The following is a 144,179-nucleotide window of genomic DNA, read 5'->3' as shown; positions in this document are numbered from 1 at the left end:
GATTTCCCTTTATCATTCTCCCGTAGTGAGAGTTTGAGCTAATTCAGCCCCTTCTCTTCGCCAACCTACGTCTCAGCTCGCCTCAATTTCTTGTACTTTTCAAGAAGTCGTCGAGCCTCATTTCTCTCCCCGTCGCCTTCTTGAGGGGGCATCATCTAAGTCTAGTCTCTCCTCTTCTTATTCGAGACTGGGGCAACCTTGTTGCTAAAACATCTTCCTCATGTCGTCTTCATTCAAACTTCTTTGAAATAGTGTTGTCTCAACACTATGTCAAAGAGGGGCAAAATGTAGACACCTAAATTTGATTACACTATTTTAGTAATCCTATTTAGTTATCTAAAAAGGCATTATTAGTTAAATTTCTATTTAATTAATCATTTGTCATCCCCTAGTTGATTAATTTAATTAATCATCTATAGTCCTAATTGATAAATCAAATAATCTATTATTTATCAATTAAATCCTATTCTTCTATCTAATTCCAAAAATCCCCATTTATTAAATAAATCTATTTGATAAATGAAATCCTCAAATTCAAAAACCCCTAACCTATCTCTAATCCACCCCATCCACCCATACTAACCAAGCTTAGCCACTAACTCACCCACCCTCATTAATGCCATCCACTTGCACATCTCTAACATCCCTAATCTAATCCTAAACCCAAGCCTAATCCACCCCCTAATGTTGTCACATTCCTTAAACAAGTTTAAGACTTTCCTAATCCAAACCAAAGTCTCCCCTCAAAAAAACCCAACCACTAAGTCATGAGTGCTCTTACAAAACATAAAGACTCTTACAAGCCCACTCATGACTCTTACACCCATCTTCCACACTCTTCCCTCCTCCACACTCATTCCTCTTACATCCCTCTTACATACTCAACCCCACTCATCATGCCCTTAACCAACCCTTAACCCTACCCTCTCACACTCATCCTCCTTGTGACAAGTGTCACCTTCCCATTGGTGCTAAACAAGCACAATCCATGTGCTCCCCTTTGAGTGCATCTTAGCCCTCCTTAAGCCTTCATCCATCCTTGCATCTAAGCCCTCCATCCCTCTACCCCTTAGCCTATAAATTGAATCCCATCCCAAGCCATTTCATCAACAATATTTGAGCTAAAGTTACCATGTTATTTTGAGAACCAAAGCCATCAACCATACCCTTATAATGCCAAATTGAGAGCTCACAAAGCTACCAATTTGCCATTACCCATCTCCATTGAAGCAGCTTTTGAGCATCTTGAGCATACATCCACAGCAAAAGGACACATCTACAGAATCAAGAAGCATGGAGTGTTTTCTCTTGTGAGGTTTGCACTTCTTGTTCTCTTTCTTTGTCTAAGCATATATGTGAATTTAGTTTTTGGTTTGTGAATGTTTACTTTATTTGTTAATGTTCTTTGCATACTGATTCTGGTTCTACATAATCTTATGCACTTTGTGCACTCATCAGTATATTAGATATAGTCCAAGGCAACTGGAAGAAGGACATAGATAGGTTGAAGCTAGATTTTACAGATTATATATCCAGAATGACGAGCTGATCATCAGCAGGCAACAAGTTTTGTGATATAGTTTTGACACCTTTGTCATCGATGTCAAAGTGGGAGTATTATGTAGAGAAAATTGTATAGATATAAATGTATATGCAAGGGGGAACTTATGTATGTATCAATGTAAAGTAGTAATAAGGAATGTATGATCCATCAAAACATGAATAAAATTGTTATGTTCTAAAGGCATCTTTTTTTTGTAGTTACATTTTTTTTCGGTATATGTATGACATCATTTTCGGACTTAGCCAATTTTACCGAATGTTTCCATCGATTCCAAAGGGGGAGATTGTTGGAAATATGGCTAGATAGATGTCTTGATGGTTGTCATTTATGGAAACATGTATTTAGTATTTTTATTTATGCATTTAGTGTTTGAAAATTGTTCAAGTGTTAGATAGTTTGTAGTAGTATAGCGAATAGATCTTAAGAGTATGGATGACTCATTGAAAGTTAGCTTATGTGCAATTAAGGAAAGCTTTGTGACACTATCATGATGATGTGGTTAAGTGTGTAGATGTGTACATATAATATGGTGCAAGTTATGATTATAACACTAGTGTGGGTATTTAATAGAGCATATCAATAAATAGAGTTGTACAGCTTGAGGAATTATTTTGGTTACAAAATAATTACTAATTTATGATGAGCCAACCATGTGAATATTAATCCATAAGTTATTTCATATTATGTCAAGTGTGTGAACACAAGAAGGTCGACTGAGAAGAGTTTTTTGAATGTGCAAGGTATAAATAAAGGTCTTCTATCACGCAATTAGTGTGAATTTGTGTGTGTGTATGAGCAATGTTAGTATGCTAATAGAAACCAAATTTAAATAAAGCTTCTACAAACTAAACAAAATTCATAAACTTCAAGATAGACTAAGATGAGCTCTCAATTAAGAATATGAGCCATTAGTGGGCTATCTCAATAAGAAGCTCTCTTGTTGAGTGGATTTTGTCTATATAGATAGGATGTATGCTCAAGCTTCTACTTCAAAAAGGGCTTCAAATGGAGTTGGAATTTGGGTGTGAGTGTATGGTTTTGATGTAAAATGGCTTCTTAAAATGGCATTATGACTTTACTTCATGGATTGTGTTGTTTTTCAAAGGGGAAGGATCCAATTTATAGGCAAGAGGCTTGAGGGATTGAGGGTTAAGATGCAAGGATGGGGAAAAGCTCATGGAGGGCTCAGATTGCATGAGAGGAGAGCACATGGATTGTGCTTCTTTATAGCCAATCAGAGAGTGACACATGTCATAGGGTGATAGGATGGAGGAAAGGGAAAGGATGAGTCAAAAAAAGAGGCTCAAGGGATAAAATCTTCATAAAGACCCTCATAATGGCTTGTAAGAGCAATGAAAGGACTTTGGAAGAGTCATTTATGGCCTAGTGGGCTTCATAAAGTTTTATGGTTGAGATATTTTGAGGGAGATGAGAGGAATTTTGACTTAAGCTTGATTAGGAAGGTTTTAAGCTTGCTTAGGATTGTGCAAATGATTAGAGGATGGATTAGGATGGTTTAGGATTAGCTTAGGGATAGGCAAGTGGATGGCATTTAATGAGGGTGGGTGAAGGAGGAGATATTTGTTAACTTTGGCTTGGGTTAGTAAGTCTTAACCCATGTTTAGGGAATGTGACAAGGTTAAGAGGGGATTAGGATTAGGTTTAAAGACATCTTCTAGAAGAGTCTAGACTTTTGATGAGGATAAAGACTTTCTAGAATAGTCTAGAACTTCCTAGGATGAGGATGAAGATTTTCTAGAAGAGTCTAGAACTTCTTAGGATGAGGATGAATTAGATTTTTAGGAAATAAATAAAGTTTTATTTATTTCAAGGGTTTGGGTTGAGAAGATATTTATTAAAACTTTTTTAATAAACATGAGGATTAATATTTAATCTTAATTAAATATTTTGAGTTGGGATTAGGGGTAGGAAATGATGGGATTAGCCTTTAATCAAAATTAAAGAAGGATTAGAAGATTTTGGAAGAGGTTAGTGGTCTTAAGGAAATTGGCCAAGTTTTGGGCAAAAAATAATTTTTTTATTTATTTTGAGTTTTTTGGTCAATTTATTAATTAAATAATTAATAAATAAGGAAATAATGTTTAAATAAGATTTAAACATTTTTGGGAGGGATTCTTTAATTAAATATTTTTAATTAAGATAAACGGATTTAATGGCATAAAAATAAATTAATTAATTAAATAAATAATTAATTAATAAATAATGATGTCATCAGAAATTTTTTCAGAAAATAAAAATACTTTATTTTCTAAAGGATTTAGGTGTCTACAGTGTGAAGTTGTGAGATGTTGTAATTGTGATGTGAACTATTATGCAAGCCTTATGTGATGCAAGATTTGATGTTTGATCAGAGCAAGTGTGAGTTATAGCGGAAAAAGAAAGTATTGTATGTATACCTATCTTGTGAAGAACTAAATTGTATTATTGCATGTTAAGGCAGTGGGCTCTTCTTGCATACATTATATTTGTTCTACCAACTCCTAATAGGGTTGAGGCTTCTAACAAGGCTTACTCTCCTAATAGGGACTTCAGACACTATATGTATTGCATAGACTCCTAACAGGGTCAATATCCTTAACAAGATCCTATTGTTTAGTGAATCATTAGTGGGTTTCATCCCCACTAGGATTTTCCCTTGGCCATGGTTTCCCTAGTTAACAAATAATGGTGTTATGAGTTATCTATGTGCATGGTTATATTTACTATTCAAAATTGTTGGTTTACTTTCATATGTGAGTTATAAAGTAATTAACAATATACAGTTGTGGGAAAAAAATTGTAGAATACTAATTCACCCCACCCCCCAATATTATCTATTTCTAACAGAACTGAGTCACTTGGGCAAATAGTAAATGAAGAACCCAAGCCAACTCAGTAAAAGAAGGAACCGGATAACATCAAATGTTAGCCACCAACTTTTAACGTGTTAACCCAAAGCAAAGAATCCATCCCATTGAAAATATCTCTGATCGATTATTGATGATGGGTTGAATGGGGGCAAAAAAAGCCAACAATATCCTTTTGCAAATTTTGTATTTTGCATTGGTTGTTGATGCTTATTTGCATGGCCATGGTTATTTAATATATATTTGTATATATATTTATACTTTCATATCAATGTATATAAAAATATATATCTATATATACATGTGTGTGTGTGTGTGTGTGTGTGTGTGTGTGTTACTTGTAACTAGATGGTTTTATCAATCGATGCTTCATTGGAATGATATAAATGGTTAAAACATCTATGATAAAAAAAAATTAAAATTATTGATAATATTTTATGATTCAGAGAAGTTTTACTTTTGCATTAATGCTTACTAAGGGTTTCTTTGGGGGTTTCCTTTCCTTGGTCTTTGCTTGCATAAGTAAATTTTGCAAGAGTATTCTTGAAATGATAATCTTCGATAGTAAGCATTTTGTTAGTATTCATTTCTAGAAAATGGTTAAGACCAATTTGAATCTTAGTTTTTTGCTTATTATCTTCTTCAAATTACTTATTTTGAGATTTAATTAGTGTTAGAAAGGCCAAGGTTGTTGTTGCACCAAAAGATCGACCTTTTAATGCCTAATACAACCAATAGCCTTATAGAACCACAAGGGACAATTAAGCCATGTCACAAACCCTGCAAGGGACACTAACCCACTCTTAACAATCCCCCTCTCAACATCACTTGTCATGGCCTATGGGTTTTGAACTTGTGAACAATCTCTAATTCCAATTGTTAGAAAGGCGAGGGTTGTTGTTGCACCAAAAGATTGACCTTGCAATGTCTGAAACAACCAATAGTCTTATAGAACCACAGGAGGTGGTTAAGCCACGTCACAAACCCCACAAGGTATGTTGGCCCACTACCAATAATTAGCCACTAATAGTCATTAGAAATAGGATATTGGTTGAGAATGTCTTTTTCTCGGAAGGGTGTGGTATATATGTTAAACCTCATTTGGACTAGCTAGCAAAATTTGGGATATGAGTACTTAGTCTTACTGATTGATTAAAATGTGGAGGTAATTTTTACTATCACTCTTAGAACTTTCCAAGATTAGAATTATGGTTATGATATTGGTAGGAAAGGTGTGTGGGGTTTTGGGTTGTTTACATTTAAATATTTTTATTGAGTCTTACAAGCATTTTTGACGCATTACTAACTTTAATTCTATTATTCAATCTACTTCAAATTGCATAGCTTAAGCTTTAATTAGCTGATGGAAGTCATTAGAAATATGGGATTGGTTTGCAATGGCTATATCTTGGGTATAAGATACACTTTGCATCTCATTATTCACTGCTAGTTAGATTTTGTTTTAATAATTGAGTCTAACTAATTGGGTGTAGAGCAAGATGTAGTTTGCAATGTCATTCTCAACTTCTTCTGATTTGGAATTGTTATAATGATGTAGATAGAGAAGTCGTATGGTATTTTTTGTTGTTTTTAATAATTTAACGGGATGTACAAGATTAACATGAAAGACCTGGAAGGAACAATATGTAAAGATTTGATTAATGTAGAGATTAAGAAGGGAAATGTATCAAAAATTGTATATAAAATGACAAATACTTATCAATTGATGATAATTCTTGTAAAGTGTGTAAAGCAAAAATAGGAGAAAGTGTGTAAAATCACAATCTCCCATGAAGAATCTGAAACTTTGTAATACAAAGCCAATATAAGATAAGCTTTGATTGTATTACTATAATGCCCCGCCAAGGGATCTAAATAATTAACCTAAAGTTTCACTAAGTTTGGTAGCATTTTTTTTTTTTTAAACATGAAAGTAAAACCATTCATAACATAGTAGCGAAAGCAATAACAATATCCCAACTGAAAGTAAACATAACATACATACATAATAGGTTACATTCTTTAAAGATCCCTTAACATTGAATTACATCTAAATTAACTATTATTAATGATTCCATCTAATACTACATCCACATGATATAATACTGAAAAGCCAACGTTCTTAAATTACATTTCCAATTGCTCAATCATCTGTTGTACATGCCACAGGGTATGAAAGGCTTAAAAGAATATACATATGTGAAATAAAGTACATCATCCTATTCTAATCCATGATGCAATTACAAGTAGTAAATGAAACCACATGTCATACATGATACATCATCATAGAAGATATAAACATCCATCATAAAAGATAACCATATATCATCAAACATAATTAACTAAGTGCATGGTTCCTCCCAACCGTTAATAGCATCATTAGACCATCATGGATCCTAGCCATCCCTCCGTGCGTAACATTCCAAATCACCGAAGAGATCATTGGTATTATCATAGTAGGAATGTCACTCCTAAATCATACTACATCATATGCAGAAAGTAATCTAACATGCAAAGTAAAGCATAAGATAACATCATCTAACATATGCAAATCATCAATATAAGGATACATGTCCACCATCATAATCCGTGAAGATAGATGCCAACAAAGAATGCTTCAGTCATGGTGTCTTAGATGTATCTCAAATGATAAGAGTGGAAAAGCACTACCACCCGACCGCGTGGAACCTAAATGGTCCACTCCCACCGCGCTGAGGAGATAATCTCAAGTCCCAAACAGGTTATCAAAACCACATAGCATAAATACTCTTTAAGTCCAGGAATCCTAAAAGTATACTAACTCAAAGGTTCCAACACAAATCCGACATCTAACTCCCAGAGGCACACAATGACATGTAGGAAACCTACTCTGTAAGCAAGCAAGTGTCATCGCATATATCATGTAGAAGTTACCCTGGCAGTTAGCTTAGGACTCCATGGGTCCCTACTGATCCTTATGCGGCCACTAGTATCCTCTCATACTGACAAGGCATACTATGGAATGCAAGGTCGCAACCAAGCGTTCTCTCTACTCCCATCCTAGTCTGTACTAGCACTCAAGGCATGGGCGAGAACAAAACAATTATCTTTTTAGGTTCATTTAATCCCCATTTAGTGTAAATGTTATCACTTATTAATACAACTTACAATGAGTTACCTTGGCAGCCACTTAAGGCCCCGGCCCCCATTGCAAGCCACTTCCCGACACTACAAGTAGATAACTTACCCTAAGCTCATGGAATCATAAATCTCAAAATCACCACAGTCCTGTACAAGCGACTGGAAAAATACCAAAAGATAATCCATACAAAGAGCATCAAATCTCCATGAGCACATGAAAAGCATCCAAAGATAATCATGACCACAACAGTTCTCTATGGCAACTGAAGGCATCACTGATAATCAAAAGTATCCATTGGTTCTCAATAACCAAAATATATTTCAAAATCATACTGATCGAAGACTCCAAAATGGTTGAGTCAAAACATGTCACAACATGACATCATCAAGAAATAAATCAACATTTCAGTCCCATCATGGCGACTGGAAAGTAATCCAAGGCTAACTGATCGATGACTCAAAAATGGTTAAGTCAAGTGTCTCAGATACATATAACCTAGCTTCACTCAAGAAGACTGATGAGCAAGAACAATACAAACATCTCATAGAGCATACCATCACATAACCATGGTTAGGTTTAAAAAGATTGAGACCAAATAACATCAACATGCCATCACATCTCATAACCCTCAAGCCTCTGGTAGACGTCCTATAACTGGCCAACACTAGTCAACCAAAAAACTCAAAACAAGAAGCATAGAGAAAACACAATGTAAGCACATATTTTGGTTTTCTAAAATCACATAATTGAATTGAGTATGGAGGCTTTAGTTTCTGTTTGCATGTATACTTCAAGTATATAAGATTTATCATTTGACCTACAAGTCAACCCATTTGTTCCCTCGATAACATTATCCTTCCATTATTTCAAGTCTTTAGAATATTACCTATCAAATTTTGAATAATTAATTTACAAAGTCCTTAAAACACTCTCCAAGGCAATCATTTATTAACAATAATCTTCATCGATTTAAATCGATCTCGTAAATTACATTCTAAGAATAATTGAACAATAAATATTTACTCATTAAATCATTTGACACTTAATAAAATCATTTGCTTTATTTTGCTAAGATCAATGTTACTAATTGAATAACTCTTCCTTATCATTAATTCAACTTTTCAACATAATCAAAGGATCATTATTCGTTTAAATTATAAGAAAGCCAGTTACTAGTCTTCGAATAAGAAGATTATAACTTTATTAAAATGATCAATTAAATCAATCAATTAACATAGGTACACAATCCATGACTTTTATCATTCTAATAATACTTAATTAAAACTTAATTAAATATTACTAAAATTTAAGCCTCTTGATTAAATCGTCACTAACAACCATTAAAATATCTAAAGTCTTTATTCAAGTCATTAGAATAAAACTTATCAACTTCAATGTATATAATTCACAACTTCGCTAGAGGAATCAATATTAGCATATCAATTAAACTTTATTATATAACTTAATTATTAATTAAATCTAATTAACTCTAATTAATTAATTTAATTAATAATTACATAACCATACCAATAACCCAAAGAATATCAGTTGATTAATAACTAACTATAATTTAAAAGTCAACTATAATCCAATTCTCTAATATTAATAGTTCAATAATGACTTGTTATTATTTAATAGCAAGTTATATTAGAAATCTTATTAATAATCTATAATGACCACATTCGTCACTCTTTCAATGAATACTAATATTTCCTTAACAAATTTGTATTATCGATAATCATTTCTATTAAGACTCTATCGCACAACTTAATTATTAATATCATAGTTATAATAACAACTCAATGAATATCAATTGATTAAAAATCAACTATACTCCAAATCCAAAAATTAATATCTTTTACAAAACTTTAATCATTAAATAATCTCCACTAGATTAACTCTAATCGGATTAATTGATAACTATTTAAACCATTTATACTATTATTTATTAATAGTTTGTTAGACCCAACAAACATTAATAAATAATAAACTCATCAAAACTATAGATAATCGATCTTAAAGAAACCTTACAGAACTTCATTGGTTAATATTTAACTAACTCTTAGCATAATTAAGGTATACTAATAATCTATTTAATAATACAAAACGTATTATTAATAACATAATAACTCAAATCATAGCAATGTTATAACAATGACTCCTTGTCAATTAAATCTTAATCCAATATCATTAAAGTCTCTTAATTTAAATCAACATAATATAAATCGCCATCTTTTAATTATTTAATACATATATTAAATAATATTTAATATACATTAAATAATTAATATAAAAAGTCAACCATTAGACTCAATTTTCTAATTGTTCTAATAATATTTTGTTTATATAAATGTTATTTGCAAACGTCCCCCATTAAATTTAAATAGTAAATTTTGACATGAGAATTTACCAATTAATTTCATAAACATCTTTTCTTCATAATCCAAATCAATTAATTAAATCTATATAGTTAGACTGTAATATTACAAAATAATTCATTATTATAAAGGATGATCCTTTAATTCAAATCATTTATCAAATTATGATAATTATTAATTATTAATAACATATATACATACTTACATATATGTATGTATGTATGTATGTACATACATACATACATACATACATACATACATACATACATACATACATACATATATATATATATATATAATTATTAATATACAATGATAAATATTTAAAAATGTTTTAAGAAATTCAAAATGGAGAAATTTGATTTTATCACCACCGAATCGCATACAACATAACACACATATATATAAACACCGTCGTCGGCAAGCAGTACCCTGCGGTCGCAAGGCCTGCAGCGACAGCAGTACTACGTACCCTCTGTCGTTGCAGTACTTGGGACAGCAGGTACCCATGGTGTCAACGAGTATGGGGGTGTGGGTTCCGTCCCCCCCAAAACTTATGCAATATGAAATTAAAAAAATTATTATAAAGTTTTAAAAATGTTTATCATCACTGCGATTCGAATTTTTTCAAATGTATATTTCCGCAGCGATTTTAACATGTGAATTATATATATATACATATATACATATATATATGTATATACATATATATATGTATATACATATATATATACATATATATATATGTATATATATATATACATGTATATATGTATATACATATATATATGTATATATATATATATATGTATATTTATATCTAAATGTATATATGTATATATACATATATACATATATATACATATATACATATATACATATATATACGTATGTATATATATATATATGTATATTTATATCTAAATGTAAATATGTATCTATATATATACATATATACATATATATATATATATATATCTCTGCATATATATATACATACATATATACATATGTACATACATATATATATATGTATATATGTATATATATATATATATGTATATATATACATATTATGTATATATATACATATATATATGTATGTACATATATATATATATATATATGTATATATATACATATTATGTATATATATACATATATATATGTATATATATACATATATATATATATATGTATGTACATATGTATATATGTATGTATATATGTATACATATATGCAAAGATTTATTAAGCATAAATATATATATACATACATACATACATACATACATACATATATATATATATATATATATAATTTTTATATGTATATATATAATTTATATGTATATATATATGTATATGTGTATATATATATATGTGTGTGTGTCTATATATATATATATATATATATACGCAGATCTGAATAAACATGTCTTTATCTACACAATTTTAAAGGCTTTCAATTTTAAGAAATTTCATAAAATATTTGTTCTCCAAATTTACTAAATAAATTTTCTAATGGATTTGGCTATCAATTTAAAAATTCTTTTTAAATATATTTCTCAATTTGATTCTAATTCGTACCCAAACTCGATTTAGAACTAATTTCTTTTTTAAATTGAAGCTAGGGTTTTCTATTGTTTTTTTCACATTCAAATAAAATTTAACATATATATCTAGATTCTAATTTCAAGATTGAAGATTCAATCACAGAGAATATTCAGACACATATAACAGACATGATGAAGACAGGAAGAGAAAGAGTGCAAATAGATTATACGAAAATCATGAGTGCACCTGGACATTGATGCTAATTTGCCATGCCTCAGAAGTCCATAGAAAAATCCCTTCCTTCTCCAACATTCACAATTCCTCCAAAATCCAAGCCAACCGAAACCTCCAAGTGACTAGAAGTGCTTGGAGACGCATATGAGCATGTAGAAGCATATGAGCTTCTCAAATGCATGTGAGCTTTGAAGCTTGTCCAAACACACTAGGAAAGCCTCTATTTAAAGGCCTCTAAGATGCATCTAAAATGTGTCTAGAAGAACTAGAGATAAGCATGACAACCAAGCACATAACTTCTATGATAAGAAGATAGACATGATGAGGTCTCTAGGAGGTTATAGACACCATGTGCTCAAATAATATGTTAACTCCTAAGTGTAGACAACATGTGCATACTTAGAGTGCAAACTTATGTGTTGTCTACATGAAAACTCCCGAGAATTTGCAAACTCCTAAATATTAAAATAATGCATATTAATTAATTTAATATTCACTTTACTCTTTTCAAATTAATTTTTAAATCTTATGCACTCACTTTAATAACTCCACTTGTTTTTATCTTAATATATTTATATTTTAATCACATGCACACATCATGCAATCTAAAATCTTTTAATAATTTTGATATCCTTTCCACTTTTTAATTCATTTCCAAAACTTAATTGCTAAAATATTTATTAACTTAAATAAATATTATCACATTCCAACTTTATACTTATAACTTCTATCTTCAAATTTAATTATTTTATTTAATTAATTTTCCAATTAATTAAATAAAATAAATATTAAAATATCATATTAATTTTCCATTAAATTAAACCTTAATTAAATCTTTTAATTAAGCTTAATTAATAGAAAATACACTAAAGACTCATAAAGTAAAATACGAAAAACCCACTATAGCAAAACACATACAAAATCAAACCAAAAGGGTTAATATCATGAATTACGTCATCTGACGCATTCAGAGGGTACTCAACTTAGATACTTTTCCTAATTTCTAATTAGGACAAATGGCTTAAAGGGTTGGGATTTGGACTTGAGAATTTATCTCCCCTCTCTTACCATTGAGATAATGTGATAGGGTACACTCACCTGACAATTCAGGGAAGTCGATACCCGGTACCTGCAACCTGCATAAAAACTATGCATGTACATACAATATATATATATATATATATATATATATATATGCTAAGCTAAACAGGCAATGGCAGGAAGTGGTGCATCGTGTAGATCTCGACTAGCGGGTGACTACGACTCCCTTCCTTAACCACATCAGAAACGCCATACAAAAAGAAAACAAGCACGCACACTATACACATGCAAGTATGGGGTAAGTATCCATAAGAAAACACATATGATAATAAATCATCTTACTAATTATCATTAATAACTACAAACACTGTAATAATCATCATACATACATGAAATATAAAGTACCAAGTAATCTCATCATATATCAACTGAATCTGAAATAGTATCTGATAATCTCAAAATAATATCACTAATAATCATCATCATTAAACTGTCCTAATAGAGTTTGACAATGATAACAAAAATGTGACCTAGGGGCAGGCACTACATCCACCCCCCCTAGAATTAGGCTTACTCCTGGAAGCCTGCAAGAATGAAAAACTAAGATACTCACTATGCGGATCCCATTGAACCCTTTCCCCCTGTAGGGGAATATGATTCCACTGGTGACACTGCAACACACTTAGAGCAATATGATTCTGGTTTAATGATAAATCGGAAACCATATCGATCCAACATTCATTCTTTTAACAACTACTAAAATAGATCCCCTAATACATTCTAAACAAGAGCAACTTAATGCTTGCAAAGATAATCAAGGGCATACTACCTTACAACATAGATAAAAGATAAATGTTTTGCAACTAGAATGAGTTTCAATTTTCAGTTTTGCCCTCGTTTAGGTTTAAGTAGAATTTTCAGTTTTGAAAGCTAAGTGTTGAAGTATGAAAAATATGCAAGTAACAGTTTTAAGTTTTGTTTCAATTCACCTAGTTTCAAGTTTTCAGTTTAAAAGAGATACACATGATAGTTCAAAGTTTTCATTTTGTTCAACTAGTTAACAACTAGTGGCATTCCAATATATCCAGAGCTCCCAATGTTGAAACTCGGGCTCTAATAATTACAAAGAATAGAGATAAAACAATCTCTGCACCACAATTGGGATTTGTAAACTAATGATATTCCAAACTTTTAATAAGTTACGGGCTATACTAGAGGCTATATTTACTTAATTATCTCCTCCTAGTGCCCACACCAAATTGAGTTGTAAAATCATTCTTTTTACTAATAAAATCGTGGCCACAACCTATTACCCATTAAAAAAAGGTTAAAATTTTTAATTTAACTATTTTAATAAAAAAAATGTTTTTAATATCTTTTAGGATAATTCCTTTTACAAATGGCCAAACATAATTTAAATTGGTTTTATGTGTTTGACTAAAGTGACTCATTTTTTTTTTCCCAAACAAGTTGTACAACACACACTTTAAATGGACTCTACACTACACTACATGCACATTTACAACAATGAATATAAAAAGAAATATGACATGCATTTCAATATAAACCCCGATAGGAGTGAATGCTAATTATTTCATTCCATGGTTTATCTTGTAGAGTAAAAATAAAGTCAGTTAATAGTGGACTTTTCTTTACCCATTAACATCATCCCATATTCAGGAGTTTAATTCATCATGCCATCAAAAAAAATTTCTTGCAAATAAGGGTGTAAAATAAAGGAAAATTTAAAGCTTTGTTATATATAGGTGATTTTGGTTTTCAAATCTTAAGCCTTTTCTTATAGTTTTAATATAAATTTTAATATTTACTTAGTATAATATTACTTAAATTTTAATGAAAAAGCAAATATAGATTTAAAACATATACTATAGTTGACCTACATGATAGTTTGTAAGAAAGAAGGATAATATAAAAAAAAATTAATATAGTGATGAATATTTGTTAATAGACAAATTTACATGATTATGTGTGATTAACTTATTATATCTAAGGTATTCAAGATTTACAATTGGTAGACATTTTAATTCATGGAACACAATTGAAGCTATATTAATTATTTATGTCTATAAAGCACATTTAGTTTTCATTGGTTGTAATATTTTCATTCCTAAAACTAATTATTCATGCAAACTATTGTCACCTAGATACTTTATCCTCCATCATATTAATCATGTTAGGAAGATAGTTGTTCCTTTTGAGGAGCTATATGAGGTTAGAAAAATAATAATAATAAATAAATACCTTTATCTTTCTCCACTCTTTATATCTCCCTATCCCTTTCCCTCTCCTTACTTCTCTATGCATTTATCTCCCTATCAATCTGTTTTTCAATGCCTCACTAATTATCCTTTGTTATCCCTTTATTTTTGTCCATTACTGCTTTCTAGTTACCTATATCCATCCTTCCCTATATGGTTCGTAAATATTCCACAAGTTTATTAAAAAAAAAAATCTTTTTCCTTCCAATCAATCTTATACACTTTTTATACACCAAGACAAGACTATTAATACTCTACAATTATCACTCTTTGCAAGTATTCTACAACATCACTCCTTATACTAGTATTCTACAATTATCACATATTGCAAGTATTCTATAGCATCACTCCTTGTGATTAGTATCCTACGATTATCACTCCCTGCAAGTATTCTACAATATCACTCCTTATAATATATTCTCTCTTACTTAAAAAGTCATTTAGGTTACTTTTATTTTTTATTATGAGCTTGATCCTGTGAGGCCTTGCCCCAACCCTTCGTAGCCTTAGTCGTTATTTTATCATTTTGACACTCACGACTCGAGATGTCGAGACATCATCTGATATTTAGGACATATTATATTATTTCATGATTATGTGATGTTACTTTCAGATATATTGATGTTTTTCATTTAATGTTTTATGTATATGTATGTTGATGAAATCGGTAAATGTACGATTGATACTTTGATTTAAGAGATTTGTAATGGTTGAAAATTAAGTAGGATGAAAGAAACCCTGATTATTGTATGTTTCAATTTATGAGAACTTCTGATACGTATATATGAACATGTGATTTTCGGGACTACTGATGTGTGCAATGAGTGTGCAGATATTTAGTCAAGGAAACCGACGGAGGAACAGAACTGATGCCTATGTGTTAATTTTGGAAACCTTGTTGTTCATAATTCACGTATTTGTATTGTGAGATGTATGTATGTATCTTCTTTGTTCAGTGAATGTTAATATTCGTAATTACGTTCTTTTAGTGTCGCTTGACACTCGTAAATTGTTTATGTGCTTTAGTGTGATGTTTAGGGTTAGTTGTTTAACCTTTGGACCTTAGTTGGTTTAAGTTAGTGTCAGTTGCTAAATTGGTTCTTAATCAAGTTTAGTCATCCTTAATCCGATTTAGAGCTTAACCTACATTTTAGTGTTGTTAGATGGTCCTAATTATTTCTTAGCTTTTGGTTGGCTCTAAAACTATTCCTAAGGCTTTAAATCATGAAATAATTATACCCAAGGGGTATGGGTATGGGTTAGGGGTCTTTTCCAACCCCTAAGCCCCTTTTGTTGACTTTTGAGGTCACTCAAAAAGTCCCTTTTTGCCTTTGTGCGAAAATTGACCATGGTTATCTTGAGTTACCTCACCTCATCTCCACTTAGGGTTTAACCATGGTGTGGGTTGAGTTAGGAGCTTCTAGATTTTTAGGTGGGTGGGTGTAGTTATTGCTCCTTTTGGGTGGTTGTGTTAGAGGCCTATTTAGAGGCCCTTCTTGGTCTAGTGGAGGGGATCACCCAATCTCTATTTTTTAGAGAAAGCTTGGAAGATAATTGGAGAGGAAAGGAGGAAAAGGAAGCTCTTCTCAAACCTCCATTGTTACCATCACTCCTTGGTGAAGGTAGGATTCTTGGCTTTGTATTTTGTTTTCTCCATGTTTTGATCATGCTTGTTATTGCAATTGTGTTGTGTTGTTAATTGTTGTTTGCTTGTATGTTGGGTTGATTTGGAGGGTTTCTTTTGTGTTGTTCTTGATGTGTTCTTGTTCATCTTGATGTATTGTATTGAGGGGTTTTCATGGGGTTTTTTTTGGCATTACTCACCCTTGGATAGGGAAGAAGTGGCCATGTGGGGGTAGGGCTTTAGTTGGACCTCAATGATGCAGAGTATCCTCTCATGGTGAGAGGAGGGGAAAAAGGGTAGGGTGTATGGGCCCCTACTGGTCATCACATACCTTGTTGATATTGTGAAATCTTGAGTATGGAAAGGAAAGAAAATCCTTGTTGAATTGGCCCCGAAAGGGCATTTGAGGAACAAAGAAAGTTCTTGAGTTTTAACCCCGAAAGGGTTATGTTAAGGTATGGTGATTGACATCTCCCATTGGGAAAATCCACCTCCCCCCCTAATAAGGTCCTATGGATGGATCTAGTGTGTTAAACCGGATGGGTGTATGTTGAATTTTGTCTTTGTGATTGTGTTGAACTGCCTTGGGTCAGCCTTGTTTCCCCTTGTGGTCCCATGAAGAATTGAAGTTGAAGGGATTAAGTATTGTGAAGAAGCTTGAAGAAATTATCATTGTATTGTGAATTTGATGTAATTATATGTATATTTATATTGTGAATGATTGGCAATGAAATTGGGTTTTCTTACTGGTTCTTTCCCGATGGAGTCTTGAACTAGGTTGCATAATAGAAAAAAAAAAGGGGGGGATTTATGGAAGTTCCTTGCAATGTTCTTTGTGTTTTCATAATTTGGCTTATATTGTGAAGGAGTAGTTGATAGATAAATGTTCTTGATTAATGATCATTCAAATTTCAATTGTGGTAATGAAAGAAATAGCATTGGATATGATAAAGTCTTATAGATTGTTGTATAAGAATTAGGATGTAATCAACACAAATTCAACAATGTGGTTTCCTTGGTATATTTCAATTCTTGTCAAAATTCACAAATGGATTCACGCAAGTTGTAATAGAATTATTCACCACCTTTGTAAGTCATGCATATGATATCTTACCTTGCATCAAATTCTCCATTCTCATATTGAATCAATGGAATTAAGAAGTTGTAATCTTTGTATTCAAACTGAAAGAAATTTAGAACTCATAGTATGCACTGGATATTTATGCATGGAACATGCAATTCAAATTTAAAGGCTAAGAGATTTCCTCATGCATACTCTTGCATTAACATGATAGTTTAATAGATTAATGAAACTATGGATCACTTTGAAACCTAGTTTAATAATGAAATCTATATCTCAAACATATGCATCTTGGTTCATAATAATTTGTTTCAAAAGAGAATAGACACTTCCAGGAGAAAATTTGCTCACTGGAAAATGTATGGGAGAAAAGATTTAATGGATTTGAGCAACAGAGAATATTCTTTAAATGTTCCTTTTCTTTTAATTTAAATTTTGAAATTTAACTAATTAGAATTAAAACATTGATATACTTGTTAAGTTTACAAAGAAAATTCAATTAATATATTTATGGCCTCATATTTTAAATATCCTTTTTCTTACCAAACTAACTTTCTAATTTATTGCCCCCCCCCCCCCCTTGGTTTTTATCTACCCTAGGCGAATTGATTGTGTAAGTCATCATGCATATTGATGATGTCATATGTTCACTCATCACAATCTTGGGTCAACTGTCCTTGTTTAGCGTTGAGTTCACGTTTCTTGATTGAGGAATGCATAAGTTCAAGTTTATTTATTCTTTTTTTTCTGCATGTTATCGCCCACCTTGGAGGCCTGTGCAAGCTTGGGGCAGAGCGCTGTCCCAAGGACAGCGCTTGGGAAGCGCACCTGTCCCTTGGGAAGCACTTGCCCAAGTGGGACATGGGAGTAGGGTGGGCTTAGGGGAGGATGTAGGGTAAGCTTAGTTAGTTAGGTTAGCTTTGTTTAGTAGTTAGTTTTGTGTTATCAATTATTTTAATAATAATTTAAATTTGTAAGTTGTTTTAACTTTAGCATGTTAGTATAGGTGTTAAGTTAGTTAGTTTAAATGGAAGTTTAGTATATGTTAGTTTAATTTTGTTTTTAGATTTTGTTTTTATTAATATGTATTAGTTGTTAGTTTTATTGTGATTAGTTATGATATGTTTGTTAGTATTAGTATTAATTATTTAGTTGTTTAATTATGTTTGTTTAAGTTTTAATATATATTTAATTTAGTAATATTCATTTTAGTATTAGACATTAAAGTTAGTTGTTATTCCAATCTAGTTTTGTTTAACTTGGTTAATGTAATTTTAGTTATCAAATTAAGTTAGTTTAGTATCAAATTAATGTTAAAAGTAATATAGTTTAGGATTTAATTAGTTATTATTTTAAATAGATTTATATTTTAATATAGTTTAGTAGCAATTATAGTTTTAATTTGGCGTTAATTGAATGATGATCTTATTAGAAGTTAAAGGATAAGTATAATTTTGTTATAAATTGTGTACCGTGGTAAATTTCAGGTTCCATCATCTTTTAAATTAGTGTAACTTTAGTTCTATACTTATATGTTTTTTCTGACTAGTCTAAATGTATTATCGAGTTAATTTTTAGTAGGTTGTTGATAGTTAATGATTATGTTAAAGTAGTCGAAATAATTCTAAGTTAATAAATTATATATTTATGTTATGTTTTAATTCTAGTTGATTATTTTTCTTAAGTGACTTGTCAATATCGATTAGATTGTCAATCGATAATTGTCTAAAAGATTCTTTTAGTTGATGTTGATTAGATACTTTCAATTAATCTAAACTCGAATACATTACATTGTCATTTAAATTAATTATATCTTATTGTTGAAGGTTAATGTAGAGAACCTGTACTAAAACTTTTATCTATCATTTCAACTTAAAGCATGCTTAATTATTATTTATTATTAAAAAAAAAAAAAAAAATTGAGTGTATTTTTGCCCTCGTAGTTTGGGCATGACAGATCCCACAAATTATACACCACCTACCCACTTTTGTCACATTATTATATATAAGAAAAACAAAACAACACTTCTTAGCCTACTCCCAAAGGGGAGAAAATGATAAATTATTTTCTCATCTTCCTATACTTATCTCTCCCTCTCCCTCTCCCTCTCCCTATTTCTTTGGACATGTCTCTTCCTACCCCCCCCCACCCACCCATGTTTGTGTCTCTCTTATTAACATGTCACAATGTGGATGAAGAGAAATAGAGAGAATTCAGAAATACTTAATCATGAGCAATCTCAAAGTATAAAAAATTGTACCTTATGAAATTCTTTTGGTGAAGGGCCTTTCTAATAGAGGCTTCAACAATAATTTTGTTACCAAAAATTGTGAAAGGAGAGGCTCTTAACCGTAGGAAGAAAACCTAGATGATGCAAAATATTAAATGGTTGGATAAAAGGAACATCAAGTTACATGATTTTCTTAAGACAAATGTGTGTACAAAATAATTTGTTAGAGAGAAGCTTCAAAGCGCCATGTGGAATAATAACATTGGTAGAAAAAAGACTGACTACATTAAATATTTTAATGCAATTAGGGAACATGGTGAGAAATCATATCTAGGGATTTCTAATAAAGGTAAGGCAATTTAGTGGCCCAATTAAGGATATGATGTCATCACCTCATATGCGAGACATGTAGATGAAAGAGGCCCAAAGAGGCTTGGGAGAAGAGAACTTGCATTTGTTTATAGGATGATAAAAAATAAAATGGAATGACATTTTCTCGCAGAATGCATAGCGTACGACAACATCCAAACTTACTATGATGTCATCTTGAGAGTGGAAGATGCTTTCTTTTAAAGTTAAATAGTTATTATTTAATTCATTCAAAAAATTCAAATCATGCATAGATTTCTTGGTCTTGTGGACATCATTAAAATCATTGATTCATTCATTCCTTTATTTTTGTCCCTTATTATTATTACTTTACCATTTTCTCTCTTCCTCTATATGAACCTCATACATTTTGCAAGTGACTTATTATCCATTATACACTAAATGAAAATATATTATTTTACAATTATCAATCCTTACAAATATTCTACAATATTACTTCTTATAATATATATTGAATTTTGCTAGAAAAAATTCTTTTAGATTATTATTTATTTAAAATTTGATCGCATGTAAATCAATGGCTCAATTTACTTTAGAAAAAATTCAAGACTATTGCATTCATCCCAATCATTCATTTTTTGTCCATTTTAATTGAAGATTGGAGACATTTAATTGCGAGTGCCTATTTCACCTTTTGGCTATCTATTTTTAAGGCTATTTTTTGGACACCTCCTAAAAATTTGGAGGATGTTTTCTTTTAAAGTTGAATGTTTATTGATTGTATTATTTTATTTTTTTCTATTTTAATTTGTGATTAAGGACATTTAATTAGGAACATTTGTTTCACCTTTTAGTTACCTCCTTCTTAGGGCTATTTTTTGGACACCTCCTAAAAGTGTGGAAGATGCTTTTTAAAGTTGAATGTTTATTATTAATTTGTTTTTTAAATATATATATATATATATATATATATATATATATATATATATAAGCAAGAGGTTGAGGCCATATTAAATATAAAAGAGTACAACCCAACTCATGAGGCACTTAAGGATGGAGTTGGCCATAAATTAACCTAAAATAATATAACCTTTATTCCACATCCAATGGTTGTAGTTTTCCATATTCTCCAAAGACATATGCTCTTGTGTCTTAAATTGCCTAAAACAACACAAAAACACTAACCACAATAGAAAACTCCATATTTCTTTGTTATGGGTTAGAAAAAATTAAATCAAGATACAATTGAAAAGATAAAAGCATGAAACTACAAGAGGTCATCAACCAAAGATTGAAGAGCAGAAACCCATAAGTCTTAAACGAGCATTTAAACATAAAAGAAAGACATAAAATCGAATAAACATCAACACACCTAGAACTGATATAATACCATCTTAAATACTTCTAGAAACCAATCAGACTGATATATCTAAAAATTTGACAAGACAGAGAGTAAGAAAGGCAAGAAAGGGGACGAGTGCAAAAACTAAATAAATCTCTCTTTACCTACTTAAAAGACAACTTGTACTTAGCACCTATTTTGAGACTTGTAACTAATAATTAATACAGAGGATGAGGCAATAATTAAATATTTGATGCTAGAAAGGCATTAATCCCCATATTAGCTAACTCATCCACTCGATTATTAACTTCCAACAAATATGATTGAAAATAATTTTGTCAAAATATTTACAATATCCTAAAGCTATATCCAATTTAGCATCTATTTGTCGGTTAGGAAGGGAACCTTTTCTAAGAGCATAAATTATAATGGTGAACCCCCCCCCCCCCCCCCCCCCTCAATTTCTAAAATTTTAATATTCAAGGATTTACATAACCAAAGGCCCTCCACTAAAGCAAGAATCTTTGCCCAGTTGTTTGTAGCTTCACCTATGTATTTGGCCAAGGTAGCTACTTCAATCCCTTGATCATTGTCAATATAACACCCTATGCCTACTTGACCTAGGTTTTTTGTAGAGATCAAAGTTGAGCTTAAACCAACCATCCTTCGGAGTCTACTAAACACATTCTAATCTCTTTAATTTACCTAGAGGCCCTCCATCACCCAGAAAGGGAGGAATTTCCAACCCAATCTGTCTACCTCTCATCCTTTCATCCCAATGAGTAATATTAACATGTTTGGGGAGAGAATTAAATAGTTTTTTATTAGTTAGCTCAATGATAAAGACTCCAATCTTTTGCTTAAGCTGGTCAACATGCATCTGCTTATCCTAGAAGATGCTACAATTCCTCTCCTACCAAAATCATGGAAGGAGACATAATCCAAAGACTATTATATATATTATCAATTATCAACAGAGGCCAAGAAGTCAACATACTCCTTATTGAATTTGGGAAAGCTAGCATAATTTCCAATTGTGAACATAGCCAATGCCGATGCCCCTAAACCCCAAACTTCTTAAGCCTATATACTATAAGGGTCCTTTGATGAAGGATGATTCAAGAGAAAAATCATGCTTTGGGAAGGAAAAACTTATTCTAATACAGACGAAGAGGGAAAGGAGATGGAGAGAAACCTTGAAGAGATTCAAGATGCAAACAGCCCATTTTAGAGTTTTGCCCTCCATTTTTACTCCCATCCCATATGAGATTGTCCTCCCCTCCCTTAAAGGAGAGCACTTTAGATCTTAGGATTGACTAAAGAATAATTTTATCTTCCAAGGCAATGTCTTTATCATCAAGATCTCCCCACTTCCAATGCAGATCATCTTCTAAACAAATTACATATCCCTTCACCTTTGTTCCCCATATTTCTACCAAATAAGATTTGGATTTTAGATGGGAAGGATACTGAATAAGGGGATTATAGCCACCCCAAGAGTCTTTCCAAAAAAATAGCCTTCTTAGCATCCCCTAGATTCCATGAGTGCTTATTCAGAATAATATTTCTGCATTTCAAGAGGAAATTCCAGAAACTTGAGCCTCTGGGAGGGTTGACCTCCCTAAAGATATTGACTGGATTGGGGGATAAAAGATATTTTTGGGGAAGAATCCTAACCCATTTGAGATTAGTGGACCTAACCATCCTCCATAATAACCTTGCTCCTAAGGTTATTCCTTGATGTCTGATATTTTTAATACCAGCTCCACCTAGACTTTTAGACCTACAAATTTGGTCCCAAGAAAGATGGGAAAACTTATGCCAACCTACATTACCCTACCAGAAAAAGGTTCTAAGAAGACTTTCAATTCCAGACAATTTTCTATTTGGGAAATCCATACATGAATGTTGGTAAATAGGTTGTGTTGACAAAACAACAAAAACCACAGTCTTCCTACCTATTGACGAAAGCCACTTACTTTTCCAACCAACCATTTTAACTTTCAATTTTTCTATTAGGGAATCACAAAGTTTAGAGACATTGTGACCTGAATTGAGAGGGAGACACAAGTATCTACTAGGAAAATACCTTTGTTAAAGTTTATCTTCTAAATTGGAGGAAATGTTGAAGAAAAATATCTTAGATTTATCTCTATTAGTGCCCTAATCTAACACCTTAGTATAGTTACCCAGAATATCCCTCTAGGCATAGTCTTCTTTAGTTGATCCTTCTCCAATTAACATTGTATCATCTACAAAAAATTTATGTGTAGATGGTTCCTTCCCATTGGTTATTGGGATACCTTTGATGGCTCCTTCCATTTTTGCTCACGTAATTGACCTCCCTAATGCATCAACCATTATAATAAACAGAAAGGGAGAAATGGGATCTCTCTATCTTAGTCCATGAGAAATACTAAAAAATCCTACCGAGGAGCTATTTGTTAAAATAGGCATTTTCAAAGTAGATATACATTCAAAAATTAACTCTATCTATTTTTTAGAGAAATCATAAGCTTCAAGAAATTTGCTTTAAAAGTGCTAGTCTACCTTATCACATGCTTTCATAATATCAAATTTGATGAGCATACTGGGTAACTTATTATTCTGAACTGAATGAATAGCCTCCTGGGATAGAATGAAGTTGTCATATATCAATCTTCCTGAGACAAAACCTATTTTTTCTCCACTTATAAGATTAGACAGTATCTTTTGAAGTTTGTTGGCCAAAATTTTAGTAAAAATCTTGTAGAGAGTATTTCATAAACCTATGGATTTGAAATCATTGAAAGATTCTACCTTTTCCTTTTTTGGAACAAATGCTATAAAATTATTATTGACTTCTCTCAGCAATTTGTTACAGTTTGTGACTCCTTCCAATGCTTTCGTTACATCTTCTCCTATGAAGTCCCAATATTTTTGAAAGAAAAAGGTTGGAAAACCATCAGGACTTGGAGTCTTGTCCAGATTCATATTTTTTAGGACTTCTTCAACCTTTGGTTTAGTGATCTTCTACAACAAGTTTTTGTTTTTTTTCGTGGAGACTAATCTTTGAATGTCAGAGATAACACTCCTCTGAGCTGTCAAACTAGAACTTACACCATTATTATAAATACCTTCAAAGTAAGAAATGGCTTCTAAGTTGATATCCTCAGTCGATTTCTTTGGATTCCCATCCATTCCTTTAATGGAAGTAATTTGGTTAATATATCTTCTTTGTTTAGAGAAATTATGAAAATGTTTGGTGTTATTATTGTTGTAAACTTATAATTGGAACAATTTTTGTTTTGTCATTGATGTCAAATCTACCAGTGAGACATATTTCTATCTAATATAAATGTCAAATCTATTTGATTGATGAAGAATATTTGAGGGATTTCTCATAACAATAACACCTAGAGGAAAGGTTGAGTTATGGAAAGGAATCTACAATGGACATTTGATTAGTCAAACTTTGACAAGATAAAGTGATTATTTATATCAAGAATGTAAAGCTAAGCTGAGCAATAGAGTAAAAGATTAAAAAATGTTGAGTGATGCTAGTGTTAACCGAGTTCTAGTACAAGTCGAATAAATCTAGTGTTAACCAAGTGTCAGTATCGACCAAGTAATGTTGAGCCAAGAAGTTTTACAGTGACCAAGTGACAAAACTTAGTGATTGTCGAGTGACAATATTTTGAATGTGTTTGAGGAATCATGATTTCTAGCTGACTCAATTGATTTCTTGGGATATGGAAATCATGATGAATATAAGATTGATGAGTTGGATCATTAAATTCAAGGAGAGGATTAGGTAAAGACCTAATAGACAGATTCTAGAGAAGTTTCTAGAGGATGATCAATAAGGTAGATAGATACAATGAATCTGATGAACCATATCGTAAACCCTAAGATCTATGGTGATTATGGAAAATGGAAAAGAAAGAATTACCTATTTAAGGAGGTGTAAAGTCAAACTTAGATAAAAGTGGAACAAAAACACACAAGGGTGAACACAAGTGTGTAAGTGTGAGAGAAAAGCAAAAGGAATTGCTTGTACATATGATGTTGATGTTGATAAGTGAATCTAAGCAGAAGGCTTAAGTTTTGATATGAATGGGGATGACTACTTGAAGAGTTGTCAACCAAGTTAAGAGATAGAATTGAAAAGGGGGAACTTGTCAATGACTCAACACATGAACCAAACAGTGATTTAAACCTACACAAGTGATTTGTAAACATACACATCAAAACCCTATTATTTCTTTCTAATCATTGTAAACTATTTGTATTGAAATTCTTTTAATCAAAGGTTGACCTAATAGTCATTTGAAGGACTTAACATATTATGTAAATCCTTTAGCAAGGTGACATTCTAAATGGAATGATCAAAGTCCTCTAACAAGGCCACTCCTAATAGGGTGATTAAATCCTCTAACCAAGTCATATTTAATAGTGTGTATTTTAACTTTTAATAGATTTGGCTCCTAATAGAGCTCACTTCGAAAGAGTGAAAAAAGTGGTGACATGTTGTTGGTGCTTTTTCCCAAATTGGGTTTCCACATAAAATCCTAGTGTTAAATGTGTGTTGAATGTTTTATATGTTTTACATTTGATGAAGTATGTTATTCTTAGGATATTAATTATGTTATCATTTTAGTAAAGACTAAACAACAACTGGCTAAGCATAATAGTGAATGTTTTGATGTTTAATTGTTCAATTGGTACTTATGGATTTTAAGTAACTGATTACCCCTCCCTTGCCCCCTTCTCAGTTATTCTAAATATTTCTAAAAATTGGCATCAAAGCATAGTGCTTACAAAGAAACACTTGAAGGTATTTTAAGCTAAAGATCATGACTCACAAAAGAGAGCTACCAAAGTTGAACGAGGTGAACTTTCCTACATGGAAAACATTGATGAGGTTGCACATATCTAGTATTAGTGATGATGTTATCAACTTTGTGGACAATGAGTATGTGAAAGTAACAGTTACTCCTCTAACAGTTGAATAACTAAAGCAAAAGCAAGAACACAATCAAGCAATGTTGGAGATTGCCTTAGCCCTGAGCTATGTCAAGTTCGATGATATAAAAGAATGTGATAGTGCAAATAAAATGTGGGACAAATTGAAGACCATATATGGAGGTGATGAAAATGCCTCGAGAGCCAAATTAGAGAGCCTGAGAGGTAAATTTGATGACATGAGAATGATGGAAGGAGAGAATATAGTGCAATACTGCACAAAATTCAAAGAAGTTGTTAATGTTATTCATGGTGCAAGTAGAGAAATCAAAGATAAAATAGTTATGAGTAAGGTATTGAGGATTTTACTCCCTATATATGCTATCAGAGTTTATACAATTCAAGAACTGAGATGTGCACTAGGTAATGTATATGCTACTTTAGTATGTTAGAAACACTAAATTAAAACAATCAAAAGCATTTGCATACTAATTTAACATAACTTCATGAGAGACAAAGTGAAGTCCTCAAATGAGAATATGAGCCATGGATAGGCTCTCTCAATGAGGATGATCACTTGATGTAGAGGTGTGTCTAATAGCTAAGATGGCTTGATTATGTATGTATGCTCAAATGCTCAAATGGGCTTCAATGGAGAATTTTTGATAGATTTTGGTGAATGGATTTGATGTAAAAATGGCTTCTCAAAATGGCATTATGGCTTTACTTTCTAGATTGTGTTAAAATGGCTTGGGAGAGGATTTCTTAAATAGGCAAAGGGCTTGAGGGATCAAGGGCTAGGATGCAAGGATGAGAGAAAGCTTATAGAAGGTTTAAATTGAATGAGAGGAGAGCACATGGATTGTGCTTCCTTATAGCCAATCAGGGAGTGACACATGTCATAGGGTCATTGGTTAGAGCAAAAAGGGTTGAGGGGTCAACAAAGGAGGCTCAAAGCTCATAAAGACCCTCATAATGGCTTGTAATAGCAATGAATGGGCTTGTAAGAGTCATTTATGGCTTTGTGGGCTTCATAAAATTTTATGGTTGAGATATTTGTGAGAGAGTTGAGATATTTTGACTTGGGTTGGATTAAGAAAGTCTTAAGCTTGACTTAGGAATGTGCAAATGATTAAGGCTTGAATTAGGCTTGGGTTAAGATTAGATTAGGCTTGCTAGAGATGGGCAAGTGGATGGCAATAAATAAGGGTGGGTGAAGGAGGAGATATTTGTTAACTTTGGCTTGGTTAGCAAGTCTTAACCCATGTTTAGGGAATGTGACAAGGTTGGGGGGGATTAGGATTAAGGTCAAAGATAAGGATTGACATCTTCTAGAAGAATCTAGGCTTTGGATGAAGATGAAGACTTTCTAAAAGAGTCTAGAACTTCTTAGGATGAGGATAAATAAGGTTCTTAGGAAATAAATAAAGTTTTATTTATTTCAAAGGTTTGGGTTGAGGAGATATTTATTAAAATATTTTTAATAAACATGAGGATTAATATTTAATCTTAATTAAATATTTTGAGTTGGGATTAGGGGTAGGAAATGATAGGATTAGCCTTTAATCGAAATTAAAGAAGGATTAGAAGATTTTGGAAGAGGTTAGTGGTCTTAAGGAAATTGGCCAAGTTTTGGGCAAAAAATAAATTATTTATTTATTTTGGGATTTTTGGTCAATTTATTAATTAAATAATTAATAAATAAGGAAATAATGTTTAAATAAGATTTAAACATTTTTGGGAGGGATTCCTTAATTAAATATTTTTAATTAAGATAAAGGAATTTAATGGCATAAAAATAAATTAATAAATGATGATGTCATCAGGAACTTTTTCAAAAAATAAAAATACTTTATTTTTTAAAGGATTTTTAGGTGTCTACAGGTAACACTTTGACTTTTGAAGGTGTACTTGGTAGACTTATTGCTTTTGAGATATCTAACTTTGATAACTATACACTTGCTACTATTGAGTCTACTTTTAAGTCACAACTAGTTCTTAGCAAAAAGAAAGGCAAACATGTGAAGAGTGACAGTGACAGTTTTGATGATAAGCTTGATGAACTTGAATCCCTTATTGCAAAAAGATTTGGAAGAGGCTAAGGTAAATACAAAGATAAACTACCTATTATTTTCTTTTCATGCAACAAGGTTGGTCATATTGCTACTAGGTGTCCGGTAGAGATAACAAGGATGAAAGAAAGCAAAGCAAATACAAAGGAAGAAGAGATGACCAAGATTAAAAGAGAAACAAGGATAACAAAGGTAAGAAATCTTATTATATTGCTGAAGAAGAAACTAAAAATGAATCTGAAGTAATGAATCTGAAGTTGTCTATGTTGCTATGAAAGAAGATTATGATGAAGATGAGAAAACTGCATTAATCTAATATGTAAACAAAAGTGATAGATGGATACTTGATAGTGGATGCTCCAATCATATGACTGGTGATTGTTGGAAATAGTCAAGACTAACTAGGTTATTGAGAGGGGAGGGGTGGATCAGTAACCTCAAAACTTTTATCAAATTTAGCACTTAATCAACATAATCCATTCACCATTAATTCATCTAATCTACTACATGCATGAGAAACTGAAAGATAAACAGTCATGGAACATGAACACAATATTTGGTGACCCAGAAACATTCCAAATAGAAAGTAAAATTGGGGTGGGGATGACACTCAGAAAAATTCAATACTACAATATAAAGTTGGTCTGTTAAGGCTTACAATGATCACTTCTAATGATCTTCCCTATTAGGAGTAATTGGGACTGCTAGGTCCACCTTGTTAGAGGTTTTACAAACATACAATGAAGTATGCACTCTGTTAGGAGATTTAGAGAAAAGACTGTCAAGTCTACCCTATTAAAGGATTTGAATCTGATTCACCTATTAGGATGAAACAGTAGATATGACTTACAACTTGATTTTTGATTAGATCGTTGAAGTACAAATCACCTCTTGTGATAGATATAACTTTACTACTCCTTATAGACCTTGCTGAATACTTTGCTCTGTTGCGAATTTGCATCACTGTTCTCAAAAATTACTTCATCATACATACATACATTGGGTATGATATAATGCATTACATATATACCATTCCAATTCTCATATTTGTAAGGTTGGCCAAAATACAAGTTAACACAAATAGTACTAAGTCGGCCCAAATGTAGAAACTCAGGTTATGAATAGCTGACTTGGTGACCTTCTGATACTTGGTGTCCACTGCATTACTCGACATTGTCATGCATTCGGTAGAAGTAGAAGCTTGATCCATACTAATCACTCAACGTAGCTTAGAACTTGGTGAACATTGGAGACTCGATAAATACAGTGTAACTTGGTAGAAACTGATTTCTATGTTTACCTTGCTTGCACTCAGTAAACATTGCTCATCCCATCACTCGGTAGACACTAGCTTCACATCATAGTAACTGATGACTCGGTAGACATTGCAAAGCTTGGTGACCACTAACTACTCAGTGATAACTACTAGACTGCACACTATCTGTTTTCACTCAGTAACCTTTGGAATGCTCGGTATGAACTACTGAACTGCTGAACTTACTTGGCAACCACTAAATGCTTGGTATGAACTGGAGACTGAATGATGAGCTCGGTAACCATACAAAATTATGAATAAGTGTTGTCACTAATGACAAACATAACTTAATGCCAATAGTGATAAAGATAAATTTGAGGAAATTGGTCCATACAAAGGTGGATGTGTTAAATTTGGTAATGATATTCCATGTGTTGTAAAAGGTGAAGGGAGTATTCAATTAACTGACAAGATCAAATATGACAATGTTTACTGGTTTGAAGGACTTAACTATAATCTGTTAAGTGTTTCACATCTGAACAAATCAAATTAGAAAGTTGAACTCCATCTCAGGAAGGCCAAAATATATGATGTTGATGGTAAGCTAATTAGAAGTGGTGATCAGACAAGAGGTAACTTGTTCTATCTAGATTTATCTAATGAGACATGTTTGTTTGCACAACAAGAATATGTTTGGTTATGGCACAAGAGGTTATGTCATGTGAATTTTGACAATTTGATAAAGATTAGTAAAATGAAGAAAGTAAGAGGTTTGCCTAAACTTAAGAAGCATGACAATGCTATGTGTAAACAATGTTAATTGGGAAAAATTACCAAGTTTAGTTTCAAGAGCAAAACATAAACTTCTAGTGATATTTTGGAATTGGTTCATACTGACTTATGTGGACCTATTGATGTTCAAAGCTATTATGGAGATAAGTATTTCATTATATTTGTTGATGAATTTTTTAGGATGATGGGTGTGATATTTCTTAAAGCTAAATCGTATGCTTTTCAGTTATTCAAGTGGTATTTAATGAGAGTTGAAAAAGAAACAGGGAAGAGTTTGAAGTGTTTGAGATTTGATAGAGGTGGTGAATTAATTTCCAATGAGTTCAATACATTATGCAATGACAAAGGAATCAAAAGAGAGATGTCAACACCAAGGACCCCTCCTCAAAATGGGATAGTTAAAAGGAGAAATAGATTAATAATGGATTGTGCAATAACATTGATGATGGAGAAGAATGTATCAAAGAAGTATCAGAGAGAAGTTGTAAGTATAGTTGTATATACCCTAAATAGAGTACACATCAAGAAAGGTACAAATGCTACACCTTTTGGACTATGGTATGGATATGCTCCTAATGTGAAATATTTCAAAATCTTTGAAAGTAAATTCTATATACTCAAGGATAATAGAATGGAAAACTTGATGCAAAGAGTGATGAAGGTATATTCTTAGGATATTCCACCCAAGAGTAAATCTTACAGGTGTTTGAATTCTAACACTAACAAAGTTGTGGAAAGTGCAAATGTGAAAGTTGATGAGTTTATAGAAACAAGTGACATTACATGCAATGAAGAACCTAAAGATTGTAGTTTATTCATCTATGTTGAAGATGATAATACTCCCAACACTCCAAATGGAAAAGCAAACCAAGCTATAGTTTCTCAACAGACAAGAAATGATGAAGTACAACAACAAATTATCAAGCTACAAATAGTGGGTGTCAAGCAACAGACTGAAGATGTTGAGTCATAGAAAAGTAATGTTGACCATCAAAGAGAGAATGTTGAGAATGCAAAATCTAAACTAGAACTCGAACAAGAAAGAGTTAATGATCTTAAAATTATCTTTCAAGATGAACTTTTTGAAGAATAGAGAAGCAAACCACCTATGCTAGCCAAGTTTGTAAGAAGACATCACAAACCTAAACAAATAATTGGTGATGTTGAATCAAGTGTTATGACAAGGAAAAGACTCAAAGATGCTACATGTTTACTTTGGGAACTTAAGCCCAAACTAGTAAACAATGCTTTAGATAATGAAGATTGGATTCAAGCAATGAATGAGGAAATTGAACAGATTGAGAAGAACAATTCTTGGACCTTAGTACCAAGACCTAAAGACAAAAATATTATTGGAACAAAATGGGTTTTTAAGAAAAAAAACTCAATGAAAATGGTAAAGCTACAAGGAACAAGGAAAGATTGGTATGCAAAGGATATGCTCAAGAAGAAGGAGTTAATTATAGAGAAACTTTTTCTCTTGTGGAAGGACATCAAGGAGTGAGAACTCTACTTGCATATTTAACTTACAAGAATTTCAAGGTATAATAGATGGATGTCAAATTTGCATTTCTGAATGGTATAGTTGAGGAAGAAGTATACATTGAACAACCTAAAGGATTTGTGGATCTAGACAAGAAGAATATGGTATGTAAACTGAAAAAAGCTCTTTATGGATTGAAACAAGCCCTAAGAGCATGGTATGAAAGACTACATAATTATCTTGTGAAGATTGGTTGTGAAAGGAAAAATGACAACAACAATCTATATTTGAAGACTGGTAAGAATAATGAAGTAATTCTATTTGAAATATTTTTTGATGATAATATATTTGGAGGAAAAGAAGCATTATGCAAATCATTTGGTGATAAAATGAAGAAGGAATTTGAAATGTCTATGTTTGGTGAAATCAAATTCTTTGTTGGATTACAAGTATATGAAATGAAGTTTTGTATTTTCATTACTTAGTCCAAATACATCAAAGAGATACTAAAGACCTTTGGAATGGAAGATTCAAGACCAATGAGTACACCTATCTCTACAGGACATTAGTTATCTAAGAATGATGAATCTACTACTATGAACCAGACATTATATAGATCCATGATTGGAAAATTGCAATATGTTGTTCATAATAGACTTGATATTGCATTAGCAATTGGGATAGTTGCTAGATTTTTAGCAAATCCTAAAGAAAATCACATGATGGTAGTGAAAAGGACAATGAGACATCTGAAAGGTACATAAGACTATGGATTGTATTATAAGAGAAGTGATAGATTTGAACTGAAGGTATTCACTAACTCTGATTGGGAAGGAAATATTGATGACAGAAAAAGCACTAGAGGAGGTGCATTAATTCTAGGGAAGAGATTGGTACCATGGACAAGTAAGAAACAAAATTTTATTTCCCAATCAATAGCTAAAGTCGAGTATGTGGCAACTACAGTGAAATGTTCAAACATTATTTTGATCAAGCAATTACTAGAAGGAATGAAAGGAGAGATTACAAATCTAGTGGTTATCTATTGCGATAACACAAGTGCTATTAACATTAAAAAGAATCCAGTGATGCACACAAAAACAAAGTACATTGCTATCAAGTATCTGAAGGATTTGATCAATACAAATCCACAAAGCCTTCGAATACCTGCATGCAAAAACCTGTCACAAAAGAAAAAGACAAGAGGAGGCAAAGGGTTTTGCTCTGAAAAATATGCTAATGTATTTTCAGAAATAGAAAAGATAATAAAATACAAAGGAGATCAATCCTTATAAAAGGAGATCAAAACCCTAAAAAGGGCAACCTAAAAGGTAAAGCTATTTAATAATTAATAATTAATTATTAAATAGAGATGCAAAAGGTGCATAAAGTAAAATCTTAAGAAGGGAGTAAAGTGAATTTAATAAATGAAATTAAATCAACGCTTTACTCTAACAGTATCATCACTTGAGGGAACTAGTTCAAGACAAAGAAGTGAAGTTAGAATATGTGCACACCAAAGAACAAATTGTTGAAATATTCACTAAAGCCTTACCTAAAGATGTTCATGAATATCTTAGAGGTAAATTATGGGTGATTCCCATAAGTAAAGCTACTTAAGGAGAAGAATTGCACTGCATCAAATGTGCTACTTAGAACATCCTACAAATTGATGTAGACAACTCTACTTTGGGAGATGTCTAAAGTAGTGAAGTTAAAAAGAAGATCAATATAATAGATCAGTCATAGATAGATGGTAGAGAATTCAACTAGACATGAAAATATCTACACAATTCAAATGTATGAAGTGATTGAAGTCACAAATGTTGAGTGTCTTTAGCATTGTCATCAAAGAGGGAGAGCTATACCCAAAAGGGAGAGATATACTACTGAAGGATAAATAAACTAAGAGAAAAAGAGGGAGAGATGTACCAAAGAGGGAGATAGGATAGAGGTGTTGGAAGAATTGATTAATTGTGTATTGTCTTTGATGTTACACAAAATGTCATATCATTACCATTTAGTGTATGGTGAGCTCACTCGGGCATTGAAGACAACTTTCTATGTCTAGTGAGCATTCTAAAGTTTGCCTAGTTTAGAAGACAGTATCTATTGAATTCACTCAAGCGCCAAAGGAAAGTTTTTGGAAGTTGAGTGTTAACCAAGCTCACTTGGTTAATGAAGGAAATGTTGGATGGAACTAGTGTTAACCGAGCTCACTCAGTTACCAAAGGAACTTTGTAAATATGTAGTGTTAACCAAGTTCACTTGGTTAACACTAGAAAAATCATTTTTGAGTTAGTGTCTACCGAGTAGGGTCGGCTAACAAAGGATTTTCTTGTTTTGGCATATTAAGTTCAATTGAATTGTTTGTTGGTTCTAGTTAACTTAAGAGATGAATATCAATTATTCCAAGTTATATTCTAGCCAACTTGACGATATGAAAAATATAAATAAAAGGTTAAGTTGAGAATTAAAAGATGAATGCATGGAAGATAATTGAAGATTCAATGATGTTAAGAGGAAGCGAATCAAAAAGATAAGTAGAATATCCTTGTGAAGCTAAAAAGATACATTCAATCAAGAAGGATCAAGTATACAAGCTAGAATTGAGATCTGTAATCAGCAATTTAGTTGCATCAGGAATCAGGTCATCTCATTGTTACTCTTTAACCATTGTAGCAGTGATCTAAATCTCTTAACAAAGTTAGCTTATTAGTTAGTTGTAAATCCTCTAACAAGGTGGAATTTCTATTTGAATTGTTTAAGGACCTCTAACAAGGCCACTCCTAATAGAGTGATTAAATCCTCTAATAAGGTCACACCTAACAGTGTGTTTTGTAACCTTTAACAAGGTTGGCTCCTAACAGGGCTCACTTCAAAAGAGTGAAAATTAGTAAGTAGTTGCAATTGGTGGATTTTCCCGAATTGGGTTTCCACATTAAATCTTGGTGTCAAATGTGTTCATACTATTTCTCTTATATTTTTGCAATTAAATTAAAGTAACATTAATCAAAAATAATATCTTAAAAAAATTCATGTTATGCATTTACCGAGCTATTTTAGTGTTTATCGAGTTACAACTTTTTCTACGTGTTTACCAAGCATCAATAGAGTTAAGTTTTCATAGAGTTATTTTGTACTGACATCTAAGGGATCTGGGATTTATTTTGTAGTAACTAATTCACCACTCCCCTCTTAGTTACTCCTCTTATATTTTCAACAATTGGTATCAGAGTATTTGGTGCTTGCATACAAGATTTCAAGGACCTAAGCTAAAGATCAGGATGTTTTACAGAAGAAATATTCCTAGGTTGAACTGAGACAACTTTACGACATGGCAAGGACTTATGATATTACATCTAAAAACTATTAGTGATTCACGGTGTAAGTATCTTGATAATGAATACAAGACTCCCAATGGTACATTATCAGTTGAAGATATGGCTAAAAAGAAAAATCATAACATCATGATGATTGGCATTGCTTCTGCTCTTAATTATGTTGAATTTAATGAAGTCAAAAGTTGTACTACAACTTATGACATATGAATCAAACTAAAAGATATTTATGGAGGAGATGACAATGTAAGAAGAGCCAAAGTTGAAATTCTCAGAGGACAATTTGATCAGATGAAGATGAGAGAAGATGAAAATATTGAAAAATATGTTGAGAGAATTAAAGCAAGTGTGAGCGCAATCAAAGCATCTAGAGGAGATCTTGATGACAAAATAGTTGTAAGTAAGGTACTCAAAACCCTTCTTCCTATCTATGAAATTAGGGTGTATGCCATTCAAGAGATGAGATGTGATCCAAATAGAAAAATAATTTTGGATGCTCTAGTTGGAAGATTGACAGCTTTTGAGTTGGAAAACTATATCCCTAATTCTAAAGGTATTGAGTTTGCATTTGAAGCCAAGCTTTCACTCAAGAAAAGAGGTAAGAAATCAAAGGCCAATGAATCAAGAAGTGAAGAAGAAGAAGAAGAAGAAAGTTCATACAGTGATCTTGAAGTTGTTGAAGCCCTACTTGCAACCAAATATTCCAAAGGTAGAGGAAAGTACAAAGATAAGATTCCTCTAATTTATTTTTCTTGTGAAGAAGTTGGTCGCATTGTTACAAAGTGCCCAAACAAAGAAAACAAGGATGAAAAGAAAAGAAATAAGTACAAAGGCAAGAAGGAATTCAAAGACAACAAGGACAAAGGTAAGAAATCTTGTTTTATGGCTAAAGATTCTGATAACAGTGAAGATGAAATGGTATATATTGTTGTAAGAGATGAATCTGATGATGAAGGAGATAAAATGGTACTTATCTCTCATGTTAGCAAAAATGACACATGGATTATTGATAGTGGTTGCTCGCATCATATGACTGGAGACAAAACAAAGTTTGAGCACATGGAACATTATAATGGTGGTAGTGTGAGATTTGAAAATAATGAATCTTGTTGCATAAAGGGAAAATGATGTATCTCATTAACCAATGAAGTTAGATGTGACAATGCTTATTGGGTTGAAGGATTAAAGCATAATCTATTGAGTGTGGCACAATTGAATAACATTGAATCTCAAGATAGAATTTATGAATGGGAAGGCCAAACTGTTTGATAGAAAAGGAAATCTTTTTGGGTATGGTAAACAAACAAAAGGTAACCTATTCTATCTAGATCTGAGTGAAAATTCATGTTTTATTGCTCAAGTAGAAGAAATTTGGTTATGGCACAAAAGATTACACCATGTGAAATTTGATAATTTGGTTTAAATAAGCAAAAATAGAAGAGTAAGAGGTATTCCTAGCTTGAGGAGACCTAATATGGGTATATGTAAAAAAATGTCAAATTTGTAAGATGGGAAAGACTAGTTTCAAAAGCAAGAACTATCATTCTGAAGAAGTCTCAGAGCCTGTGCATATAGACTTATGTGGACCTATTGGAATAGAGAGTTACAGTGGAGATAATTTTTTCATTCTTTTTGTTGATGACTATTCTAGAATGATGATTGTAATGTATCTAAAAGAAAAATCTAAAGATTTTTAAAAATTTAAGTGGTAGCTAGCAAGAGTAGAAAAGGAAATTGGAAAGAAGCTGAAATGTTTGAGATTAGACAGAGGTGGTGAATTGATCTCCAATAAATTACGCATTGAAAAAGGAATTAAAAGATAAGTATCAGCCCCTGGTACACCTCAGTAGAATGGCATAGTTGAAAGAAGGAATGGATCCATCATGGATTGTGCAAGAACATTGGTGATAGAAAAGAATGTTGCAATCAAATACTGGAAGGAAGCAATCAACACTGCAGTACATACCTTGAACAGAGTGTAGTTGAAGAAAGACTCAAATCAAACTCCTAGTGAACTATGGTATGGCTACAAACCTTATGTAAGTTACTTGAAAGTATTTGATAGCAAATGTTATATCTTGAAAGAATCTAGGAAAGGTAAATTTGATGTCAAAGGTGATGAAGGCATATTCCTAGGATACTCCTACAAAAGTAAATCATACAAATGTTTGAATTTGTCTACTCATAAAATCATAAAAAATGCACATGTGAGAATTGATGAGTTTGCAAAAAAGAGTGAAGAAGAAAGCAACAAAGAGCCCGAAGATTACAAAAGATTTATTTACTACAAACATGATACGCTACCAAATCTATCTGGAAGAAAGGAGGCTTCACCTCCAAAATCTCCAGCAACTACTAAGTTGCAAACAATGCAACCTAAGTCACAATCTAAAGGACTCAAGTTGCATTCATAAGCTACCGAGCTACTATAAGAGCAAACCAAGTCTGATGGACCCAAGTCACAAAAAGTGGGACCCAAGCTTAATACAGAAGTTCATGATGAGATCAATGAAATAAAGTCCAAATCAAAATAACTTGTGTTAGCAAGATATGTCAGAAGGCAACATGTACCTGATCAGATCATTAGAGACAAATTAGATGGAACAATGACAAGAAACAAATTGAAAGTTACATGTTTACTTGTTGAATTTGAACCTAGATATGTTAAAGATGCTTTGGATAATGAAAGTTGGATTGAAGCAATGAATGAAGAAATAGAATAGATAGAGAAGAACAAAACTTGGACTCTTGTTCTTAGACCGAAGGATAAAAATGTAATTGGCACAAAGTGGGTATTCAGAAACAAGCTAAATGAAGATGGAAAAGTTTCTGGAAACAAAACAAGATTAATATGTAAAGGTTATTCTCAAGAAGAAGGTATTGATTATGGTGAAACTTTTGCTCCTATTGCAAGATTAGAACATGTTAGAATGTTACTAGCATATGCAGCTCATAGAGGATTTGAAGTTTATCAAATGGATGTAAAATCTACATTCTTGAATGGAATTCTTAATGAGGAAGTCTACATAGAACAACCTAAAGGTTTTGTAGATCCTAGCAAAAGAGATATGGTCTGCAAATTACACAAAGCATTGTATGGTCTCAAGAAAGCTCCTAGAGCTTGGTATAAAAGACTCCATAATTACTTGATATAGATTTGTTTTCAAAGAACTAATGATAACAATAGTTTGTATGTCAAAGAAAGACCAGATAAGAAGATTGTGTTGGCAGAAATATTTGTTGTGTTGCAAAGAAGGAAGATTGTTGATAGAGAATATTTTCAATCATTATTTTGTCACTGATGTCAAACTTGTTATTTGCTAGAATGACAATTGCCTATAAGATCCAAGTACTATCACTTAGTTGATTAATGAAGAGGATATAATCAACAAGATCTAACAAAAGTACCTAAGGGAAAGGTTGAGTTATGGTTTTGTAATGAAGTGCAAGGTTCAGTAAAGACAATGGTAAAATGATGTATTGATAGTATACTTGAAGATGCAGATGTTGGCCACACTTAGAAACACTAGAAAAATAAGTTGTAACCAGGCTCTCTGCAAAGCTTAACTAAGTTCATTAGTGAGTGTTGAGCAAGCTAGTTTGAGCAGAACAAATTTTCAATTAGTGCCAAGCAAATGCGAAATCTAGTGTGTGCTGAGTGATATAGAAGGAGCCGAGAAAACTTTAGGTGTCAATCATCAAAAAAACTTAGTGGATGTTGAGTGAATCCATAATAAGTGTCGAGCATCAGTATAATGTAGTTGGTGATGAGTAACACAGTATGTACCAAGCACTAGAATTTCAATAGTGCCAAGCTACTGCATTATGTGAAAAGTCAAAGATTCGCCAAATCTGAGCCAACAAGGTTATTACCTTGAATTTTGTGAACCAGAAGGAGGATAAGGATGATATGTTGGAGGCATAGAATTTTAGATAAACCATTTTTGGGCGAATTCAAGAGGATTCTTCATGATGTTTCTAGAAAGAACAAGATATGGGTTAGATTCAATGAATTCTACCTAATCCATTTGAACTGAAATTAAAGGAGGGAAGAATCAAGTGGGAAAAGTAATTCCAGACTTCTATTTAAGAAGTCATAGGCCAAGAAGCTAGAGCCGTTGGTGTGACAAATTGCGAAGTGGTTGAAGGGTGTTAAGGAGAAGGCACCAAGGAGAAGAAAGAATAGAGCACAGAGACTTTGCTTTGATAAGTGGTCATATAGGAGATTGCACTAGTATATCGAGCATGGAAACTCAAGGAGACAAAGCTTGAAAGGAGGACAAGCTATCAAAGTTGCAAAGACTGAAAGCCAGGCAATGTTATGAGCTAAACAGAGATCTGAAATCTACAAGTTAAGTTGTGAGTTATATTAGGTCAAAAGCCCTTGTTGTTACTCTCTAAAAATTGTGCAAGCTAGGGTAAAATCCTATGGACTTAGGTTGGTTTAACAGTAATTTGTAAATCCTTTAATAGGGTGGCATTCCAAGCGAATGTTCTAAAATCCTCTAACTAGGCCCACTTCTAATAGGGTGGTTAAATCCTTTAACCAGGTCACATTTAACAATGTGTTGTAGCCTTTAACAGGGCAGGCCTTTCATGGAGCATCACTTCAGAAGAGTAAGAATTGAGTAGCATGTTACAGGTGGTTTTTCCCAAATTGGGTTTCCACGTAAATCATGGTGTTATGTGTTGATTCTTGCATGTTGATTTATAGTAACTTGCTAATTAGGAAAAGTTTAAGCTTGGATGCATGAATAGTTTAATGGGTTCACTTTACTTGATGAAAAAGTTTTATTAGGACATTTAGACCTTGAATAATTGATTCACTCCAGCTCCCAGTTATTCTGAAGCATTTCCAATAATTGGTATCAGAGCCATCTGTTGACTTAGTTGAAGATCAAGATGTCCAAGAGAGAAGTTCCCAATATTAACAGAGATAACTTCACTGCACGGAAAATTCTAATGAAGTTGTACCTTGGATCAATAAGTGATCATGCACAAACCTCAATTGAAGTAGAACATGTTGACCCAGCTGTACCCACTATAGAATATATGAAGAAAAAGAAGGAGCACAACCAAGCAATGCTGGAGATTGCCTCTATCCTCAACTATGCTGAATTTGATGACATCAAGGGATGTAATTATGCATTCAAAATGTAGAAAGCCTTGACTAATATTTATGGAGGAGATAAGAATGTTCAAAGAGCAAAAAGAGAAAGCCTTAGAGGAAAGTTTGATGATATGAAAATGGAGGAAGGTGAGAATGCTGCTCAATATGCCTCTAGAATGAAAGTAGTAAGTGCAATAAGAAGTTTGGGTGGTCATCTAGAAAATGACATTGTTAATAGAAAATTCTTAAGAACCTTGTGTATATAGGAAAACCTGACCTATTGGGAGAAAGAGTAAACAAGCACACGTTAGTTGTACATGTATATCAAATATTCAAAACAAAATGAAACACAACTAATATTATGCTTGAGTTTTGTAACTCAATGCAACCAAAAGAAAAAGTCCTCATGCAACCTCAAGCAACTCAACAAAGGCACCCATGAGAGGCATTGTTGGTGTGTTTTGGATTGGAGGAATGTGGTGTGCTCTCCCAAAACACAACTATGTGAATCCCTTGATATGAAATGCAATATGAGAATGAATACTATGCTAAAATGAGTGGAGAATGCTTCAAACAATGGCTATGGAAGTAGTCATGCTAAAGAGTATTCAAAGGATATGGAGGTGGATGCAAGAAAGAAACTAAGCTAAACAATGTAAATGAAATGAAATCTATCAACTACCAAGGGTTAGTAACAAAATGCAACTCTAGAAATCACTAAAGCTCTAATAACAAACTAGCATGATAACAATGCAAATGAGAGAGATGTAAAACGCTTGAGACAAGGGTTCTATTTATAGGCTTGAGAGAGGCCTTGGGGAGGTGGCATCTATGTGGCATCCACATAGGTGCCACAAGGGAGACATGTAGGCAAGTCATGCAAATGGTCAACATTCAAAGTTTGCTCACACATGTGTGAGCAAACTTGAAGAAAGGAGTGGGGGGCAAAGGTGTAAGAGGTGTGAGAGGTGTGAGGGTTCCTCACACATGTGTGAGCACAAACTTAGGAATTAAAAGGGGTTTAGCAAGGTATTTAAGATAAATAAGTGGGATTAAGTAGTGGGTAGGCTTAGAAGGATGAGAGTGATGGGTGTAGACTAGGTTTTAGGATAGGTTTAAGACTAAATTAAATAGGATTTAATTTAATCATAGGATTAAAAAATTTAATGGAATTGAGGGAATTAAATAAATAGGATTTATTTAAAAGGGGATTTATGGAGCACTGTGCATTAAATAAATTTAATATATCAGGGGAGAAGTATTTAAATTAAATTTAAATAAATTAGGAAAGTGAACCTATTTAATTAGATAAGTTTAATTAAATAAGTAGAAGAATATGATGAAAATAATTAATTAATTAATAATTAACTATAATGTCAAAGGAAATTTTAAATGAATTAATATAGTGTTTAGGACAATTTTAAGTGTCTACACCTTGCTCCCCATCTATGCTATTAGAGTTTCAGCCATCCAGGAATTAAGATGTGTACCAGGAAACACACTAAACTTTGAAGGGATAATAGGAAGACTTATTACATTTGACTTGTCCAACTTTGATAACTATAGACCTAAGAATCTTGAATCTGCTTTCAAGGCCAAGTTGACATTAAAAGACATTGAGGAGATGAAACCAAAGAAGAAGAAGAAAAAGACAAAGTATGCATCTAGTGATAGCAACACAGACGAAGAAGATGTGGAACAATTGGAAGCATTACTAGTTAGAAGATTTCATAGAGGAAAAGGTAAATTAAAAGGTAAGTTGTCTATCATATGTGTTAATTGCAATGAAGTAGGACATATTATTGCAAGATGCACTCAGAAGCAGAACTACAAAGAAGGAAACAAGTACAAAAACAAAAGAGAAGATGATAGCATAGATTACAAGGACAAAGGCAAAAAGTGCTACATTGTTAAAGAAGAAGATTCTGATGAAGATGATGATGAGGTAGTCTATGTAGCCATGAAGGATGAATCAGATGAAGAAAAGGTAACAACACTGGTAACCTGTGTGAACAAAAATGACAAGTAGATCATAGACAGTGGATGCTCACATCACATGACAGTAGACAAAAGTAAGTTTATTACCTTTACTTAGTATGATAGAAATAGTGTTAGATTTGGAAATGATGCTTCATGTCAAATCAAAGGAAAAGGTTCTATTAAACTTACAAAGAAAATCTCATGTGATAATGCATACTATGGTGAAGGATTGAACTACAATTTGTTGAGTGTATCACAGTTAGGCAATGTAGGTTGCAAAGTAGAATTTGGAAACAAGACTACAAAAATCTATGATACTAATGGAAATCTAATAGGAAAAGGTGAACAAACTAGGAGTAATCTGTTTTACCTAGATATGGAAGATGCAACCTGTGTCATTATAAAACTTGATGATATGTGGTTATGGCATAAAAGGTTGTGTCATGTTAACTTTGATAATCTGATTAGTATCAACAAAATGAAGAAAGTTAGGGGGTTGCCAAAACTGAAGAAGCCTGAAAATACAATGTGCAAATAATGTCAATTAGGAAAGATGACTAACTCAAGTTTCAAAAGCAAAACCTACACTTCCAAAGAAGTATTGGAGCTAGTCCATACAGACTTATGTGGACCAATAAAAGTGCAAAGCTACTAAGGAGATAGCTACATGATGTTATTTGTGGATGACTATTCTAGAATGATGACTACCATGTTCTTAAAGTAAAAAGTTGATGCATTTCAAATGTTTAAGTGGTATTTGGCTAGGGTTGAGAAGGAAATAGGAAAGAGTCTAAAGTGCTTAAGATCAAACAGAGGAGGACAATTTACATCAAAAGAATTTAAGACATTTTGCAATGATAAAGGAATCAAAAGACAAACATTAGCACCTAGAACTCTACCTCAGAATGGCATTGTAGAAAGGAGGAATAGATCAATGAGAGACTATGCCAAAAGATTAATGATGGAGAAAAATGTTGCTCTAAAGTACTGAAGAGAAGCTGTAAGTACTACTGTGTATACTTTGAATTGAGTACAAGTCAAGAAAGGTACAAATGCAACACCTTTTGAACAATGGTATAGTCACTCACCCAATGTAAAACATTTCAAAGTATTTGGTTCTAAAAGTTGTATTCTTAAAGATACTAGAAATGACAAGTTTGATTCAAAAAGTGATGAAGGCATATTCCTTTGATACTCCACTAGAAGCAAAGCATATAAGTGTTTGAATACTAACACTAAAAAAATTGTGGAGAGTGCAAATGTAAATTTTGATGAGCATGCAGAAATCCAAGTTGATGAATCCAAGAAACTAGATTATTATAGATCTTTTGTATACTTCAATGAAGGAATTCCTACTAAAGATGAAGCTACCAACCAAGTTGAGAATCAACAACAAATCTCAGTATCAACTGAGCCACAGCCAGTGAATGTTGAGCTACATTCAAAAGTCGAGATGCAGAAAGAAAATAATGCACACTCTGATTCTAAAGATAGTACACATGAGAGAGATGATGAAATACCAGAAAGAGATGTGCATAGTGACTCTGAAGCTGAAAGACCAAACATGGAAAGAAGGACAGAACCAAGACTATCTAGGTATGTAAAAAGACATCACCCTGCAAAATAAATCATTGGAGACAAGGAAGCTAGACCAATGACAAGGAACATACTAAGAAATGAATCATGTCTGATGAGCAAGCTTGAACCTAAAATAGTGAAAGATACACTACAAGATGATGACTGGTATAAAGCTATGGAAGAAGAAATAGATTAGATAAGGAAGAACAAAACTTGGACTTTAGTTTCAAGACTGGCTAATAAGAATGTGATTGGTACCAAATGGGTGTTTAGGAACATGCTTGATGAGAATGGTGAGAACACAAGAAATAAGGCTAGGTTAGTCTGTAGAGGTTATGCACAAGAAGAAGGACTCGACTATGGGGAAACATTTGATCCTGTTGCAAGAATGGAAGGAGTGAGAACACTACTTGCATATGCTGCTTATAAAGGTTTCAAAGTCTATCAGATGAATGTGAAGTCTTATTTTCTGAATGGTATACTAGAAGATGAAGTCTACATAGAACAACTAGAGGGATTTGTTGATGACAACAACAAGGATATGGTCTACAAACTGCATAAAGCACTCTATAGTTTAAAGCAAGCACCTAGAGCATGATACGAGAGACTGCACAAATATCTTGTGAAGATAGGATTTGAGAGAACAGATGACAACAGTAGCCTATATATCAAGGCAGAAAAAGGTAAAGAAATTCTGATATCTGAAATCTTTGTTGATGACATAATATTTGGAGGAAAAGATGCCTTGTGCAAAGATTTTGCTGACGAAATGAAACATAAGTTTGAGATGTCAATGTTTGGTGAAATCAAATTCTTTGTTGGATTGCAAGTACATCAACTAAAGCATGGCATATTTGTGACCCAATCAAAATATATCAAAGAGATACTCAAGACATTTGGTTTAGAAGATTCAAAACCAATCAGTACACCAATGGTAATATGACATAAGCTATCCAAGAATGATGAATCAAATGAAGTAAATCAGACATTGTATAGATCAATGATTGAAAAATTGTAATATGTTGTACACAACAAACCAGACATTGCATTAGCAGTTGGAATAGTGGCAAGATTTTTTGTAAATCCAAGAGAAAATCATCTTATGGCAGTGAAAAGAATATTGAGGTACTTAAAAGGAACCGATGACTTTGGCTTATACTACAAGAGGAGTGAAAAGTTTGAGTTGAGAGCATACACTAATGCAGACTAGGGAGGTAATATTGATGACAAAAAAAGCACCAGTGGAGGAGCACTTTTCTTAGGAAAAAGATTGGTTACTTTGACCAACAAAAAGCAAAATTGTACCTCAAAGTCCATAGTAGAAGCCGAGTATGTTGTTGCAGCTATTAACTGCACCAATATTGTATGGATCAAACATCTATTGCAAGTTATGAAGGAAGAGGTAACTAAACCTATGATACTTTATTGTGATAACACAAGTGCCATCAACATATCAAAGAGTCCTATGATGCATGCCAAAACAAAGCATATTGCAATTAAGTATCACTATATAAGAGAATTGGTGGAAGACAAGCAAGGATGGAATATGTCAGCTCAAAAGAACAGATTGCTGACATCTTTACAAAAGCACTACCTAAAGATGCTTTTGAGTATTTTAGAGGTAAGTCAAGGGTGATACCTCTATCCAAGCCTATTTGAACAACAACAAAGATTGCCCTGCATCAAATGAGTTAATTGTTGAAATGTTGTGAATTGATGCAGAGGATACTTACTTTAGGATTTCTGACTGAAGTAATCAAAGTGTTGAAATTTCAAATCAATCACAAAGCAAGTGACAGAAGGAGAAATTGGAGTACCTACAAATACTACACTTGCATGTTAAGATGTTGAAACAATATGTCTTTGGAATTGTTGTTAAAGAGGGAGAAATAGAAAGAAACTGATCAACAACATTCAATTAAATAGAGGGAGAAATAGCAAGAAACTAATCAAATCTACAGGATTGAATGGACAGAGGGAGAAGTAGCTGATACCAGAATAGCAGAACATGATCAATGCATACAAAGGGAGAAATAATGTAAGAGGGAGTCAAGAGTAGTACAAGATCAAAGTGAACACTGGTAAGCCATGGAAAAGAGGGAGAAATAGAAGTAAAGTAATTAGGATAGCAAATCAAAGAGGGAGAAGTGAAACTGATGGTAACACATTATTCTTTTTGGCATTTGATTTACTATTTTAACCTAGTTAGCATTTTGATAACTTGGTTGATCAATTTGGTTTGTCACCAATGCTAAAGAGGGAGATTGTTGGAAATATGATTGAAAAAGAGTACTATCAAAGAGGGAGATTATTGCAAAGAAGGAAGATTGGTGATAGAGAACGTTTTCAATCATTGTTTTGTCACTGATGTCAAACCTGCTATTTGTTGGAATGATAATTGCTTATAAGATCCAAGTACTATCACTTAGTTGATTGATGAAGAGGATTTAATCAACAAGATGTAACAAAAGTACCTAAGGGAAAGGTTGAGCTATGGTTTTGTAATGAAGTGCAAGGATCAGTTAAGACAATGGTAAAATGATGTATTGATCGTATACTTGAAGATACAGATGTTGGCCACACTTAGAAACATTGGAAGAATAAGTTGTAACAAGGCTATCTGTAAAGCTTAACTAAGTTCATTAGTGAGTGTCGAGCAAGCTAGTTCGAGCCAAGTAGATTTTTAGTTAGTGCCAAGCAAATGCAAAATCTAGTGTGTGCCAAGTGATAAAGAAGGAGTTGAGCAAACTTCAAGTGCCGAGCATCAGAAAAACTTAGTGGATGTTGAGTGAATCCACAGTAAGTGTCGAGCATTAGTAAAATGTAGTTGGTGCCAAGTAACACAGTATGTGTCAAGCACCAGAATTTCAATAGTGTTGACCTGCTGCATTATGTGAAAAGTCAAAGATTCACCAAATCTGAGCTGACAAGGTTGTTACCTTGAATTTTATGAACTAGATGGAGGATAAGGATGATAAGTTGGAGGCACATAATTTTAGATAAATCAGTTTTGGGGGAATTCAGAAGGATTCTTCATCAGAAGGATTCTTCATGATGTTTCTAGAAGGAACAAGATATGGGTTAGATTCAATGAATTCTACCTAATCCATTCGAACTAAAATTAAAGGAGGGAAGAATTAAGCAAGAAAAGCAATTCCAAACTTCTATTTAAGAAGTCACGGGCCAAGAAGCTAGAGCTGTTGGTGTGCCAAATTGTGAAGTGGTTGAAGGGTGTCAAGGAGAAGGCATCAAGGAGAAGAAAGAACAGTGCACAGAGACTCTACTTCAATAAGTGGTCACATAGGAGATTGCACCAGTATATCAATAATGGAAACTCAAGGAGACAAAGCTTGAAAGGAGGACAAGTTGTCAGAGCTGTAGAGACTGAAAGCCAGGCAATGTTATGAGCTGAATAGGGATCTAAAATCTGCAAGTTAAGTTGTGAGTTGTATCAAGTCAAAAGACCTTGTTGTTACTCTCTAACAATTGTGCAAGCTAGGGTAAAATCTTATGGACTTAGGTTGGTTTAACAGTCATTTGTAAATCCTTTAATAGGGTGGCATTCCAAGTGAATGTTCTAAAATCCTCTAGCCAGACCCACTTCTAACAAGGTGGTTAAATCCTTTAACCAAGTCACATTTAACGGTGTGTTGTAGCCTTTAACAGGGCAGACCTTTCACCGGGTATCACTTTAGAAGAGTGAGAATTGAGTAGCATGTTACTAGTGGTTTTTCCTAAATTGGGTTTCCACATAAATCACTATGTTATGTGTTTATTCTTCATGTGTTATTCTTGCATGTTGATTTACAGTAACTTGCTAAGTAGAAAAAGTTTAAGCTTGGATGCATGAACAATTTAATGGGTTCACTTCACTTGATGAAAAAGTTTTATTAGGACATTTGGACCTTGAATAACTGATTCAGCTGCCCTCTCAGTTATTCTTAATTATTTCCAACACATTTATGATACTTTATTCACAGGAAATGATGACTTATGTAAGGCATTTTTAGAAGAAATGAGTAAAGAATTTGAAATGTTTATGTTTGGAGAAATAAAATTCTTTGTTGGATTGCAGATCCAGTAGAAGAAAGATGGTATCTACATTACTCAATCTAAATATATCAAGGAGATACTAAAGAAATTTGGCATGAAAAATTCAAGACTAGTTGGAACACCTATGTCTACTAGACATAATCTTTCCAAAAATGATGATTTGAGAAAGGTAGATCAGACCACATATAGATCAATGATTGGAAAACTGTAGTATGTAGTGCATACAAGGTCTGATATTGCATTTGCAGTTGTTATGGTGACAAGATTCTTAGCAAATCCCAAAGAAAATCACATGATGGCAATCAAAAGAATCATGAGATATCTAAAAGGTACTAAAGACTACGGTTTATGGTATAAAAAAGGAGGCAATTTGGACTTAAAAGTATTCATAGATGTTGATTGGGCGAGAAGTATTGATGAGAAAAAAAGCACCACTAGTGGAGCATTCTTTCTTGGTAGACTAATGTCTTGGATGAGCAAGAAACAAAATTGTATCTCTCAGTCCACAACAAAGGTAGAATATGTAGCAGCAACAGTCAATTGTTCTAATATTGTTTGGTTCAAACAATTGCTAGCAGGTATGAAGATAGAGATCAAGGATCTAGTAGTTATATACTATGATAACACCAGTGCAATTAATATATTAAAGAATCTAATGATGCATACCAAAACAAAACACATTGCTATTAAATATCATTTTTTGAGAGAATTGGTACAAGATGAAGAAGTCAAATTGAAATATGTAAATACTAAAGAACAAATTGTAGACATATTCACCAAGCCATTACCTAAGGATGCATTTCTATATCTAAGAGGTAAGCTAGGGGTCATTCCCCTATTTGAAGCTCACTAAATAAATTTTAGTGATGCATCAACCAAAGCATGTTGAAGATCAATCAATTGGTGCAGTATTGACAAGGGCATATTGCAAATGAATCAGTACCTGAGGTACATTGATATTCATTGATTATTGTTCATTGGCATGAGATGTCAAAGAGGGAGAAGTTTTTTGTCATATCTCATAGAAATTTTGTAAAGAGATGCACAAAGGGAAAATGAACTTGGTCTGATATCAAAGGCAGAGTTTGTTATTAGAAGAAGTTGTAGCAAATAGAAGTTTTTTGACAGAGGGAGAAACTGAAGGCAAGAAGAGTTCACACTAATAGAGGGAGTTCTCATGGATGATAATTAGAATGAAACTAAGGATAATTCCTTACTTTATTCTTACTATAAAAATTTCATTGCATTATGACATATTGTGTTGCCATCAATGTCAAAGAGGGAGATTGTTGGAATAATTGATTAATTGTGTATTGTCTTTGATGTTACACAAAATGTCATATCATTACCAATCAATGTATGCCAAACTCACTTAGGCATTAAAGATAATTTTCTCTGCGTACTGAGCATTCCAGAGTTTGCCTAGTTCAGAAGACAATATCTACTGAATTCACTTGGGTGCCAAAGGAAAGTTTGTAGAAGTTGAGTGTTAATTGAGCTCACTCAGTTAATGAAGGAAATGTTGGATGGAACCAGTGTTAACCGAGCTCACTTGGTTACCAAAGGAACTTTGCGAATATGCAGTGTTAACTGAGTTCACTAGGTTAACATAGTAAAATCATTTTTGAGTTAGTGTCTACCAAGTAGGGTTAGCTAACAAAGGATTTTCTTGTTTTGGCATATTGAGTTCAATTGAATTGTCTATTGGTTCTAACTGACTGAGGAGATGAATATAAATTATTCTAAGTTATATTCTAGCCAACTTCACAATATGAAAGATGTAAATATAAGGTCAAGTTGAGAACTAGAAAAATGAATGCATGGAATATAATTGAAGATTCAATGATGCTGAGAGGAAGTGAATCAGAAGGATAAGAATAATATCCTTGTGAAGCTAAAAAGATACATTCAATCAATGAGGATCAAGTATACAAGCTAGAATTGAGATATGTAATCAACAATTCAATTGCATCAGGAATCAAGGCATTTCATTGTTACTCTCTAACCATTGTAGCAGTGATCTAAATCTCTTCACAGAGTTAGCTTAACAGTTATTTGTAAATCCTTTAACAAGGTGGAATTTCTATTTGAATTGTCCAAAGACCTCTAACAAGGCCACTCCTAACAAGGTGGTTAAATCCTCTAACAAGGTCACACCTAATAGTGTATTTTGTAACCTTTAACAGGGTTGGCTCCTAACAGGGCTCACTTTAGAAGAGTGAAAATCAATAACTAGTTGCAATTGGTGGTTTTTCTCAAATTGGGTTTCCACGTTGAATCTTGGTGTCAAATGTGTTCATGCTTTTTCTCTTATATGTTTGAGAATAAGTTAAAGTAACATTAATAATAGATAATATCTTAAAGACTTTCATGTTATGCATTTACCAAACTATTTCAGTGTTTACTGAGTTACAACATTTTTCTGTATGTTTACCAAGCATCAACAGAGTTAAGTTTTCATAGAGTTGTTTCATACTGACATCTAAGGGATCTAGGATTTATTTTGTAGTAATTGATTCACCCCTCCCCTCTCTGTTACTCCTCTTATATTTCCAACAAGAGGAAGTTTTTTAACTTGCAGAGATGTGAATCATAATGAAGCTAAGGATATTGATTACTCGTGACAGTGAAACATTTTGGATTGCATGGTAACAAAGATGGAGATTGTTGTAAAAATATGAATTTTAAGATACATTGAGGTGTTAAGATATTGAGGTGTTTCCATCAATGCTAAAGAGGGAGATTGTTGGAAACTTATAATTAGAACAATTTTTGTTTTGTCATTGATGTCAAATCTACCAGTGAGATAAATTTCTATCTTATCTAAGTGTCATATCTATTTGATTAATGAAGAGGATTTGTGAGATTGCTCATTGCAATAGCACCTAGAGGAAAGGTTGTGTTATGGAAAGGAAGTTACAATGGACATTTGACTAGTTAGACTTTGACAAGACAAAGTTATTATTTATATCAAGAATGTAAAGCTAAGCTGAGAAAATGAGTAAGAGATTAAGGAATGCTGAGTGATGCTAGTTTTAACTGGGTTGTAGTACAAGCTGAACAAATATAGTGTTGACCAAGTATCAATATTGACCAAGTAATTTAGTTGATGCTGAGCCAAAAATTTCTACAACGATCAACTGAAAGAACTTAGTGATTGTCGAGTGACATTATTTTGAATGTGTTTGAGGAATCATGATTTGCAGTCGACTTAGTTGATTTCTTGGGATATGGAAACTGTGTTGAAGATAAGATTGATGAGTTGGACCATTAAATTCAAGGAGAGGATTAGGTAAAGACCTAATAGATGGATTCTAGAGACATTTTTAGAGGATGATCAAGAAGGTGATAGATATAATGAATTTGATGAACCAGATCATAAACCCTAAGATCTACAGTGATTATGGAAAATGAAAAAGAAAAAATTACTTGTTTAAGGAGGTATATAGCCAAACTTTGGATGTATGTGCACAGAGAAAGGTGGAACAGAGACACACAAGGGTGAACACAAGTGTGTAAGTGTGAGAGTGAAGCAAAAGGAATTTCTTGTGCATATGTTGTTGATGTTGATAAGTGAATTTGAGTGGAAGGCTTAAGTTTTGATTTAAAAGGGGATGACTACTTGAAGAGTTGTTGAGCAAGTTAAGAGACAAAATTGACAAGGGGGAACTTATCAGTGAATCAAAACATGATCCAAATAGTGATCTAAACCTTAAAAAGTGAGTTGTAAACATACAGATCAAAACCCTACTATTTCTTTCTAATCATTGTAAACAATCTGTATTGAAATACTTTTAATCAAAGGTTGAAATAACAATCATTTGAACAACTTAATAGTCTATGTAAATCCTCTAGCAAGGTGACATTTTATATGGAATGATCAAAGTCCTCTAACAGGGCCACTCCTAATAGGGTGATTAAATCCTCTAACCAGGTCACATTTAACAGTGTGTATTGTAACCTTGAACAAGGTTAACTCCTAATGAAGCTCACTTTGAAAGAGTGAAAAAAGTGGTAACATGTTGCTCGTGGTTTTTCCTAAATTGGGTTTCCACGTAAAATCCTAGTGTCAAACTTGTGTTGAATGTTTTATATGTTTTATATTTGGTGAAGTTTACATTCAACAAAGTATGTTATGCTTAGGACAATAATTTTGTTTATCAGTTTAGTAGAGATCGAGCAACAACAAGCCAAGCAAAACAATAAATATTTTGATGTTTAATTGTTCAAATGGTACTTACGGACCTTGAGTAACTAATTCACCCCCCTCTTAGTTATTCTAAACATTTCTAACAATTATTCCTCCCTAACCACGTTTCTCTCGACTTTTGTCTCCAAAAAAGTTATTCTTTAGCCAAAACTTCTTCATATTGTTGCATAAGATTTCTTTCTTCAAGAAATTGAGCCTATACCATTCCATTTTCCATAACTTCCTTGTTTAACAATTCCAGTTTGTCTTCTAGAGTTATCTTATCCTCAAAGATATTTTCAAAGAATTCTGATTTCCACTCTTTTAACTTGTATTTGATTACTTTAAATTTACTAACTACTTGGAACATCCTAGATCCTAAGGCTTCAATTTCGTCCCACCATTTCTTAATAATATTAATACAATTGTCATTTTTGAGTTGCATTTACTCAAATTTGAAACGATAATTGCTAGGCCATTTATTTTCCAAAATTTTAAGCTCCACAGGATAGTGATTTGACCTTCATATTGGTTTAACTTCAGATTGAAATGAAACTAATAACAATGAAAGGCCTCCATGATAAAAAAAAAACTTGCTTAATCTTTCTATGATATTACTGAACCCATTCCTTCTATTGTTCCAAGTGAAGGTGTTGTCCAATCTAGCCAACTCTAGAAAACCTAACCTATCTACCTAACTAAAAAATTCTTTTGATGCTAATGAGAGGGTGTTGTTGCCTCCTCTCTTTTCTAAAGATCAAAGAATAGTATCAAAATAACATCCTATAATAGATAGACCTTCATGTTCTAATGTTATACTGTCTTCCACGTCTTTTCATAACCTAGCTTTATCTCCATTATGAATTGGACCATAGACATTAAACAACCTATAGCAAAATTTAGATTTCATTCCTTTCACCATACCACTCATCCAGTATTTATGAATTTCTATATATGAAATCGATACATTTTTAGGATCCCATATTATGGAAAGACCTCAAGAAGTCCATTCAATAGGACAATCTTTATCTCCCTCCAACCTAATGATCTTCTAAACTTATTCATTTTTTCACTATTAAGTTTCCTTTCTTGATGAATAATTATGTCAACTTTAGTGTTAGTGATGCAATATTTTAGGAGCCGCTTCTTGTTAGGGGCATTGAGGCCCCTAACATTCCAAGTTAAGACACTCATGGCACCTGGGGAAGGAACTTCTGTTTCCCAACATTAAGAATATCGGTTAATTTAATCTGACTCTTAGTTATCCCATCTTTTAGATGTAGCTCTTGCAAGGATTTCCACCCTCACTTCCTTAATACTTTTGCACAATCAGGACCTCCTCTACTTGGGAGGATGACCCCTAATTGTAAAGGACCGATCAAATCCTCATATAAATATGCTAATTCTTCTTTGATGGCAATGGGGATTGTCTCCCTTTCCATTTCCTCCACTTCCTAGATTTTAGAGATCAAAATAGATTTTTGTAGCTTGAGTTCCTCCTCATCACAAATCTCATCAATGAACTAATTCATAAGATCTTCAACTACCAAATTATTCAAAGCTTCTATCAAAATGTTAACTTCTGCTTCCTTTCTTTTTGGGGTTTCACTTCATTCTCCCTAAGAGTGAGTTGTACGACTTAATAAATCTTTTCTTTCCATGGCATTTTGGTCACCTTGGTTTATTGGTAATTGGGGTGGAACTTTTAGAGGGTCACCTACCACATCTAGATTTGAAACAACAATGACCCAGTTGAGGCGGGGATGACGATCTTTGATTTCCTCTACTTCTTCCTCATCCTCTTAGTAGATCAAGAGTCTCTCCTCTTCATCACTCCTTACAGTTTGATTATTCTCTATGTTCCTTTTATTACCCTTAAGATGGGGTTGAGACAAAGCTAAATCCTGATAACTATTGAAGAGGCCTCAACTAATCTTGGTTTAACATAAATAATTTTATCATCAACATTGATATCTAGGGTTTTAAATTCGATAGTGTTTACATATATTTTCACTATAATAATTGGACTAGATATAGCAAAATATGATTCTACCAAACCTACATAAGTTCCAAAATTAGATCTGATTATTCTAAATATGTCCTCATACAAAATTTCAATTGACAAATTTGGTAATAAGATTGTTTTTTCTACCTCAAAATTAGATTTTTTTGGTGTAAAAAAAGGGACTCCAATCTAAGAATTTGAGAGGAAAACCATTATAAACTAAAGTATTACCTTACAAAAGTCAATCCTTAAGATTTGTTTTATCGCAAGCTAAATAAACAAATTCATCTTCCATTATTGTTATGTTTAAATGCTTACCTGGAACACTTTTTAGCCAATTCACCACATGACACACCTCCATCCCTAGACCTATCCACCAAGCAAAAAGACCTTGATCTCGACACCTCCTTTAGATGTATCCCATCAGATGGCTTGATATATGAATTGTCTTCCAGTCATGTTGTGATACTTCCTTTTGGCATTTGAGAATATCTGTAGGTCCTTGAGTTAGGGCATCTCCTTGTTATCGAATTATCGTGGTGTTGTGGAACCATTCTTCCTTATGTTCTTCATTTTTTCCCGAAGAGGGCTGAAGTGGTTTGAAGACCTTTGTTTCCATTGTTGATACTTAGATTTCACGAGGATGTTATGTTTATGATCTACCATGGATCTACTCAATCTCTTTCTTGACATACGGGATCACACCATAGTCTATCCATCATTTGCATCCTCTCCCACCTGGATCTAAAGCATGGATTTGAAAAAAGGGAGAGCATATTTTGTTCTCCATAAGTATTCAATCCGTCTTCAAAAATGTTGTGCATTTAGGCAAGAATTCCCCTGATTCGCTAAAGCAGTAGTAGAGCGCATTTTTCCAAATGTTATTATTCTTCGATCCTTGCTCTTCAATATTATTATCTGCATAATTTATTCAATATTCGTTAAGTCTATTCACAAATGGTGTGTGTAGAGTTCTATGGTCATTAGTTGCTTGGATCATTTTCTTTTAATTCAATATGACCTTTAATTTTATTATGATGCTTCTATGTTGACTACTGGCTTCTTTCACTTCTTCTACAAAATTTGTTGTGTGTTGCAAATCAAAGATTGGATTTGCCAAGGTCTCTAAGTAGATGTTGAGTCATACCAGATTGTAATGTTCAATGAGATCTTTGATAATGTTTTAGGGTATGACCAACATATACTTTTTGATGTAGTGCAAGGCAGGAGAATCCCCAAAGGAGATGTCCAAACTCCCAAAAAACAACCACACAACAGATATACAACAACAAAACAACAATAATGCAAGATCTAATACTAAACCAAATCTCTTTATTCATAGATATAATTGATTACATGCAATATGCTCGGTTATAAGGCCTTTCGGGTTAGGGCCATATATAAACAATGATTACAATATTAGTTTTGCAAGACCCAACAAGATCCACTTACAAACTCGATTCTAGCTAGTCCAAATCCACAACTAGATAAGAACACCAAGAAAATCCACATTTGTACCCTCAGGTCTAAGCAAATCCTCTAGTTCTCAAGTCATAGCCCTAGCTCTTCAAAATTTGCATCTACACAATCCCCTTCACTCCTCTAAATGAATGAATTCTCCAGCTCTCCTAAAAGATTGCATAAAACCCTTTACTTATACCCAACTAAGCCACAAGTTGGCATAGTTCATTACAAACTAAATTAAATCCCTCACATTACATATATGTTGAGCCACAAGTCAGCCACAACACAAATTAAATACCCATATATAAATTAAATGCCAAAAGTTGGCTCAAAGACAACTTGTCATGAACAAAACCAAAACCAATACTAGCACTCGACACATATAGGAACACTTGGCACCAATGGGAACACTCAACACCAATAGGTTCACTTGGCATCCACTAAGAGCTACATTAACTCAACACCCACTAGGAGCTATAGTAATTCAACATCCACTAGAAGCTACAATAACTCGACATCCACTAAGAGCTACAGTAACTCGACACCCACTAGGAGCTACAATAACTTGGCCTCCACTATAAGCTATAGTAACTCAACCTCCACTAAATAGCTCAATAGCAACAAAAAAATTGGAAACCACTAGCACTCAGCTCCAACATGTAGGATTGCAAGAAAGTCAAGGATGCTCTTGTATCAGACACCCTAGGTTCAAAAAGATGTTCTAGTAATTGGAAGAACATCTTCTAAGATTCAACACTTGAATCCCAAACTAGTTCTTCACATAAATATCTTCCAAATCTTTAACTTGTACACTCTTTCCCTTCTTCTTCTTCTGCTTTTTCACATCCATCTTAGGTGTGCTACAGGTTTGCTTTCCACATTGATCTCCAACCTTCTTAGAATCTGGCAACTTAACTCGACTTCCAATACTTAGGTTCCTCTCATCGAGCTCTTCATTCTGCAAAGGAATTAAGGAAAGCTTCCTGCCACCTTTCTTAACACTAAACACATTCTCAACACAATCATGCACAACCCTACAATCATACTGCCAAGGTCTACCAAGCAACACATGACAACTATTCATGTCCACAATATCACACAACACTTGATCCTTATACTACCCAATTTGGAATCAACGAGGCATTTCTCCCTCACTTCCAAAGCATGTTTACCTTGCAACCATCCAATTCTATAAGGATAAGGATGTCTTACTCTCTTCAAACCAAGTTTCTAAACCATCTCCTCAGCAATAAGGTTATCAGTACTACCACCATCCATAATCACCTTGCATACTTTACCACTAGACTCACAACAAGTCCTAACCAAACTAGTCCTCTAATAAGGATATAATGTCCTCTCACCAACTAGTACTCGTCAAGCCAAAAAACTTTCTCCTTGCTTAGGCTAACTATCTTGAACTGCAACCTCATTCACAACAGTAGTTGTCCTGCTAAGTGGACATTCAAAAGATCAATTCCCTTCTTTAAGACATCTAAAACAATTACATTTGAACTCACCTCTACCTATCCTCCTTTTTTGATTAGCAGGTTTTGGTTCACCTTCAACACTCAGTTTAGCTTGTACCAAGCTATCCTGCTTCTCCTTTCCTCTAGCATGACCTTGACTTTTCCTTTTTAACTTATCTTTTGCCTTCAAAGCATACTTATAAGCATCCTCCACTAAAGAAATATTCAACATACCAACCTCATCCTGAATATCTGAAACAATTACCTCTGAACTCACCTCTACCTATCTTCCTTTTCTAATCAACAAGTTTTGGTTCACCTTCAACACTTAGTTTAGCTTGTGCCAAGCTATCCTACTTCTCCTTCCCTCTAGCATTACCTTGACTTTTCCTCTTTAACTTATCTTATGCTTTCAAAGCATACTGATAAGCATCCTCCATTGAAGAAATATTCAGCATACCAACCTCATCTGGTCCTCCTTTTCTAATCAACAAGTTTTGGTTCACCTTCAACACTCAGTTTAGCTTGTGCCAAGCTATCTTGCTTCTCCTTCCCTCTAGCATTACCTTGACTTTTCCTCTTTAACTTATCTTCTTCCTTCAAAGCATACTGATAAGCATCCTCCACTGAAGAAATATTCAGCATACCAACCTCATCCTAAATATTGAATCTCAAATAATTAATGTATTAAGCTACCTTTTCCTTTGACAATTCTATATGACCAGATCGAATAGTCAAGTTGTAGAATTCCTCGGTATAATCTTTCATAGACACATCCTTCTATTTCAAATTATGCAATCTCTTAAACAACTCAAGTTCATAATCAACAAGAATGAACTTAGCCTTCAACTTAGTCACCGTCAACCTCCATCTAGTGATCTTCATTTCACCTTCCTCTTTTTTTTTTTTTTGTAGTTCTTTCTATCAAAGAACAACATGTCCTTTTAACTTAGTTTCTACCAACCTCACTCTAAGTGGATCCTCAATATCCTCAAGCTCAAAGTAGTCTTCAAATTTACCAATCCAATCAATCAGGTCTTCAAGAGTCAAAGTACCTAAGAAATTAGAAACCTCCATCTTATGGTTCAACTTCAATTGAGATCCAAGTCTAGCAAACTGACTAGCACTAGTTCCAATAGGTCTCTCCACATGATTAATTTTGTGCTCACCACTAGATCTAGCAATTTCAAAGTCTTCAACAACTTCCTCATAACTAGCTTCAATACCCACATGCCTAGGTACACCACCTAAATCACTTACAATTTCAACAATCATGTCATTCTTCATCAATGCAATCTCAGATCTGAACTCTGCTCTTATCTTCTCTAAGATCCTTTCTTCCACAACATTAGTAAGATCATCAATTACACTAGGGTCCAATCTTCTTGGAGGCATTTTCCAAAATTTTAGCAAACCCTAAGCAACAAATCCACCAATCCAGAAGATCAATCAGCCTCAAGATCAACCTTCTCCAACCCAAGATTTTGATACAAACTACCTCAACTTCAGTGATCCGTCTACACACTTAGGAGCAACCTTCACTCTGATACCACCTAATGCAGTGCAAGACAGGAGAATCCCCAAAGGATATGTCCAAATCCCCAGCAAACAACCACATAGTGGATATACAACAACAAAACAACAACAATGCAAGATTTGATACCAAATCAAAACCCTTTATTTATAGATATAACTGATTACATTCAATATTCCCAGTTGTAAGGCCTTCCAGGTTTGGGCCAAATACAAATAACAATTACAATATCATTTCTACAAGACCCAACGAGATCCACTTACAAGCTTGATTCCAACTAGTCTAGATCCACAACTAGATAAGAACACCAAGAAAATCCACACTTGTACCTTCAGGTTCACCAAGAAAATCCTCTGGTTCTCAAGCTATAGCCCTAGCTCTTCAAAATTCACATCTACACAATCCCCTTCACTCCTCTAAATGAATGAATTCTCCAGCTCTCCTAAAAGACTCAACAAAACCCTTTACTTATACCCAACTAAGCCACAAGTCGGCCTAATTCATTACGAACTAAATTAAATTCATCACATTAAATATATGTTGAGCCACAAGTTAGCCACAACACAAATTAAATACCCATACATAAATTAAATGCCAAAAGTTGGCTCGCAGATAACTCATCACGAACAGAACCAAAACCAATACTAGCACTTAACACGTACAAGAACACTCAGCACCAATAGGTTCACTTGGCATCCACTAAGAGCTACAATAACTCAACACCCATTAGGAGCTTCAGTAACTCGACTTCCACTAGGAGCTACAATAAGTCGACATCTACAAGGAGCTATAGTAACTCAACACCCACTAGGAGCTACAATAACTCAACCTCCACTACAAGCTACAATAACTTGACCTCCACTAAATAGCTCGATAGCAATAGAAAATTGGAAACCACTAGCACTCGACTCCAAGATGCATGATTGCAAGAAAGCCTAGGATCCTCCTGCATCACTTTTTCTCTTGGGTGTGTCAAATTATTATTGGAAAATATGGATGGTAATTGATTATTCTATTTTTTTTCTAACTCCTGCGATTATTATATTCACTACCTTAAATAAGAGGTTTGTTTGATTTTTCTTCACAAAAATACTCATTCTACTTGTTGGAACTGTTCTCCTGTGTGATTGGTTAAAATATGATGGAGTCTGTGTAGATCGACCAGTGAAAGACCCATGTTGTGGTTGAGACATGAAAGTCATAGAAAGTGATGTAAATCAGGGATTACAGATGAAACACCAAATGAAGATTGTGTGTGTTGTGCTAGAGATCTCCTTTGATTATGCAACATGTGGACATAGAAGATTATCATGGATTGGATCTCAACTTGGGTCTCCAAAAGTAACTGATTGCCCATATCAATGAATGTCGATCCAAGGTGCTTGAATTTTAGATCTAAAAGGGGGGCAACCTGTGGATGTAAAAGATTATCATGGATTAGATCTCAACTTGAGTCTCCAAAAGTAACTAATTGCCAAGATTAATGAATGTCAATCCAAGGTGCTCAAATTTTAGATCTGAAGGGGATTCTCTATAGCCACGTGGAAAATGTCACATAGACCACTCCAAGGATGAAGGCAAGGATCCACGTGGATCGTGGGCCTCTAAAGGTAGATTAGAGATTGTGAGATGGAGGCAAATAATACCAAGATGTCACCTTAGATTGGTCACTGCATGCCTGTGTTTGAGATGCCGCTGGAGCAGATTGGGGTCTATGTTGTATTCTTGCTTGGCAATTTGTTCCCCTTAACTATGGAAAACATTATTTTGTTTAATTTGGATTTATCTTGGATGAAAGAATCTGCATTAATAATGTTTCTCAAATTTAGTATGCGATGTCCTTAATACCATTTGTTGTGCTTTGTCACGATATTTATCTAAGATATTCACTTCTGCCCTGCAGTTTTGTTGTTGTGCTCACATATCTTACTTGTCAGATCCATTTATTTCTTTGAATGTTTATTATTTTGATTTTAATAGATGTGGTGAGTTTTAACACTAATTGAATGTAAAATAAAAGATTTTTTTTTTTGATAGGTAATGGGTCGAAGCCTAGATTAATTATTATTATTATGTGTTAGTTCAATTAGACTCGAACCCAAGACCTCTCTGATGAGAGGCTCACAAGTTACCATTGTGTTATAGGCTCTTGCCCAATAAAATAAAAGAATTTTGTTTAATATTATTTTATTTTATATATTTTTTCTCAATAAATTTAATATTAAAATTAATTGTGAATACATTTAAAAATATAATTATTCATATTTATAATCATTTTATAGATATTTATAATCCTTTTAAATTATTCTTTTGTAATTATTTATTTTAATATATAGTTTAGTTTTACATTTATTTTAATTTTTAATTGATGTATAAGTTTAAATTTAAATTTTCAACATATTTTCGTGAAGGTAATATAGAAGCTAATAAGTTAGCTAATCAAGGATTGGAGGGAGAAGATTTTACACATATAGCAACTTAGAATTTCAAAAAAAAAAATTTAAGCAATGTGAGAAGAGTTAGGCCTAGATTTTAGGCAAAATTGAGAATTACTTTTGCTTAAAAGGAGCAATTATCAGAATTACTCCTATATGGAGCAACTCTATTATTACTCATCATGTATTAAGGAACACAATCATTAAATAATAGGTTTAACCATGTCCATATAGTGTCTCTTAATAATTTTCTTCAAGCGTGTGAGTCTAGCATTAATACTTCTAATACCTTGAGCACTGCCATCTGTTTTTTAAGGCTCGGCTCCCTAAAACTTTTTGCAGTTCTTTTTTCTTTGGAATCCCTATAGGCATTATGTTAGTATGGAGTCTTCAATTGCCCTCTTTCATGCTCTAGAAGTGAGGACAATGGCGCCTAGAGAGCCTGTAAAACAAGAGAGGTGGAATAGGATCCTAAATCCAGTAGATGATGTGTCTAGGTTTTCTATCGCTTGGGCTATTAGGGAGAAAGCGTTTAATTGTGACTATTCTTGGCGAAAAACAACTCTGTCATAGGCTCATTTATAGGTTGCTTGGCTAGGGCTAATATTGAGAAAGGGGAAATAGTTAGCTTATGCTATATCATCTTTGATCTTACCTGGCTAGTAGGTTTGGAAAACCCAGTTCTTAGCATGGATGAGAAGCTGCACATCCCACTCCTTGAGGTCTATATGGCATATGAACCAGGGGAGCTTCAACATGTTAATGTTGCCAGGAAGCAGTTAATGTATATTAGGGACAATATAAAGTTCTTCAATGCATGACCAAAAATGGAGGCCTGTATCAATTTCCTATTGAGATGGAGAGGAGTTCGTAAAGAGCCCAACAAAGATTGGCTAGTTAATTTTCTACAAGCATTTGAAGCTTACATGGAGCTAGACATCAATTTTGAGGATCTTGGTAGGCTGGATTTCATACTGCCCAATTTCATTAAGTCCAGCAGAGAACTCATGACGTATGTGTTCCCACCGAGTTCAAGAGCAGATGACGTGGACAAAGCCAAAGGCATTATGATGGTCTGTTGGAAGAAGGAGAAGGAAGATTGATGTTAGACATGTGTTCTAGTGGTTTAGGTTTTTTGGCTTGCTCTGTATTTGTCTGTCCTTCCCAGGTGTAGGTTTAGTTTTTATATGGCATGGTGGTTGTATTGCTACACAATATTAGAATTGGTCTTAGGAGTGGCCCTTTTGGCGTTTCTTTTGGTTCCTTACATGGTTGTAGCTTTTGGATGTAGTATGGTTCCTATAATATAAATTTGAAAACTTATATTAATAATATGATAAGTTTAGCATTTGAATCATGGAGATCATGGTTTCACTCTCACATTGGTATCTAGCATACACCTCTTTATTAGCCTAGTAAATTCAACAATTTTTAAATATGAAATTTAATTTATGCACTTTTTTGATAAGTAGTATGACATATGATAGAACATGGTAAGCCTTTTATTGGTTTCAGTTTTGCAAGCATTCCCTGTTATTATGATGTTTTCACGATTCCCTCATTGTAATCTAATTTTGGAAATGAGTATCTACAAATATGATTAGGGATCATGCATGATTTCCTCGTCACATGTAAGAGCATAGGTTATTGCAGATTTCTCAATCATTGGTTTCATATGGACCTTGTAATAGGTAATCAATATATAAGCATTTAGATTACTAATAAACTAGTCGAGAAGGCAAATATTAAATTAACTTGATCTCAAATAACACAGTAATAATGTTTTTAAATGTTATTAGTCAAAGGACTCTAGCTAAACCTAGATAGTGCTCTAAGAAATGGCTTAGGATTACATTACTATCGACTTGTTATTAAAATTGTACGGTAATACATATTAGTTTCTCTCATTTCCTACCATATATTTTAACTAAACCAAATACTAGTTTGAAATGTATGTGTGCAAAGAAATTGTTCATTAGTAGAGATTAATGCGTGATGCTTAAGGTGATGGGCGCTGATCCTCTTATTAATAATATAAAATCAAGATGTTTCGATAAATGCCTAAGCATGTTCACGCAAATTGAAAGATATATTTTGAATTTAAAATTGGAGATTGCCCATTTTAAAACTGTATTTTGTATAGGACTTAGGTCCTGGGCTAGACTGGAGGTTTTCTTACTTCGTTCTTTCCTACTAGTGCTCGTTTGAACAGAGAACTTTGTAATTTCTTATTATTAATAATATAAATAGAAACTTTGGCCATTTATCGATCAAAAAAGAGTTTAAATTTAAATTATTATTTTTAAAATATATATATAACTAATACATTTTTCTTTTATTTGAATTTTTGAATACAAATTTTTGAATTATTTTTACATATATAATTATTTTTTATGGATATATATAAAAATAAAATTATAATGATATTTTTAATTTACATAATATTGATTTTATTTCAATTCCAATAAAGTTTATATTCTTTAGTTTTATTATCAACTTTATTATTTATTAGATGTTTAAGTAAATATATTAAAAGTGAGTGACATAATGATTAAGGTTTATTTCATGGTTAGGATTATGGTTAGAGTTTGATAAGTATTAGAGTTTATAATATATTTTAGGGATCATGATTAGTATTATAGTTAGGATCATTGTCATGGTTAAGGTTTACATAACAATTATTTCTATTATTAGGGTTAGGATCATATTTAGGATTTGAATTTCTTACACAATTGTAATTATAGTTAGAATAAGAGTTTTGACTAGGGTTAATATGTAGGGTTAGGATTAGGATGTGAATTTAGGTTACATAATGATCAGAGGCAGGAAAAATGCTTATGTTTACATAATGGTTAAGGATAGGATTGTGTTTAGAGTTGAGATTTTATTTTATTTATGATTATAGTTTAATGTTTGGGTTAGGGTTGTAGTTAGTGTTCTCAAAGGGTTTAGGGTTACAATTGTGGTTTGAATAAAGAGTCATCTCATGATTAGTAATATGGTTATTGTTAGGATTTCAATTAAGATAAGGTTTAAGGTTTCAATTGAGGTTAGTTTAGGAATATGGTTAGTTTTATGGTTGACTATAGAATTTTTATATGACTGGGGGCATAAGATTGTGTTTATAGCATGAGTTTTGACCTTGTACATTTAGGATTAGAATTACACTTTAATATATATGATAAGATTAAAAGTTCATGTTTATGGTAAGGGAATGTGCTTATCTTCCTAATTAAAAAATGTTTTTAAAACAATATTCACTTAGTCTAATTGACTTCTTCGTACCCATTGCAACTTTAGATGCCATTGCTAGTTTATCTAGTTTATCCATTTTTAGAAAAAATACAAAGGAGGAAAAAGAAGAAGAAGCCAGCTGTCTATTTAGCCGATTTTTTGCACCTGACATGACGTTTTGTTTGATTTATTAATTAATTTAAAAATTACAGAAGCACGGTTCTGAAAGTTTTAAATTAATTAATAAATCAAATAAACAGTCATGTCAGGTGCATTCCTTCGACTATTTAGCCACGGGCAGCCAGCAGCAGCTGTTTTACTCTTTGACCCACGGATACTCGGAATATCTACTCCACCTTACTGGCTACCTGGGTAACGAGGACCGGACAAGTGAATTAATTAATCAACATGTAACTAAATCCTCAAAAATGATTTATTAGACGCTGTGATGGGTGAAATCATCGGAGGCTTCAAAAGGTGCGCCCGGGTAGAGAGAGAAAGTAAATCCGTTGAACTACATAAAAATTACGCTTAATCAAGTAAAAGCATTATTGGAGCACGGTCCAGAAATATGTAAAGTTAAACCCTCTTGCATGTCTGGTCTTCCGCATTTGATCTGCGACTGCAGAAGCGCAGTTCTCTCTTTCTTTATTCATTCGCTTTCTGTCTGAATTTTTTATGAATGCAGAGCTGGAGGTTTCAAATCCGGTCTGAAATGTTGCCGATTTCAACATGTTGCATGGTTACGAGGGGCTCGTAATCTCAGAATTCGTAATTGTCGATGATTTTGCCTCTTTCCGCTTAAATTTCGATGTGACAAGGGTTTGTTCTTTCAGAATTGTCAAATTAAGTCTGCTGTCTAAGGCAGTCGACGGATTGAAAGCTCGAGGAAATCGGAATACTTCTTCATGGCGGTGTAAGATAGGGGAAGGGTGGGGAGGTGCAGTTTATTTTGAGAGAGAGGGAAGAAACTTGAGGCAGTGAATCAAATGGACAGAACAGGGACAAATTCGGTCTCGGACGTGGCGGTGGACTTGAGTCCGCTGCTGGGAAACGGCAATGGATCGAATACGAGCGAGGAAAGCAACGGCAGAAGTAACTTGCCTCGGAGGGCAAGCATTCAGGGGGCGGCTCGCTTCTTACGCAGGGCCAGTAGCAGAAGAATTATGAGGGAGCCCTCCATGCTTGTCCGCGAGACGGCCGCCGAACAATTGGAGGAACGGCAGAGCGATTGGGCTTATTCTCGTCCGGTTGTCGTGCTTGACATAATTTGGAACCTCGCATTTGTTATTGTTGCCGTAGCCGTGCTGATTCTGAGCAAGGATGAAAACCCTAACATGCCTATTAGGGTTTGGGTGGTGGGTTATGCACTGCAGTGCCTGCTGCACATGATTTGCGTCTGCTTCGAGTACAGAAGGCGACACAGCAATATCCAGCAGCAGCAACAGGGGGCTACTTCAGGTGGCAATTCCAGTGGCCAGCAAAGCTCCGGTGGAAGTCAGGATTCTGAAAGCGACAGCACCGACGAGGAATCTGACGAAGGTGTTCCACCCGATCGGACCAGGTAAATTTAGTAGTGTTATAATAAACGAGAATTTCAAGTTCATTGCGCGGGGAGGCAGAAGCTTCATTCAAAATCATTGATTTAGAAGTTTGTCATATATTCTAAATTTTCCTAAAGCCTGTGTAATACTAATTATTTAGTTTCAAAATTCTGCACTAGCGGAAGGATTCAGCTGGATAGCTTGAGACAGTCGGTTTATAGGGTTCACAGCTGACGAGGAGTACTAGTGGCCCACGATAATACCATATGCATTGAGCATCAATGTTTCATCAAAACACATCTTAAACGTCAATATTCAAATTAATGACTGATGGTTCTTGTTTTATTATATAGCAATGATGTATTTTGTATTTAGAAATTATCTCGATAATCAATTTTGTAGATGTCTAGGAGGTCTTAAATACAATGCAATGATGGAGGCCTTTTTTGTCAGGGATTGGGAAACACGGGAATACAAGGAGGAAATTTTCTAGGAACACCATTCGAATCCTGAAAGTATTATGAACAGGAAAGTAGAAAACTTTAGACTCCGGAATCCCGAGAATGATTTGTTCAAGAAGAAAATGAGGGACTGAGGTTGAGGAACGCTTAGAATGGAGTATGTAGATTTAAAATGGCTGTTGACGGCAATCTTGCCCCAACATAAAACATAGAATGCTGAACTTATATGATTAATTGTTTTTTACCCTATTCTGATAGATTATATCATTCAGTAATCTAAGAACCTTGCAACCCCAAATTTAGGACTAGTCATTTGTAAACATCAGTGCGTAATAACTTTTGTTTCGAGAGGAGGAATAGACTCTGCAACTTGGTACGCTCCATGGGAGGTAAACAGCCACCCCATCTGCCTGGGAATCTGTACTGCTGTGTTGGCCTTCTTTTTGTGTCTTGGGTTTGTCCTGTGTTATTTTGTGGTTGTGTTTTGTTTTGCTTTTACTTTATCTTTGTTTCGGGCTTGGTGACCTTCGCATGTGTGCCCTTTGGTGTCTGGTTTGGTGCCATTTGGGTACAGCTCTTCAAGCCTCTATCCTGCATTTATTGCTTTAAGGTGTTAATGAATGAGAATAATGAAGTTGTACCCACGAAGAACAATGCTATAAAATAGGGTGCAAAGAAGGATGTTATTTATAATGTGCAAAAATCAGTTGATAGTGCTAAGCCCTCTATCAAAGCTGTTCTTGTAGAGGATTCAATGGTTTCGCACCCTCCTACTACAAAGTTTAATGGAGTTTTTTGCAATGCTGAGTTGGAACTAGGAGGATTATTAGGGTCCTGTCTTGATTGAAATTGGAGCAAATGTGAGTTCTAAACTACAAACCCTAGAGGAGGAAGAGATGGTAAGTGCCCTCGCTCATCTTTGAAGACCTTGTTGCTTTCTATGAACAAAGGTATGATAAAAGCTATTAGTAGTGAGCAATCTAGACTAAAGAATAATGCCATTTTCTTTGTTTGTATCGATAGCGACTCTCTGTCATCTAGGAATCACAAGGGTTTATTTGTTATTTTCTTGAAGAATCATAGTGTGCAAGAACAATATGCAAGAAATAATTTTAAAGAAAGCCCTTTGGAATGTAGGCAAATATCTTTTAGGGCTTTCGTGTGGTTTCCTAAAGGATACATTGAGTAGTAATTGCCTGTTCTTCCCCAAACTGTGTGGAACTCGAGGGCTTGCAGCCTGAATTTCGTCAGTTTATACCTTACATCCTCAAACCGCTTGTCTTGATTTTGCAAGTTGAGGACTTGTTGATGCGAGTTTTGTATCACTTACATAACATATTAGTATTTGGATATCTGATACGGAATATCAAACATACAATTCCTCTCTTGAAAAGTTATTGCTCATGGGATATGAGAATAACTCCAATGTTCCTTACACTTGTGGATACTCACTCAATTTTATCGATGTGATTCGCTGGTAATCACGTAGGAGGCCTTACGCTATTCATTCAAGGATGGCTTGGGTTTTTGGTGAGATGGTGATGATTTTGTATGAATGCCAGGTGATGTTGATGGTGACAGTGATGGTGGAGGATGTAGTGCCAGATAATGTTGATTGCGCGAGGAGGAGGCAATAATGGTTCTAATGACTTCTACCTTCCTAACTTTCTCAGAATGAAATTCGACTACCCAACTACTCGCTATTCTACTTTTACTCCTTCAACTACTCACTATTCTACTCCTACTCCTATGAATGGAAAGGTTGGCAAATGGATGGGGATCGAATCTAATGAAGGCTAACCAGTGCCCCACCTCCATAGATGCAATGATTCAAAGGAAAATGAACTAGTTTACCACACAAGGCTTCCCAACCAGCCGCTAGGATGCTAGTGGTCTAGTATTGATCCCTATCAAACATCTACCAACATCACCATACAATTAGCCATCTACTTCTACTCTAGCAACATGAAATAAAATCCTACTTTAATTTGAGAGATGAGAAGAAACATGCAATACACCAAAATGATCATGTATATCCACCATGCAAGTCACAACAATGAATAGAGAACAATTTTGATAGTATCTTGGCAACAATTCTCCAACATAACTCGCCCACAAATGAGAGCAAAATGGCCTTATATAGAGGCCAAAATTACAATTGATGGTAGAGATCAAAAGCAAAATCAACGATCTAGATTGGATCTAAAAATCATAATTAGGGTTGCCACCCCATCAGCCAATGAGAAATTGCCACCTCATTAAGGGAGCAATGAAAAAAGTGCAAAAAGTGGCAACCAATGAGAAGGCACCAAAATGGTGGCCAATCAGAAATAGACACTTGTCCTATTCTAGAAGAAAGAGAAATTGCCACTTGGGCTTACATCAAATGATTTTTTTAATATAACTCTTCCCTTTTCTTTCATTTTCTTAGCTAAGGCAACGAACTTAGCTAGCCTTTCGTTAACTTCCTCCATATGAGGACAAGGTGTGTGCTTCGTCCTGAGTTCCGCTGATTTCACCACACTATTTGTTGCTTGTAGTATCTTTTCATGATCCTTCTCATACTCTTTTGCTAATCCAATAAAAGCATTGAGGGAGGAAAGGGTGTTCAGATGCTTCTTTTTGATAGCAACCTTTCCTAGCTCCTCCAATCTCAATCCAAGTTCTGTCTCATTGATATCCTTTTCTCTGATGTCTTCAAAATCAAGTGCTGCTTCAATGTCGCTCATTATGGTTGTAATGGAAGTGTCGACGCCTAGGCTGTGATGTGAAATTGCCTTCTGTATATCTTCTTTGCCAAGGGGGATTGTCCTTTCTTTAGTCTGTCCTTTACCTATATCATGTTTACTATACCGACATTGGTATCGGTTATTCGCCTCATTTTCAAGAAGAAAGTTGTTTTGGGCACCATATCCTCTTTGTCTTTCTTAGTGTTTGTCCCCGTAGGATTCTTGCTTGTACTAACATCCTCCACCTCGTTGCCCTATTACGGGATGGTAAACTGGTGGACAATTAGACAAGTAGAACCAAGGGAGGCAATCTTTAGACTAGAACGAAAGAAGGAAGTCAGCTTAAGGACCCTTTTCAACTCTAAATGATTAAAAGTCACCTCTACCAATAGCCGGATCTGTTTTGGAATTTAGGATCAGATTTCGAGAATTTCAAACCTTTTTGCAAATCAGAATTTCAAACTCTTGAAACTTGAAAAAAATGGCCAAACATAGAAGAAGTTTCAGATCTGCCCCTTAGAAAATTCACCAAACATGGAAATTCTGCCCAAGCATGAAAAAATCGCCAAAAAAAATGCCAATCTGCCCTCTCAAAAAGTCGCCCAAGGAGGAAGAAAAACTGCCCTTGCAAGGAAAAGATCGCCCAAGGTCTGAAAATGGTTGATTGCAAGCAAACTTGCCCAAAAATGCAAAAATCTGCCTCCCAAAAGAAATTGCCTAGGAAGAGAGGAACTGCTCAAAGTCTGAATTCGCCCAAAATGGAGAGAGGACTGCTCTTGCTAAATTGCCGATCTTGAGGAGGAAAAGTGAGAAGTGAGGAGAAAATGGGAGAGAGGCCTCCTTTTATACCCAACTTTCCAATTTCCTCCTAGCTGGCTGACTGGGGCCTTGGGAGCAAGGAAAACAATAATTAATGCAAAATTATGGCCCACAATTAAATACTTAGCTAAAAATTAACTTTGCCAAAATGAAAATTGCCTTTTAAAATTGTCAATTAGTTCCAAATTGCAAAAAGAAATTAAATGGTGCCTTGGGGTGTTAAATATTTCCATTTAGTGAGGATTTAGTAATTAATACGTCATTAAAATCGGATTTTGGCTAACCAAAAACCATTTTTCAATATTAAATTACCAATTTCATTAAAGGCAAAAAAATTTCAAGGCAATTTTAATCTATTAAAGACAATTTTTTGCAATTTTCTTCCAAATCGATTTTGCTAAGCCATTTAAATTTTTTTGACAAAAAATAAAATTACCTCTAGAGTCTAAAATCGATTTTGCAATTTGGCCTCATTTCTACAAAATTAATTTTTTTTTACCAAAGAAAAATTTAAGATTTTCCAAAACTCAAATCTTACAAAATTTCATTTTTTGAAAATTATCCAAGTTCACACAGTTATATCCAAATTTTCAAAAGAAATCAATTAAGTACAAGTTTACAATTTTATCCTGCCAAGTGTTGCCTCTTGAAATTTTGTCTGGCCTAAGGATGAAATTGGTTGTTCTGGAAAATCAAGTTGGAACCAGGTGAAATAGATCTAACCTTCTCCCCATCTGGCCTGAAGGTGTCTTAGACTCAAAACTCTCAAAAAAATCAAAATTGTTGGACAATCCAAAAATTTGCCAAGGCGATTAAAAAAGGGAGGGTCTGATGGTGTGAAAACCTCACAATAGGACTCTAGAGTTACCCTACCTCCTCTCAATGCTACGATTTTAATTGCCCTAGTCTCAGAGATAATTATCTCAGAAAAATTGCATTAACTATTGACGAAGAAATTTATTCATGTGAATCATTGTTATTAGGTAATGCTTGCTTTTATTGCAAACTCAATGGACATAACAAGAGAGAATACCCGTCCCTCGAAAAATTGCAAAAAGGGGATTTTAATGTAGAAGTGAATAATGGTTCTAACTCTAATGCCATTTTGCAAGGTGCTTCTAACCAGAGTATCTTGGTTTCCAGTAAAGATGGTAATGTGAAGAATGCAATAAACAATTTGAATTCTAAAATAGTGAAAACTTGAATAAGGAGGGGAGAACAAAATTTATCTCTCTCACCAATACTCTCTTTAAGGATGATTATGAAGTTGTCATACATAAGGATAATAGAGAAGTCCCTTCTTTCTCTTTAGCCTATTGTCAGTCAAATAAGCCTAAGGAAGATTAGAATGCTCCTTTAGTAGAAAAAATGCCTAGCAAAGTTCCTTGGAAACTATAAATGCAAGGGTTGGAAAACACAAAAATTTGAATAAACTGCCTTTGGAACACAATAGTCCCCCTCCTAAGTTCATGGATTCCATAGATGAGGAGGTGACTAATAAGCAAATGGTCCTTTTCAATAAGGATTTTGCTTTGAACAATGTTGGTGATTCTCATTTCACTAACGTGGTTAGTAAAAGTGAAAAAAAGAAGGGAAAGACTATGGATAGGAATTTTTTATCCAATTCTAATAGCAATGGTAATAAAACAAAAAATTCAGATTTGTCAACAGGCTTTATAAGAATCAAAAGCCCCACTCTAAATCAATGATGTTAATAAACATTGCAAGTTGGAATGTCAAAGGGCTAGAAATGCCTGATGGAAAGTATGTTGTCAGATATTGGTGTAAAAAACTCCAAAATTAAGATATTGTACTTCTACAAGAAGTCAAAGTAAGTGGATACCATGCTTACACAATTTTGAAATTCATTTAGGATAAAGCCTCTCATTTGTCTCAAAACATGATAAAGGCAAAGGGAGAATGACCATTCTTATTGGCCTCAAATGGGAAAACTTGGTTGATGATCATGGGTTTTCACCATGTAATAGAACTGTTTGGGCTACATCTAAATGGAAAGATAAGCCATTCTTATTGGCTTCAAATGGGCAAACTTGGTTGATGATCATGGGATTTCACCATGTAATAAAGCTATTTGGGCTGCATTTAAATGGAAAGATAAAATAATTGGAGTTTGTAATACATATGCCCCAAATGACTATAGGGATAGAGCTGCCCTTTGGGACTGGTTAGCCATGTCTCTTCCTAATGCAAATTGGATTTTTCCGGTGGTTTTAGTATGGTTGATTATGAAGAGGATAAGTGTGGTGTTTTAAAAAATGTTTGGAAGGGAAGTGCACAATTAATTTTGGGTCAAATTCAAAAGAAGGATGAACTTAATTGATCCTATTGAGAGAAAGAAAGATCGTTACTTTGATATCTGGTTTAGGTGGTGTAACAATCAACCGGTAATCAAAGAGTTTGCTATAGGCTTGATAGAATATATGTGAACTCTACCTTCTTCACTTTTCTTGTTGGTGATGGCCTTTCTCGTGCCAAAATTTCTTCTGCTTCTATTTCAGATTTTTCCCCTATTTTAAATTTATGAACTAGAGGTACATAAATGCAAAAATAAAAAATAGAATAATAGGTTACACATTTATTTTTTTGGGAAAAACCCTCTACTCCGAGAGACTTGAGAGATGATTGCTTGAATTTACATGTCAAGATATTGTGGATTCAGATTGCTTGTAGATTGTAGACATGGAAATGAAGCTAAAGGAATCTTTTTTATAGTGATTTCGAAGTCCAAATTTGCAAAGGCTGACCTCATTCGGTAGGAAAATGGGAATAATTTGCATCGGCCCGAAACCCACCAAAATTCAATCTTTGAGATATAGGTTAACTGCCCAACTTATCATGGTGGAAATGCAAGATTCAAGAAGTGTTTAGAGTTTTGTGGAAAAATAGAAAAATAAGGGAGAAAATCAAGCATACATGCAACCAAAATTGAGAAGATCACTAAATGGGGCCCAATATGTCCTAGATCTTCCAAACTAAAGGGTACTAACTTTTTAAGACTATACTCATTAGAAATAGAATAATTGAAGGTGAAGATGGAGTATGGCACCTAAACAAAAACATTCATAGGATCAAGTTGTTGCTTGGAGCGTTTGAGTAGTTTAAAGTCTCACATGTATTAAGGGAGGCAAATGAAGTTGCAGATAGATTATCAAATTTTGGGGTATCTTTATTAGAGCAGAATGGAAGAATTCTTGGATGACTTTAGGGGGATTTAGTTTGAATCTTTGGACCAATCTATAGGATATGTTCATCAAGCATAGAATATTGTAATTGGTTCGGAAAAAATATAAAAAATTGAAATGCGATTCACAAACCATAAGTTCAAACTTCAAACTTCATAACAATGACCATTGGACTTAGTAACTGTTGATGGCAGTTTTTATACCACATAACATATTAGCAATTGAATATCTGATACGGAGTATCAAACACACAATTCCTCTCTTGAAAAGTTAATACTCATGGGACATGAGAATAACTCCAATGTTCCTTACACCTGTGGATACTAACTCAGTATATCGATGTGATTTGTTGGTAATCACGTAGGTGGGCTTACGTTATTCATTCGAAGATAACTTGGTCCTTGGTGGAATGATGGTGATGGTGATTCAGTGTGAATGTCAGATGATGTTGATGGAGAGGGTGATGGTGATGGAGGGTGAATGTTCTTACGACTTACGCCTTTCTAACTTTCCTCTTCAAAACTCCAACTCCTAAACTACTTGCTATTCTACTCCTACTCCTATGAATGGAAAGATTAGCAAATGGACGGGGATCAAAGCTAATGAAAGTTAACCAACGGCTCCACCTCCCTAGATGCAATGAGTCAATGGAAAACAATCTAGTTTACCACACAAGGCTTCCCAACAAGCCGCTAGGATGCTAGTGGCCTAGTTATTGATCCCTATCAAACATCCACTAATGCTACCATGCAACTATCCATCTACTCTTAATCTTACTTAGCAACTTGAAATGAAATCTATTTTAGCAACTTTAAAATGAAAATCTTAATCTAACTAGTGGAAGAAGAACCATGCAACAATACCAAATGTTCTTAATCACCATGCAAGTCACAACAATGATAAAGAGAGGCAATTTTGGCATTATCTTATGCAACAATTTTCTCCGACCATTACAAATGAGAGCAAATGGCCTTATATAGAGGCCAAAATGTACAATCGACGATAGAGATAAAGAGGCAAAACCGACGATCCAAATTGAATCATAGAAACCCTAATTAGGGTTGCCACCCCATCGGCCAATGAGAAGACGCCACTTCGTCAATGGACCAATGAAAAAAGTGGAAAAGTGGCAACCAATGAGAAGGCACCAAATGGTGGCCAATCAGAATTAAACACTTGTCCTATCCTAGAAGAAAGAGAAATTGCCACTTGGGCTTACATCAAATGATCTTCTAATATAACTCTCCCGTTTTCTTTCATTCTTTTAGCTAAGGCAATGAACTTAGCTAGCCTTTCGTTGACTTCTTCCATGGGAGGACAAGGTGTATGCTTTATCTTGAGCTCAGTCGATTTCGTCACGCTACTTGCTGCTTGTAGTGTCTTCATATGGTCCTTCTCATACTCTTTTGCAAATCCGATAAAGGCATTGAGGGAGGAAAGGGTGCCCAAATGTTTCTTCTTGATAGCAATCTTTCCCAACTCATTCAATCTTGATCCAAGTGTCATCTCATCAATGTCCTCTTTTCGGATGTCTTCAAAATCAAGCGCCACCCTAACGTCACTCATCATGGTTGAAATGGAAGTGTCGATGCTTGGGCTATGCTGTGCAACTGCATTCTGTATCTCCTCGAGTGTTCTCAATTTGGTAGTCAAGGCAACAAACCAAGACTCAACCATACTCAATCCTTTTTCATCGACCAACTTGGCCCTTTCCAAATATGCCTCTAGTAGCCCAATGAACGCCTGTAGCCTGGGAGTAGCTAAATCCTTGACTAGAAGGAAATCCTTCCACTCCTCTTCAAATATTCTGAACTTATGTCTAACAATCACCAATGACCGGAATGTTGAGATGAAGGAAGGCAAGAAATTTTGCCCATCTTGGATTGTATCATGGATCCAATCCTTGACTTCATGTAGTTGAGCCGATATTTCTTCTAGGTTGCTCTTGTTGTCTTGAGGAAGGGCTGCCTGGTGCAACTGTTGGATAGGCTGGCAATCTCTCCAATATTTGTTCGCGACCTCCAACTTTATGATCCTTTCATTTGCCTTCTTCAACCTTTCTCTGATTGACGCTATACCCTCTTGGATCTCTTCACATTCCATATCATCCGTGTTCCTTCCCAAGTTGTGTTCCACTATCTCATATTCCTGGGCCACAATCTCATCCATTGCCTTGTTGACTATTGGGATAGCAATTCGAACCTTTCGGTGACCATCGTTGTCGCTCTTGATTACCTTTGCCATCGTCTTTGCCATTTGTTTCTGGTTCTCGCTATCACCCTTTTCTATTAGTCCTTGGATGTCTTCCACTGTTCGGGCAGTTACTACCTCGCCTCTTGGCATAAGCATTTGCCTTAACCGTAGCGGTGCGGTGCATCTCCCTAAATTTGGATTTGGTTTGACTAACAAAGCATCACCAATGGCCTCGGGTGCCTGACTTATTGCCTCAATGTCAACGGCCCATCTTCTTCTCCACTAGTTATTGCCATATCATCACCTTGTCGATTTTTTGAGAGAGGGGAGTACTCGATGCTCTCACTATAACCACTTGATTCTTAATCAGAGCTCACCTCTACCGCAGCCCCTTTATCACTTGAATTGACCTCTTGGCTTCTAGTCTCAATTATGCTTTCTTTTGATGGAGCTGTATGCTGTCTCTTGGCTGGAGGTTCTGGATGTCCTTTGCTCTTCTCAACTTCCAAACTTCTCTTCTTGCTCCTAACTGTTTCTTGTTGCCGGCTACTTCCTTCACCCTTCTGTTCGACTGACTCCGCTGGACCCTCTTTTGGTTTCATCTCCTCATAAGGGGAATCCTTTGACTTTGCAGCTTCCTTAATCTTTAATTATACCACGACTCAATATGCAAATCAACTGCTCTTGTGGCTGCCTCCAAGGAAGGATCCTGATGATCATCCCAATCTACTGGATTCAACTCTGTTCCTTCTACTGTACCATAATCTTCTCTCAACGCATTACCATCATCTTCCAGTTGATCGGGAATATCAAGGCCTCTCCATTTGATATTTCTCATCATGTTTGCCAATAATCTTGAGAAAGCTAGCTTTCTCACATGAAAGTCATCTTTGGCATTGGCCCAAAAGTCCTCTATAGTGGGAACATGCTTAAATACATTTCCATGAGATACTTTGAAAAGACCATTAGGATCGAATCCTTGCCTTGCCCTGTACCATCTTAGATGATACCATTCCAATTCCCTTTTCGCAACTACAAAGGTGACCCGATTGGGGCAACTATCATTGCCAATTTCGAATGAGAAGGTAATCCCTGTTTTACCTTCATTTCTCATTATCCTATCATAGTGCTCAAGTTGCCTAGCCAATTCCATCAAAACTACCTTGTCGGGTGGATATCTTGGAAGTCTCTTGGGACAAACTGTGCTCCCTGGTACTCTAATGTAGGTGAATTGCAGAAATTGGATGAACCAACTCCGAAACTTCTTTATGTTTGCTTCTGCTTCTGGTGAAAGTCTCTTAGTAGGTGTCCCTTGTAATATCCTTACCATTTTCATGGCGAAGGCATCACAAAACATTTTGTAATCCTTATTGTTGTGCAAGTGAAGTTGTGGATAACATTCATGCACCAAATATTGCCCTGGCCCACTGCCAACTTCTCCTAAGGCCTTAAGTCCCAGACTCTTGTACAATCTAGCAATTAGGTAAAACATATAGGATCCCATGTAGAATTGCTTTTGGTTTTGTATGGTTCTAAGTTGCAACTCTAGATTCTCGCTTATGATCCTAGCCCAATCAAATCTTCTTTTTCCTTTTTCAATTTCATCAATAAAGAAGCACATCCAGTTTTCAAATTGCATACCTTGAGCTAGGCCCATGATCTGGCTAAGAAGCACAATAAGCTCTCCATATTTTGATTTGAAGTCCGCCACTGTAAGCTTTGATGACCTGGTTACGCCTTTCTTTCCCTCGTGTAGCCAATCTTGCTTGAGATGTGTGAAATAGGCCTCCTAGTTATCCTGAAATGATTTAGTTGCTTGATCAATCATCACCACTATCATGCTCTTGTACAGGGGTATGTTAAATGCTTCTTCAATCGCTTGTCCGCCAATATTGGCCAACACCCTCTTCCCTTCATCAAAAGTGATGGATTTGTTGATCAAATCAAACTTGGATGCACACTCCATAACCAATTTTGGACAGGGCAATGTAGGAGGAAAAACTGTTGCGTGTACAATTCTGCTCCTGTATATCTTCTTTGCCAAGGGGATTGTCCTTTCTTTAGTCTGTCCTTTATCTGTAGCATATTTACTGTACCAACATTGGTATCGGTTATTCGCCTCATTTTCGAGAAAAAAGTTGTTTTGGGCATCATATCCTCTTTGTGTTTCTTAGTGTTTGTTCTCTTAAGGCTCTTGCTTGCGCTAACATCTACCAGCCTAAACACTTATTTCTGCCCCTTCGTTCTAAGTGATATGGACTACCTTTATCGATCTCTAACCTTCTTTCTATTGATGGACACTTATTTTTGCCTCACCAAATGCCCTATCATTACATTTATCAATCTCCAATCTTCTTTCTAGGGGTGGGACTATCACTTATTTCTGCCTCGCATTTGCCTTAGGATGGACTACACTTATATCTCCGTCCTAAATACCTAAGGTGGTCTAGCTTATTTCTGCCTCTTCAAGTGTCCTATTATGTATTCTACCCTTATCAATCTCCAAACTTCAGCCTATGATGGGATAAAGAAGTGGTGGATGATGAATGCAAGAAGAACCAAAGGAGAGAATATCTAGAAAAGAATGAAAGAGAGAAATCAGCTTAAAGACCCCTTTCAACTCCAAATGATTTGAAGTTACCTTTACCAATAGCCGGGTCTTCTTTTTGGAATTTAGGATCAGACTTAAGAATTTCAAATCCCTTGCAAATCTTGATGCCCTAGTTGGAAAAATCAGAATTTGGTGCTCTCGGAATCGTCCACCATTTGCCCAAAATTAGACCTTCATCATGTGTTTCTTCCTCCAAGGAAAATCGTCCAAGCTTGGGAGAAAATCACAGCCCTTAGAAGATATAAAATCAGACCTCAAAATCAGCTAGGGCATGGAAAAAAATAAAGCAGCTCTTAGAAGATATAAAATCAGACCTCAAAATCAGCTAGGGCATTGAAAAAAAAAAAATCGCAGCCCTCTAGCAAATACAAGATCAGACTTGAATAACAACCAATTTGCCCTCCAACTTTGCAGTTCTGAAAACGTTTCCCCTTGCCAAAACAAATCGCCAAGAATAGGAAGTCTGATCTGCATTAGAGAAAGTTGCCAATCATGGAAAATTTGTCTTTAATCATGAAAAATCACCAATGGTGCAGATCTGCCCTCAATCATGGAAAATCGCCAAACATAGAGATCTCTACCATGAAGAAATTTGCCAACAATAATGCCAATCTGCCCAAGTTGGAAAAATCACCCAACAAAGATGCCAATCTGCCTTAGAAAAATCGCCCAAGCACCAAAGTGGAGGAGTGAGGAATGAAGAAATAAAGGGGAAGAGCTTCCTCTTATACCCCACTTGCCTCTCCTTCCTAGCTGGCTGACTGGGACCCTAAGAGCAACAAAAATATTAATTAGAACACTAAACTGGTGCCCAATTAAATGCTTAGCTAAAAATTAACTTTGTCAAGATGAAATTTACTTTTAAAAATTGCCAATTAGACCAAGATTGCAAAATAAAGTGAATAATGCTTTGGAGATGCTAAATGTTTCCATTTAATGATGATTTAGCAATTAATATGTCATTAAAATTGGATTTTGGCTAGCCAAAAACCATTTCATCAATATTAAATTACCAATTTCAGTAAAGGCTAGAAAATTTTCAAGGCAATTTTAGTCCATTAAAGCCAATTTTTTGCAATTCAATTCAAATCGATTTTGCCAAGCAAAATTTTTGACAAGAATAAAATCATTTTTAGAGTTTAAAATCAATTTTGCAATTTGATTTCATCTTCACAAAAGAAATTTTTGTTTTCACCAAAGAAATTCAAGAGTTTCCAAAAACTCAAATTTAACAAAATTTCACTTTTAAAAAATTATTCAAATTTATGCAATTACATCCAAAATTTTCAAACAAATCACCTAAGTACAAAATTTACAATTTTATCCTGCGAAGTGTTGCTCTTTGAAATTTTGTCTGGCCTAAGGATGAAATTGGTTGTACTGGAAAATCAAGTTGAGAGTGGGTGAGAATAAATCTAACTCTCTCCCCATTGGCCCTGAAGGTGTCCAAGACTTAAAGTTTTTCAAAAATCAAATCAAATATTTTTTGACAACTCAAAAATTTTGCCAAGACGATTAAAAAAAGGGGGGTCCCCAACATTTGGGGTGATGGTGTGAGAACCTCACAACAGTAACATACTCATAGTAAGTTGTAACATTAATAACATTAAAGTTTTAAACATAATGATAATGATAAATAAAAAATACTATAAATTTACAAAGATGAAAGATTCAAAATTCATTGTTTGAATTATAAATATGATATATCATAAAGATCAAGATGCGCATGATTACAATGAGCAAAGTAGCATGAAACAATGAAATGAAAGAATGTATCATGGCCATATCAAAGTGAGCACAATACTACAATCTACAAAATGTCAATAATGAGAATGTAAGGGTGGGAGCTCTCTAATCATCCCCAAAACTGAAGGTGTCATTACTAGAATTACCAGACCCCTCATGGGTAAGTTAATATAAAGAAACTTAAAAAAATTGACGTTTCAACATGGGCATCGGATGCACCCCGCATGTCCCTTGGAAGCACCCAGCTTGCAACCTCGCACCCCCATACCTGAGAAAATCCCCCGCACCCGCCGATGGTGGTAGAGCGCAAGTGTGCGATGTACCCACACCTAGGATGTACGAGCACCCGATGCGTGCACCTGGTTAACATTGCCAAAATGTGATATGCTAATTTTGCCAGGTTTACCTTTGAAACATTTGTTTTTGCTTGAGCAAGTTAGAAAACAAGATGATCCAATGTTTATTGCAGAATTTGACATTGATCAAAAGATAAGCGGATTAGGGTACAACCCAAAAAAAAAGATGTTGGGTACATGGGTTAGTATTAAGAGCCTCCATAAGCCTAAGATGCCACACATGTTAGAAGGAGAGGATGGTGCACCCATAATACATACCCAAAGAACAATTCCTTGTTAATGGCAATAATTGAGCTTATGTATCATCAAGGTTCATCAAGGATTGAGTCAAATGTATGCAATAACAAACTAATCAAATGAGCTAAGGGAAATTGAATTGAATAAAGTTATGATAAAATGTATGTTGAGGATGCTTTTTTGAGGAAGAAACTAAAGCAATTAAGTGAACCAAAACAAGTCCATTATATTGCATAGGGATGCCCCACCTCAGCTTGTGGATATTGATAGGGACGATGAAGATTGGAAGGCAAAAAGGAGCAATTATGAAGAAGAAATTAAAGGGTTAAAAACTACCTATGAAGGACTTCTACAAGAAATTCCCACATAGGTATACAATGTAATGGAACAAATTCTACTTTGTAGGATGAATTTAGTCATTAGCAAATGTGATGATGTGTGCGATGAGTAGAACACCCTATTGGAGATGCAAAGAACATTTCAAGATAATAGGCCCAAGCTTGAAGACATTGTTAAAAGATGGAGGCCTGCTTATTTTTCTGTTACTAGTCATGTAAAGTCACTCAAAGGGTACCTAGATGCACCTATTGAACTAGGGGAAATTGAAAGAATGATCAGCTAAGCATGGATGAACTCAAGTATATAAAAGGAGAGGGAAAGAGGATAAAAGAAGAGATTTCTACTTTCCATACAATTAAATGCTAGTCTATCCTTGAATTCATTGATAAAGAAGGCCAAGTGAAGGAATTGGGAGAATGGACAATTGAGTGTAGGGACACGGTTCACCAAATCATCTCTCATTTGAAAAAAGAAAACAATATCAATTTCAATCTCTCATCTAGCAACAACAGACTTTCATTGAGCGGTGCCAAGCCTCCTCAATGATAGTTTGCATAGTCAAAATGTGGTCCATAGTTTGAAAATTTGTATGAAAAGCGACCTACCTCCTAGCCCAACAATACTACCGGTCGAGCTCCATGGATAAGATGGTCATATCGGGGTCCAAGACTAACCTAGAGTAATGAATCAGATAGATAATTTGGCGTGACCAGGAATCAAGGAAGCCAATACAACCACTATGTTAGAGAGCAGAGTGAGGAAGCTGCCCAAAACCATAATACCAAGCTTAAAGAGTTCCACTTGGAACTGTTCCTCATCCACTGTCCTGCTACTGTTCTTGCCCCTAACTGCCTCACTAATGCTAGAGAAAGTGAAGAGGTGGCAACGAAGAGGGGTGAGGTGGAGAGGGGACTAGCCGGGGATACCATAGAGTGTGGAGGTGTGAGAAAGAAGTTCCGAGTGGAGGTGGCGAGGGAAAAGGATGTGCCAAAAGAGCTTCAAAGATTGTAGGAGAGAGGCAAAAAAGGATCTACACCGCATCAAGGAGTATATTTGCTTCTTGTGACGAAGAAAGTGACAGTAGGCAAGTCTTAGCTGGACGAAAGAAGGGGAAAGGGTGGAGATGTGCTTATTTGAGTACTTGTTCATTTGATGAACTCTAGTTAAGTGAGTGAATTCCTGCTATCACAACCTCAAAAAGCTCTCATAGTTAGTACTTGAAATTCCTGCACTAGTTTGGAGCGATGAGATGATGTATGAAGGTAAAGGTTACTATGGGAAGTTACTTAGTAAACTTGAGAAGAGAAGGATCCCTTGGGTTTCCTGTAGAGAATAACATCACAAAATGATGTTTTTTTCTCTGATGAATAGTCACTTTCTATTAATTTAAATATTTAAGTACATATGCACAAAAAAAACGCTGGGGGATACAAAGATCACCTTGCAAGACTTCACTCAGCCCAAGGCCGAAAAACTTAACAACCATTCATAAAAAAAATCAGTTTTATAGCCTTCAGGCGGTCAAGGCAGTGTCAACCGAGCGAGGAGGATCATGGCGATCGTCAAAACCTTAATCATCAGAGGGGTTAGTGGGTGATTGAAGGGGAGCCCGCCTGTCATTAGAAGCAACAAATTATCTTTCTCTCCCTCCTCCTTGGGTGGCAAAATCGCCAAATCTAGGTGGGGGAATGACCATTTTGGGTCTCTACTGGAGGATGGCCAACTAGAATCACCAGGAGTAGCAATTGATGATGAGCCAGAACCCTGTTGTGGAGAGATAGAGTGGTAATATTGGTCACCAAATCCACCACTGGGCGAACGACGGGGAGCCTAAGAATGTGGCATTTGTGAGCGGTGAGCAGAGGAATTGCTTTCCCGCCGGCGTCCACGGGGTGGAGTACGTTTCGTCGAGGCAGAATCCAGTGGCACTTTGGCAACCATACATGGTGTGTTACCCCAATGGTTTAACAATTCTTGAAGGTGGGCCACCTCTAGCACAACCTTGTACTGTTTGTACATGAATCTGCATCACAACATTATTTAATATATAAGCCTTAGTGTACATGGAGACATTAATATCTAGAAAATTGTGAGTGAACAAAACAACATTTCTATCCTTCCACAGAGTAAATAAAATCTCTTGTTTGAAAGTATGCCAAATCTGAGAAAACTTGAAGGGAATTTTGGGATTATCTCCCAATAGGATCATATGCCAAGAAAAGGGCTCTGGTCGAAAAGGTTTGAAAAAATCATGAATCCAGAGCCAATACAGTGGCAAACCCTGGAAAAGAACGCACCAAGCAAAGTGTCCAAACTTTGTTCCAGTGATAGCACTTTAGATGGTACTGAATCTAAGTCTCTATTATTTTTGAGAAGACTGCAAATGTCATCTTTGATTGAGCACATCAACCATAGGTAGGTGAGGAACCAGCCAGAGATAACCCATCTTGGGTTTGTAGTTGGACATAGGAGTGGTAGGCTACCGCTTTCAATCCTTCCACCATGGTTTCATTGATTGAACCCCTAGTTTGTGTAGCATATGACGAGGCACTGTAGAAACTAGAAGATCAAATGTCTACCGATGTCCTCCCATGAGCGAAAACTCATGGTGGCCCTTGAAAAAAGGTCTTTAGGAGTCTGGATGCCATGTTTGAAGAAATGTAAAGCAATGGCCCCTTGAACCTTAGCCAACGGGATTCCTCTAACAATAAACAAGGGGGACCACCAAATGTAGAAAGACCATCTTTGGCCAAGGTTTGAGGGCTTCTCAGGCTTTCCAAATACTTTTCACCATGAAAGTGTCCTTGATTTGCATTGGCTCAAGAGTTATGAGAAGGGTTTGCTTCTCAGGCTTTCCAAATACTTTTCACCATGAAAGTGTCCTTGATTTGCATTGGCTCAAGAGTTATGAGAAGGGTTTGAGAACCAATCCCCTTCTAGGTCGGTATGTTGACTGGATGTCCTGAAGAAATACAATGCTCGAGGAGAATATTATAAGCTTCATTGTCAGTGAGAGCACAGATGACCCATTTGGCACATAAAGCAATATCCTTCTTTTGGGTGGACAAGAGGCCAAGTCCTGAAGATGCTTTGGGAAGACAAGATTATTTCCAGGGCACTCTGTGAAAGCCATGATGCTCGGAGTCTGTTGCCCAAAGAAAGTCCCTCAGGAGATGCTCCAGCTTTAGTTAGGAGCCTTTAGAGGGAGCCCAACTTGAAGAATAATAAACCTATGTGGCAGCTAGAACTTTTGAGCAAATCTGGCAGCTAGAACTTTTGAGCAAATCTGAAATTTACCAGCTAGAGAAAGAGGCTTGGTAATCTAGTAATCAAGCTTTTTCTCCATTTTGGCAAGCATTGCATTCCAAAGCTTGATAGAGGAAGCTTGAAAAACAAAATGAATGCCTAGAAATGGGAAAACCTCCCCATGTTGAATCTTCCTCCCTCTCATACTGGTGAAACTGAGGACGAGCCAAAAGAAAGAATTGCTTGTAGCAAAAGAATTTTATGCCATTGAATAGCCAAAGCTGAGGCCAGGCAAAAGGTGTCCTAATATTCTCCTCATCCTCAATGAGAGTGAAAAAGTATCATCAGCAAAGTGCCCATTGACCAGCTGTGAAGAGGAATTCGGCAGGGATGCCTTCTTGTATTTCCTTAATTATTGCTGTCTATCATGCTGTTTAAATGGAAATCTAATTCTCTTTAATGTTGTCCATGAAAAGGTCCATGGCATTGGGAGAAAATAGAGACCAAACATGGCAATACCTTCAGGTTGTTCATAGAGGGAAACCTTGAAAGTTATAAAGTTGATTTCAAGCGAAATCCAACCAAAAGAAGCAGTCTTTCTGACCACCTAACTATTAGTTATTTTAATTGCTGCATAAATAGGGACTCTTGCAAACAAGGATGTCGCATCCAAGTTGACAAGAGTATCATCGTCATCATGAAGTCTATAAAATAGATTGAATCCTTGATGAAAGATACTGTATGCTCACAACTGGTTTGGTTTTCTTTGTGAGAAAAGAAGCCAAATTTTTACAATTGGTTTGATTTTCTTTGTGAGAAAAGAGGCTAAATTTTTGCAATTGGTTTGATTTTCTTTGTGATGATTTTTGATCTTGACTTTGCTACTTCTAAAACAATTATTTGGCAAATTGTTTTTACATTAGCTTCAATCTTTCAGATTTGGTTCTATCATGAATCTTGGTGTTGTAATGAGTAAAATTGTAAGGGCAAACAAGTTGTTTCAATCTATAGCAGGGGAAACATTATCGATTGTTTTCCAGGAAAACAATTGCTGGTTGATGATTATTTAAAATTAGAATTGGTGAATTGATAATTTTTTATTGAGCAATATGTAGGTTGAAAATATTGTCCAAATTTTACATTTTGAAATGTATCCATTTATGGAATAATTAATATCTTCACATACATGCCTTATTTATCTAATTGAAAAAAATTCAATTTTAATTTTTGATTTGATGGACATTGATACTTGAACATTAGAAGATTTCAGTATCTCCTTCACAGAAGGTAGAAAGGAAAGCAGAAGACTATAGGCCTTGGGCCAAAATGCTAGATACTACATCCAACTAAAATGGTAGATATAGGACAAAATATTTTGACATGAGTGGTTTATTGTTCAATGGAATAGGGACACTAGTGAACTCCAAGGTGAATTAAATGTACCAAAAAGGGTCGAATTCTCACATTGATTAGAATGAAAGAAAAACCTTCAAAGGCACATTACATATGAATTTCCAATGTATTTTAATCATTATATGCAGATGAAATGCAGAGGTAAGATTGATAAAAAATAGTCATGTAATGTAGTTATCATATTATTCACCCTTTTGGAGGGGCCAGTATGAAAGAAACTTGTCTTTTGGATGGAGTTTACAATAGGGTGTTGACCTGGCTGTGTCTTGTTGCCCAAGAGACCGACTGAATTGATAAACTTCATTTGATACAGATGACTAGGAAACTTGCTTTGGAAGACCAAACATTCAGTTTCAAATAAATTCACCTTCTGGTCTCCTAGTTGATGGATGCCAAATGTTGGAGCAAGTCATAGCTTGTTTAATATGTAAACAAAGTTTGCTTATTGTTTCTCATTATTGGATTGGAAGAGATTCAGTGTCAATAGAGTTTAATTTCAAGATTCAGCTCACATACTTGGTGGAATGCATGAGTAGGAAGAGAATATTCAATCATGTCGTATCAAATAGTGATGAACTAGTTTGCTACAGAACTATTCAGAATGTGATTCAAAAGGTTAAGTATTTTTAAATGGAAGTCTCCTTTGGTAAAAAGCATGCAATCTATGGGGAAACTGGTAACCTGGAGTGGCATCACTTATTTTCAATCATAGAAGAAATTTGAGTATAAGAAATAATGACTTAAATGTTTCAATGTGTTTGATTCAATCTTCACCTTACTTCCAGATTATCTAAATGAAATTGGAGTTTGAGTTATAAAGCAAACTAGAATTGTTTATGCCGAAAGTTGATAATTATGCCTCATTTTAATTTTCAGCATAGCAAAGCGGTTGGAGTCTGCAAACACAATGTTTTCATTCATATGGTGGATAGTTGGATTTTACTGGATATCTGCTGGTGGTCAGGCTCTTACTCATGATGCCCCCAAACTTTATTGGTATGTAATCCTCCAGATTTTTCTTGAAACAAAATGTAAATAAGCTAATCAGTTATTTTCGTCTTTACTGCGGGCACACATTCTAATGATTATGAGGTTTCTCAATGTTTATTGCAGGCTATGCGTTGTATTTTTGGCATTCGATGTATTTTTTGTCGTATTTTGTGTAGCTCTGGCCTGTGTGATTGGCATAGCTGTTTGCTGTTGTCTTCCATGCATTATTGCTATTCTATATGCTGTGGCAGATCAGGTATCTCACATGAAAGCCTTGTCTCACTGCTTTAATTGAGATTCAGCATATTCCAGTTTTTGAGAAGTGAATTGTTAGTAGGTTGGAATCCACAAAAAGTTATAATTGATTCATCCATGTGCATGATAGGCAGATTGTGTGGAAGTTTATGAACTGTAAAGAGAGTTTTGTTTCTAATCAATGTAGTTGTGTATTCATTGTCATGTAGCACATGACACTCTAGAGATAGCATAGATGTTTGGTACTATGCTTTTGGCATGCTTAATTATCTGGCCAACTTTTAATCATGTGAACTCACTATAAAATCGATAAAATCTGTGTTCTATTAGCCTTACGCATCCATGTCAATTTTCTGGGACATGAGGATGCTGGCATAAGTTCCCCTCAGATGTCCAAACACAAATAAATAATAAATTTCAGTGCAGATAAATTCATCATATAGTTCTAAGAAGGAAAAAAGCTAATATATTGAGTTCCATCTTTCTAATTTTATCGTTCTATATCAACTTATGACTTAAGACAAAACAAAAGTAAAAATAAAATTATGGGCCATCAAATAACATTTGAAAATTTGAGATTTATGACAATAAAATTAGAAATTTGAAATGGCAGGAGAGTGAGACTGGCACTAAACCTGAAGAAATGCAGGTTTATGGTATGACAAGGAAAGCTAGTAGGGCATATTGTATGCAAGGCAGGGTTAATGATAGATTTGAACAAGGTATGGGTAATTGTAGAAATGGAAGCACCTACAAACATTACAGAGGAGGAGACCTTGGGGCACATAGAATGTTACTGAAGGATCATTAAAAGTCTTGCTCAAGCATCATACCCGTTAGAGAAACTCACACGGAAGGGAGAACCATACACTTGGGGCAAGGCATGGGAGGAAGCATTCCAAGAGTTGAAGACATGGCTAGTTGGTGCATCAATATTGGCATACCCCAATTGGGACACTGAGTTTCATGTGCATGTGAATGCGTCCAATTTTGCAAATAAAGCCACATTGGCAGAGGTGGGAGAACATAGGTTGGATTACTTGTGTATTTTGCCAACAGGTTATTGTCTAAGGCCAAGAAAAAATACAGCATGATGTAGAGGGAGGACCTTAGAATGGTGTACACCATTCCAAAATTTCAACACTACATGTTGGCAACACCATTCACTTTCTATGCAGACCATCAAGCTTTGATGTATTTGGTCAACAATCCCATAATACATGGGAGAGTAAACATATGGTTGTTATTGCTGCAAGAGTTTACATTTAACATTATTGTACGACTAGGGAAGAGGCCTGTAATTACCAACCAACTTTCTTGCATCAAGCTTGGAGAAATACTGGATGGGTGAATGATGATTTCCTAGATACACATCTATCTTATATAGCAATATTGCCAACATGAATACACAAGCTTTGGTGATTACCTATCCACATCCCAATTCCGGAGGGACATGTCGCCCAGGGAGAGAAGGAAGTTGGTAGGATGTTCCAGTTGATCAATGAATTATTGGATAAGATGGGTTTGGGCTAGGTACTTCGGGGTTATACAGGAAGAAGTCCTGAGTGTCCTTTAGGAGGCACATGAAGGTTCAAAGGTCTGATTGGTGGACACATGGGAACCGACACTACAACAAGAAAGGTACTACTTGTAGGTCTATGGTGGGCCTACATTTACAATGATTGTGGAAGTGGTCGTCCACTGGGACAGATGTGAGAGGGTTGTAAAACCATTGAAGCGAGACTTCATGCCTTTGAATCCCTCATAGGCACATGGGTTATGTGAAAGGTGGGGACTTGACTTCATTGGGCCAATGAATGCTAGCAGAAGAAGGAGATGCAAATACATTGTGGTGGCAAAAGAGTACTTCACAAAATGGGTGGAGGTATGAGCCTTGTTGGACAACTCGACATCTAGCACAACAAGGTTCATTATGAACAAATTATCAATAGGTACAATATTCTGATACAACTCACAAGTGATTGAGTGGACAACTCATAGTATTCTATTGCAATTCTCAAACTTGAAACTATGTACTCTTCAGGGATAACATCTTCCTGTTAGTACATCAACTATAATTGTCTCTCTCGTAGTTACCTCAGACATCTTATAGTAGGCACAAAGTACAAATAGACGTCCAAAGTAATTACTAGAGAGACAATTATAGTTGATGTATTGACAAGAAGCTATTGTCCTTGCAGAGTACATAGTTTCAAGTTTGAGAACTGCAATAGAAAATTGGTTGGGAGATATGGAAAGCCTTTGGGAGAGGTTATATACCTTGAATAAATTGGATGAGTGTCAAAGGATGGTGTAGTGGGCAACGAAGGTCGCTCAAGAGAGAAGGAAGGCGTGGCATGACAAACACTTGAGGTGGATACAATTCACTTATGGGCAACTGGTATTGAAATGTAAATAGAAAAATGAAATCAAACTAGGAAAAATTAAAGTCAGGTTGCTCGGTCCATACAAGGTACAAGAAGTAAGAGAAAATGGAAGGGTGACCCAAGCCAGTAGATGATGTCGTGGAAGATCAAATAGATTAGGAATAATAGTAAAAAAAGGAAAAAAATCAAAGAAGAAAAAGAAAAAAGAACTTTCAGGGTATGGTGACCCCATCATATGCTGCGCAACAATTGTCATGCAATGAGCATTGTCTGGTTGGCAAAAGCCAGCGTTTGGTGATTCATCGTATGGGCAAGTGTCGTCACTATATGATGGGAGATGTACAATTCACAATCGATAGTTTTATTTGTTGTGCAACGCTCGCCTAACCAAAAGCACCATACATTGTGTAGAAGTAGGGACCATACGAGCTGAAGTGATATAACCAATTGCAAAAGAAAAAAAAGAACACTGTGCGGTGAGGGTGACGATAAAAAAATTTGTGTGGTGAGGGAAGCTATAAAAAGAATCGTGTGATGAAGGAGAAGCCTTTCGGATTGCACGTGCACATTGTACTAAACAAAAGACAAGGACACACCAATGCATTAGTAAGGTGATAGAAAACAAATTAATTGTGGACATTGGTCCTTGGGTAAGAGGAAATTGCATATGGAAGGTGACACGAGTAGAGATGTTAAAGGAAGAGCCACAAGGTATGTTTAAGTGCTACGAAAGTGATATGGATGCAAGGTTATAGTGTAGGATGGATGTTCGGTTGTGCAAAATATTGGATGGGCACCAAGGGTACCGTGTTAGGAGTGTGTAGCAGAAGGCACATGGAGGGGAAAAAGGATTGAGGGCGTACAAGAGATCATCTAGCCAACACTGCACAACACTACATAGAGGAAGGAGTCACATGGGGTATTCAAGCGAGGGGGCAGACAGTCGCACAATGAAGGAAGAATATAAAACAGGACGATCCATAGACAAAGTCAAGTTGAGAGGACAAGACCACCACATGGTATTAGCCAGTGCAGATGATTCTAAATTGCATGGCCAAATATAAAAAGCTTCCCCAAGTTCAAAATAGAACAAGATCATTAGTCTGGGTATGATTCCATTAACAACAATAGTAGAGAATTGTCGAAGATAGTAGAGTACATACAACAAAGGGCTGCATATGCAAGCCGCGTAGACCAATCAGGTCTACGACGATAAAGCATTGTGAAAGATTGTTGGTAAAATTAGTTACGAAGGGAGATGTCTGCAAGCATTCCTAACTAATTCTCTCTAGATTGCACAAAACAACAAAGTGGCAACCAAAAACAGTTAAGTAACATAGATCATTTTTGCAAATGTAATAATATGACCATGTAATTGATATGTTTCAAATGCAGATTTGGATATCATATAGGTATGAGAGAAGGAGACATGTCTTTTGAAGAGACATGTCTCCAAAGTTTAAACATCATTACTTAGTATAAAATAATATAACTAACCATATGTACAATATATATAAATAAATATTTATATTATCAATAATGAAACTCATGATCATATCAATCTGAATGTAACTACAAACTTAACACTCCCTCTTAGTTAAGAATGATTGATATAGACATATTAAGTTCTTGACTATATGAAGAGATATCATATCAAAATGATATTCCTAGAATGACATATTTAAGGATATCAACATAACTCCATCAACACACACATATATTATATAAGGAATTTGCTACAATTCATAATGAGACTAAATTTCTCAACACTTTTCCTTTTAGCAAGGAGGGAAATTAAGCAATTATTATAACTTTAATATAAGTTTGAATATCACCTTAAGTGTGGTCTATAAAAGATTTAAGTTATGGTGATTGACAATATCCGGCCTGAAGGACCATAACAACTTTCATGGTGTCCTGCAAAAACTGACCTAATAGCAATGACACCAATAATTTTCATGGTGTCCAGCAAGATCCGGCCTAATAACCATGATGGATATCAATGTGTCTGGCAAAATCCTGCCTAATAACAATGACACCAATAATTTTCATTCCGGCAAAATTCGGTCTATAATCATGATGGATATCAATGTCTCTGGCAGAATCCAGCCTATAATAATGACACCAATCATTTTCATGATGTCTGGCAAAATTCGGCCTATAATCATGATGGATATCAATGTGTTTGGCAGAATCCGGCCTATAATAATGACACCAATAATTTTCATGATGTCCGGCAAAATCCGGCCTATAATCATGATGGATATCAATGTGTCCGACAGAATCTGGCCTATAACAATGACACCAATAACCTTCAATACTTTTTGGTATTAAAAGGTTGGTCATCTATTTATAAGATCGTCATCTTACAATAGTTACCTTTTGTTCGTTATCATAACTTCCGGCACACCGAGACAACAACTTAATGTAAACTATTATGATAACAGGTCCAGTTATTGATAAGATCATCGCTTTTCAATAACTCCCCTCTAAATATATACATCAATGAAAGATTGTCATCTTTCATGACATATCTACAATAGCATCATGTAACTTAACTCACATGATATCCACCATGAACCAAGTCAAAGGGTGTACCCACCATAGCTGCCACTAGGGGGTGGAACAAAGGGTTTTCACCTCATACTTCTCTCTCAGAGAAGAGCGCATTATGAAGAATTTCTCTTAGAACTTCACCTCATAGAAAAAATATCATCTACGAAGGATTGCATCTCAAACTCTCTCCCTCTGAACATTGATCCTGGGAAATCAGGTCCTCTAGTTACTTCCTTAAAAAAAAAAACTCTCTTCACCCAAGGATACTTATTGAAATCACTTTGAATCTGATATCAATCTTTAGATTTTGTAGTGATAAGTCAATACTTCATCATAATATACAGAGGAGTAGGCCCATCAACATACAGTGACCCACATGTATTTCTAGACTCCCTCTGAGTATCAATCTTCTAAGCTCTTGCGTTGCCTTCGAAGAAGTGTCATACTCCCTCTTAATGTAGAAGACTCTCATAATCTTAGTCATCAAAGATGAGAGTCTCATTTTATCCATCTTGATCATCAGGTCTTTGGAGCTACTATCATTAGGTTGATTCTACCCAATATTTGGCAGCATGTTTACAGTACCAACTTTCTTTTCCTGTAAGAACATCCCCAACCATAAAGGAAAGATCAAGGCAAATAAACTTTATAATATATATATATATATATATATATATATATATATATATATATATATATATATATATATATATAGAAATTACAATTAAGAGAGAGATAAATGTCATAAATAAGAATACTTATCTGCACATGAAGATTCAAAATTTTCTTCTTAGATTATTTCAAAATGGAACATCTCCCCTCTAAGAGTAGGAATGGAACATTGACTATTGTTCCCCTCGCAATGTAAAATTTCCACTTATTTATAATTTTGAAGAATTTTGTATCAAATATGATAACTCCTTTCTAAGTTCTAACTTGCTCTTTTTATCCATTGAAAATCCAAACACTCATTTAGCTTAATAGTAGAAGCAAACACAAACTCTTCCATAATACACCAATATCTTGATTGAGTATGATTGTGTCACTTGAATGACTCTACAACTCATATGTCAAGTATCATTTATCATTTATCGTAGATGGTTCAAATGAAGTCACTGCTTTCATATGATGTACACAAAGGGTAGGCTCATTAAGATCACATAGTTGCATGAATTATAGTCCTCTTGACTGTTACAATTTATCGATCATTGAAGATTCTATCACAACATGACTTACTCCCGCTGAATCAATATGATCGATATCACTGAAGGTTGACGGAACCATATCCTCTATCTGCTCCCTTTGACGGATGTGTCAGAATCCCTCATTTTTAATTTCTCCTATAAGAAAATGACCCTTAAAGTGGGAAGATGATAATTCTTCTTCTCAACTTTTAATCATTGTATTGCCACCTCTTCCTATTTTTATTGAGTATTAGTTCTATCCTCTCTGTTATGTGATCATCATTATAATATATATTACATTATTAGGAGACTAATGTTAGTTTCCAAGGTCTTAGGTTTCTTCTCAAAAGTACATGAACTGTATGTATGCTAATGATATATTACCAAATTGCAACAAATGATTACTTGTACCATCTTGTGTGAATAATTGAGTTATATCTCGATAATTCTTCCTTAAGGTTCTTATTTTATCTCTCCCTCCATATTCTAAGCTTCCATGGGGAATATTCAATTCATCTTTCATACTTTATGCATTGCCGCCATAACCAAGTAGGATCAATATCAACCATCTTTCATTCTGTACATATCCAGAAATCAATTCATGTCATGCTCTATAAGAGATTCCAACTAGGACACTCCTAGTAATGGTGTGTTTGTGCAGTTTACCATGATAGAGTTTTGTGACCTCCTCTTCTAGATCTACATGGTCCAACCCTATCATATTGACATAGGCTAGTAAGAAAGTATTTCTCCAACATAATCAATGATAGTGCATTGCATCTTGTCAAGCCAAAATTGCATCTACATCACACACGATATCCCCACTATATATAATTAAATCTTTATATTATCAATAATGAAACTCATCATCATATCAATCTGAATGTAACTACAAACTTAACAAAAACAACAACTAAGGAAACTACTACTATATCATGAGTAAATATAATTGTACAACCCTCAAGGAGCTCGCAGAAGCAATTAGAAATATACTATATGATCTCTAGAGAAAGGACATGTCTTATAGTGAAAGTGAAAGAAAACATTGGTATTGAGAAATAACTTACGATCTAGAAAGAAGGTATCAGAAGGTAAGTCATTGGAGTATGTGTTGGAAAAGGGCATTTGAAGGTGAGAAAAGCCACCATACGCCCTCCAAGATGGTGCTGTCATAATAAGGATCCGCCGCACAGTCTAGGAAATAGTCACCAAACATCTGGAGAGAAAATAATTATAGTACGAATAAGTGAAGCATCTGAAGGCAGAGAATAACCTTATTGTATGGTGGTAGGGAAAGACACCGTGTGGAAATGCTTCATCGTACAACCTTAAGATAATGTGCCATATGGTATGAGAAAAAAACACCGTGCAGTATAAAGGGAGTCATCGCACCCAAGCAGGAATTGATAACCATCATACTCCTTAGGGACATAATCAAAGTAGTGTTGTACGATCCACATACACATCAACAACTCTGCACAACCATTAAGGAGTATTATAACTGAGCAAGTACCGTATGACTTTCAAAGAGCACTTAAGTCCAAAGAGAAAGGGTTTTGCTGTGTGATGAGAAGAGATACATGCTTAGGCAATTACTCTAAAAAGAGAGGCATCACTAAAAAATGCACCATGCGGGCAATTGTAGGCAAGAAGAAAGGCCGTGACCAACTGGGAAGGAAAGGAAAGACACACATGTAGCCAGTAATGCAAACACAATAAAAACATTGGGATAGAGAATGCATTCACGACCAGATTCCATACACGCTAGGTGACGACATACATGAGCAAAGAGGACATCCTGTGTAAAACAACACTAGAAGAATACCGAAGGATTGGAAGATGCTCAACCTCACACAAACACAAAAAGATTACATTGAACACATCTTAGGAAGGGGTACGACACTACAAGCATGGCTATGGTTGCAAGAACAACGTTGGTAAGGAAATGGTTGTAGGAAAATATATCTTTGCCAAGAGCACAAGACGACACCATTAGGAGCGAGTAGGAAGAATAAGGTAAGCCGTACAACAAGGAAGGAGTTAGGTGGGGGAGCTAGCTATCTTGAAGCATAGAAGCCGCACAGAGGAAACACTCTTAGCACTGATAGTCCCTTAGGAAACCATTAAACTCTAAGACTGTGTAGGCAAGTAACGCTGTACAACAAAGGGAATTTGGAAGTTGACCAAACATCAAAAGAGAAAGGACACTCTAAAGCCCTAATCGTTTTTATCAAAACGACAAAGCAAGAAACGATTATGGTTTCAACAGGGAAACATAGTTGGAAGACTAAGTTACAGTTGAGTGGCCTTGGTTCAAGTAGCAACATGACAATGAATGCATAGGTTTGACCTTCTGGTGGTCGGGTTGCAAGGTGCATTGACACCGGAAAGAAGAATAATGTAAGATCGAAAGTAGTAATGACATCTGCAGCTTTCTCCAAGGATTATGTGATGCCATAGACCATACCATTTGACAGTTTGAATGGGTTAGGGTGCAGGAAATGGTGGCACAAGATGCAGAGAACGATCCTTTGAAGGACAGTTTGAGGAGAGCGTAGGTACAATGGGCCATTCAAAGTGGGTCGTTCAAGTGCATGTTTTTTGTATTAAGGACTTGAAGGCCCCTTGCGTCCAATGATCAAGATGTATGATAGGTACTTGCAAATCAGCATTGTCTCCAACTTGGATTGTGACGTACAGATTTCATACACAACTGCTGAATTCACGAGGGTGTTCGACATACCTAGAAAGGGGCACAAGATTGATCTGAAGGCAAAGAAAATGAGTCCGGAGGGAAGAGACTTTTACATACGACTAGTATGTAGGGACAACCTCTTGTAGTTGGAAAAAGATTCTCTTAGGAAGTCTTCAAAAAGCAGAGGGGTGAAGAAGTCCTTCTTTAGAGAAGGTCATTGGCGATGCCTCGTGGATGTGGTAAAGAGCTAGCTCACAGGATCTAGCCATGCTTCAGATATCTCCTTTCCACAGATCTCACTAATGAACAACTTAATGGGGGTGGTAAGGTGTATGATTGGGCATGACTACTGTCTGAACACATCTATGAATGTATGACCCTGCAGCACAAAAACCTTCTACATGCCACATTACGCTATTGGATTGTTTCTAAACGCAACGGTTAGATAGATTCCATTGGACATTTTGGAGGCCAAACCAGGACCCTTGACACCAGGCGAGCCTCCTATCATGTAATGGCGTCACTTGGAGGCACTTGGAGGAGAGAAAGTGGTCACAGGGCAGAAGCGGTCCAGGTAGGAGGTTGACCCAGGATTTGACCATGGAGACACATATAGTAGATGCCAGGCTACATCAGACATTGAGAGTGTCGGAGGAAGGGGATGGCACTCAGGTAGATGTGGAGGATAAGGTAGAGGTAGTTACCAAGCCTCTAATGTTATTTACACGACCCGGCCTATCTCCTATAACAAATTTGGCCCTCACTACAATCATCGCTCCTATTTTTGCTTTTGGGTAGGTTAGGTCACCCATTGACATGACTCGCACTGTAGTGATGACAAAGAGCCTCCGTGGTGGTACCCAAGATAGAGAGAGTCCTTGTGGTGGTACCTAAGACGAATTAGACAACAGTAATTGTGATTCTCGTGGGAGAGGGAGTCATGGAGTCTTAGTCTTCATCACCCAAATCTGTGCCCGAGGAGGTTGAGGTTAAGGAAATCTTGAGATAGAGGTAGCAATCTCATGAGCTACAGGTTAGGTTAGAGGTGGTAGGGTCGGATGCCATAATGACTGTAGATGCTGCGTTTAGAGTGAACATGCTAAAAATCTCTGCCATTGCAAATTTGTATACTTAAAGTTGAGAGACATTAGGTAATCACTCCATAGGTCGTTTGCAGTCCTTGAAAGGATGGTTGTCTTGGTCTTTTGCAACTTAGCTTACAACCCGTCATTCTCAACATTGAATGCTGTGATCTCAATCTTCTGCGATCTCATTTTCAACCACTGACATCATGTGATCTATAGAAAGCAAGCCTGCCTTTAACGACCTTGGCCAAGGTTTTAGATGGGTTTACAATACCCGATCACCACCGCTCGACTTGACAACAGGGTATATGAATTGGATAAACATGATCTTACTGGAGAGTTCTTTAGATTTAAGTAAATAAGTTATCATGCTAATTCTGATTTCTGTTCTTTCCTTTTTGCAGGAATCCCTTTCACCTTCATCCCCTTTCATTGGGCCATTCAGCCAGGGTGAGTCCTTGGTATTTGATCATTAATGGAATCCTTCCATTAGCACTTCATTGCTGATACTCAACTGATGCAAAGATGATAATTCATTATTGGCATTAAGCCGTCTTTGTGACTCAAAGGCCTTACTCTTGTTTAATCAGAAATGGTATCATTAGAAGTAAAGGACAAATTGTTCAAAGATAAGAGACACACATTGCATATTTGATCTGATTCTGATACGAACCAGTTCATCATAGATATTGAATAAAATGAGAAGGTTTGGCTGTACTGAACTGAACATTAATTATCAATTAGCATCAAAGATATTCTTTGGTGAAGAATCTTTGGCATATTCAAACCAATACTTGCATTGGTTTTCAAACAAGTATAAAAGATAAGAGCAGAGGTATCTACATAACCTGATCAATGATAAATGAATCGGGTAGTCCCATCTGGCCGATTCACAATATTTTGACTGTAGAAGGCCAAAGCAGATGTCTAAAACAGAGCTCTCGTATGCCAACAAAGCTTGGTTTCACATCCAGTGATGGAAGCCGAGTAAGAAGAATAAAAATCAAATCAGAATAAAGATGCCGACTGGAAAGAAAATAGGGGGTGAATGGAAAAAGAATGGAGTCAGATATATATATCTTGGCAAAAAGAGAAGACTTAAAGTTAATCCTCGGCCCAAGATGGGAGTTAAATGAAGATCATCGGTTTCTTGGTTCACCGATTCAAAAATGGGTAAAGGGCGCCAAGTGTACTCAACATCTCTCATAGAGACTTATGATTTAAAAACAATATCGAAGGGTCGTTATCAAAAGAATATATATTATTTCCAAAATGGCGTCATCATACTATTATTATGTCCATGGTTATACTTATTAGAATACGTATATCTATGTACGTGCATAATTTGGAGAATTATGATTTATCTTAACTTCATATCCTCCTGATGTATATATAATATATATGCATGTATATATTTATATGTATGTTAATAGAGACGAGCTTGGATATTTAATATTATGGTGGCATCATACCTTTATACATATGTGCATACATATATATATATATATATATATATATATATATATATATATATATATATATATATATATATATATATATATATATATACACATACACACACATATATATATATACATACACATATATATATATACATATACATATACATATATATATATATATATATATATATATATATATATAAAATTAATGGAGATGCCAACATAGAACAACAAAGGTATGAATTTTGATTATGTTTAAATATATAAATGTTTTTATATGTTTCCCAAGTAGCTCATGTGTGTCCAATGTATGTACCCTGTTATGCAGTCGCTAGGTCCTGACCAAGGTAGTTAAAGGCCATACCTGACGATCGGATTAATGGACTAAAGTAGTGCCCCATTCCGTAGATCTCGTTTAGCAATGCTTTCTCCCCTTCGTCTGCTCTTGCAACCACCCATGCAACATTTCCACAGTAATAACAAGTTCTCCCATAATAAATCGATATCAACATTTAACACAGATAGTTGTAAAAAAAAAATTAACTACCATCATCCAGTAAACAAACAACTGCTAACTACCATCATTGAACATATGACATGTAACTACTAACTACCATCATCGAACATTTGACATGTAACGACTAACTACCATCATCTCTAAGCAATTATACATAATAATTGTTAACAACCAAGTTCATATGAAATACTGGTAAATTATAACTACCCTTTTCACATGACAAAGGAAAACAATAGTTTTTAACTAATCATCTCAACAGCTATAATTTATTTTTATTTATGTCAAAATTTTGGGATGTAACAAACATTGATAAGGATGATTAGCGGCAGCTGTCGTACTATCTTTGTTTTCATTTCGACTTTGATGTTTCAGACTTAGAGTGTATTGTCTTGACATTATATGATCATTGATAGTCGATACATCGATAGAACGATTATATGATCACTCATCCAATCTTGATCCAAGTCTTGTCTCATCAATGTCCTCTTCTCTAATGTCTTCAAAATCAGGTGCCACCCCAACATCACTCATCATGGTGGAAATGGAAGTTTCGACGCTTAGGTTGTGACGTGCAACTACCTTCTGTATCTCCTCGAGTGTTCTCAATCTGGTAGTCAAGGCAGAAAACCAAGACTCAACCGTACTCAATCTTCTTTCATCAACTAGCTGGCCCTTTCCAAATATGCCCCTGGTAGCCCAATGAATGCCTGTAGCTTGGGTATAGCTAAATCCTTGACTGGAAGGAAATCCTTCCACTCCTCTTCAAATATTCTGACTTTGTTTCTAACAGTCACTAATGATCGGAATGTCAAGAGAAAGGAAGGCAAGAAATTTCGCCCATCTTGGATTGTATCATGGATCCAATCCCTGAGTTCATGTAGATGAGCTGATATCTCTTCTAGGTTGCTCCCGCTGTCTTGAGGAAGGGCTGCCTTGTGCAACTGTTGGATAGGCTGGCAATCTCTCCAATATTTGTTTTCGGCCTCCAACTTTGTGATCCTTTCATTTCCCTTCCTTAGCCTTTCTCTGATTGAAGCTATACCCTCCTGAATCTCTTCACATTCCATATCATCTGTGTTTCTTCCCAAGTTGTGCTCCACTATCTTGTATTCCTGGGCCGCAATCTCATCCAATGCCTTGTTGACTATTGATATAGCAATCTGAACCTTTCGATGACTATCATTGTTGCTGCTAATTACCTTTACCACCGTTTTTGCCATTTGTTTTTGGTTCTCGCTATCACCCTTCTCTAATAATCTTTGGATGTCTTCCATTGTTCAAGCAATCACTACCTCGGCTCTTGGCATAAGCATTTGCCTTAACCGTAGTGGTGCGGTGCATCTCCCCAAATCTGGATTCGGTTCAACTAATAGAGCATAACCAACGGCCTCGGGTGCGTAACTTATTGCCTCAATATCAATCGGCCCATCTCCTTCTTCACTAGTAACTACCATATCATCTCCACGTTGATTTTTTGAGAGAGGAGAGTACTCGGTGCTATAACTATAACCACTCGATTTTGAATTGGAGCTCACCTCTACCGTGGCCCCTTCATCACTTGAACTGATCTCTTGGCTTCTATCCTCAATTATGCTTTCTCTTGATGGTGCTACGTGCTGTCTCTTTGTTGGAGGTTTCGGATATTTTTTTCTTTTATCAACCTCCAAAGCTCTCTTCTTACTTCTAACGGTGTCTTGTTGCCGGCTACTTCCTTCACCCTTCTATCCAATTGATTTCGCTGGACCTTCCTTTGGCTTCATCTTCTCATAAGTAAGGGTAATCCTTTGACTTTGTAGCTTTCTTAATCTTTCATTATACCACGACTCGGTATGCAAATCTACTGTCCTTGTGACTGCTTCCAAGGAAGGATCTTGATGATTTTCCCAATCTACTAGATTCAATTTTGTTCCTCCTACTGTATCATAATCTTCTCGCAGCACATCTCCATCATCTTCTAGTTGATCGGGAATATCAAGGCCTCTCCATTTGATATCTCTCATCATTTTCACCGACAACCTTGAGAAAGCTAGCTTTCTTACATGAAAGTCATCCGTGGCATTGGCCCAAAAGTCTTCAATAGTGGGAACATGTTTAAACGCATTTCCATGGGATACCTTGATAAGACCATTAGGATCGAATCCTTGCCTTGGTTTGTACCATCCTAGATGATACCATTCAAATTCCTTCTCTGCAGCTGCAAAGGCGACCCAACTGGGGCAACTATCATTGCCAATTCCGAATGAAAAAGTAATCCTTGTCTTACCTTCGAGTCTCATTATTCTATCATAGTGCTCAAGTTGCCTAGCCAATTCCATCAAAACTACCTTGTCGGGTGGGTATCTTGGAAGCCTCTTGGAACAAACTGTGTTTCCTGCTACTCTAATGTAGGTGAATTGCGGAAATTGAATGAACCAACTCCCATATTTCTTTATCTTTGCTTCTGCTTCCGATGAAAGTCTCCCAACAGGTGTCCCTTGTAATACCTTTACTGTCTTCATGGCAAAGGCATCACAAAACATCTTGTAATCCTTGTTGTTGTGCAAATGGAGCTGTGGATAGTATTCATGCACCAAATATTGCCTCGACCCATTGCCTACTTCCCCTAAGGCCTTAAGTCTCAAACTTTTATACAATCTAGCAATTAGGTAAAACAGATAGGATCCCATGTAGAATTGCTTTTGGATGTGCATGGTTCTTAGTTGCAACTCTAGATTCTCGCTTATTATCCTAGCCCAATCAAATCTTCTTTTTCCTTTTTCAATTCCATCAATAAAGAAGTACATCCAATTTTCGAATTGCATACCTTGAGTTAGGCCCATGATCCGGCTAAGAAGCACAATGAGATCTCCATATTCTGATTTGAAGTTTGCCACGGTGAGCCTTGATGATTTGGGGATTCCTTTCTTTCCCTCGTGTAACCAATCCTGTTTTAGATGTGTGAAATAAGCTTCCTGATTATCCTAAAATGATTTGGCCGCCTGATCCATCGTCACTATTGTCATGCTCTTGTACTGGGGAATGTCAAATGCTTCTTCGATTGCTTGTCCGCCAATGTTGGCCAACACCCTCTTTCCTTCATAAAAAATGATGGATTTACTGATCAGATCAAACTTGGATGTGCACTCCGTAACCACTTCTGGACAAGACAAGGTAGGAGGAAAAGCTGCTGTGTGTACAATTCCGCTCCTGTATATCTTTTTTGCCAAGAGGGATTGTCCTTCCTTTAGTTTGTCCTTTACCTGTATCATATTTATTGTATTGACATTGGTATCGGTTATTCGCCTCATTTTCGAGAAGAAAGTTGTTTTGGGCATCATATCCTCTTTGTCTTTCTTAGTGTTTGTTCCCTTAGGGTTCTTGCTTGCACTAACATCAACCATCTTAAACACTTATTTTTGCCCCTTCGTTCTAAGTGATATGGACTACCCTTATCGATCTCCAATCTTTTCTATCGATGGATTTTACACTTATTTCTGCCTCGCCAAGTCCTATCACTACACTTATCAATCTCCAATCTTCAACCTAGGGTGGGACTAACACTTATTTCTGCTTCGCCGTTACCTTAGGATGCACTACACTTATATCTCCCAACTTCATACCTAAGGTGGTCTAGCTTATTTCTGCCTCTTCAAATGTCCTATCATGGATTCTATCTTTATCAATCTCCAATCTTCAACTTAGGATGAGATGATGAAGTGGTGGATGATGAATGCAAGAAGAACCAAGGGAAACAAAACTAGAGAAGAGCAAAAGAGAGAAATCTGCTTAAGGACCCCTTTCAACTCTAAATGATTTGAAATTACCTTTACCAATAGTCAGATCTTCTTTTTGGAAATTTGCCAAACATGGGGAATTTGCTTTTAATCATGAAAAATCGCCAATAGTGCAGATCTGCCCTTAACCATGGAAAATTGCCAAACATAGAGATCTCTGCCATGAAGAAACTCGCCAACGATAATGTCAATCTGCCCTTTCAAAATCGCTCAAGGAAGAAGAATTGTGCTCCAAGTCAAAATCACCAAATACGATGAAGAGGAGGAATGAGGAATGAGGAGGTAAGAGGAAAAGACTTCCTCTTATACCACATTTGCTTGCCCTCCTTAGCTGGTCGACTAAGACCCTGGGAGCAAAAAAAATATTAATTAGAACACCAGTCTGACTCCCAATTAAATGCTTAGCCCAAAATTAATTCTGCCAAGATGAAATTTACTTTTTAAATTTCCGGTTAGACCAAGATTGCAAAAATAAAATAAGTAATGCCTTGGAGATGTTAAATGTTTCCATTTAATGATGATTTAGTAATTAATATATCATTAAAATCAGATTTGGTAAGCCAAAAACCATTTTTTCAATATTAAATTACTAATTTCATTAAAAATTAAAAAATTTCAAGGCAAATTTAATCCATTTAATGCCAATTTTTGCAATTGTAATCCAAATTGACTTTGCTATGCCATTTTAATTTTTCGAGAAAAATAAATAATTTCTTTAGAGCCTAAAATTGATTTTCCTATAATTGATTTTCCTATTTGATTTCATCTTCACAAAAACAATTAAAAATTTCTCACCGATGAAATTCAAGATTTTCCAAAAACCTAAATCTAACAAAATTTCATTTTCTGAAAATTATTCAAATTTATACAATTATATCCGAATTATTAAAAAAAAAAATGTCTAAGTACAAAATTTACAATTTTACCCTGCCAAGTGTTGTTCTTTGAAATTTGTTTGGCCTAAGGATGAAATTAGTTGTTCTGGAAAATCAAGTTGAAATCGGGTGAAAATAAATCTAACCCTCTCCCGTCTGGCCTGAAAGTGTCCGAGACTTAAAGTTTTCAACAAATCAAATCAAAATTTTTGGACAACTTCAAAAAATTTGCCAAGGCGACCGAAAAAAGGGGGTCCCCAAAATTTTGGGGCGATGGTGTGAAAATCTCACAACAGATGCTCCTGCCCAATTCTTTTCTAACAATGCTTCCACCCCTTCGACATGTTTCTTGCAAGGGAATTCTCCATAATTAAATTATAAATTATTTAATCATAAATAATCATAGCGGTTAACTTTCATCTCAATTCCATGAATTAGTGATTAATGATCAACTAGTATGTTATCTTCACTTGAAATGTAATAAGCTGAACCTTATATGGACAGCCAATCTGCTGAAAGGACCCTGATAAATTCTATAAAAAAAAAACGGATCACGTACACCTGGGACTGTTCTGGTATATTGTAATGATTGTCTCAACTAGGCAGAGCCAGTATAACATTCTTCATTATTTCAAAACAAGATAAGATATATAAAATTCCAGACTGTTAATGATCCAGCGCCCCCCCCCCCATACTCTGCTATGCGGGTATTTATTCAAACAGTTGGCAACCTTCTCTCATTGATTACATGAAAATAATTAATCACTCAGAATATTAAGGAGACAGTTTAGAATCCTGTGTTTAAAGCAAGAATCACCGTAACCAAAATACTGACTTAAGGTTCACATTACAGTCATGCGTTTATAGTCATGATTTAAGCAAACAGGGATAAATAAGAACCTGTGAGTAGTTCCCTACACTGCGGGGGCGTTCCGGTTGCCACAGAGCATCGAATTACCCGACCTTCGATGTGAGAGACTTCACATTGCGTAAACCACTCCAACTTGGCGCTGAACTGCGGACGCCCCTCCACGCTATGAGAGCCGATACAATCACCTGGATTCTGTTACTCGTGGGCGTATGTGCAACCCGAAACTCGGGGTGAAGGTCCCTCCAGTGATGAACGCAGGTAAGCTGCTGCGTGCTGTGGTCTTAAACAATATAAATGAGGAAGTTCAGACCCGATATGAGGCAGAATAGACGCCGTTTCAGAAGCTTATCACCCACGTATTCTCCATTCTATACACTGCTTCCGCCGGTCGTGGATTCCCCTTAGACGCCACTCATTCCTTGTCACGCGACCGCCCAGCTACTGAGAATTAGATGACTGCTGCTTACCCAACCCCAGTGAAGACTGAGACTCGGGTTCCTCTAACGCCTGCTGTTAACCGGCGTGATAGACTGTCCTTGAATCGCAAACTTGCACTATTGTGATTCTTATTTAATGCTAAGGTGGCAGTTTATGGGGCTGCGTCCAAAACCACCAATACTCTTAAGGGATTTCGTCCTTAAGAATTACCCAGTCACATTCAAGCAACCAGAATATTTATCTGAACATTTAATATCAACTTCATGGTGCCAATCCCAATGTAGGCTCTCCCTTTTATAACCTCGAAGTGAGGGAAAAGAGTTGGCATGAGATATGTGGGATAAAACCCACTGTTTCGTCCTGTAGTGACTTAAGTCACTTTATAAAGTAAAACTTTAATAAACATAAAGTGACTTTATAACTGAATGTCCAAATTAATATCAGATAAACCTTTAAATTAAAGTTCTCCATGTGACTGGTAAAACATCCTGATTGATGCCGTTAATCTATCCGGATGCGGAGATAGATTAACTCGGCGCCGACACTAGCGCGGAGAAGGGGACATGACAGTCCTCCCTTCCCGGGATTGCTTGCCCTCAAGCAATCTCAAAGCTGGATGCTGCAATATAGACTCGCCCTCCCATGTGGCGTCCTCATAAGGCAAGTCCTTCCACCGAATTAGAAATTCCCTGACAGTTCTGTTTCGCAGCTTCCTCTCTCTGCTTTCAATTACTTCTTCCGGCATCAAAATAAGCTTACCCTCTTCATCAAGCGGGGGTAAAATCTCAGAGGGCATAATTCGTTGTCCCACAGCTTTCTTGAGGCACGAAACATGAAACACATTGTGAATCCGGCTGTCACCTGGCAGCTCTAGCTCATAAGCAACTTCTCCTACCCGCTTGGTGATAGAGTATGGTCCATAAAATCTGGGCTTCAGTTTCTCGGATCCACTCTTCTTTAAGGAGCTTTGTCTGTAAGGCTGTAGACGTAGGAAAACTCTATCCCCAACCTCAAAACTTCTCTCGGTACGGTGCCGATCAGCGTACAATTTTTGCTGATTCTGCGCCTGCTGGATATTATCCCTGAGTGCTCGAAGGATATCCTGCTGCTCCTCAATCCAATCTCTGGCTAACGGTGCCCTGCTGTCTGATAATGCCAAATCAACAAAAGAGAGAGGCTCGTAACCATAGAGAGCACGGAAAGGGGTCATCCGAATGGACATATGATAGGTGGAATTATAGCAGTGTTCTCCCAAATACAGCCACTTGACCCACGCTCTCTGCTGTCCTGCAATGTAGTTCCTCAAGTAACCTTCCACCCACTTATTCACTATCTCGGTCTGCCCATCAGTCTGTGGATGGTAACTTGTGCTCGGAGTCAATTCTGTACCAGTTAATCTAAAAATCTCCTGCCAAAAGGTGCTGAGAAACTTGCTGTCTCTGTCACTCACAATGGTTTTGGGCAAACCATGGAGTCTAAAAACCTCTCGGAAAAACAATTCAGCCACCTGAGAAGCTGACCAATCTGCTGATATCGCGAAAAAATGTGCATATTTGGTCAACCTGTCCACCACTACGAGGATGCAATCCCTACCTTGGACCCTCGGCAACCCGGTAATGAAATCCATAGAGATGCTTTCCCATCTTTGGGCTGGAATGGGAAGAGGCTGAAGCAATCCTGCCGGAAATCCCTGTTCTGACTTGTTCTGCTGACAAGTCGGACACTCTCTAACATGCTGAAGAATATCATCCTTGAGCCCTTTCCAGGAGAATCTTTCTCTGATTTGCTTGTAGGTTTTGAAAAACCCTGGGTGCCCTGCTGTTGGTGCATCATGAAAGGTGCGCATAATATCCTCCTTTAATTTAGAATCAGGTACTAGGTAAATTCTGTCCTTATAGTAAATGATATCGTTCAGCACCTTGTACCTCTCATCCTGAAGTATACCATCCATAATCTGACAAGCGTGTGCATTTTTGGAATACTCCACTAGTAGTTGTGATCTCCAATCCGCTGAAATTTCAGAAATGGTGTAACAATCCAGCACTGGTGGCCTACGAGAAAGAGCATCCGCAACAGTATTATTTTTCCCTTTGATATATTCGATGTCAAAATCATACGCTTGTATCTTCCTGACCCATTTCTGCTGTCTTTCGTTCAATTCTTTCTGTTCAAGGAAGTAACGTAGGCTGTTATGATCTGTTTTGACTGTAAATTTACTTCCCACCAAGTACTGTCTAAATTTTGCCAATGCATGCATTATGGCCAGCATCTCTTTATCATATGTGGAATACAATATCTCGCTGCCTCGTAGTTTCCTGCTCTCAAAAGCGATGGGGTGCCGGTCCTGCATCAACACTGCCCCTATTCCGCTTCCCGATGCATCACACTCTAGAACAAAGGGCTTCGAGAAATCCGGAAGTGCTAGTACTGGGCATGAACTCATCACCCGCTTCAGCCTATCAAACGCTGCCATAGCCTCTTCTATCCAAGAAAAAGCCCCTTTCCGAGTCAAATCCGTAAGGGGTGCAGCAACCTGTGAAAACCCCTTGGCAAACCGCGTGTAATATGAACAAAGACCTAGAAAACCACGTAACTCTGATACATCCTTCGGTGGTGGCCAATCCAATATCGCTCGGATCTTCTCCTGGTGCACCTTAACTCCCTCAACTCCAATCACATGACCCAAGTAGAGAATCTCAGTCAACCCAAACTCGCACTTAGATTCCTTCGCAAATAAAAAGTTCTCCTCTAATATGCTAAGAATCTCCTCCAAATGCTGTATGTGTTCCTCCCAAGTTCTGCTGTAAACCAATATATCATCAAAGAATACTAAAACACACTTCCTTAGCTGTTTCTTAAAAATATGGTTCATGCAAGACTGGAAGGTGGCTGGTGCGTTAGTGAGCCCAAAAGGCATCACCAAGAACTCATAATGTCCGTAATGGCATCTGAACGCTGTCTTGTGCACATCTTCTTTCCGGACCCGGATCTGATGGTACCTCGAGCGAAGATCTATCTTGGAAAAATAAACTGCCCCATGTAGCTCATCTAACAATTCATCAATTCGGGGAATCGGATATCTGTTCTTGATAGTTCTCTTGTTCAGGGCACGGTAATCGATGCACATCCGAAGGGTGCCATCCTTCTTTTTGACCAATACTACTGAAGATGCAAAGGGACTAGAGCTGGGTCTGATGTGTCCCATATCCAAAAGCTCCTTAATCGTCTTCTCTATTTCCTCTTTGTAATGTCTAGGATGACGATAAGGTGTAGTAATAACAGGTTTAGCCCCCTCCTCAAGCTCAATAATATGCTTGAATCCCCTATCTGGAGGAATCCCAGGAGGAATATCCTCGAAGACTCTCCTGTGCTTGTCAATAACTGTCTGGATGTCACAGTGATATCGCTGTCCTGTACCCTGAATCTCCTTGGACGAGATAAAACACTGAGTGGCCCACTCTAAATCCTCATGTCTCAATATAGCCTCCATCCTGTGAGCTGAAATCATCCTGGGGCTGCTATCAGAAATAGCTTTAAGGATCACCAATTTATCACCCTGTAGAAACTCCAACTGCATAGTCACATGATCAAATGTATACCTACGAAGAGTACTCAGCAACTGTCTGCCCAAAATAGCATCCAACCCATCCAGATCAACCACATAAAAATCAGAATCTAGAAGATAACCATCAAACTGAATCTGAAGCCCGGTTACCTTCTTTGTGCACCTCAAAACATCTCCACCCGCTACCTTAACATCAAACTCAGGTATGGCCGCTGTTTGTAATCCCCTCCTAGATACCATCTGTGTGCTAATGAAATTATGCGAAGCTCCTGTATCTAAAAGGCAAATAATGCGCTGGCCTCTAACAACCCCTTTCACCCTGAAAGGATGACATGCTGGATCACTAGATAGGGTAGCTAAAACTGGAGATTGCTCAGGAGTAGTTTGTTCCTTTTTCCTAACTTTACCCATCGGTTCTTCATCTTCCTTCTCATCTTCACTACCCCTACTGCTGTCCACTTCCCGTGATTCTTCTACCTCTTCCTCCTCTTCAGAATGGATCTCAATATAGTGGATTTTGCCCTTTCCCAAGCATCGGTGATCAGGAGTCCAAGGCTCCCTGCAAGTAAAACATAACTTCTTCCTCCTTAATTCATTACGTGACTCAAAATCCAATCTGGGAGTATTTGTTTTCTGCTGTTTTTTGTTCCCCTTATAAGAAGTGGATCCCTTATAAGAGTTCTTAGGAGGCTGCGGTAATGAAGGAGTGTCCAAATCATGAGCCATCTTAATGGCGTCATCCAAGGTGTTTGGTTTTAGGACTTTGACCAAACCTCTAAATCTGTCCTGTAACCCTTCTGTGAATAACATCACCTTGCGTTGCTCGGACATGTCAGGTACCATTACTGAGATCCGCTGAAACTCATCTATATAATGATCCAGAGTCCCACTCTGTCGTAATTGAGCCAAATCTCTGTAGTAAACCTCTATGTCTTTCCTGTCAAAACGGGTAATCAGCTTGGAGCTGAAAACCTCATATGAAGTGATGAGTCCGTGATCTTGAGTAACTAGACCGTGGTGCCACCAATCATAGGCTGCTCCTTCAAGATGCATTGTAGCAAATCTGATAGCCTCTGTTTCTGCCATGGGTTTGAGAGTCAGATAAGTATCTAATTTGTGAATCCATGCTCTCGCTGTAGTTTTATTGCTGCCATCAAACGTGGGAAGTGTTAATTTATTCATAGCATGTTTAAGATCCCTGTTCTGCATCCTGGGCCTTCTATCATGACGGATTTTTTCAGCTTCCCTCTTTTGATTCAAATATTGGTTAAAGTTCAGGTTTTGCTTGATCTGATCCGGAAGTAAGTCCCACTCATCATAAGTAGTTATAACATTATCAGCTAACAAGGCTGGAGTTTCAGGATGTGCCACTTCTTCTTCAGCGTTATTTCCCACAAAAACAGGCATCAAAGGCCTATCTGTATTCCGAGTATGTGTCCTTGCTGAACGGGGTGTTCTTGCAATACTACTACCCCCACTATGGTGGCTGGGTGCTCTCCTATTAACAGGAGCTAACTGCTGCATGGCACCTGTGAGCTGTTGTAATGCTGCAGCAATGTTATTTTGTCCTTCCCTGATAGCTCGCATGGTCTCCATTACTTCCCTGTCCCTTGCTTCCTCATTATGTGCCATAGGAGAAACCTGTACTTGTTCCTGAACCTGTTCAGCTCTAATCGTTTGTTCAACCTGGATTTCCGGTCCAAAGCTTATAGCCTCATCAACCGAATAACTGTCTTCCACTACCAAACGTTCTGAAGACTCAGTCCTTTCCGGCTGAAGATGACGGAATGTATACTGCCTTTTACTCATTCATAAATCTGCAAATAAAGTTTTCCACAGGCTGGCAGGACCTGTAGCTCTGATACCACTGTAATAAGCTGAACCTTATATGGACAGCCAATCTGCTGAAAGGACCCTGATAAATTCTATAAAAAAAAAACGGATCACGTACACCTGGGACTGTTCTGGTATATTGTAATGATTGTCTCAACTAGGCAGAGCCAGTATAACATTCTTCATTATTTCAAAACAAGATAAGATATATAAAATTCCAGACTGTTAATGATCCAGCCCCCCCCCCCTATACTCTGCTATGCGGGTATTTATTCAAACAGTTGGCAACCTTCTCTCATTGATTACATGAAAATAATTAATCACTCAGAATATTAAGGAGACAGTTTAGAATCCTGTGTTTAAAGCAAGAATCACCGTAACCAAAATACTGACTTAAGGTTCACATTACAGTCATGATTTAAGCAAACAGGGATAAATAAGAACCTGTGAGTAGTTCCCTACACTGCGTGGGCGTTCCGGTTGCCACAGAGCATCGAATTACCCGACCTTCGATGTGAGAGACTTCACATTGCGTAAACCACTCCAACTTGGCGCTGAACTGCGGACGCCCCTCCACGCTATGAGAGTCGATACAATCACCTGGATTCTGTTACTTGTGGGCGTATGTGCAACCTGAAACTCGGGGTGAAGGTCCCTCCAGTGATGAACGCAGGTAAGCTGCTGCGTGCTGTGGTCTTAAACAATATAAATGAGGAAGTTCAGACCCGATATGAGGCAGAATAGACGCCGTTTCAGAAGCTTATCACCCACGTATTCTCCATTCTATACACTGCTTCCGCCGGTCGTGGATTCCCCTTAGACGCCACTCATTCCTTGTCACGCGACCGCCCAGCTACTGAGAATTAGATGACTGCTGCTTACCCAACCCCAGTGAAGACTGAGACTCGGGTTCCTCTAACGCCTGCTGTTAACCGGCGTGATAGACTGTCCTTGAATCGCAAACATGCACTATTGTGATTCTTATTTAATGCTAAGGTGGCAGTTTATGGGGCTGCGTCCAAAACCACCAATACTCTTAAGGGATTTCGTCCTTAAGAATTACCCAGTCACATTCAAGCAACCAGAATATTTATCTGAACATTTAATATCAACTTCATGGTGCCAATCCCAATGTAGGCTCTCCCTTTTATAACCTCGAAGTGAGGGAAAAGAGTTGGCATGAGATATGTGGGATAAAACCCACTGTTTCGTCCTGTAGTGACTTAAGTCACTTTATAAAGTAAAACTTTAATAAACATAAAGTGACTTTATAACTGAATGTCCAAATTAATATCAGATAAACCTTTAAATTAAAGTTCTCCATGTGACTGGTAAAACATCCTGATTGATGCCGTTAATCTATCCGGATGCAGAGATAGATTAACTCGGCGCCGACACTAGCGCGGAGAAGGGGACATGACATGAAATCATAATGACTATCTATCTTACCATTTTGCCAGATTATAACAAATTAAACTGCCAACTGACTTCATGTGAACCTTAATGGCTATGCTTCAAATTAGGTCAAAATTTGGGATGTAACAATTATGGCATACTAAGGAGCATTTAGAGCAAATAGACACATGTTGAAAGGGAAATTTGACCATACATACACGTGTGGAAGGAGAAACATGACCGTACGACCGTACGATAGAAGGCAGGCGCTATATGAAGCACACCTTATGGCGGTGATAGAAGGACAGAGTCAGGACACTTGAAACCACCATACGGTCACCACAAAACAGAGCCGTACGACCTATCAAGAGATAGCTTGTTAAAGGAATACTGAAATACCACTATACGGCTTGGGATTCGAAGCAACCATTGTACGACACGACCAAGGTGAATAGCATATGAAGGAGAGTTAATACCGTACACCGTACGACATCCTAGCACGACTTCAAGGGTTATAAAGAAAACATAAGCAATCAAAACACAACTATATTGTGTATCGTACGGAATTAATGGAAACACAAAGAGAAGCAGCCATACAGTAGAATGGATCTCAAGTTATAGAGTTGTACCATTAAGAAGAAAAGGTGCACTGTAGAATGTGATGAGGTGGGATTAATTGACCTAACGGTTTTTATCTCTTCAAAGAAAAACAACAAATAAGTGGCATTTATGCATTCAGCCGACAAGAGAGCTTGGAAAAAGAAATTGGACGAAGATTCAATGACAACTGCAACCATGAATAGGAATGTAAAGACTTTGTCATCTGGAGTCTTGGTAGCAGGAGGAACAAGTACAGGACCAAGCAAAAAGAAAGTGAAGCAACCAACACAGTTGGCAGTGACGGATAATCCCACAGCTCAGAATGTTGCATTTGAAGGATTGAATGGAGCAGAATGCAATAAGTGGTGGTAGGAGACACCTAATAACCATCCAACGAAGGCAATCATTCAGAAGGCACAGGTTGAGTGGGTAACATAAATGCCTGTATTCTGTATAAGAGATTATGAAGTGTTTTTACGCCTCATGATAGAAACGTATGATAGGTTCTCTCGAATCAGTACATTTGCTTACCTTGGTTGCAACTTGGTGATATCATTTAGACCGGCGGACTTCACACGGGTATTCAGGATACTTGGTTATACACAAGTGGGAAGGAAAATAGATAGCAAACCAAAAAAGTTGAGTCGGGAGGTAAAGACACAATTGATATAGCTGGTATGTGGGGGTTTGACATAGGCAGAGCAAGAAGCTCTCATGAACACATCGAGGGGTAGAGGATTGAAGAAATCCAACGTGCAGGAAGGTCATGACGTTGTCTTATGGACGCTGTGAAGAGTCACCTCACAGGCTCTAGTCGCGTCTCAGACATTTCATTTCTCAGACATTTCATTCCCACAGGTGGCGATGATGAACGAGATTTTGCATGGAAGAGTGTGCGACTAGGTTGCATTGTTGGCAGAACAAATGTATGAATTTATGACATTACAACACAAGACATTCTACATGTCGCTTTATGCCACAGGGCTATTCTTGGAGGCATCAACGCGGATGATTCCCAACGATGTACTGGAGACCAAACCGGGACCACTCGCACCAGGCGAACCCTCGATTATGCAGTGGAGACATCTTGATACACTTGGCACCAAGACCACGGTCGGATAGAAACGACCGAGACTAGATAGTGGAAATACTGACAGTGGTTGTGAGGAGACTTCTTCTGAGGAAAGTGGACCGATGGGGAGGAGGAAGAGGATGAGGAGGTAGAAGTAATTACAGCTACACCGTTGAGATTCCCACGGCCTACACTTTCAGCGACCACACACTTGGCTTTCGTAGGTATACATGGCATCCCAGGGTTTGGTCAGTTCAGGCAACTAGTAGTGATAACTCCGACTTCAGTTGCGATTCAGCCCGCAGCGGAGACACAAGCTATTCCTGAGGCATTAACAGAGGCACATCTGCCACCAACAGAGACAATTGTTCCAGAGGTAATGATGGAGCTTGCTTGCGAGGTTTTACCAGAGGCTGGGGATGAGGTACTTGCACTTGATGCAGAGATGAAAAACTTAGGGAGGAGTAATGGAGATACCGACAGGTGATGGTTGGAGGACGCCGAGTTCAGATGCAGTGGTTATGGTGGATATGACATTGTTAGCATTGCTTGAGCTAGACTGAGAGAGCAAAACCTAGAAGTTGAGCACGTACCTGAGTACGAGGTTCCACCGTACCCCAGTGCCTCGAGTTACATACATGCATACACCTACGCAAGAAGTAGTTCCAGAGGAAGACCCTTTACAGGCACAGGTGGATGGGCCAGAACAGAATGATTGACTACCACATAGCGTTGTTGAGTTGATGGCAAAAACAGTAGAGAGGGCTATGGGTGTGCAGCAGTAGCCTCCAGTAGTGCCAGTAACACTGATGAGAGAGGCATTCTTCACTGATATAGTGGCTCTAGCGACCTGGGCTCTCCAGGTAGTGGCCTCTGCAGAGATACAGGCTTTGGACTCAGTGGTAAAGCAGTTGAAGAGAGTGGTATCCTTCATAAAGTTAGGATGTCTGACGGCCTTTACAGTTTGTTTTGAGGAACAGGGATGGCCGAGTGTGGAGACTGCAGAGATGTGCCAGGATTGGGCCACCATGAGAGATCCAGGTGTGGAGAGCTGAGTGGAGGTTTTGACTTAGGAGATAGTCGAGATACATAGGGATGCATATTGCACCCTTCGAAGGAGCCAAGCATATCAGGTAGCAGCAGAGAGGGCTCGAGAGGAGTCAGCTACCAGGCTACCTGTGGAGAGGGTAGTCTGGGAATCTGAGAGGGCAACCTTGATAGCCAGACAGATTCAGCTGCAGAAGGTGTTAGCGAAGAAGGAACAATTAGTAGCGGAGAAAGAGAGAGAGCTGGGAGAGATTGCTGGGATGATGCAGTCAGCTTTGGAGCTTCAAATGGAGGCTGAGGCAGAATTGAAAGTTTGGAAGGAGCAAGCGTATAAGCTACAAGCAAAGTTGAACAAGCTTAGGGCACAAACGATCACTACACCAGGGACACATCCCTCTTCTTAGTATCTAAACATGGATGTAATCAATTGTTTGAGTGAAATTTGAGATTTTTATTTTGTTGTCCGGAGGCGACTTTACTTTTTTGGGGGGATGATGTTGGTGGTAAATTCTATATTGTAGCTGACGGGTAGAATTGTATCCGAAAGAGCGTATGACGGTTGAGTCACCCCTTCGGGAAAGTATATGTACACCATCCGGAAGGGACTTTGAAACATCATTGTAATCTTAATAATCAGATTGTAAGCATTGGAGTGCATATTGCATATATGAATAAAATATCTTTTCTGTGTTATATCTTACTCTACTACATGTGATAAGTATCCTTTTACCTTGTACGGTAAACAATTCAGCTCACAAGTTTGTGGTGAGTTGATTCGACCAGCCACAGGATTCATGAGTCTTGGTGAATGACTTGCTGAGTTTTCTAACTATGCTATTATTATTTTGTTTGGATGTGCTGGCATTCTCCAGCCTGTATAGATTGTATACAGTTTGTGTAGAAATTCCTGAGAAAGGTATTTTACTTTTATGGTTTATGACTTTGTACTTATCTTATTTCCAATGCTATGTTGTGCTCTGCTTGCTGGCATTCTCCAGTCGGTCTAGATTGTTTAGAGTTTGCGTAGAAATTCTTAAGAATGGTATTTTACTTTTATGGTTTGTGACTTTGTACTTATCGTATTTGCAATGCTATGTTGTGCTCTGCTTAGTGTATCTACATTGATTTACTATAAATGAAAATGAAAACAAAACAAAACCTGATTAATCTTGTCTCTTTTTTTCTTCAAAAGATGTTATGATTTATACTCAATCACCATCTGAATGAAAGTATCTTTTTTCTGAACTGGTCCTGTTTTAAAAAGTAATTTCGTATGGACTTTTGGAAATTTTATTCTGGTCCTCCACTGTAGTAAATTCACTCTCCATAACATGACTCAATGGAAACTTTTGGTAAATGAAGCATGAGAGATCTTAAAAAACCACGTTCGCTGTCCCATTTCTATGGCACATATAGTAGTCAGATAATTCACACATTGACATGTGCTTTTTCTTTCGGTTTCTTCTCAACAGGTTTTCTCATTGGCCAAACTATATAGTGGTCCTCAACATATGAAATATGGACATATCTTTACATTTTATGAGGAATTCTTATAATGTAATTTTCACATGGGTGCACAGGATTAGACTATTTTATACCCCCATATTCTACAGCCAATGTTATTCTCCAAACATGGAATGAACTTTGGGTTGTGGGTAAGATTTTTTCTTAGGACAGCATACTTACATGACAACTGTTCTGTACTTTTATTCTATCATTCTGCTCATAAGTCGTATCCCGTCTTTTAGACTTTACTTTTGTGGCATCTCGTCTTTATTTCTGCTTTTTAATAAAGGTACTTAGTAGGCATCCTTGACTGTCAATGACATTTTGCGATTGGCCAATCATTGTAGCTTCATATAGTTTGTAATCATTCATGGATACTAATTTGATGTTGTTGATTTATAGACAGTATATAAATATGCTGTTTCTTATTATTTTAATTACAGAAATAGTGGTTTTCTCTATGGTTTAGTAATATCTTATTGTTATAATTATCCCACTTACAAGTTTTCTATTGAAATAGAAAAATTAGAAGGGAAAAAAGAGGGAGAGGAGATCATCTATATAGTGAACTATTGATGATTTGATTTTTTGTGAATTCTATAGTCTGCATCTCAATTTCTCCCCAGGAAAAAGGGAATGGTAGTGAAAGTATTAATATATTTAATTTTTATGTTTTGCTTTCTTTGACTAAATTTGTGGTACCTGTATCAAGTGGATTCTCTTTCACTTCAAGGTATAACTTGTTGATGGTATTGCACTGTAAACAGGAAGGAGCATCTGAGGAGGATATTAGCCTTCTTCCAAGATACAAGTTCCGGTCATATGGTGGATCTGAAAAAAATAATGGAGATAAATCTGGGCAACATGGAGGAATTATGAATTTATGTGGGGGAGAATCGTCAAATGATCGTCCTCTTTCTGCAGAAGATGCTGTGAGTGCCTTTGCCTATGATATTTTTGTACATGCAATAACCTCTCTTACTGACAGATACAACATTTTGTTGAACATTTCTTACATCCTTAGAGATATTTCTTTTCAGCCTACTTTTATTCTTGATGAAGTTATTTTTCTGTTTTTAACAAATTAACAATCTATTTAGTGTTACATCCTGATAACTTGATCATATTAATGTTCTGATTTTTCAGATTAGACAGATCTAAAATGCATGTAATTTCCTTCATATATGGCCTCATGATAAATACATCTCCCTAGAACAGATCAGTGATTTGCTAGGCATATTTATATGCCTTGTATTTGACTATTGTAGTTAATTAATAATTAACTATTAGTTAATGGACAAGGGCGCTCATTTGTAGAGGAGTAGGTTGTTTCATGGAGGGCCGACCCAGATGGGGTTGTGTCTTATGAAAAGACAAGTCCCTTGGTTAATATATAAGTAGGAGCAAGATTGTGTATAGATAACACAATACAATCTTAAGTCTGCTCTTCTAGCAACCTGCTCCTTGTCAATTTAGTACAGAAATAAATTATAATTTTCAGAATTTATTGCAGACTTCCAGAACAGTAACATTCAGTCCAGAATTGTAGTAGATCGATTTGCAGCAAGGTATTAATTGTCCATCGGTATTATATCTTCAGAATTTGCAAAAAACTTACATCTAGATTGATGATGAATGGGCATGTGTCCTGGGTTGACATTACTGGGTTTCTGCAAATTGTTTAAATTTTTGGAATGTTACTGAAATGGGAAGCTGTGTATATGTTTCCCGACGTGCACTGCATATGATATAATTTAATATACAGTTTCAATGCTGTGAATGATTTACCCATGGCTAAGTTTTGAAGACATTAATTAGCCCAAATTTTAAATCTTATTAAAAGAACTGGTTAAAAAATAAAATGTAACATCTTCTAAAACAATCACAGAATGGATGAGAAAAGACAGCCTCCAATGGTGGACAAGGCTGGAAGAAAGGGAGAAATTGGAAATCGGTCGATAGGGCAGGGAGTGGTGGCAGGAGGAATGCTATATGAGGAATTGAGCAAAAAGAAGAGTAAGAATGGTGGGAGCAAGACATAATGAAGGAGAACAAATTTGCCAAATATTGCAGTCAAAACAGAGATTGGTTGAGCAGACAAAACTACAGCCGCAGCGCCACTATATATGATGGTAATCGCATGAGCACGAGCAGCACCCCAAGCACAATTGGGACCTTGTGCTATGTGGCACCTGAGTGTGCTGATCATAAGTTAAGGGGTGCGGAGACCTCTGCAGGTCATGGGATCATAAAGGAGCTCTAGATGGCTAATTTGATATCACGGGCAAAAAATCTGGTGCACATGTGAAGATTTTGTAAGGACCGTCCACCATTACCGTGAAGTTTTTGTTGTCAGTGTGTTTTCTTATGGAAAATATCAATCCAGGGAAACAGTTTTAATCTTCCATTTTCTCTATTACCACCATTGTACTAATGGCCCCAGCACCATAAATAATACAAAAACTTTCAGATTATTAACTGACAGTCTATATTAGATGAGAATAACCTGCCGGAATTAACATGTCAGATGCTTCTGAATGTGGATGAAAATATAATGTAATATAAAAAATCTGAAAGACACCAATAATAATACCCAAATCCTATTATCACGAATATTTGTTTCGTCTGAATTTTATTATAAATCTAGATAAAAATATGAGAAAACACATTTTATTTAAAAAGTAGACTCATGTTAATTTGAAAATATTGTTCATGTCTAAGTTCAGATGTTTTTATAGCATTATTAAGGATCAAACTCTTTATTAGATGTAGGCATAAATTTTATTGGACTTCAGTTAACAACATCCATATCTCATTTTTGAGAGAATTAGTAAAGATTTTTTTACTTATAAATTCTTCAGTCCCCCTATTAAAAAATGAACATTGACAAATGCTTAGCCAATTGGATGTGCTCAACCAAAGTTCCTCTTATTTTCTAACTGCGACAAAATAACAAGACAGATGAAACAAATATAGACAGACATAAATTTTTAGATGCTCAATTCTTTAATATCAAAAGAAAAGTGAAAAGTTTTACAACACATAATGTAGGGTTAGCTGTTGTAGATTGTCAAACATTAGATTTTTTTGTACAATTTTAAAATAAATAACAATTAATTTTAACATCATTCAAATGATGCAACAACCAAACACCCCTTGAGAAAAAAGATTACATTAATTAACTAACTTCTCCAACATAAATGTCACCTCACAGATATGATCTATGTAAATGGTTTAGAAGGTAATAGACATAAAAGTATTACTCCATAGTTAAACCCACTCTTTTTGTAACTCTATTTGCAAAACTTCAACAAGTGTTGTACCTTGTGAACCATTCGTTAGAAAGCCCCTTAAGCTCACCAATTGATAAGTAGGAGATATCTATTAAGATAATATCTTATACTTTCTATAATAGTCAACTACTTGTTTGTAGTCTGTCTTTCAGTCTAGATAGGAATGTTTCCTATCCCGTCTCTTTTTTCTTCAGTCCAGATAGGAATGTTTCCTATCCTGTCTCTAGTTTTGTTTCTAATTCCGTCTTCAGTCTACGTTATTAAAGTAACAATGTCCTTGTAATTCTTTATAAGGAACACATTTGTTCCTCTGTTTATCAATCAATCATCCGGAAATCCGTTAATCTGCCAACTCTTCTTGAATCTTGTAACATGGTATCAGAGCTATAACATCATAATTTTGTTTTTCAAAATTATCTGGTAGATTTTTTTCGCGATCTATTCTTCGGTCTTTTGGTATCGTGCTCGCGTTAAGGAATCGCGTGTTCTGGACATAATCAGTCACCCTTGCGCGAGTTGATACCCTCTGGTGATCCGCCTCTTTCGGTCGTCTGCAATTTTTCGAACGCGACCCAGTTATTTTTTTGAATGCGACCTATGTTGTAGTTATTTCAAACGTGTGTTGTCTCCATCTCTCCTCGCGACCTGGTTATTTCGAAAGCCTCTCACGCAACCTATGCATTTTGTGACTGGTTATACTTTGTGCTCGGCTATATACACACGCGACCTAGGCATTTCACGACAGGTGCGTTTGTATTGCGCGACTGGTGCGGCTGGAGAAACCCGCGTGTGGACTGTATTTTGCAACTGGAAGTGACGTATCTAGCCTCTTCGAATATCGAAACACCGATCAACTTGTTCTGGGTGTTAAGCAGCGTCCGACTTCTCCGGGTCTTGATCAAGATACATGGGATCTAAACAATCGGGAGGCAGTAATGCTTCTCAAACTATCCGTAGCTGATGACCAGCTTTCTCAGATTCCATCCGGCAAGATAGCTGCCGAAATCTGGACACATCTAAAAGGTCTTCATGAGACTTCCGACAAGAGCAGAGCCTTCTTTCTGAAAAACACTCTGTTTTCTATTGTCATGGATGAGCGCACCTCGCTCCAGGCACACCTGAATCGGATTCAGGAAATCCGTGATCAGTTACTTGCCATCGGTCGCAAGATGGAGGAAGAGGATATTGTGGTAATTACTCTTCGGAGTTTACCAAAATCCTATGAGTCGAGACTCTCAACATCACATCTACTGGTGTTGATCTAAAGTTCACTGATCTCTGCACCCTGCTGCTTCAACAAGATTGGTGGAAACAACAGTTTGGTAGCAGCTCCAGTTCCACCTCCACTGAGCAAGCCTTTGTTGCAAAATCCTTTCAACAGAACATTGGCAACCATCAGTTTTCTCAGCGTTCCCAGCATCAACCTTCTGCTCAATCCTTGGATGGCTCTACGAAGCAAAATGTACAGTGTAATTACTGTCACAAGTTCGGCCATATGAAATTCGAGTGCCGGAAACGTTTGGCTGCCCAAGCAAGGCAAAATGCTTCCCAGCCAACAACACAAGTTGTCGAGCTTCCTGATCAAGGCGAAGCTGCATTTTTCACCTTCTGAATTTGTTCCTATTTTTTCTGGGTTTGTTGATTTTCTCTTCAAAAATCATTTCAAGTTGTCTGTAATACGCAAGGTTGCGTGAGATTTTGGGTTTTACCGTTTTTTCCACAAAAACGAAGTTTTGTAATTGCAACTTATTTTGAGTCATAGCACTCTTCTGGCAAAGCTTCTTGGTTTCCACATTCTGTAGATCCAGGGAGGGTCTCAGTTATCACAGAATGTTCCGACATCCGTACGTTGACCATTAAGGGAGGGTATTAAGATAATATCTTATACTTTCTATAATAGTCAACTACTTGTTTGTAGTCCGTCTTTCAGTCTAGATAGGAATGTTTCCTATCTCGTCTCTTTTTTCTTCAGTCCAGATAGGAATGTTTCCTATCCTGTCTCTAGTTTTGTTTCTAATTCCGTCTTCAGTCTACGTTGTTTCTTTTAGAAACAACTTCCTTGTAATTCTTTATAAGGACTACATTTGTTCCTCTGTTTATCAATCAATCATCCGGAAATCCGTTAATCTGCCAACTCTTCTTGAATCTTGTAACAATATCTCCCATGGCAAGACTACATTTGTTGTCATGAGAAAGCATAACAATAATATATATTATATCTAATTTAAAAAATACAATTTTTTATTTATAAGTATTACAATATGTATATTATATGTAAAATGTATAGAATATTATCTTTATATTTACTAACTTATAGAAAATGATATATATAAAGAATAGAATGATGATAATAATATATTGGGTGAGACAAAGACTGAGAATCAATGAGCCAAAACGTTGAACTATAAAGTGAAAAGCTAGTAGATTATCATTTTTTTTGAATTTGGGATTAGAAGATATGTAAGAAACTATAAAAGCACCACCATGAGGTTTTTCAATTGATGCTAGAGAGAGGAGAAAATATTTATAAGTAAAAATCAAACTGCAATTTATATTACATTTTAATTATACATTCTTGGTATTATAGAATTGTACATATGGAATTTAAAATATTGATACTAATAAGATGAAGATTTTGGTTGAGATAGAGATACATAAGGAATTTTAGATGTATTTGGAATCAAAATACATTCAAAACAAGGAACTCAAATGGATCACATCTATACAGCTTTGAAGAATCGCAATAGAAGACATCCATAGTAACACAAAGAATATTGAAGTTATATTCATGATTACCAAAAGCTTATGAGTTGTTAGGTTAACTTCTTTTGTGTAATCAATTAAAATGTTGGATTGCTAAAGTGTGTTGTACATTTGTGTATGATGAAGGCAGGAAAATTATGTAATTGTTTTTTAGTGTCCAAATATGACATGAGCATGCATTCAAATTTAATATGGGTACTCTATTGAAAGGCCTTAGCAAGATTGTCCACATATCTTCGACTTCCTACACGTGCACTTGTCCACGTTATCAGGGCACACTGTAGAACATATCCTCAATTGCGCTTGACCTCATCATCAATACTCAATCCGTATGACCTCGTTGTCTGTTTGCTACTCTCACAGTCTTTATAGAAACAATAAACACAATAATAAATGCAACATGTTAATCTCTCAAATGTTCTTACAATGCTTAGGATACTCCCCCAAAGAAATACCATCAACATTTGTGCTAACACCAATATGGTGAGTGAATAACATCAAATGAATTATTCATTTGCATAGACACATCTTGCTGTGGCTTGATCAGCAATGGCACTAGCTTCATTTTGAAATGAGGACACAAGAATGGATGGCCTTTTGCGGCTGGTTTATTGCCACTAGTAGTTGAAGACATAGATGATATTTTTCCTTTCTTTGAAGCCCTTCCACTTCACAACGGACGAGAAGAATTTGCCCTCCTGTAGCTTCATCTCCTTGCTTTTGTTCTTGAATGTATTGTTTCACAATTTGGTTTGGAAGGAAGGTTTTAGGTAGCACTCCGTCAACTCTTGGCTTCCCTGTACAAGATTTTATGCCTTTATGAGGAACAAAGCACAAATGTACTTTCACTCTACCATAAGAGCTACTAAATTCCTCTTTGCGATGGCTGCAAATCCACAGATAACCTCCTCCACCTGGCATTGGTTGAACCCTTTCGACAGATTTCCACAGTGGAGAGCATCTGTCTATTTTAAAGCACAAGTTTCCAGTAGTAGAAGCACTTGCAACCATTCCTTGAAATAATTCTGTATCAAAAAATATCTGTAGTTTGAAATCTGCATTCAATATGTGTCTGCAGTCACAGAAAAATGGCACTACATTACAATTTTTAAATTTTACATAACATTAAAGGTCAACTTTGTAAAATAATAAATATTACTACTGTATTAATATTACAGTTTACATAACAGTAAATTCTAAACAACAGTAAATTTCAAATTTGTAAAATAATAAATATTGCTAATATATTAGATTTTAATAATTACAGTTTACAGTAAAATTAAAAAATTAGAAGACAAAATGGCCCTGTATGCAGTAACGGTTTACAGTGCCTTTAAGGCATTGATAATGCACAGGCATTATGTTAATGTATATAAACATTTATATATCCTCTCAGCGCGATTAAACATGCTTGTGCATAATATTGACATTTAATTTATTAAACATGTGATTAATATTAAATGCACTTGCACGTCGCATACCTGTGGTCGATGGAGCTGCTATTGTAGTTGATGAAGATTCGTCTGCTGTTGGACGATGTTGGCTGCTCTGACAAAAACGTCAGCTGCTTTTTCTTTCATAAGGCCAAAAAACTATTAACAATTATCTGCCGAACTGGTTTGACTTGCCAAAAAAAACTTTAATTTTTTTATTTAAAAGTCCAAAAAGCAAATTCGTAACAAATTTGTTCTGACGTCTTCCCAGGTTCACATTCTATTTTTCGAAGTCAGTCAAATTCGCTGCAGAGTTGTACAGGGTCCTTTACACAGACTTTGCAGCGAATGTGGCAGTTATCATGCGAATTTACTGCGAATTCACACCAAACCGGGATTAGCAGCAAATCGACTTCCAGCTTTTCTGTTTGGAGAGTGAATGTGGTAACTTAGAAGAATAAATATATATATGTGTGTGTGTTTGTGTGTGTGTGTGTTTGTGCAGCAGCAAATAAGTTCATACACAAATGGAGGTAGGAAGTTCTTCTTTTCATTCACTAATGCACAAATGACATTAAAAAAAAGCTTTTTGGTCTATTTAGTGGTCACTTTTAGGGGTGGAGGGTCAAATAAACATAAGTTGACAATTTTTTTCTTCTGAAAGCAAATGAAAATAACTTTTTCAGTTAAATTTGCCCCAAATTCGTTCCAGTTTCCTCTGTCCAAAATCATTTAGTGGGTCCTTCTGAGAGAATTTTGAGTGAATTTACCTGACTGGCAGTATTTTGAGGGAATTTGAACTGAATCTGACTTTGCAGTGAACCAACTCTCGAATTCTACCTTTCAGGAGCAAATGTGGTAACTTAGCTGTTAACCCATTTCATCCCCAAAAATAGCCTGTCTTTGATCTTTGTGGAGCTTGTATTTGTGTTTAGGGTCTCGGAAATATCATGGAACATAAGTTTAGATCTATGTTTCCAGTACTGGTATGGGGGGCAGGGACAAGTTAAGGTATGTGGATGCACCATTTTTCCTTCCTTGCGTATGACCTTGCTTGGATTTAGACCCTAAAAAAATCCATATTTATGGAAGTATTGTTATTGATGTCAAAGGATCTCATTAGAAAGGACTCAAAACACAAACCACGCCAATATCGTCAATGTCAAACAATGAAGAATGTAATCTTCAGCAGTAGTTAAAATGAGCAGAAGTTACAACCTACATGAACAATGGTAATATAAAGAAATGACACACATAAGTGATAGTAAGGACTACAATACATAGAAGAGTAATTAACATCCAAAGCAGCAACGATATGTTGAAAGAGTTAAGTTGTTTGAAGCACATTAAATAGCAATGGGAAACATAATTCTATAAGTCAATAGAAAGTCTAGAGCAAGAGGGAAATGTCCCTGAGGCAGAACTTTGTACGGCAAGAGCCTGATAAGTCAAAAGAAGACAAAGATGGAAGTCAAGTACTGAACAGAGATCTGCACTAAATGAAAGACAAAGTTCAGACTAAGCACAACAAACTGTTCTTTGAGTACGTAGAAGAAGAAGTTTGAGTCAGCGTTAGTAGGATAAATATTTAAAGACTTCAATCAGAGTTTTGAATATATTTGCATAAAAATTAACACTGAAACCAGTATGAATTAACATCAAACCAATACTATGCCGTCAGTATTCACAGGGTTATTCAAAACAAATAAACAATATTAATACCGTTGGAACGTGCTGTATATATCCAAGAAAAGAAGATATCAAATTCTATATTGAAAAATGATGAAGTTTACAACCAAGATGGAGTCTGTTGAATGTATAAACAAAATCTGAAGGATGACAGTAAATCTGTATTTAACAATCATGCACGACAGTCAATATACATCCATTGATATCTCTAAAGACTTCTGCATTTAATTCTCATTGTTAATAAAAGCTACAGATATGAGCCATGCACAAATAATGAACATAAAGGAAGGACTCATGACACCTCTGCAATGAATCCACACCCTCAGCAAACAAGAAAAATAAACCCTGGTCAACAGGCATCACATTATATTTGCCAAAGATGAGAAATAGCAGACAGATGAAGGATTCACGATGATTTATAGCATACAAATCAATTGTTTATGGATCAATGTTGAAGTCAAATAAGCTGTGCAAATACAAAAGAAGATGACGATGGAAACAAAATCCCAATAAAAGACGTATTCAATAAAGGAAGCAACAGTAGTACAAAGACGAAGAAATGCAAAAACAAATAAGATGAATAGTAAAACCTTGCCATCATGGAGTTCAACGAGATGAAGATCCTTTGGAAGAATAGCGTACACGGATGAAATATTTGAAAGATGAATATGATTGTTCCGTCGATTAATGTTCCTAAAGGATGCAATGACTAAGTCATGCGTAAGGTTGGACTAGATTAAATCGAAACTATAGAATGATTTTAGAAGACTATGAAGAATTTGGTCTATTAATTATTCATTATCAAGAGATGCGATTATATTTAAAAGGAGAGTACTATTTATTTAAAAAGAGATATGACCTATCATTTTTGAAAAGTCACAACTTTAAAATGGTAAGATATAAATAAAGATTATTCTATTCTCAAATCAAGTAAGATGTGAAAAAGTAATACGAGGCTGAGGTGCATATGAGGAAAGAGAAAATTGACCAGATTGCAGAGTAAAAGAATAAGTGGAATAAAATAAAAATAAAAATTCCGAAGTGTGTATTGATAAGAAATCTGATGTGAGTGAAAAATAAAATAAGATTATTTGAGACTATCAAGTATGAGAGGATAAAAAGTAGAATATTGAAGTAACGACAATAGAAGAGAAATTGGTGAAATTAAAGGATCAATCATCTTTTGAAGCAAGCAACATTATCAATGTGGAACAGTTTGCGTATAGTGGGTCAGTGCTCACGAAGACAAGTAGAGGGAGTTGGAGCTTCTAGTGAGTTGGTGCTCATAAATATAGAGGTCGTAGCTTCTAGTGAGTTGGTGCTCATAAACATAGAGGTCGTAGCCTCTAGTAGATTGGAGCCTACAAATCATTGTACAAGATCAAAATTTATATAAAAGCATTTATTGTCGTGGTTTTCCCCCGCAATGGGTTTCCACGTAAATCATTGTGTTAATGTGTTCATAATTGTTCATTTTGGCATTTGAAGTTATTGCTTGGGTAAAAGTTTTAAATTGGTGAATTTATTAATATTGATTCACACCCCCCCTCAGTATATTTTGTGCTCTTCAATTGTTATCAGAGCCGATGCCTTATCTAAAGCCTAACAGCTTGAAGGTAGATCTTAAGGAGCACAATGGGTGAGATCTTTCAAAACAAAACTCCAATGTTTGATGGGACAAACTATGCCTACTGGAGTATAAAAATGGAAACCTATCTCATGACTATTGGTTTCGATGTCTGGCAATCAGTTGTAGATGGTTATACTCAGCCATAAACCGCACCAACGGATACAACCGGAAAGAAAAAATGTGTAAACAATGCCAAAGAAAAACATGCAATTTTATGCAATCTTGCCGAAACAATATTCTCAAAAGTTATGCATTATAAATCGGCCAAGGATATTTGGGATAAGCTGAAAAATGTTTATGAAGGAATTGAAAATGTAAAGAAATCCAAACTACAAACTCATTGGAAAATGTTTGAAAGTCTCCACATGAAGGAAGATGAGAATAGAGCTACTTTTCTTGATCGTGTAGATGATGTTGTCAATTCTATGCAAGCTCTTGGTGAGGAAGTTAAAGAAAGTCTTGTGGTTGAAAAGATTTTAAGATCACTACCTATGAAGTTTAATTCTAAAATATCTGCAATTGAAGAAAGAAAAGATTTAGATACGTTGACAAAAGATGAATTGCATGGAATCCTTACTACTTATGAAATGCGGGTTGGAGGAAATGAATCAAAGAAGGAAATAGCATTCAAGGTATCTAGAAGGGGTAAAAGCAAAAATAAGATTTCAAGTGAAAGCTCAAGTAGTGAATCGGATGAATCAAATGCTCACTTCAAAAGAAAGTTGAAAAAGGGGAATGTAAAGAACAAAGGAAAATTCAAATGTTTCAATTGCGGAAGACCTGGACATTATGCATCAAAATGCCCTCTAAACAGCAGTGACTCTAGTGATGATAAAGAAGAAAAGTATACAAAGAAAAAGGATAGGAAGCATGCTAAGAACCATCATAAGAAAAAGATGTTTCACACGCACAAAAAGAGCCTATACTTGAAGAAATAAAGTAGCTCGTCGGAAGAGTGCAATGATGAATACAAAGTGTTGATACAGAAGACGAGATACTCTTTTTGGCCATGACCAGCAAGAAAGAAGAACAAAATGTTGATAAGTCATGCAGCAAGGATGAAGATGTTGATGTGATATATAGTGAAGACAAAGAAAATGATGAGTCATCTAGTGAGGATGATAATGTTGATGTCATGGAAGAGTTACGTTATGCAGACAAACAAAATACAAAATTGAAAGAAAATGTTACTAAGTACAAAATGTAGGTTAAAGAATTAAAGACTCCACTAGAAGAATCCAAACATGTTGAGAATGATGAAGAGGAGCATACCAAATTGAGACCAAGAAATTGAAATGCTGAAGAAAGATCTAGAGGAAAGCAATATCAAATTAAGTAAGAGTCTCAAACTTGAAAAGAGCTCTGAAATTCTATCTAACATAATTGATAGTCAAAGGCCAACCACCAGCAAGAATGGAGTAGGTTTTGAAGGAGAAGTAATCAATTAAGATCATACATTCAAAGGTTTTGTGAAGCAAGGATGTAATACAGAAGATCCATTCTCTAAATTTAAAGGAATTGAACTTAAAAAGAATTACAAAAAGCAAGGATATAAACCTAGCTTTTATGGATATTTCGATTCATGCAGCTATTTTGGTCACATGGCAAGAGAGTGCAGAACAAATATAAAAAATTCCCATGAATGGAGAAGCTGGAATCACACTCCATATTTGAACTATGACATTTTATGTTATAAGTGCAATAACTATGGGCATATAGAAAAACATTGTAGACTTGATGTTGAAACTGGAAGAGATGTCATGAAACAAGATACCAAAGTGATCATAAAGTAAAAACTATAAAAGTTTGGAAAAGAAAGATAACAAAAGGAGGAGAAACAAGTGCAAGTGCAACTTGCAGTACATACACCTCTTATTCGTGAGAAGATGCATAGACTCAGGGGGAGATATAAATGAAAGTATTCATTAACCCTTGGAGAGAAGAGTGAAATGTTTCAAGATAAATTGATGTTTTGAAAACATATTCAGAAGATGAAAAGCAGATTGCTTTGATGTCAAAGTTTGCTAGAGGAATGTTTCAAGAGGCAAATGCGAACATACAGGAGCATTGAAGAAATCTTCTTAGGCAGAGTAGTGGAGAACATTCAATGGGGGAGCTATATATCTGTATGTATTTAATGATGAAACATGCATTCAGATTGACATTTCTTTGCCATTGATGTCAAAGGGGGAGAGATATTGAAAAGAGGAGATCTGAAAGAGATCAGGAAGGATTGCCATCAATGACGAAGGGGGAGATTGATGGTAGTATTGTCATTGATGTCAAAGGATCTCATTAGAAAGAACTCAAAACCCAAACCATGCCAACATCATCAATGTCAAATAATGAAGAATGTAATCTTCAGCAGTAGTAAAAATGAGCAGAAGTTACAACCTACATGAACAATGGTAATATTAAGAAATGACACAAGTGATAGTAAGGACTGCAATACATAGAAGAGTAATTAACATCCAAAGCAGCAACAATATATTGAAAGAGTTAAGTTGTTTGAAGCACATTAAATAGCAATGGGAAACATAATTCTATAAGTCAATAGAAAGTCTAGAGCAAGAGGGAAATGTCCCTGAGGCAGAACTTTGTACAGCAAGAGCTTGATAAGTCAAAAGAAGACAAAGATGGAAGTCAAGTACTGAACATAGATCTGCACTAAATGAAAGACAAAGTTCAGACTAAGCACAACAAACTGTTCTTTGAGTACGCAGAAGAAGTTTGAGTCAGTGTTAGTAGGATAAATATTCAAACACTTCAATTGGAGATTTGAATATATTTGCATAAGAAATTAACACTGAAACAAGTATGAATTAACATCAAGCCAATACTATGCCGTCAGTATTCACAGGGTTATTCAAAACAAATAAACAACATTAATACTGTTGGAACGTGCTGTATATATTCAAGAAAAGAAGATATTGAATTCTATATTGAAAAATGATGAAGTTTACAACCAAGATGGAGTCTGTTGAATGTATAAACAAAATCTGAAGGATGACAGTAAATCTGTATTTAACAATCATGCACAACAGTCAATATACATCCATCGATATCTCTAAAGACTTCTGCATTTAATTCTCATTGTTTATAAAAGTTACAGATATGAGCCATGCACAAATAATGAACATGAAGGAAGGACTCACGACACCTCTACAATGAATCCACACCCTCAGCAAACAAGAAAAATAAACCTTGGTCAGCAGGCATCACATTATATTTGCCAAAGATGAGAAATAGCAGACAGATGAAGGATTCACGATGATTTATAGCATACAAATCAATTGTTTATGGATCAATGTTGAAGTCAAATAAGCTGTGCAAATACAAAAGAAGATGACGATGGAAACAAAATCCCAATAAAAGACGTATTCAATAAAGGAAGCAACAGTAGTACAAAGACGAAGAAATGCAAAAACAAATAAGATGAATAGTAAAACCTTGCCATCATGGAGTTCAACGAGATGAAGATCCTTTGGAAGAATAGCGTACACGGATGAAATATTTGAAAGATGAATATGATTGTTCCGTCGATTAATGTTCCTAAAGGATGCAATGACTAAGTCATGCGTAAGGTTGGACTAGATTAAATCGAAACTATAGAATGATTTTAGAAGACTATGAAGAATTTGGTCTATTAATTATTCATTATCAAGAGATGCGATTATATTTAAAAGGAGAGTACTATTTATTTAAAAAGAGATATGACCTATCATTTTTGAAAAGTCACAACTTTAAAATGGTAAGATATAAATAAAGATTATTCTATTCTCAAATCAAGTAAGATGTGAAAAAGTAATACGAGGCTGAGGTGCATATGAGGAAAGAGAAAATTGACCAGATTGCAGAGTAAAAGAATAAGTGGAATAAAATAAAAATAAAAATTCCGAAGTGTGTATTGATAAGAAATCTGATGTGAGTGAAAAATAAAATAAGATTATTTGAGACTATCAAGTATGAGAGGATAAAAAGTAGAATATTGAAGTAACGACAATAGAAGAGAAATTGGTGAAATTAAAGGATCCATCATCTGTTGAAGCAAGCAACATTATCAAGGTGGAACAGTGTGTGTATAGTGGGTTGGTGCTCACGAAGACAAGTAGAGGGAGTTGGAGCTTCTTGTAGGTTGGAGCCTGCAAAGTGTGGGAGTTGGAGCTTTTAGTGAGTTGGTGCTCATAAACATAGAGGTTGTAGCCTCTAGTAGGTTGGAGCCTATAAATGATTGTAAATGATCAAAATTTATATAAAAGCATTTATTGTCATGGTTTTCTCCCGCATTGTGTTTCCACGTAAATCATTGTGTTAATGTGTTCATAATTGTTCATTTTAGCATTTGAAGTTATTGCTTGGATAAAAGTTTTAAATTGGTGAATTTCTTAATATACTGATTAACCCCCACCACCCACACCCCCCCACCTTCAGTATATTCTATGCTCTTCACATATGACCTTCACTTAGTTATTTTTGCAGAAGTAGTTTTGTCGCTAAATTAATTTTCCAATCTTATGACTTGTGATTTAGAGAGATTGCTCAATGTCCTCCAGCTTCCCGTGCCTCCTTTCCGCGAGTTGATTTGCTGCTTTGCAAATTTGATTGAAGCTCAATTTTAGATTGACCCCTTCACAAGATGGACGTCGCAGAGCATGTCCATTTGCAATTGACACAATTTTCATTGTTTATAAGTTCTTACACTTTTGCATTCTGACATGATATGACTTGTAAAATGGACCATATTCTGAACAAAATAATACAACTTAACTCAGATCATGACACAGAATATTTCCTTCCGAACTAACAATATTGGAATTCATTTTAAGATATTAAAGTGACTATAACTTACAAGAACAACCTACCATGTTGCAGCCAAATATCTAGGAATGGAAGAAGAATAGAGTGTGTGATCCTTGAATGCAACTAATTTTAGGCAGAGCACATGCCTCTCTTTGCCAAATCTTCAATCATGATTTGATCAGGTCCTCACATATAGCAGCTCTCAAAAATATTGTATACCTTTCATAATATGCGTCACATGTGATCATGTCCATGCATATAGCAGCTATCAAAATATCAAGGTCCTTTGTTGGTGATTGATATTTCATGATGATGCTTGAGCTGCCTGAATTCTTCAGCTTGCTCTCCATTTCTTTGTAAATGACATTTTGGTTGAGAGGTGCACCACTGTTACACCTTTGTTATAACAGAAATGTCCATCTTCAGGTCTTCACAAGATTTTACCACCATAGCTATGTAGAGCTTCTGATTTCAATTGCAGTGTATCATTGTTCAATGACCTCATTTTTAAAACTTAAAAGACAATTGAAAAAAGGAGCTTTAGTATAAAAAGTATAATCCCATAACTGGTTGGGAGGATAACCTTACCGGCCCTAGATTATTATCATAGATCACTTTACTTCTTTGAATGCTTTTAGTAGCACCAACACACTTCTCACAAATCCAACAAATCCTTTTCAAAATAGCGTGTGCTTTGGGCCTTGCGGTTGATCACGAGATGTGAGCCTTTACTCTAGATGGATGGTTGATGCATTGCAAATGAAATGCTCAGCATGATTTGCTATGAGGCGATTAAGATACCATGATGTTGGAAAACATTCAATTTATTCTAAGTTACCGATTCGGATGCGGATTCCGGAAGTGGATACGAGATGCAGGGATTTTTATTTATTTTTGGATGCGGATGCCGGAGGAAACATGTATATATATATATATATATATATATATATATATATATATATATATATATATATATATATATATATATATATATATATATATATATATATATATATATATATATATATATATATATATATGCAAAGAAATATATTATAACAAATGATATTATTATCGGGACCTGTTTGCTAGACAGTCTTCTCAATACACAGGTGCTAATCTGGAACAGCACCAAATCTGCCAGATTCTCCAATATCGATGGTCTCCTAGTACAGATTTCAAATCGGATATAATAATTGTTTTTATTATTGACCTGTATGCTTGCTCTGTTATCAGGACCTGTTTGCTAGACAGTCATAGAAAACGTTTTTAATAGTTCTTTTTTTTGCATTAATGCCTGGGCAGGCTCGTGGATGCTCCCGGATACATCCGGAAGCCCTGCGGATGCTGGCAGGAAGCCAGCCGCAGGCTCCTGGATGCGTCTGGAAGCCAGAGATTGTAATGGGCACCCCTGGATGTCCCAAAAAACTAAACCAAATTGCTGAAAGGAATTATGTCAAACAGTTTGCATTCAATTTCTTAAAACCCCTTATAACTCCGAAAATCAAACGTTTATTTGTTTGTTGTGTTTCATGCATGGAATTGGTATCATACAACATAAACAATAAAGGAACTACAATAATATGCAAAGTGGAAATGAACTGCTGCTAATACAATGTTATTTTCAGAATTCATAAAACCAAATACATGGCAGATTTATCAACTCACTAATTACTTCAGCAATATTGTCATAATACTCCAGCCCATGCTTACGAACTTGCTGCTACAATACTTTGTCCTTCAATCAGTCCACTACCTTCGTAATACCATTCCCTCAAAGCGGCATAAGCGTCGGACAAGTAGTGAAGAAGATATGAGCAAAATACCAAATCTGCCTGTAGCCGGAAATGCAACTAAACTGCCTGATAATGAAGCCAAAAACAAAGAATTCCAAAGGCCAAACCCCAAGGGAATGACGTCTAGAATGTTACAAGAGAGGATAGACGTCCTCAAATGCCAAGAACTGAGCTGCAACTCACATATCAATTTCTTCTCATATTCAACCTCCTAATGAAGCCACAAATGCTTCCTTTTATTCTATTCCCACGGGTCCCCTCAACTCATATGGGCAATGTGGGATAAAAGATGTGTAATAGAAAACATATATTAAAATACCCCTTATGTCTCCCTTGGGTACACATCACCATAAAATATATATTAAAGTAACACTTTAATATTTTACAATTAAATTAGACGTTACTTTAATAAAACTTCAGGCATTAAAATGTATTAGCAATCGGACTCCGAATAATGCGAGTGATAGCTCATCGGAAAGCTCTCACCGAGGAGTATCGAGTCCAATCACCAAAATTGACCTGCACTGTGTCCTGCCGACTTACTAAAAATAGTAAGTATGCCTGAAACTAAGTAAATCAACTTCGTTTTGGCCCAAACTGGAAATGACTAGGCCAAAACACTCCAAGATCCCATTAAACCCTTCGTTAGCCCTCGGGACCATGTAGAACAAGGCTAACGCGCACACACTTGGTCAACTGCTAAAATGGGGACATTACAGAGATGCTGGCAAGAAGCCAGCCGCAGGCTCCTGGATGCGTCTGGAAGCTAGAGACTGGCTTCCAGACACATCCAGGAGCCTGGGGCTGGCTTCCTGCCAGCATCCGCAGGGCTTCCGGATGCATCCCGCATCTGTCCGCCTCCGATGCGGAAGCCTCTGCCTCCCAGGATGAATCGGTATCTAAGAATTTATTAATGGAGTACACAGATTGAACAAAAAATTGCATGAACCTGGTTAGTTATTAATGCATTGACAACATGATTGCATTCTGCCCAAAGATACAAAACCTCTCGAGTGCTGCTCGTCAATGGAGTGAACCTATAAAGCCTCCTGACTATTGTTAGATAGAGGAGCAGAGTTATACTACCTTCAGGCCAAAATCAAATACAATTATACAACTTTAAAACCTCTACCCTTTCCAAGCCTGCACGAAGTCCAATTCTTCACTTCTACTCCTTCCTCAAATTCTTTAATGCTTCGCATGATACAGTAATTTATACGCATGGATCACTGGTTCAGGAAAAGTGAAGACGACTCATTAAGTCTGGCAAATATTTGTAGTATATGGATATGTTAGCTCTAATACTATTTCAGAGATCTTAGAATACTTTTTTACAGTTCATTACTGTTCAATAATACATTCCAATTATAGGATGCATATTTCCTATATTAAAGGAGGGCTTCTATAACCACTTGTCACACACACATACACACACAAAAATAAGTAAATCTAACAAACCTAAACACACAGCGCCATATGAATGATGTAATATTCCTAACACATCTGATATTCCACAAGTAAGGGATCCTACAGTGCATGTGTAAACTTCTAACAAACCTAAAAACACTTAGCCATGTCAATGATGTAATATTCCTAACACATCTGATATTCCACAAGGGAACCTATGTTGCACATATCACCCCTATGACAGTTATTAATGTCTAACTTTGCCATAAAGAGGATACAGTGCCCATATATTTTTTAATGGCAGATGCATTGATTCATTTCGCTCCCAGCTAAACTATATAGCATTATTGTGAAGCTCTAATAAATCAAGAAATCTACCTCACACGCATACTGCATCCAAGTATGTTACTAAACATCATCTTATGTTATAACTCTTCAGATTTCTATTTCAAAAATGCATTGATATTCAAGTTATCGGTAGGTATTGAACTGTAATAAGGTATCTGATTTTTTTCTTTCATTTTAATTTTTTGATATTATTCCCTTGTTCCTAGATGTTGTATAAGTGTCGTAACAAATGGACTCTGTAACACTGTTTATATAATCTTGTTTCCTGATCTGAGCTTAATGAACAGATTCTACATAAAATTGACTCTTGAGCCTCATGCTATGGAGTAAAGCTTTCCAGTTTAAAAAAATGCAATAATTTTCTATGAGAAGAGGTTGGTGCAATTTATAATTGCTATACTAAGGTTTGCAAATCAGCAAAGCTTGTATATTCATATCTCATACAAGCAATGTGAATCACTAAATTAATTAATATCAAGAAAGCATTCACACATGTAGCAAATACCGAAAGAAAGAACATGTAGTCCAGTTTTATGGCTGAACCTGACACCTGAATTCCACCTCAAGAATATTTGATACCATGCTCACCCATAGCAAAAGACAGAAGCATTAGCAGTAATACCGTGTATTCAAAATACCAGGCCCAAATACTTGAAATCCTCGCTCAAATGGCTAGAAGAAAATGTGTAGGTTATGGGCAACTTTTTAAAAGTAATTAAATGAACTGGTCATGATGCAAGAAGCCCTTGTCCAAGCACTACTAATCTCAACCAAGTCTTAAACTTTAACATGTGTCTTCCAAGTCAAAGGGATTTCAGGAGCGATTAGGTGTCGATATCAGAGCAGAAGAGAAGTTTTTGTTGAGTCAATTGTCTGTCACTTCTTATCCTTGACATGCTGCTGGGTGACTCCAATTGCTTGACACTTGTGGTATGTTGCAGCAAATGCACACCAGATTATATATAAAGGAGTTTGCAGGTTTTTATCTCCTCTTGACAACCTCTTTTTCACTTTCTATGCTGCTGAATGTCCATGATGAAATGTGTATATGTCTTTAATATGATATTCAGCACTATAGAGTAGATATGTTTTCCTTAATAAATATTATCAGAGTAGCCAGATACGTCCCAGCTCCTCAGGCATGCATATCCACTTACCCAATAGAGTTATAGGTGTAATTATATAATATGAGGTGGATACGTGTGCCTAAAAATCCCTAGTTTTACTGCTGTGCCAGGAATTGTGTGATTTGATTTTATATATATCTGGTTTCAATCTTTCTAAATTTCATCTAGAAAAACATCAATCACAATTTGCTAAAATTTTCCTTTGGATATTAGCTAACCAGATAGGAAGAGAAATGGATTTTTTTCTGTTTCAGTGACACTTTGTTATGTAGTCTTCCAACACGACATGCCCTCATTATGGTTTTAGTAACATACCCTTTTTCCTAGATGTTGGTAAATACGTTTCAGAACAAATGGACACTGTAATCCTGTTTCCTGATCTGAGCTTAGTGAACAGGTTCCACATAAAACTCAGTCTCATACTATGGAGTAAAGCTTTCCAGTTTAAGAAAATGTAATAATTTTCCATGACAAGAGGTGGGTGCAATTTATAATTGCTAGACAAAGTTTTTGGCAAATTAGCAAAGCTTGTATATTCATCTCATACCTGCATTGTGAGGGTCATATGGTGAAATAGCATGCTAGTGGTTTTAAACTAACCAGTTGATTTTTTTAATTTCCCAGCACTCATGAATCACTAAATTAATTAATATCAAGGAATCATTCACCGATGAAGCAAATACCAAAATAAAGAATATGCAGTCCAGATTTATGGCTAAACTTGACACCGGAATTCTACCTCAAGAATATTACCCGCCCTTACCAAAAGAGAAAGAAGCATTAGCAGTAATATTGTGTCTTCAGATCCCAGTCCCAAATATTTCGAATCATGGCTCAAATGGCTAGAAGAAAATGTGCGGGTCATAGGCAACTTAAAGTAATTAAATGAACTGGTCATGATGCAAGAAGCCCTTAGCCAAGCACTAGTCTCAACCAAGTTTTAAACTTTAACATGTGGCTTCCAAATTAGAAGGATTTCAGCAGCGATTAGGTGTCCGAATCAGAGCAGAAGACAAGTACTTTTTTGAGTCAATTGTCTGTCACTTCTTATCCTTTCCATGCTGTTGGCCGAGTCAATTGCCTGGCACTTTTGGTATGTTGAAACAAATGGACACCAGACTGTATACAATGTAGTTTGCAGGTCTTTATCTCCTCTTGACAACCTCTTTACCTTCCTTTCTACACTGCCCAATGTCCATAATGAAATGTACTATATATTTATTTAATATGATATTCAGCACTATAGAGTAGATTATTTTACCAGAGTAGCCAGATACATCCCAGCCCCTCAGGCGTGCATATCCTTTTACCCAATAGAGTTATTGGTAATGTACGGGGTGGATGCACATCAGATACCATTCCCACACGTGCGTAAAAATCCCTAGTTTTCTGGCTGTTCCAGATATTGTGTGATTTGATTTTTAAAAAATCTGGTCCGAATCTTTCTAATTTTAAGCTAGAAAAACTTCAATCATGCATTGTTTCAGTTTTCCTTTGGATATTTTAGCTAAATCTGCACCAAATAAGGAAGAGAAATGAAAAGTTTTTCTATGTCAGTGACCCACTTTGTTATGTTTCGTGGTGATGTTGTTATTCTAGCATCAAGCTAGGGTGTTGGCAAGCACTATTAACATTAGACTTCAATTGGGCATTGTCATATTCCTCCAATGGAATTAAATAAGTGCATGCTGTGCACCTTAGTGTCATGAATCAATTAGTGCACCCATCCACCACACCTTAAAATGGGTGCCTATAAAGATAGGCCTTTTGCTGAATTCAGTCAGTGATAGTCTTGAAGAGTTCCATTTGTTCGACTAAGAGACCAATCAGATTGCTGCATACTCGTTGACAAAGGAGAAAATTAAGTGCTTTCTCCATATTGCAGATGCAGCAATCAATATTTTCTGTAGCCTCACCAACATGGCCTAAGAACTTGATTCCACATCATTCATTCTATAATTTGAACAACCCCTCAGGTCCTCACCTTCATAGTTGTGGAATGGTTTCAGCTACCCCCTGCTCCTTTCTGTTGTTTGGCTAAACAATAGCCATAATTCCCGGTAATCCCCCAACCCTTGATAGTAGGAGGCTTTTCTACAGTAGATAGGCAGAGGTAGGGAGGAATGACTTGCTTGGAATGCCACGTGGATATGTGGCTAAGCTGGCTTTATATGTGCCTGCATGAGGGTCGCAATGCAGCAGAATAGCAATTACTTTGGTTTTACAAAACGAAAACATAAATATTCTTTTGGGCTGCACCAGATGGAAAGCAAAATGTTCTCTTTTGTTGGCTTGAAGTTTAAATCAGTTTCCCCCCTTTTATTGTGCACATTTCAGCAGTTTTTTAGTCTTCAGATTAAATCTTAATTCGTTGAATTCCATTTAGCTTTTTGGTTTGCTGAGTAAATCTCTTAGTAATGCTAGTATGAACAAGCAGACTTACATGTTCTCTAGATTCATTAATTTTGCATCTTGTGCATTATGTAAGTTTATGTTTTGTACTTATGCAGTGTTTTTATTTGCTGATTCCTGATTTTCAAACTCTGATCAAGGGTTTGACTTTCTGTTTTGAGTTTTCCAATAACATTTTTATTGCCTCGATGTGTTCTAGAACTTCTTTTCTCCTAAACACGTATTATGATCCCTCCTCATGATAAAATCTATACCAAAATCCCTACAGTATGCTGATTCACACTTGACTGCATGTTGTTAATCCTTGGCGATTCTCTTTGTTTTCCTGCAAAATTGAATTATTTGCAATTTCAGAACTTATAAAATGTTCTTATACCATTTGTGGCCTTCTTTAGTGCCAATGTTTGTTACCAGTTTGACTTACGGCTGTGATTCTAGTTACGTCAATCATATTTTCTTGAAGGAACACAATGAAATGTTCCTGTCATGACTATATCCTAACAAGGTATTGTTAAATTTATGGTAGACAAGAACTAGATGATATCAATTGATGTTTTGTTGAAAGAGTTCCCTCTTGCTTGTGTGTTCTGAGAATTTTGATAGGTGGCATTTTGAGGTTTCTTTCTTGGTGTGTGTGTGTGTGTTGAATTGTTGAGAATTACTGTACATTATAGTCCTTAAATGGATCAAATTCTGTGTGATTTTTTGTATTTTGTAATTTTAGCATCTTGAGAGAAACTTAGGTTTTTAGTTGGTTGGACTTAATATTTGCATATTGAAATTTTCTAAAATTCTTCATATTCTTCTTGTAATTAATTCACGAGAATCTTTTAGCTTTGCTCATAATCAGCAATAGATCAAACTGGATTTGTCTTGCTTATTGTAATAATGTATTTGCAATCATCTATCATTCATCAAAGGGTCTACTATTCTTAAGATTTAATAGGAGTTAAGAAGGCACTATAGTTTGTTTAACGAAGTTAGAGCAAAAGCTTGCTGTTTATGTAACAATCCTAGGTCATTTTGATTATTTCTGAAGTGCATTTGTGCAGTGACTTATCGTAGTTGACCAAGAATAATCATAAACTTTAGAGTAGATTAATGTGCAGAACTTAGCCTAACATTCTTAGGAGAAATATAGCATATTCGTTTTCTTTAAGATTTCATTTTATGCTATATATGGATGGTAGAATGTTCTTATGAGCTTTACAGCTGTTCTCATCCTGTACAACAGTGGTCTGGAATATAACTTTTTGAAATTGATGCTTGTTAGATTATGTTGACTCTTTTCCATGTCACTTGTGGCAGGAGTGCTGCATCTGTCTCTCTGCTTATGAAAATGATGTTGAATTACGTGAACTTCCTTGTAGTCATCATTTTCATTGCTGCATATTCGTTTTCTTTAAGATTTCATTTTATGCTATATATGGATGGTAGAATGTTCTTATGAGCTTTACAGCTGTTCTCATCCTGCACAACAGTGGTCTGGAATATAACTTTTTGAAATTGATGCTTGTTAGATTATGTTGACTCTTTTCCATGTCACTTGTGGCAGGAGTGCTGCATCTGTCTCTCTGCTTATGAAAATGACGTTGAATTACGTGAACTTCCTTGTAGCCATCATTTTCATTGCACATGCATTGACAAGTGGCTACGAATCAATGCTACATGCCCTCTTTGCAAATACAACATAATAAAGAGTAGCAGCAATAACAGGGAGGATGTTTAATATTGCCTTTTCTCTATGAAATTTATTTGTTTGTAACTGAATTATGAAGCTTGTCTGTTTCATATTGTTTCGTAAAGGCTACTTTAACCATAACTATGATTTGTGAGCACTTGGGCTTAAAGATAGGTGTATCTTGTGTATTCCTTTTGGATGTTTGCAAAGTAGCAGTCTGTTTTTGGAATCTCTCTAGATTGAATTTTGAAAAAAAAAGATTAAATTCTAGAATGTGTAGAGTAGAGCTTTGAGGTTGTTGCCGGAAGATATGCTGTACCCATGAAAAATTGATGTCTTTTCTGATTACCAATTCAGGCACATTTTAAGAGGTAGAGTTACATAGGATAGGGGCAATATTTGCTGGATCAAGAGACAGGAGTTAATTACAATGTATTCAGATATATATTTGTGTATAAGAAATGATTCAAAAATAGGTTTGGTTATTCGGTTTGGGAATCCCCTCATATGGTACCAAAATTTCAGTTTACATGATATATAAATGCTTTCCTGGCCTTGGTCAAATTTGTGTATGCTCTGATTCATCCTGTCTTACTAATCTCTGATCCGTATATTGAAGAACTTGATTAAAGAGTTTTCCAAAACAAAATGTATATCTAGGACAAATGAATCTTATTTAACATTCCATCAAATAATTTAGGAAGGATGTCTTACCGGTGTTCTGATCACCATTTGCTGAATGAAATGTTTCTGTATCTTTGTTCCGATCACACCTCTGAAGGTGTGTTTATCTTTGTTTTCATTACCTCTGTGTTTGTTCTGCTCATACATACATATCCTCAAGCTGAACCATTGTCTTGAACGGAGCAGGCTTATATTCAATGGCCAAATTGGTTTGAGTTGCAAGGATAAGGTTTACCAAAGTTTTCTTGCTGGGTATTCTTTACACTATTATTTAGTAAGAATTTTGGCAGAGGTTATATATCTCTCATATAAAACGAATTAGTCTGGGAACAGACAACTGCATATGGGTGTAAAAGGTACTCATTACGATTACGTACCATGTAATCATCAAAAATTGCTTGAAGAAACTTAAAAAGTTGACTTTCAGCGAACTGTTGAAATTTTATATTTCTGTTAATTCTAAGTTTTGGGTGTCTAGTTCAACTTCTTGTAGTTTTCGTAGTTATCATAACAATTAAAGGATTGTCGAGCCTTCAGTACTTAAAATGAGATATCAAATGCAGGAGCAAATGACTGAACCAAGCTTCATAATCAATGGGCACATAAAACATTAATATAAATGACAACAAATTTTAATAGAAATTAACAGTGAATAGTGTTTGATGTTAAGTAGCTTTAGTCGAATTAATACTCAAAACTAGTGAAGATATATATAATTGTAATTATAATTGTCATTATATTAATTACATAATAATGAATATATTTAACAAATAGTGCTTAATACATTTGCATCGATCCTAAAATCAACATGGTATCAGAGCCGAGTTTCAGCGAATAAAAAAAAAGCAGAGTAATACATAAATTGGAATGATGTTTGAACATACTATGTAGAAGTGATAGAATCACACATTTCCAAGTTGGCAGATGTGTTGTATCCACCTTGCAAAGGGTACCGCCATGGATACACAATCAAATAGTTTTTCAACATAATAGAGAACACAAATACCCAGTTGCATACAAGTGGGGACTCCAGAGCGGACGTGAGTTGGGTAAAAAGCATTCCACGATGGACCACCATGTGTAAAGGCATATCAATGACCATAAGAAGGGACTAAATGCAAATCATTGCCCACGTATATCAGACCCTTTTCTAGGCATGTACAGTGATGATGTGGATGAAGACTTACATTGAATGGGTGAAAGACATTTTGTGCCAACGAATGAAACAAGCGTTGTAAGGTTGAAGCATTAAAGAATTAAAGAATTGTTAGAGAACAAAAATGAAAAAGCAGTTCGGATTGGCAGCATAACTATGCAGAGAATCGATTATCATGAAGTAATTGAAGAGAGCAACTAAATAGATGACTACGTGGCCGACTTCGTCATTATTGTAAGTTTTAAACGCACAATCGTTGTCAAATGTTGGAACACGCATTAGAGAAAACAACTAATGAATATGGACATAATTAAAGTACGTAAACAAACCATGCTTAAGGCAATTGAAAGGCATGATCGCATTTGTTCGTTCTTATATAATTTTGGAGATGGTATAAGTTTCATAGTTCTTATATATATATATAAGAACATGCAAGTATTCTAAATGATATTTTATTTCCTTTATTAAAGGTCATAAATAGATAAAATTTATTAAAATAAGTGTTTCAACGTTATGGCGTGGATAGACTTGCGCTTGATGGGTGTAAGACATTTTGTGCCAACAAATGAAATAAGTGTTTTGTGGTGTAATGTTTTGCTTCTATCGGAAACTTTGTTGGCGTACGGTAGCAACAGATGTTCGTACGGTAGGGTTAGGGGATGAAGAGTGTGATATGGTTGGGTGTCCACTGGAGTCGAGCCATATGGTGAAGAGGCTTGAAAAAATGTCGTACGATATGACTTGCGTAAGGTGATTCCAAGGAGTCGTACGATGGAGTTAAGGTCGTATAGAGTTGTCAAGTGTTCGTATGTTGGTAGTGGAGGGGGGATGTAGGTGTACAAGGAGTTTCAAACAGTAAGGAGGGCGATTTGGAGGGGTCGTACATTGGCAAGGATGAAGTTTATGGTGGGGATAGGGGCATTTGACAAAGAGCGTGGTGGGGAGGAATGAGGTGGAAAGTGAATAAGAGGGAGTACTTGCCAATACATACTTGCATATACTAGATAGTTGTTGTTCCAATCACAAAATATAATTGCATACAAAGATGGTGCTCTAGATGTGGCATATACGAAGCAAAGAAACACAGAGGGAATAAGGCAAGTGTTGAATCCCACAGAAATCGGAGAAAGCCAAGTAGGGAAGATTTTTCACTTTTGAAATGACGAACAATATTGAACTCCAATAGGAATTCGTAGTACAAAGAAAATAATCTAAATTGCATACCAACTACTACCTACATGTATTTAAATACCCTTCAAAGGAGCTTCCTAAGGTTTTACAAATATAACCAACGACCAAATTTACGCAAATAATAAAATAAAAATGGGTCTAAGATATACTAAATCAATCGGCCCATGAACAAAAGTTTGATTAATTAATTATTTTATGATGGGAACATTACAATCCTTCCATCCCAAAATTTGCTTGTTCTCAACCAAATGCAATGTCAGATGTTGCAGAATGTGTTCACTTTCCCAAGTTGCGTCGTCTAATGGCAAGTGTTTCTAGCGTACCAAGTATTCACTCAGGGTATGGTTCCGTAGGTTTTTCTCATGTAAATTGATGATCTCGGCCTGTTCCAATATGAGTTTCTCTTCTTCATTGAACGATGGAAGATTTGTAGTTACTGCGATGTTTTGCCTCACGACTTTCTTCAAGCAAGAGACATGGAAGACGTTATGCATGCGGCTCCCTTTTGGAAGTTCTAGTTCGTAGTTAACTTCATCGATGCGACAAGCTACATGATAAGGGCTATGAAAACGTGGCTTCAATTTTTCTTTCCCTTTTGCCTTCAATGATGATTGCTTGTATGACTGGAGTCTGAGATAAGACCAAGTCTCCCACTTCAAAACTTTTTTATCAGTTGTCTATCAACGTACATTTTTTGTTGATTTTGTGCCCTTTGTAAGTTTTTCAAGATTCTCATGATGTCTTGTCCTTCTTGAAGCTAGTCTCTCGCCCTTGGTGCGTGGCTGTCATCTAGCACCATGTCAATAAATGAAAGGATGTCTTGTCCATCTTGAAGTCAGTCCCTCGCCCTTGGTGCGCGATTGTCACCCAACACCATGTCGATAAATGAAAGGGGTTCATACTTGTATAGTGGAAAGGTGCCATCCCAATGGACATGTGCTAAGTGGTATTGTAACAATATTCTCCCATATGCATCCATTTGACCATGCTTCTTGTGCTAAAACGTAGTTTCGGAGGTAGTCTTTTAGCCATTTGTTCATAATCTTTGTTTGTCCGTCTGTATGAGGGTGGTAACTAGTACTTGACAAGTTTGTTCCTACCAACCGAAACAATTGTCTTGAAAATATTGATAAACTCACTATCTGTGTCACTAACAATGTTTCGGGGTAACTCGTGTAGAT

General features: G+C 35.8%; 1 protein-coding gene across 3 annotated transcripts; it reads left to right on the top strand.

The window, feature by feature from the left end:
* Positions 1 to 65,014: 65,014 nt before the first annotated feature.
* On the top strand, positions 65,015 to 140,452 carry LOC149531994 (E3 ubiquitin-protein ligase At1g63170-like). Of its 3 annotated transcripts, XM_089809429.1 has the most exons (6): positions 65,015 to 65,157; positions 65,273 to 66,148; positions 86,358 to 86,477; positions 86,595 to 86,727; positions 116,356 to 116,520; positions 139,842 to 140,452. In XM_089809429.1, exons 2-6 carry the CDS (start codon positions 65,574 to 65,576, stop codon positions 140,013 to 140,015), a joined length of 1,167 nt encoding a protein of 388 aa, XP_089665555.1. In that variant the 5' UTR covers positions 65,015 to 65,157; positions 65,273 to 65,573; the 3' UTR covers positions 140,016 to 140,452. The 3 variants fall into 3 exon arrangements, with proteins under 3 accessions (XP_089665555.1, XP_089665554.1, XP_089665556.1); XM_089809428.1 differs by having other exon boundaries at positions 65,135 to 66,148; XM_089809430.1 differs by lacking the exon at positions 139,842 to 140,452 and adding an exon at positions 139,595 to 139,738 and having other exon boundaries at positions 65,135 to 66,148.
* The last annotated feature ends 3,727 nt before the right edge of the window (positions 140,453 to 144,179 follow it).

The sequence above is a fragment of the Cupressus sempervirens genome, chromosome 11 (genome assembly GCF_028749045.1).
Source record: "Cupressus sempervirens isolate cs-2001-9-10 chromosome 11, ASM2874904v1, whole genome shotgun sequence".
NCBI classification, from domain to species: domain Eukaryota; kingdom Viridiplantae; phylum Streptophyta; class Pinopsida; order Cupressales; family Cupressaceae; genus Cupressus; species Cupressus sempervirens.
This window is presented reverse-complemented; position numbering and strand designations above follow the sequence as displayed.

What these genes read in the sequence shown, in the direction of transcription:
- LOC149531994 (XM_089809429.1), top strand. Translation starts at nt 65,574, where the DNA reads ATGGACAGAACAGGGACAAATTCGGTCTCGGACGTGGCGGTGGACTTG. An exon ending in GATGCCCCCAAACTTTATTG is followed by an intron (nt 86,478 to 86,594) that starts GTATGTAATCCT and finishes TGTTTATTGCAG; the next exon opens with GCTATGCGTTGTATTTTTGG. An exon ending in CTCTTTCTGCAGAAGATGCT is followed by an intron (nt 116,521 to 139,841) that starts GTGAGTGCCTTT and finishes CACTTGTGGCAG; the next exon opens with GAGTGCTGCATCTGTCTCTC.